The 144,179-nt window shown below is 38.7% G+C and overlaps 1 pseudogene; it reads left to right on the plus strand.

Moving 5' to 3' along the window:
- The first annotated feature begins 18,060 nt into the window (after positions 1–18,060).
- LOC149192013 (protein DMP3 pseudogene) lies at positions 18,061–19,517 on the plus strand (annotated as a pseudogene).
- The last annotated feature ends 124,662 nt before the right edge of the window (positions 19,518–144,179 follow it).

Raw genomic sequence — 144,179 nt, forward strand, 5'->3', positions numbered from 1 at the left:
CAGGTTTAAAGAGATCACGATGCTCCTGGGCGAGACCCCCTGGGATCTGGATCAAAGATTGAAGGGTATGATTCCCAAAACCAACATGATGTTGACAGATGGACAACATTGTGCATGGTTTGTAGCATCACTAACACCGCACTTAAGGACGGCCTTGTCACAACAAAAACTTTCCACCCAGGCCGAAGCTTTGGAGATGGTGATGAGATTGCATGAGACCCCTATACAAGACCCTAGTCTAGGAGTCCAACAAATCCACGCACAACTGCAAAATCTGTGTCTGGAGATGCAAAGTTTGAAACAGGATAGGACACCTCGGTTAGTGGCGCGCGAGGAGGTATGGTGCATAAAATGCAAAGGCGAGGGGCATGACAAGGACCATTGTCTAGTGTTCGCGAATTACTTGGCAGGAGGAGGGTCGATGCCCCTAAGACCTGAGGCACAGGCAGGACCAAGCACGACGCTTGCATTATGGTGTGTGATCTGTCAGATAGGAGGAAAACACACTACGGTTAACTGTCATCTATTTCAGAAGTATACACAGATGTCCCAACAATTGTTTTGTAATTTCTGTAGGAGGGTAGGCCATGATGAATGCACCTACAGAAGCTACAAGCTAATGATGGATCAGACTCCTACCTACAGGGTGTGGACCGAAACATGAGCCCTTGACCCAAATATAGGAATGGCGCGCGTTGGATTTCAGAGGCGTAGTCGAGGTCGAGGCGGAATGGGACTAGGAAGGGGTCGCAGACAACTAATTTGTTACAGGGTCGCAGACAGCTAATTTGTTACAATTGCAGAGGGCCATGGCACTATGCCCGCGATTGTACAAACCTGACAAGGACATCATGCTTGTAATGTACTCAGTTTGATCATGAGGCAAAAGACTGCCCTACATTGATAGCGAGACTACACAAAAAAGGGATACTTCAGCCCCCTCCGACTTAGAATTTGCAGATGATGAGGTCTGAGCCGCTTGAAGAAGACCCGAATGTAAACATGATGCTCAGGAGCGGTATGATCACTGGCGATGATAAAGGGAAGTAGTCAGAAGAAAGTGCGTGGGTTCGCAAGGCTCCTACTAAGGAACCTGAATTTGATTTAGAAAGTGCGAAGGAGACATTCATGGAAGCTAAGAAGAGCTTCACGGAGGCCTCCACTTCAAGTAGTAAGGATCAACTAGACCCATGGATGGATCCTTCAATGCTCACTACCTTTCTAGAGACGTGCATGAAACTGCTATGTGACAGAAAGGCGGTAAAAGGACTACAGGAACTTATCACTAGGTGTGCGAGGTCAGGAGAACCACGCGTGGTCCAGAAACTTGGAAAGCATGCATTGCACACAGGAAGGGAAATGAGGTTGACTGCGCAAATCGGCGAGTATGAAATGCATCATGTAATCATGAATCTCGGATCAGACACGAATGTACTGCAAAAACAAACATGGGAATGCATGGGCAGACCCACGCTACAGTGGTCTCCTATTCAATTGCAAATGGAAAACCAACAGAAGATCTTACCCATGGGAAGATTGCAAGGGGTAATAGTAGACATTGAAGGTCCAAATGCACAGGTGGATTTTGAAGTGATAGAGATTGTCGATGGTAGTAATCCCTATCCCGTGCTACTAGGAATAGACAAGGCCACCGATATGAACGGAGTCATAAATCTGAAGAAGTGTAAAATGATCTTTGAGAAAAAGTCACTACGCATAGTAGTACCTCTAGATCCAGTTGAAGGAGTGATACACTGAACCGGTGCGCGATGATGATAGTGATGATGATCTCGATTGTATTTACAAGATAACCATCTGAGAAGAGGATTGGGTGAATCCAACTGCAAATGGAAGGATTTCGTGGGAGCGTGAAAGCTCCCGCACTTCGAATTCAGACGAAGAGATAGAGCGATGGTAGAATCACTGCACTATGAGACAATAGAGGCAAGGGATTTGTCGACATACGATGGGTTGACAATTATGGTGGATGAATTCCTGAACAAATTTGAAAGTGTAGTACCAGAACAACAATGGTTCGATGCTCTGAAGTGGGCACTACATGCAACGCCCGCACGATGGTGGGGTACGCATCAAAGGAAGTTTTGAGGACTAGCGCGAATGCAGAAGGATGATGCACCTATGATTTGGAAAACTCCAGCTCAGAATGAGAGCCAATCAGTAGGGTCGGAACAACTTTCGTGTCCACCTTTCCTGATGGGTACAGACATATGTTGTACAGCCCGCACAAGCGCACACCACTCCCAAAATAGAGAATCAAAACAAATCGCAGGAGCAAGAAAGGAGACACGCGCTACCAATTATCCACAAAGAAGCATTCGATAGGGTGTGTGAAATATTGAATAGGGTTCACTAGGCGAGATGCGCTGATTGGGACCTGCACATACCAGCGGTTCGATGGGCCTATAGGACCATGTGCAAAACCCTGACCGCGGAAATGATTCCAAAGGTGCGGAACAAAGTAGAGACCATAATTTCTGAAGAGAATGCAAAGAGGAATCCGCATGTAATAGCTCCCACAGATGTGATAGTGCGCGAAGACCATGATGAATAAATCACACAGCTACGCGAGGTCGAACACATAAGGATTCAGGAAGCCATTCGAAGAGGGAACCTTAGACTTCCCGAACTTGAAAAAGACCGAGTACGACTGAGGAAGAAAAGCATTTTTATGGATGCATAGGTCAAGAGGCTGGAAAACAAGATCATGCAAGCATGTATCACTGATAAACCAAGGATGACGAGCCAAGGTGCGAATGATCATACCATTGAATTAGAAGACTATCGCCAAGAATTTATGACTCTTCTGCCATGGCTACGACCGCATCTCAACAAACACAGTAACCAGAGGAGCGCACTACATACAATAGAATGCACGGCGTCGACTGTCGCAAGGGCAATTGGGGATTTTCCATGGACTATACTGGAAGGCAAGTTGAAGCCTCGCACAGGTGGTGTGACCACCTAACTATCCATAGGAAGCACAGTCTCAGCACTCCAGGCAGTTGAAATAGAGCATGGTACTATAAAAGATTCTGTTTGGGAGCTACGCGATAAGGGAGGTGCGTGTAGAATCAACATGTCACAAGGTTCGCGCCCGTGCATGGAGGGCTACGCTACTGTGCAAGTAGGCTGGGAAGTGACCATTGGTGTCATTGTTCATGACAGGATGTCCGATTTAAAGCCAAATGGAGTAGCCGACGAGCATTTAAGATGCGAATTAAGGGCAAGATTTGGAACAATCTTTCGCCAAGAAAGCATTCATGGTCTAGAATTGGGGGGAATGGTCGAATTTGAATTCAAAAGGCGCTATAAAACTCCAGGGGCTAGCCACGAGACAACACTTGTTCACTTGAGATTTGAGCAGTTGATTAGAGCATAGAGTGTTGAGCGCCGAGCAATATTCGAGCCCCGAAGTTCGCAAATGACCACAGACAGTTCAAACAAGATGGTGGCTACCAGGAGAGGTTTGGGCTTTGCAGAAGGAACCACCGACGAGGCCATGTAGAACCCCACAGTACACAATGTTCCCAAAGGTATTGAGGTTGCATCGGAAATCCTGAAATCATCTTGGATGCTGAGACCAAAAAAAGATAAGCAGGCAGTGGGACCAGTCCGCATGTCCTTGAGGAATCTGCGGTTCGGTAAGCTCTCAATGGAAAAAAAGGGCAAGGCTGTCACCATTGAGTCAGATGATGAGGAGGAGGACCTACAGGCTTTCATTGCTGAGGTAGAGGAAGTAGAAGACATGGAAGAGGATATCCAGCTGATGCGCTCTGTAGCGAAATTGCTCGAGTACGTCCCTCCATGAAAAGGGAAAACCAAGATACCAAAGGATCTGGATGCCACAAAGAGCACACTCCAGACCCCGCTCCTCCTTGATGGAATTGTGTTTGAGGGCTCACACCTGGGCCGCATGCCCACAATGAAGTTCAAAGATTGGGACCTCGTGGACAGCGAGAAGTTCCCACACTTAGAGACGGAGAGCCTCATGAAGCAGAGCACGGAGGGGCCAGTCATAACACTAGAGCTGCAAAAATGGTTGTGTGGTGTGGAGAAGGCCGGATTGATTCATCTGTTGTGGATACCACACATTCACCGTGCCCATCACTATTTTCATCATCAGGCAGCTACTTTGCTTGGTGTATGATGGGTACTTATGGCGGGAGGAGCCTATTCCCATCACGGTGGATCTCATCCACAAAATTTCTCGGCTTCTCTGTAGGGGAAAGGACCCCATGATGATAGTAGGAAAAAGTGGCGATTTGGCTCTCACGGAATCCATGAAGAAGAAATATAAGCTCAAGAAGAAAAGGAGGGGTTATGCCATCAACAGTATGAAGGATAAAGGGGTGCACGTAGCTACCCAAATCCTGGCCAGGAAGGTAATGAGAAAATGTCATGGTAATGAAGTACCGCGCCGATAGTTGTGTTGGTTGAACAATGCGTAGAGGGGGTCCAATTCAACTAGGTCGAGTTCCTCTGCGAGGAATTCTTGATCAACTGCAAGGAAGCACAGGAGCAGGGTAAGACCTTCCACTACGCGTGGTTTCTATTGTTCATTTTGCTGGTATCAGGAGAACTGCCAGAGGACAGTCAGTTCCCGAGCATTGAGCATGACTACCAGAGGCCGCAAAGTACGCATCACTCTAGGCTACCAAGGACGCGAATTGGATTCGCGATCGAAGATCTTCTGGGTGTTTATGGAGGCGAGCATCCAGATGTGGATTAATAAGAGGCCACGCCTATCCCCCATAGTGCACAACAGTCTGCGGAGCTTTGTAGACTTCAAGGCAGACATGCACAATATTTACATCAAGGCGCAAAAGGATCCGACGCAACAATGGACCAAGCTCCCCTTCATCGCCACTGATGATGCAATTTTTATAGTGTTATAATCATGGCCTCCCGAGTGGCACGCCCTAGATTAGTGGAGTTGGATAGGACAACAGCACAGAAAAGAAAGAATGAGGCCAAGCTGCGTGTCACGCAGCTAGCCAAGAAGAGGCGCAATGAAAAAGCGACAGCAGAGGTAAGGGCAGTCCGCGAGGCAACACAGGCAGGCGTGGAGCATGCAAAGACTACCAAAGTAGTAGCAACAGCGCAGAAAACAGGGGCCATAACAATGCAGGAAGAGGAGGGCTAGGAATTGTCTACAGGACAGGAGGCAGAGGACACAGACCTTGCAGAAGAAGGCGCGGACCCAGGCACAACTTCCACCCAACTCAAAAGGCTACGCGTCATAGAGAGATCAGGTCCACGGAAAAAGGTCAAGGCCTCCAAATTGGCCATCGACCCGATCACGTTAACGGAAGGTGACCTCTACGACATCGACGACACGGTTCGTGAGGTCACCAAGGAAGCACTCCAAGAATTCATGTCAGAGTAGCAGACTGTGTTGGGGGCCCTAAGGGCACAGCTACAAGAACTACAGGTGTGGCCCCCATAAGAAGGAACCATAGCCACCTACGTCGTAGTAGGCACATCAGCAACAGAGCAGATGCTACGCGCAAGGATGGCCAATACCATAGTGCTCTCGGAAGGGGTGCTAGTAGTAGAAAATGAGATCAACAGAGCTGCGGTTGGCAAGATCAAGGGACTTGGCCTTAATTTGGCTGCCCTTCCACGAGACACACTATACCAACTATGGGATGGAATAACAACAGATTTTTGCGCCAGGGAGGGCTACGTGATTCAGGTGATGAGTGAGGAAAAGATCAACATCGAACAGCTCAGCCTGCAGCATGAAGAACTGGTGTCACAAAACCAGCAGTTAGTGCAGACAGTTGATGAAGTGTGTCGGCGAGTCCCAGAGCTGTCCATCATCGCAGACCTACCAACAGAAATGCGGATCCATTGTCTGGCAAGTGGAGTCCAAAACGGGCGCGAGGAAACAACGTGAGTGCAGCTAGAGCTAAATCTCCAGATTGGCGAGCTGTGACTGAAGGCGCAACCTTCCACTCCTCCGAAAGTTAGAGAACATTGCGTTAGGGCTATCCAAACAGGATTGGAAGAAATTGGACAGGCAGTGCAAGACTGTACAGGTATGTTGGACCAAGCCTGTGGAGTCCTCACATCCTTGCAGGAGGACCCCAACATATAGTGCCTAGAAACAGAGGCGCGCGAGCTTTAGGAGCAGTACGACAATGTAAGGGGAAATGCATAGACAATTGTCCTCACTCAACAGCTAGCAAAGATGCAGCAAGCAAGGGCATTGAAAGAGCAGGTGGATGTCACAAGATAGAAAGACACACTTCTCAAAGCACACATCCAGCCATGGATTGATGAGGCCTTCACCATTACAGTAGATATCGAGGGTAAGCTCGCATAGATGCAGGGGCCCTACGTGCTAAGGCAAGGATTTGATCCTCACAAAGAAGCATCGGAAGAGCGCATGCAACAGGTCCAACAAATCGCAGAACAGTGTGCTGCAGACCTCCGAGCAGTACGGGGGCGAGTTGAAGGGACTTCGTGCTAAGATTGCCGTGCCAACTAAGTGACTCAGGGACGAGTCACGATGTTTGTGTTGGGGGCTTGTTGGGCATCAGATCCCCCCACAACATGTTTTGGGGCTCAAAGCCCAGGTTTTGGTCAAATGTATTCTAAGACTCCGCGAATTGCGGGTGCGGAGCGTGAAGTATGGGTTGAGTCATAGGGCTGTCTACCCTAAGTTTTGTAAAGAAATGTAATGTCATGTCGGCCTACCCATGGTTTGCGGACCATGGGATTGTATAAATAGAGCGAGGCTCTAAGTTGTAAAGATAGCTAATTAGCGAAAGAGAGATAGAGCATAGAGGAAGAGTCTAAGTGTATTGGGTCGTAGTAGTAGGAAGAGGCTCTGTAGCTGAGTGCGCAGAGGCCTAGTAGAGTCCGTAGTTGGGTGCGCGGTCCCTCTAGCTGAGTGTGCAGGGTGGTGTCAAGTCTGTAACCTTGAACGAAGAATAATAAAGAGAAGTTGATTCCAAATTCTGTGCATTTGCTTGTGTATTGCATTCTATACATTTATATTGTTTTGTTTATCACGTGCACTTATATGATTGTTGGATATACTATTAATTATCACTAGTCTTACACAGATAAGTTAAGTAATCGAGTAATAACATGTTAAATAGAAAGGAACTTGTGTATAATACGAATCGCGCCCCGAGTAGGGTTGCGCGAAGGTAGCATCACAGGTTGCAAGGGACTAATAGATGCGTGTAGCGACGTGCGCGCAAGGTTAAACCGTGGATCACCAGAAGCACATCAGACATCCCCAGGGTGCGGAAACCTGGTTCTAGCACCCTCCCATACTACTTCGGGTGAGACTTTAATCCGCGCTCCGCGGACTGTTGCCGAAAGGGCCTGTAGTACAAGGATTTGTTTGGCTAAATCACCTCTAAACCTGGGTTAGGCCCATACAAGCCAACATTTATCTTATTGTTATCATAACTTCTTTTTTTCAATTGAATTTTTCTAATGTTGCTTAAAAAATTTACAAAAAAATTCCTTAAGCAGAGTTTCTCTCCCTGCCTCACCCTGACTAGATTTGTTGGTCAGGAGAGATGGTTTTGGACAATTAGTTGAATGCAAAAAACTGTAGATCTTCATAGGACGAAAAACATTGAGGTTCCAAAAAACAAAGAGAATACAAACACAACCTACCAGCGTCACAAGTTTTCAGGAGGGGTTAGAGCTTGTCCAGCGTTGAGGTTGTCGGGAGGCTTTAGATGCCTGTGCACATGGAACTCGAGGTGTTTAATCTTGCCTTCCAGCATATCCAACCCTACATGAGTACACCTTTGATTTCTTCAAAAGGGACGTCATACAGTCAAGCAAGTTCCCTTGGGTGTGCTAGATATCCTACAATAATCCAACAATTGCAGCCTCGTATTCATGTTGTTGCCACCCCATCCACTACAAAGGCTGAGATATGGTTCACCTATCGAGCAATGGATTCCAAAGTCGTAGGAGCCACAACAGATGTAGGGGTTGGCATGATTTCCTAGGCTATCTTTCTATCCAACTCTACCTCCTCTCCTCCCTCATCATTATCTCTCCTTGCTCTACCGCTGCACGCTGCCATTTCACCATGGATAATCCCCACATGTCAGACGCACCCTCTTTGACGCAACATACCAAGAGGGAATAAATGTCTGCTACAGCCAAGACACTCTTGCCTTATTCCCAAACTCCACCACCTGCAACACCACCTCCTCCATAAGTCAACTCGTGAGAGAGCTAGCACCACGCAGGTTGGAGGAACTTGAAAGTTCTTTTCCTTTTCAGAACCGAGCACCTTGGTATAAAGACCCAATCACAACACCTCTCGAGAACACCCCAAGACCTCCACTAGAGGAAAATTAAGCACAAAAGCATAGATAAAACCAACCCATGACAACAATGTATCACCAACAGAACATCGACAGGGTCATACAAAAGGATATAAATACCCAAACTCTTCACCTCATTTAGGCATCTCCATACATCCACCATAATACAATTCAATACAAAAAATATTGCAAAAACAACCTTGGACAACACACTACTTCCACTGGACGCACAAATACGCACAAAGCTAACTTTGTAACTCAAACATGTGGATATTACAACAAAATTACTGCAATGCAGATGGGGCACATAAGTTGATTGGATAAGAATTATAGGCCTCAACTCCAAGAAACTAACCCCACTAACCCAAGGATCGCAAGAACTTACCCAAAAAATGGATGGGAACAACTCCTTCAGGAAGCAATCCTCGGCAGGAGAAAGCCAATAGAATTCTCCAAGTGCTAAAGCCAACCATGTGCTTGGAGGATCCAGCCTCACCCAAGCACTGGGGTCCCAAACTGTGACACTCAATCCTTGCCATCCAAACGAATTTCCCTTCCTCTGCAACATAGCTTCATTTCTCCCAGTGCAGCACCATTGCTCCAACATACACGAGAAGCTAGCATGTGTATACAATGCATATCCCTTACCACCTCCTACAATGCCCATAACCAGTTGGATGAAACACTAGAGGAAGATTGCCCAAATAAATCTCGCTCGCAACCATCCTCGAAGTTTCTAGACTTCCTCCGCCTCATGCCCCACTTGTCACTCACTATCATCATATACCAAATGTCATTAACCTAGAAGTACTCTCCCCAAACCCTATCATATCAACATCACTATGCTCCACCACCCATCAAAGACTATTATCATAACTTTTTTTTTTTTTTTTTTTTAACTGAAACGGTTGATTATTTTATTGATATGTTAGAAATAGATAGGGACTTTGCCTAGGCAGCCCTACTTACATGATTGAAATCCTACTTTTGCTTCCTTTAGAAAGGAGCTGATCACAAATGATGATATAGAATTTCCCCATTTACATTTAAAATTCCTTTGTTGAGAGTGCTGCCCAAGTTCGCCATACAATCTGCTTCCTTGTTGGAGTTTCTGAGTATATGATAAAATTTGCATGAGTCAAAACTCTGTACAACCGCCTTCAGCCTATCCAATATTTTGTTGAGCCCTACATTGTTAAAGTATTCCTCTCTGATTAGTTTTTTGATTAAAATTTCTGAGTCTCTGAAGACTTGAATATCTTTGGCACTTTTCTCTCTTGCAATGTGACATGCCTTTAGCAGCCCCAGAATCTCCGCTTGGTTGTTTGTTTTCTCTCCGAGACCCCATGCAAAGGAAACAGTGGGGAGCCCTTCCACAAAGTAGATAACCCCGCCAGCACCTGCTACTCCAGGATTCCCTTTGGACGCTCCATCGAAGAAGATGGTAGTTACATTTTGCGCCCTCCACCAACTTTGAAAGATGTCATCAGTCTCTCTTTTTCTCCATTCCAGGTTTGCTTTCAGTGGTGAGTTTCTATAATTTCGGGGCAGCGGATCTATAGCAAGCCACCTTTTTTCTTCTGGCCTGAGAAGGGGGTCTTCTTTGTTGTATTGCTGCTGAGCCGCTTCCAACAGAAGGGCCTTAGCTTTTGCTGCAACCTGGTGCGGGGAATACTGTGTTTCTTTAAAGATCTGCTGATTTCTGGTTAACCACAGTTGCCAGCAAACAAACTTTGGCAACGCTATCCATATTTGCGCCAAAATGACTTGGGGAGGATGCCTTTGGGGTAGCTAGCACACCAATTCGCGAACAGCTCAGAGGCTGAGGTTTGCTGAGGGAGAATGATCTGGAACTCGTCGAGGAGGAGTCCCCACACCTTCTTGGCAAAGGTGCATTCAAGAAACAAATGCTGGGCAGTTTCTGATTGACATCTACAGAGAGCGCATCTATGGGGTCCTTCATACTTTCTTTTTGTCAGATTGTCCCCTGTCAATAACTTGTTGTGTACCAAGGTCCAGAAGAAAAAATTTATTTTTGGTAGCGCTAATGGCTCCCAAATCTGCTTCCAAAAGGCTGGAGTATGATGGCTGATCCTTTTTCCTTGAAGAGACTTATATCCCTCTGCTGAGGTGTATTTTCCAGACTTTCCCCAACCCCATCGATCCTTTTTAAATCTGCTAACTGGGGTGGCGTCTTCTAACAGGTTCTCAAGTTGGATCTGTTGATCCTTTAGGCGCTCAGGGACTCCGTGGAAGTCCCATTTTAGCCATTCTCCACGTTCATCCCAACTTGCCAGATCATATACTCTGTTAACTCCTGCTCTTTCCAGCCAATTTCTTAGCTCTGCAATATCCTCTCTTTCTGCCAGCGGATCTTTCCCCATAATTCGATCCTTCCATAGTTGTGTGGACTTACCATTTCCGGGTATTCTGTACATGTGGTTTTTGAAGAATTCGCTACTCTTGCAACATAGCCTCCATACCTGCGAGCTGGCCGCTGTGGACTGTATTTGCATTTTCCTTATCGCTTCTTTATCTGAGTATTTAGACTGTAATATTATGCTGATAGGATGTGAGGGTTCACTTACAATTTTCCACAGCAGTTTGCCGCCCAACGATTTGTTGATAAAGGAGGGGTCCCTTATTTGAAGACCACCCTCATCTATTGGCCTCTTGACCGTTTCCCATTTAACTAAGTGCAACTTTCTTTCGTTTCCTTTCCCGCCTTGCCATAGGAAGTTCCTGATCAGGGATGCTATCTGGTCCGTGACAAATTTGGGGGCGAGGAGAAATGCTGATTGATATATGGGAAGAGCTGACAGCTGCGTTTTAATAAGAATGGATTTGCCTCCTTTTGTTAACCAATAACCGCCCCAGTTTGTGATTTTGGATTTAATTTTGCTGATTATATGAGTCCAAAAACATCTATTGTTTGCTCCAGAGGAAATGGGAAGGCCAAGATATCTGAAGCTGTCCCACTTGGCCTGGCCTTTGAACCCAAGTATCCTCGAGATGTTGGAGATCTCTTGCTGTTCCGCGTTCCAACTGTATATTTCACTTTTGCTCTCATTGATGAGAGCTCCAGTAACCCTGCAATAACTTTTCAGTACATTGTCAAATTCTTTCGCTATTCTGGTAGAAACACCTCCGAGGAGCAGAGAATCATCTGCGAAAAGAGCATGATTTAAGGGTGATGATGCCTCGGAAGGTTTGAGTCCCGGGAGGGAACCAACGGATTTTTCAACTGCTAACTTCCTGCTTAGAGAGTCTGCCATGAGAATATACAGGAAGGGGGAGAGAGGGCAACCCTGCCTGATGCCCCTTTGAGCTTGGAAGAAGTTGGTGGGACGTCCGTTGACAAGAGGGGCAATCCACGGGGTTTCTATGCATGCTTTGATAAGCTGGACAAAGTGTTGAGAGAAACCAAAAGAGAGCAGGACTTTGCATAGAAACAAACGATTTACTCTATCGAATGCATTTGCCATATCGAGTTTGATCAACATACCTTTCTCGCCCCGTTGTTTGCTTGAGTGAATAGTTTCCTGGACCTGAATGACGTTGTCCATAATATATCTGCCTTCCACAAATCCGCCTTGGTTACTGGAGATCAGCTTTTTGAGCAAAGGCTTGAGTCGATTTGCTAGGAGATTGGCTATGATTTTGTAAGAAGCGTTACACAACGATATTGGCCTGAATCTTGCAAAGGTTTCAGGATTGGATTCCTTTGGGATTAAAGCTAGGAAGGTGGATTTGATACCTCCTCCTATTTTAGCTTTAATCATAAATCCTTTGATCATTTTGAGGAGGTCAGATTTGATAACTTCCCAGCAAGATTGATAAAAATGGATAGAGAATCCATCGGGTCCAGGGGCCTTATCGGCTTCCATTGACCAGATCACTTGAATGACCTCCTCGGTTGTGATAGGTCTGCATAGGACTGTATTTTCTTCATCATTGACAAGCTGGGGAATATTAGAAAGAAAGTCATTGATTTCCCCTTCTTCAGCTTGAGTTCCATTATTATATAAATTCCTAAAATGTGCCTCAGCTACAGCTTTCACCTGGTCAAACCCTTTGCAGTCCTGTCCCTCCATAGTTTTAATTTCCGCTATATGGTTCCGAGATAGTCTAGCTTGTATTGTTTGTGGAAATAAGAAGTGTTCCGGTCCCCTGCCTTTAGCCATAAGCTCCTAGACTTTAATCTCCAATACTCTTCTTCAACTCGGAAGGCTTGATATGTAGAGCGTTGAGTTTTGACTTCCTCATCCAGAATCTCAGCTGTTATATCTTTATTCTCCATTTCCATTTGCATTGTGTGCAGCCTCTGAGTTGCTTCTTTCCTTTGGTTGGTTGGATTGGGTGCAGGCTTTTTAATCCACTCCTTCAACGCCTTTTTTGTTGCCTTCATCTTCTGCTCCCATATGTAGCTGGGGGAACCTATAATGGGCTTGTCCCATGCATCTTTCACTGTTTCAAAAAAACCCGGCTTCTCAATCCACAGGGGGCTGAATCGGAAGGGAATGGGTCCCAAATCTTCCTCGTCCTCTAAAAGCAGCTGTATTGGCTTATGGTCCGAGGTCAATTTGGGCAAAATTTTGGTGCTGGCGATCTTTTTGTTCATCAAGAGTCCGCTTTGGATCATAAATCTGTCTAGCCGGGCAGAGATTTGTTCTGACCCGACCCGGTTATTCGTCCATGTATAGAGCCCATGTACTGGAGGGAAGTCTAAGAGATCCCAGCTCTGAACGATCTCCTCCACCGTGGCCAGCATGGGATCTCTTGAACTGGAGCCTCCCCTCTTCTCCTTTGGCTTCAGCACTATATTTAAGTCTCCCGCAATGATAATATTGTTTGGGGACTGCTGTTCTAGGTAAGTTGTTAAAGAATACCAGCATTCTCTTTTTTCTGCATAATTTACCGGAACATATAAATTGAAAAGAGAGACATTCAACTTACTTACTTTATGCGTCAAATCTGTGTAGATCCAGTGCTGAGTTTCATAGTATTTATTGAGCTGAAATGTACTATCTGACCAAAGAGTGGCCAGTCCTCCGGAGGTTCCCCTTGCGCTTACTGCCTTGCCTGTATTTTTGTTCCATTTTAGTCTACTGGTGTCTAGAAGGGAATGCCCTTCAATTTTGGTCTCTTGGAGCATGAGGATGTCTGTGGGTTCTGCTTTAAGGAGATCCTTTACTGCTTCTAGTTTTGCAGGGCTCCCCAACCCTCTACAGTTCCAAGAGACAAATTTCATTATTTACCTGTTGAGGGGGTGGGACCTCCCTTGGAAGGTCTCAGCCTGTTGTTCCGCCCAATGGACATTTCTATGGTTGCTTGGCTCCCTTGGGTTTTAAGCCTCTCGGCCTCTTCTTCTCTCTTTTCTTTCCGAGATTTCCTGCCAGCTCTTTTGGTAGGACGCTCGTAGGCTTCATCTTCTGATGTTTCTGAACTTTCCATTGCTTTTTTCCTTGTTATATCTGCATATGAAGGGTTGGGCGAACTTCCCTGAGTAGCTTCGACCTGCTTTTCTTTCTCACTTTCTTTGCTTGGAGGGGGGCTTTCTACATGCACTAGGTCTTCATGCTCCAGATTTGTTGGGTTGATCTGTGCGCTTGATGTCCCTTGTACATTTGCTTCCTCTTCTTGGATGATTTTGGAGCTGCTTGGCATCCCTGTTTCCTCTTCCTGGATGGGTTTTGAGCTGCTTGTCGTCCCTGATATCCTTCCTTTGCTAGGGCCCTTTTTTGGATTTGTTGTTTTCTGAACTAGGGTCCATTGTTCCTCTTTTTGTCTGTCTGTTGCTCTTCTACCTTCTTCTTACAGTGCTTCGCGAAGTGTCCATGTTCGTGGCAGTGTCTACATTTGAACGGAAGCTGTTCATAGTCCAGTTCTTGAATGTGCTCCCAGCCTGCTACTGTAAGTTTGATTGCTTCCGGTAACCCCTCCTCCAGATCGACTTCAACACATATTCGAGCGCATGAATACTGATCTTTTCTTACAGCTCTGTCGATGTATTTACCCAATGCATTGCCGATGTTTTCAAGGGATTTTTGGTTCCAGCAGTGGAGAGGCAAGTGGGGAAGTCTCACCCATACCGGAACTGCTGAGGGGACATCCTGGGTAGGGTCGAAGTCTGGGGACCATTTATTCAGATACAGGCCCTGCGGTCCCATAAAATATGGCCCATTTCTGAATATTAGGCTTCTGTCTTCCGGATTATCGAACACAAAGACGAAGTATCCTTTCCCGACGAAGTAGCTTTTCACACCCTCCTTGATCAGGGGGCTCCAGTTTCTCTGAGCCCAATCTTCTACTGACTTTGGTGAAGGCCAAAGGCCTGTGAACTGTCCAATAAGACCTCTCTCTGCCAGGTTTAGTGCTGCTTTACACATCTCTTCCTCTGAAAGGGCGACTGTGGGGATCTTCTCCATCCTCTTGATGAACTTTTGCTGGGCCACCGATGGGGCTCTCTTCGAGCAGGCTTTGATCATTGCTTTGAAAGCTAGGACCTCCGCAGGGGGGGAAGCGCCCCCATTGGAGTCCATATTCCCCGATGAAAAGGTCCTCAATCAGAACGCAGGGTCGCAGCAGCCTCTGAGGCGCAGATCTGCGGAGCAGGAGGGAGCAGGCCCTCTGCAGCAGCCAGGGGCCGGACGGCCAGCAGCTTTGCGCAGCGCCGGCTAGGTCAGGGCCGCAGCGAAAAAATTCCCCCAATTCAATAAGACAAAAACACACTCTCTTTAAAGGTAGTGGGCTTGGCCCGGTTCGGTTACTTTTCGCACGACGAGCACCGACCTTGCTCGGGATCGAACACAAGACCGGTCCGTCATGACGAGGTCGACCTTACCACTACGCCGCCTCCACGACCTTGAAAGGTAGTGGGCTTGGCCCGGTTCGGTTACTTTTCTCACGACGAGCACCGACCTTGCTCGGGATCGAACACAAGACCAGTCCGTCATGACGAGGTCGACCTTACCACTACGCCGCCTCCACGACCTTAAAGGTAGTGGGCTTGGCCCGGTTCAGTTACTTTTCACACGACGAGCACCGACCTTGCTCGGGATCGAACACAAGACCGGTCCGTCATGACGAGGTCGACCTTACCACTACGCCGCCTCCACGACCTTGACTATTATCATAACTTTAACCTGTATTATAAATATGAATATAATACTAAGTAATTGATTAATCTCACTGTTCTCATAGCTTTAATTTGAGAATATAATTGATTAATCTCACTGTTCTTATAACTTAAATTTGGGAATATAACTGATAATCTCATTGTTCTCATAGCTTTTAATTTGGGAATATAATTGATAAATCTCACTTAATAAACATTAGTCTTTAAGGATGGTATTATAGATTGTTTTAAATTTGCTTGGTCAACAGATTGGTTTTGTCATGTTTCGGATATGTTTTACACATCGATACCCTTTTGACCCGACAACCGATATCAGGTTACCAAGGAAAAAGGGAATTTATTATACCGCTAAATTAAAGCATTTGGCATTTAAACATGTGATCCGTGTCAGAATTATCCATTCATTAGTCTTCGAGAATGATTATTTTAATGGCAATGACTTTGATGGATGACAATTTAAACGTGTGTAATAATAAAATAGGGAAGAAGATAGTGATGGATAACTATATTTTATATATATATATATATATATACTTGAATTTGAAACAAAAGATTAGGTATACATTTAGAAATTAAGCGATGAAATTTACCGGATATCGTTTATGGGATTTTATAGGTTAATTTTAATATGTAGTGAATTTGTAAATTTAAAATGAATTATTATTATTAATATAAATTGAAAATTATATATATATATATATATATATATATAAAAGGATTGAGTAAGTAATATGTAAAACATGAGTGATATGGCTTTAACGTTTAAATGAGAATTAGGGATTTTATAGGTTAATTTGATAGGTAGTGACTTTGTAAATTTAAAAATAAATTATTATTATTAATATGAATTTAAAATAATTATGAGAGAGAAATATGTAAAACATAAGTAATTTTAATTTTTAAATAAAAATTATGTTAAGTCAAGTAAATTTGTTTACATAATATATTAAGAAATAATAAGATATGTTTATTTAAGAATTTATTTAGAAAGTCAATTTATTTATAAAATATATTGAAAAGTTATATGGTTAGTTCATTTTCTCTAAAAACAGTAGAAGATAATTAGAAACAATGAGAAAACTTGCTCAATTTTAGTAGTCATATATAATTTTGAAGTGTAAAGTTCTTTTTTTAATTACAAATATGATGAATTATATAGATTTTGAAGTGGAAAGTCTTTTTTTCAATTACAAATATGATAAAAACTATATAGAAACTTTACACGTGAGTAGAATTTTTCTATGATTAGTGTAATAATATGTTTAAAGATTTGTCCTGCTTCTAAAATGATCTAAATTATTAAAAATGTGATTAAAAATTTAAATTTGTTATTTGATTACTAAAATTTATGAAGGTGTACATACTTTATCCTTTCTAGAATTAAATATGTAACCTCTTAAAACATAAATTGTCAACCATTGTATTCATTCAAGATATACATATTATTTAATTTTAAAAAATGAAGAATTTTTTTCTGTATTCAACATTTTGTGATCCATAATGAATTAAGAAAAGCCTTTCAGTAGAAATTACATAAGAGAAATTTTTTGCCAACTCATTTCTAACCAATAAGTGTGGTTCTTCATCAAGACCAGATGATGAGCCGCACTTGTTGATTCGAAAACCAAAAATTTCTTTTATGTGATTTCTACCAAAGACTTTTCTTAAAATGAAGAATGTTTACTTCAACATTAAATTTCTTGTAAAACTATTAATATACATGGTCTATTTCAGAATAAGCTTTCCAAATTTTCCATTCTTAAAAGAAATAAAAGTATACATTTTAAATTTAATAATTTAAAAACATTCTTAATTTTCTAAGCAATTCAATAAATAAAATCAAAAATATTGAACAGTTTTTATTTTTTATTTTCACTCTTTCTATCTTGATATTACAATTTTTTTATTATCATTACAAACAACACATAAATTTTTTTTTAATTACTACCAATATTTATCAACTTTTAATTTATATTTCTATGCTAAAAATATCTATAAATACAATACTACACAAATATTTTGATTGCTATCAATATTTATGAACTTTTAATTTATATTTCTATACCAGAAATATCTCTAAGTGATTAATCCGGTGCTTAGGCCCCACTAAGTAATCCTTTAATTTAATAATTGAAGGAGGAATTAAGAGCGGCATATGCTTGAAAAAAGATAAGAAAGCAGAGCAATCGGTGTGTTCCAGGTAAAAAGGAAAAACATAAAGAGAAAGGGGAGAGGAATAAGGAGGTGGCAAATTCCTTTCTTGCGCATCTACCACGCAGAATCGTGTCCCGTCCCATGATCCCAAAAACAAGATCAGACACAACAACTACCTCGAAAAGAACAAGATCAGACACAACAACTACCTCGAGGTTGTCAATCATCCAACCACACTGGTGCGGACGACTCATTCTTTTCCACGTGGTAAGGGAACACGGAGTGAATATCTTCTGTGGTCTGACACTTCCAAAATCGCAGCGAGCAGGTGGATATGTGCGAGAAAAACCTAAGCAATGACATTTCATTTTCTCGAAGGAATCTTCACCTGAAAGTTCTCTCAACTTACCACATCTTCTTCCAGAAGAAGCTTCATCTCTTTCACTTACTCTTTGACAATGTCCAGTCTTTGAGATATTGGACTCGCAGGTAGTGATTGACTGTTAGTTATCTCATGACGAATTTGTCTGTCCACTGTAACGTCTTTCCCACGCAACTCCGTTTTCCATGACATATGTTCAACGCGTTCTTGCACGACTCATTCAATCTAATTACAATACAGTCGCCCCAGGCTTTTCCGTTATCTATATAAATCATAGAAAGGCCATGGATGTTGCAGGTTATCATATGAGTGTATAAGAGAAAAAGTGGCAGAAGAGAAAAGAGAGATTATTGAGTGAACATTAAAGTGGAGAAGATGGAGAAGACAGAGAAGACGGAGAAGGCGCCTCTTCTGGAAGAAGCTGAAAAATCAGATGAATCGAAGGAGACAGAGGAAGAATTAGAGGAAAAGGAGGATAAGGCGAGGGAAAGTTTGACTCAGAATGCTCTGAACCAAACATTAGCGAGCACGGCCCATCTGGCAAACCTCCTTCCCACAGGGACCGTTCTTGCGTTTCAGATTCTGTGCCCAATTTTCTCCAACAGGGGGTACTGCGATCAAGTTAGCGCCTTCATGACAGAAGCCCTTCTCGTCCTCTGCGCCCTTTCTTGTTTTTTCGTTTCCTTCACCGATAGCTTTAAGGGCTCTGACGGGAAACTCCACTACGGTTTGGCAACTCCCAAAGGGCTGTGGTGTTTTGAGAATTTGAGCGATGGGGTACCAGAGGCTGAGAAATTCAAGGTTAAAATCCTCGATTTCGTGCACGCATTTCTGTCGGTTCTGGTGTTTGCTGCCATTGCGCTTCTAGACGATAATGTGGTTAGATGCTTGTATCCTGCGCCTAAACACGAGACGAAAGAGGTTTTGGATATGCTGCCCGTGGGAATCGGGGTATTCTGCAGCCTGCTCTTTGTTGTGTTTCCTACAACTCGCCATGGCATTGGCTATCCTGTTGCATCTCATAACTAAAATGCTGCCCGTGGGAATCGGGGTATTCTGCAGCCTGCTCTTTGTTGTGTTTCCTACAACTCGCCATCGCATTGGCTATCCTGTTGCATCTCATAACTAAAATCCATGTTTTCTGCTGAATCTTTTTCTGATTTTAATTAAAAAACATTCGTTCATCTGTGATCGACATGTAAAAGAATTATGTTTTATGTTTCACACCTTTGGGTGTGACAACCAGGGGTTTCCATTCTTACTGTTTTATGGATTTGGGTGTGACAACCAGGGGTTTCCATTCTTACTGTTTTATGGATGCACCGGGGATTTCCGTTTTCTGTTAATAAAGAGTGAAATTCTCTGTAAAGATCTATGCTCTCCTAAATTTTTGTAAAGATCTATGCTCTCCTAAATTTTTGTAAAGATCCATGCTCTCTGCAAAGATCTATGCTCCTAAATTTTTGTAAAGATCTATGATCTTCTAATTATGGAAGGAAAAATTTTAAACATTTATGACTGTATAGAGATAAGCACTGAGCAGGAGCCTGAGTTTCTTAGTTACTTTTCTACGGTAAAGATCTATGCTCCTAAATTTTTGTAAAGATCTATGCTCTTCTAATTATGGAAGGAAAAATTTTAAACATTTATGACTGTTTAGAGATAAGCACTGAGCAGGAGTCTGAGTTTCTTAGTTACTTTCCTACTTTTTCCCAATTTAGAGATACAGTTAATACTGAATAATTAAGCTAAATAAGTATGCTAATAGGTTTACTTTTTCCCAATTTAAAGATACAATTAATACCGAATAATTATGCTAATAGGTATATTTCTGAATATGTTTTTAGACTTTTAATTTGATTAAAGCAGGAATGGTAGAGATTTAAACTCCATAAGATTTATAGACAAAAGGTTCTTCAAGTTACTTATGTTTTTTTGATTAATTTATCTCCAATTAATTAATTAAAGAAAATGTCATGTCAACACATATCATCTTGGGCTTGTGGTATTGATAAGTCATGGTATTGTAACAAAAGCAAATCTCCATGGTAAAGGGGCTGTGAATCCCCATGGTTAAGAATATTGTTTAACTCAAATTGCTTTCATAATCAATAATAATAATAATAATAACAATAATTTAAAATATGATTATAATTTAGTTAATTTTTATGAATTTTTTTAATATGTGAACTGTGAGATGTATCATGAGGTAAGTGTTTTAATACTTTTCGTGAATTAATTGATGCCTAACGACATTTACCAACCATTTAATTTATATGGCTACACTGGTAATAATGTTATAGTATATTTCTTTTATGTTTTTGAGCTTCCAAAAAAATACAATTAATATTGAATAGTATTCTAACCCCGATGGGGGTGGAAAAACAAATGGAAATGGCAATCGGGGACAGGGCGGGGAGAAGGGACACCCACTAGCTCCCAAGAATAATAAGGAGGGGGGTTATGTGGCACACCCCCATCCTACCCCCCCTCCCCCATGCACCATATATGCAACCTCACTGGAATTTATGATGCCTCAACCATTTCTATTTCTCTCAATCCTTCTTCTTGGTTGTTTGCTTATGAATTATGTGTGGGTTATCCAAGGGCCTCACAGGGGCTTTTACAAACAACCTTGCAACCCTGGTTCTTAGCTTTGCTGTTGGAAATTGTTCGAATGAGTGGCAGAGCCTACAGAGGAGCTATTTGTTAGGCAAGCCTCCCAAAAGCATAAATTTTCCAATTATCGAAGCTCAAGGCCCCAACTTTTACAAAGACGAAGACCAAAAATCCAGTGCTTATGGATTAAAGAAGATAACGAACTCTTACACAACACTTAACTTGGATTGGGATAATTCGAAGGCATTCCACTGAAGTGTTGGTTCATGGCAGGGCACCTTCAATTCCTCTAGGTCGATAACTAAGGTAATTATGTGCTTAGGGTTTGCGGACTTTGCTTTATCGTTTTAGTTGGTTGTTGTGTTATTCTACATTTTTCGTTTCCTCTCTTGGATTAAGTTTATGGATTGTTTGTTTGGCTTATCCATACAACTCTATTTTTCTATGTCTACTTCAAGTTGCTAGGTTGCATGCCTCTTGTATCCCTCTCTTGTTCTTTTCTTTCTCATGACTCTGGAATTGGCTTATTGGCAATGTTGTACGTTTTTTTATTCCCACTATAAACACTTAGGAGGTTTTATTGGCCCTTTGGTATCGTGGAAAGGAAGGGGGGTGTGAGGTCCCTGTACGTATCTAGATTACTCTATTAGCCCCTATGGAGTTTATTAGGTCTAGGTTACAAGGGAATTGCACTCGCAATATTCTTGGGGACTATATCATTTAATGGATTGGATTTTTGACCATGCCTCGACAACGTGGTTGTGTTTAACAAGGTGCTGGGGAGCGTGGTCATACTAGTATCACTTGCTCTGAGGCTTTGGCCCAAGAGGCAGTTGCTGCTTACCAGACTATGACCTCTCTCAACACTCAAGCTGACATTCATCAGCTTGAAAGGAACGTTCGTAGAGAAAGAAAATAATTTTCATATTTTGAGCTCATGGGTGAAGTTTCTCATTCACTCCTAGACCTTAGGCACGCCAAGGGGAGGAGAAATTAGTAAATGCATTTGGTCACCCTTCACTAGCAATTGAGGACTTTACTGGGGTAGTTCTCAATGAGAAGCATGACGATAAAAATGAAATCATCTCTTTTCTCAATGATCTACAATAGAACCAATGGAGAATGCATGACAACCTTGATTGCCTAGATGCTCCATGACGATAAAAATGAAATCATCTCTTTTCTCAATGATCTACATTAGAACCAATGGAGAATGCAAGACAACCTTGATTGCCTAGATACTCGCCTGACACACATGGAGAAGCACATATAATGCGAATTCGAGGTTGTGATACCTCCTAGCACTAAACCAAAGAAATCTACGCTGGTAACCTTATTTGACTCTTTGATGGCTACCTGTCATGTTTTAAATCTACTGTTTTTTTTTGTTATTCGAGCATCTTTTGTTTTGAACAACATAGTTAATTTTTCTATGGTGGATAACATACTAGCCAACAAATCTAGAGGAGTGAGATTGGTAACTCAAAGATACAATATTTCTCATAATATAACTTACAAAAAAAATATTGAATAGTATTGTAAATCTTTTTATGTGATCTGAAAATGAAGATCTTAGATTACTTTTAAGGTATTACAGACTCATGTGCATGGATTTTCCTATACTACTTAGTGCAACAGATCAATAAGATTGTGAATAATATAGACAATGAGCAGTTAGAGAAACATAATAGACAAACACACATAAACACAATAAGTTTAATATGGAGTTCACCCCAAAACTTGGGTTACGTCTCCTGGTCCAGCCTTCATTGGTGACCTCTCTATTATGTCTTCAAGAGTAGAGTTTTACAAAGTGTGAGCTCAAATTGAGTCTTAACACAACATATACAAAACAACAGGAGTTTTGCTTGAATCCCTCAGGCCTCTCTGAGTGCACAAACTCTTTCTTTCTCTCTCTGTCTCTGTTTTTTTTCTCTGTCTCAATACTGCTCCCCCTCTCTGTCTCTGTCAGTCTGTGGCTTTAAAGCGAATCGGCACTGTCTGTTCGTTTCCTCTTCTCGGGCTCTCTAGCTCTCAGCCTCTGTCCGCTCGAATCCCCTTCTGAGCATTAGCAATCATGGCATAACGTCTTCAGGGAAGGTGGCCACCTGTTCTGCAACAGAAGGGACCATGGGGCCTTTGAAATCCCTAAAAATAACGTTCTCTGTTTACACAAAGAAATACACTAAAAACACAGGGAAATTCGCCAAACTGCCATTTATCAGACTTTAAATATCCTTAAATCACTCTATACTCCTATTGGGTCCGCCTGTAATCACTATCGCAAGTCGCAATGCCCCTGTGTCATGGTTCCCTTTGTATTTGTAAAAGTACGTTAAAACATTGAAAATCCGGCAAAGGGCTTTATGGCAAACTTCAAATAATTATGCAACGACATTTACAAACCCTTTTGGGTCCAGTGTCATCACATCGATGCATTCCCTTCACATTTTGTTTATTTAACGAAAAAGCGACAATACATAGAAAAGTGTCGTTTCCAAAATCTCAAAATATATTAATTTTGGTGCATAACCTCGTCAGGTCCGGCTATCGCAAGTCGCATATACATATGGCCTCACTCCTTTGTATTACTCCGACACGATTTTGCGATGCGACTTGTCACAATCACATATCGCATAAGCCTTGGGCCGTTGGTAAGCACTCCCTTGTGTTTCTCTGACGCGATATCACGAGTTAACCCAGGCTGTCAATTTGTGTGCTTGTTCGACGATCCTCGTTGACCGCGCTGATCGCTCTTGCAATATTTATGTGGTAGCCTCCGATAGCCTTTGATAGCCTCTGCCGATTGCGATATGCCGATCGGATCTGGACCGTTGATCGGCCAGATCTGACGGCTCCTGTGCATCACTGTCCAAGCCTCTGATAGCTCTGTTTTTGGTCATTTCTTCGTGTTTTTCACTCCCGATAGTGTTTTCCGCCTTTTCTAAGAGTTCTTCTTTTGCGATAGTTTTGATCTTTAGAAGACTTAGAGGGTGTTTTGGATCCATTTTGGATCACACCTTCCCACTGAAAAAGCTTTTGGACCACAAAAATTTGGTTTTCAAGCATCAATCAAGTGAGGATACAGTGTCTTCACTTGTCCAATTTATACCCATCGTGCACTACTTGGTTTTGAACCTTTGAGTCCAATTCTGAGGTAATCAATATCCCCTCTGCATGTAGTTCTCACCTTTCAGTCCAGAACTATATCTTTCTGCAACTCATTGAGATATTCAGGCAACAGATCATCAATAGAAGGCAATTGACTTTACTCTTCGGGATCTTCAATCAATGAAGGTTCAAACAGTCTCAAGTTTTCTATGTTAACTACTGAATAGATGTGCATGTAAGTTGGCAAATCAAGGCAAAAAGCGTTTTCACCAATTTTCTCAAGTATCTTGAAAGGCCCATACCTTATTGGCTTCAACTTCTTACCTTCACCTTGCATTCTGTCTTTGTTGATGTACAGCCAGACTTGATCACCAACTTGGAAGCTATGCTCAATTCGATGCTTATCATGCCTTGACTTGTACTTGGCCTGGCTCTTTTCCAGATGTTCCTACACTACCTGGTGCATTTCTTGGATCTGTTCAATGAACTTGGTTGCTTTGTCCACATCACTGTGTCCGTCAACCACTATGTCTTTTCCAAAGACAAAATCCAAGGGAGAATTTGGTGTAAAACTAAAACAAGTCTCAAAAGAAGATCTTTGTGTAGAAGAGTGTCTAGCATGGTTGTAAGCATGTTGCACATAACACAAATGTTCATCCCAAAGCTTGGGATGCTTGCTGCAATAGCCTCTGAGCAACTGGATTACTGTCCTGTTGACCACCTTTGTTTGGCCATTTGTTTGTGGATGAAAGGTTGTGCTCTTCTTCAGTCTGGTGTCCATCAATTCCCACAGACTTGACCAAAACTTCCCAACAAACCGGGAATCTCGATCAGATATAATGGAAGTGGGTAACCCAAAATGAACCCAGACATGTTGAAAGAACAACTTCGCTATTTTTTGAGCTGTAATCTGCTTGTTACAAGGTATTAAAATACACATTTTGCCGAAGTTGTCCACAATATCATATAAATTGTCATGACCTTTTCTAGATTTTGGCAATCCCCCAACAAAGTCCATGGAAACACTTTCCAAAGGACCAGAAGGAACTGGAAGTGGAGTGTACAAACCTAGTTTTCTATTGTTGGGCTTGCTTTTAGCACACATGGTATACCCTTTAATATATCTAGAAAACGTTTCATGCATTCTTGGCCAATAATAGAACCTTTGCAACTGTGCAACTGTTTTACTTACACCAAAATGACATGATATTAGAGAAGTATGTGCTTCTCGAATTATGTTAACTATTTTAGTTTGAGGAATGCATAACTTTCCCAAATGATATAAGAGTTGGTCCTTAACACAATAATCCAATTCTTCTACTTGTTTTCCATGACTTAAAGTTGCATATACATCTTTAAAATCTACATCTTGAGCATATTGTTCAATGTAGCTTTCATGCAATGCTGAGTTATGCTTAAGTATAGTAGATGCATTTATGATTGGTCTTGATAACATATCTGCAACCTTATTGTGTATGCCTTTCTTATACCTGATGAGAAGATGAAACTACTGTAGAAAACCCATCCACCTATAGTGTCTTGATTGCTGCAATTTAGTTTGTGAGTGCAAATATTGAAGTGGTTGATGATCTGTATGTATAATTGTTTCTTTGCCCAATAGGTAATGTTTCCACTTTTCATGCTTTATACTAATGCATAAAATTCTTTATCATGTGTGGGATAATTAACTACTACAAAATTAAATGTCTCATAATGATAGCATATGGGTTTACCATGTTGCATCAACACTGCTCCCATGGCATAGTCACTGGCATCTGTTTCAATCTCAAATGGTCATTGAAGATCTAGCAGTGCTAGTATTGATGCTATACTAATTTTTTCTTTCAAGGTTGATGAGCCCCAAAAATGGACAATTATTTGGGCTCATTCAACCTCCTAATTTGGCTTAGTCCACCATTCTCATTTGTTTATTGCATGTTTTTGATTATTTTTATGTTAATAGAGTGAATTTGGTTAGTCATTATGCCAACAAGTCTAATGGGTGCTTTGTGTAGCCTTTTTGGTCAACCTGGAGACAAAATGGAAGGTCTTAATGAGTACTTGGCAGCCAAATTCGTGGGAGAACAAGCTAGAGGATTTGTAGGAAGGTGTCCCCCTCATTTATGGGCCCTTACCTCGAATTCTCTACCATCAGCTCGGAGTTCAAGGGCCACCGAATCAATCAGCACAAGGGCAGCCAAGCAAGTCAAGTTGGACTGCTGTTAACTACAAGTCTTGGGCAGCCAAGCCCCTAACTTTTAGGAGGGCTGTTGGGTCCTCAAATTGTATAAATGAGAAGGCTTGGGGCCTCATTTTGGTTAGCTAGTTGGTAGTCATTTTGTGTAGCTAGTTAGTCAATTTGGTTAGTCATGTTGTAGCTCTGTTTTTGCTCTTTGTAAGCCAGTTTTGGCATGATGTTAGACTCTTGATGATTATTCAATAAAGGCAGGCAGCTTTGGATTCAATTCTGAGTTTTTAAGGGAGCTATAGCTCTCAGGTTAGGGCCCAACCTGAGAGCAATAGACCTCCTCTGTTTTGTAGTGTTATTTCCCTTTCGTTCCAGCACTTTGTTTCTTTACTTTGACATGCAATTCGAATTTACAGTCTGCTGATTTAGTTTTCGTGTGATTGAGTAGGATTAGCTTATGGTTACTTTGCTTTCAGCTGCTTAGATTCGATAGGAGGTTTGTAATACACAGGAGCTCCAAGAAAAAGGTTGTTAGAGATCACTGCCATCTCTGTTTAGGGATTGGGGTGCAGTCCATATCAACCACCAAAAAGAAACGCAGTCTTTTACTTCCATGCAAGCTGCAACATAGTCATTTTCGTTGAAGATCCATCCATGCACTTTTGATATTGAACCATACTTCTACATTTTTCATTCCATGCACGGCTTCTTTTCTCGGTTTTACATTGTTGTTCATAGGTTTAATGGCACAGGTATCATAGGTTAATGAATTCTCGTTTTTGGTGCAAGACATAAGTCATTTGTTTCATTTACACTGCTCCATATCATTCCACTTCCTTCTTCTTCTTCTTGACCTCTCCTCAAGCAACCTACTCGGCCTCTGTCTAGCTCGTTTACCCTCCAACTCATCCATTGCCACATAGCTTCATCTTTTTGACCTTTCGTTGCTGCCATCCTTCTATCCACCAACTAACTTCGTGCACTCATTCTCTGTCCTATTTCTCTGCCCCTGAGTCATCACAAGTTCCATCTCCACCTTACCTATCCACCCAAACCATTCCATCCCTTCACCATCACCCAAAACTTCCACTTACAGCATATCCTGTAGAAGTTAGCAGACTTCCTGTAGAATTCCTTAGTTTCCTGTAGGGTCCCCTGCAGACATCCTGTAGAAGCCTGCAAACTTGGTTGCCGAGCATCCGAATGTTGTAGACCTCTGTGGACTAATGCTAGGGACCCTCTGGGACCTCTCCTAGCCATCCTGACCTTTCCCAAGCTTTCTCTCCCTTCGCATCATCTTTGCACAGCCAAACCCTAATAAGAGACAAATTCATAATCACTCCATCCACTTAAGCAAAAATACAAAAACAATGTTCTTTTCAATGGAAGTAGTTTGAGTTCATGCATTTCACATCACTAGAAGTAATGGCATCCTTTTTAGACATTTGCACTTTCACCATTGCATCATAGAGGTTAAACTAGTCAGATTAGGGTTTACTAGGGTTTCCATGTTTTGGTTGGCTTTCAGTTCATTGTTGCAAAGTAGATCAATTTCCCTTGAGATAGCCTTCATCCATCATTTAGAAAGCTTCTTCTGAGAGCATATAGAAGTTGGCTTGAGCCCTAGCGGACTTGTGCCAGCTGACCAAGTGACAGCTGCGACAAGAGCTAGTACTTGTGCATACAACACCGTCGCTTCCAAGTTTGTAAGAACTACCGGGTTGATAAAATTAGAGATAGGAAGCCCCAGGAGTTGTAGCATTATTGCTACAATACTGGAGCCCACCATCTTTTTGGCGCCGTTGCCGGGGAAGCGTCAGAGTATTGGTGATTGTCGTTTTCTTCTATTTTCCACTACAATCTTCTTCTAAGTAGTTTATTTCGTTTCCATTATGCAATTTTGTTTATGCAAAAGTAGATTAGCATTTCCCGATTTCATAGATTAGCATTTCAATTCCGCAATTTCATTTCTGCAAGCGTAGATTAGCATTTCAATTCCGCAAGCGTAGAGTAGCATTTCATTCTTGCAATTTCATTTGAGCAAAATAGATTAGTCCTTTCCTGCTTTCATTTCAATTCCGCATTTTCACTTTAGCAAGATAGTTAGTTGCAGTTCAATCTATTTCAGTTTTGCAAGTAGAAGTAGAAAAAAGCAAAAATCAACCAAAAAGATTTCATTTCATGCCTTGTAGGAGTAGAGATAAGTTAGAAAAATGATTGCACAACACCCCCACTGCTTCACACAGCTAAGATTCTCTCTTCTTCGATGGCTGTGATTGAAGAACCCCTGGGTGGACATCAAGGCATATTTAAAGAACCTCTAGGGGAGAAGAAGAAGAAAACATTCCTCTGGAGCAAATGGCTACAAGCAGAAATGTTGGGAGCAACATCTTGTCCAAAGATGAATTTGAAAATCAGATCAAAGATTTCAAGAGTGATATGGGGCAGTTTCTTTCCATGCAACTGGATACCTTGTGGATCCAAAAGAAGCAAGAAGAAGCCAAGAGGGCTTTGGCCATTTTTTGTCCTAGGTGCACTAGAAAGCATCCTAGGAACGAATGTCCATTGTACTCCATAGAAGTGTGTTTTGTCTGTGAAGAATACCATCCTACAGATCAGTGCCCTTCCTTACCCAGATTCAAAGCTGCATATCAGAGAGCCAAAGGAGCCACTGAATCACTCTATTACATGAACCAAAGTTGGCCGCATGGACCTAGATCTTACCAGCAGGAACCGCAAGGGACACCCAAGACCTATTATGACCCCTATCAAGCCACTTTCATGCCTTCTTGGGGTCCCCCTGCTCATCCTTCCTGGTTCACACCTCCTCCTTGTTCCTTCACAGATCCATATTATGCCCAACCAGTTGCTCATTCATTTCACTCTTATGCTCAGCCACAGCCTCAGTGGAATGCACCTTATCAGGAGTGGAGGCCCCAGTACAACTCTCATCCCGCTCATTTTCCTCCACCACCTGCTCATCTGCAACCATCGCCTCCTCCTCCACCAAGGCAACCCCAAATGCCTACCCAACCACAATGCCATCCATCTCCATCTAAATTTCACACCTCCACTCAACTACCCGTACCATTTCCAAAACCACACAATGGAGCAGCTCAACCCCATTGCAAATCTGAGGCACAACATATCCAAACAACTCCTCTTGAGCCCAATGATGTTCACTAAAGCTCAGGAAGAGTGTTGCAAAAGAAAGAATCTATTGACAACATTGAAGGACCAAAAGCAAAAGAAGATTCCAAAGAGGAGATCAAAGAACCATGGGTTGCACTTGATGAAGAGAAGAGATCAGAATCAGAGATCGAGAGAGTTCCCTCATGGTTACTATCAAATCTTCTATGTATTCAAGAGAAAGATCAACAAAAAGAGGAAGATCAGAAGGTCATGATAGAAGGTGACATGAAGAATGATCCAGATCAGCAAAAGAACCAAGGATATCAAAGCTATATTGAGATATGGTTTCAGAAGGTCACTAAGTTGCAGCAATACTTTCTTCCTCAGCTCTGTTTGATCCCTTCAACGCCAGATCATTTGGTCTCTAAGATCTGGATACTTGTCCAAGCATGCATTTCGAGCCTTCACATCATTTTTTCTCTAATCTCGATGTGCACATGGCTCCATTGGAAGTATTCTTATACTTGAAAATGATTTTGTTTTTCAAGTAGGGTAGGGTAGAAAAGAGAAAAAAAAAATGAAAATAAGAAGAAAATAAAAATCTAAGGTGAAAACCTCCTTGGAGGCGCCTTAGATTGGCTCATTGATTGAAAACCTCCATGAGGCGGTCAATGGGTTGGAAAGAAAAGGAAATAAAAAGGCAATAAGATCTTTGGGTGAAAACCTCCCTTGGAGGCACCCAAGGCAGGCAATTAGAGTGAAAACCTCCATGAGGCGCCCTAGTTGTTTTTCAAAAAAAAAGAGAAAAAGAAAAAGAAAAATAAAAGCTAATCTCCATTGAATAATTTCATGTTGCAGCAGTGATATTGCAGGCTGCAAGAAGGACGTTTCATGACAGGAGGAGCACTCAAATCAAGGTCAAAGGACTTTTTCTTGTGCCTTCTACAGGAAGATCTGTATTTCTACAGGAAACATCCTGTAGAACCTTTGGACGAGCCAAATCCAATTTCAAAAGTAAATCTAATGGTGGGAATCTGTTGATTAGGCCTACAAGCACTTGTGTGTCCATCCCTTGCCTTCATCCATCATTTTTTCCACCTCCTTGTGCTTCTCATTGTGCTTCTACAGGAACTTCCTGTAGAAATTGTGGGAAACTAGACATGCATTTCAAAAAGTGGTTTGGCAAACATGGTAGCTTTCTCAAGGGTTCAGAAGCCCTCATGCAATCTTCCAACTCCTCCTCCATCATCTCCATACCTGCATCACAACCAAAATTCATTTTGTCATGCCATGCAACCAAAATGCAAAGTGCCTTGAAGCAAAAAGACATAGAACAAAATTTGTTTTTGCCATAACTTGAAAACCATGCATCCATTTGACAAACCGTTTTATGGGGAATTGTACAAGGGTGATGGCAACATGCTTAAGCAGTTTCAGCCAATTCCGGTGCACAGTTTCCAAGAAATCAGCCTTCATCACCATCAGCCATTTTTGCATTTTCTCCATATCCGTGAATCCGTTTCAAAACCTGTTTCATGGGGATATGCATGTGAGTAATGGTAACCTACCCAAGTAGTTTCAGCCGATTCCGATGCACGGTTTCTGAGAAATTGAGCTCTGAAATCTTCAGCCATTTTCCATTTTTCTCGAAATTCGTGCATCCATTGATCACGAATTTGCTATGGGAGATGCATAATGATGGTAGGAACATGCTCACCGAGTTTCAGATCAATCTGATCTACCGTTTGGGAGAAATGGCAAAAAGAAGTTCTGGTTTTGTGACCATGCAGCAGCAGCAGCTTGAACGGGCAGAGTTGAACATGGAAACGATTGCATGCAGCTCAGATCCGGCCAGAGGACACCTGCACAAGGAAAAGCAATCAAAAATCATTAGCCAAGCCTCATGCAATCAAAGGATCCAGGCATGCAGCAGCAGAATCAGAGCATGCAGCAGCAAGAAGCTTCACAAGCAGCCGTTTGGCTTTAGGTACGTGACAAAACCTATTCCTCTATTGCATGAATCTAATTCAAGAACTGCATGAATGAATGGAGTGATGGAATTAAGCCACGAAGTTAGGAAGGTTCACTTGATGTCCAGTTCTCTAGCAAGTCACGCAGCATGCATGGGTCAGCCATGCACGGGAAAGTCAAAAAACGGACAGTATGGGCAGTCTAACTCCAGTGCAACTGAATCGATGAGATTTCAAGCAGAGAAAAAATAGTGACCACTGCAGTTCATGATTGCAAAACCGTCGCATAAGCCAGCACACGTATGTGCCACCTCACTCCAAAAATCACGCAGAAATCTGAGCGCTCAGCTGTTGGTCAACTTGCACTTGCAACATGATGCACTCAAAGTGTATTCAAATTCAGGTATCGCTTCCCTTTTTGTGAAGTTACATACTCTGAAATACGAGCTCTCTTCTTGTGGAACAATGACCATATAGTCAGTTTGATAGCTCAAAATCGCAGTGTTCTTCTTCCACTCATTTATGAAGCTTTGGAGAAGAATACTCAGAGCCATTGGAACCAGACAGTTCATGGTTTGACATTGAATGTGAGAAAGATGTTCATGGAAATGGATAGTGACCTTTTTCACAAATGTCGGTGCATATTTCAAGAAAAGCAAGCAAAAGCGAAAGAAAATGAAGAAAAACGTGAACTGATCTGGAAACGTTTGGAAGAAGTTGCGGAGTCTAAAAGTGGAAGCAAAGAATCCTTGCCAGCCATTCAGGCATTAAAGATTTGAGGGTCAGATTGAACCAGCTTTAAATGAGCACGTTGATAGTTAACCTGATAAAGGGAACCCTTTAAAGTTGGTGAGATTTTTGTAGGGACTTTGTTGTAAACCTTAATATGTTCAATATCTATGGAAGTCCAGAGAAAGCAGACCTGGAGGAATGTGCTCTTCTTAAGATTGTCTTGTGAAAGAAAAGTGGATGGGCTGTTCTAATTTGAAGGAGTGAAAGGTTATGATCAGCTTGGCTTGTTGTCCAAGTGAAGGAGAATGTAATGTATCAATCTTGTCATGTTCAGGCTATTCATTTCAGATCACCCTTCTCATCTAAAGAGAATGGAAATTTCACATTTTGGGCATGGCAGGACTGTAGCTGAAATCATAAATGCAAGACCACGCATGGAAAACCACTCAGCAATAGCTAATGTTGGCAAGGGCATACTTTCAGGTTCTCAAGTAGAGTCATATTTCCCACAGCAATGCACACTACTGGATAAATTACAGGATGGTTCCATGCTTGAGTCCTCTATTGGAGATTGTGAAGAAGTATTCCAAGACAGAAAGGATGATGAGGGACAGCTGAAAGTTGAGAAATATAATCGGTTTATTCCTCAAGCTAGTGTTATTCCTTTGCAGTATGTCCTTGAGATATCTGGGAAAGGTCAGATACTTTCTAATGAGTGTAATTTGAGTTTTGCTCCCACAGGTATTGCCCTTCCTCAAACAAGCTGCCAGGAAGAAAAGAAAGAATACACCAGAGGGGAATTTGCATGCTTCTTCCATTGCTGAATATGATCCTAATAATGAATCTTTTGGTCAACACCATGCAGTTAGAAACAAAATTGGGAAGTCTTCAGGGACTTGATAGCAGAAAGTGACATAAAATCCCTCACCTATGATATCAGTCCTTCTAACAGTGAGGAAGAAGAGCAAAGAAGGGGAGAAGATGAAGGATAGCCACAACCAAGATGAAAGGAAAATCACCCACAGCCGAGCAGGATATAGTGGTGCTGTCTGTTTCTACAGGAAGCCAAAACTCAGCTACAGGACTGTTCCTACAGGAAGACAGAGGACTGTTTCTACAGGAAGCCAGTGAACTGTTCCTATAGGAAGTTTGAAAAGAGGGCAGCAAAAGGAGAAATCGGCCGAGATGATTAGCCAAGGAAGCCACCAGGGCCATCAAAGACGAGGAGAGAGATTGGTTGCTCAGAGGATGAGCAACACTTTCAGTAGGGGGGTGATGATGAGCCCCAAAAATGGACAATTATTTGGGCTCATTCAGCCTCCTAATTTGGCTTAGTCCACCATTCTCATTTGTTTATTGCATGTTTTTGATTATTTTTATGTTAATAGAGTGAATTTGGTTAGTCATTATGCCAACAAGTCTAATGGGTGCTTTGTGTAGCCTTTTTGGTCAACCTGGAGACAAAATGGAAGGTCTTAATGAGCACTTGGCAGCCAAATTCGTGGGAGAACAAGCTAGAGGATTTGTAGGAAGGTGTCCCCCTCATTTATGGGCCCTTACCTCGAATTCTCCACCATCAGCTCGGAGTTCAAGGGCCACCGAATCAATCAGCACAAGGGCAGCCAAACAAGTCAAGTTGGACTGCTGTTAACTACAAGTCTTGGGCAGCCAAGCCCCTAACTTTTAGGAGGACTGTTGGGTCCTCAAATTGTATAAATGAGAAGGCTTGGGGCCTCATTTTGGTTAGCTAGTTGGTAGTCATTTTGTGTAGCTAGTTAGTCAATTTGGTTAGTCATGTTGTAGCTCTGTTTTTGCTCTTTGTAAGCCAGTTTTGGCATGATGTTAGACTCTTGATGATTATTCAATAAAGGCAGGCAGCTTTGGATTCAATTCTGAGTTTTTAAGGGAGCTATAGCTCTCAGGTTAGGGCCCAACCTGAGAGCAATAGACCTCCTCTGTTTTGTAGTGTTATTTGCCTTTCGTTCCAGCACTTTGTTTCTTTACTTTGACATGCAATTCGAATTTACAGTCTGCTGATTTAGTTTTCGTGTGATTGAGTAGGATTAGCTTATGGTTACTTTGCTTTCAGCTGCTTAGATTCGATAGGAGGTTTGTAATACACAGGAGCTCCAAGAAAAAGGTTGTTAGAGATCACTGCCATCTCTGTTTAGGGATTGGGGTGCAGTCCATATCAACCACCAAAAAGAAACGCAGTCTTTTACTTCCATGCAAGCTGCAACATAGTCATTTTCGTTGAAGATCCATCCATGCACTTTTGATATTGAACCATACTTCTACATTTTTCATTCCATGCACGGCTTCTTTTCTCAGTTTTACATTGCTGTTCATAGGTTTAATGGCACAGGTATCATAGGTTAATGAATTCTCGTTTTTGGTGCAAGACATAAGTCATTTGTTTCATTTACACTGCTCCATATCATTCCACTTCCTTCTTCTTCTTCTTGACCTCTCCTCAAGCCACCTACTCGGCCTCTGTCCAGCTCGTTTACCCTCCAACTCATCCATTGCCACGTAGCTTCATCTTTTTGAACTTTCGTTGCTGCCATCCTTCTATCCACCAACCAACTTCGTGCACTCATTCTCTGTCCTATTTCTCTGCCCCTGAGTCATCACAAGTTCCATCTCTACCTTACCTATCCACCCAAACCATTCCATCCCTTCACCATCACCCAAAACTTCCACTTACAGCATATCTTGTAGAAGTTAGCAGATTTCTTGTAGAATTCCTTAGTTTCCTGTAGGATCCCCTGCAGACATCCTGTAGAAGCCTGCAAACTTGGTTGCCGAGCATCCGAATGTTGTAGACCTCTGTGGACTAATGCTAGGGACCCTCTGGGACCTCTCCTAGCCATCCTAACCTTTCCCAAGCTTTCTCTCCCTTCGCACCATCTCTGCACAGCCAAACCCTAATAAGAGACAAATTCATAATCACTCCATCCACTTAAGCAAAAATAAAAAAACAATGTTCTTTTCAATGGAAGTAGTTTGAGTTCATGCATTTCACATCACTAGAAGTAATGGCATCCTTTTTAGACATTTGCACTTTCACCATTGCATCATAGAGGTTAAACTAGTCAGATTAGGGTTTACTAGGGTTTCCATGGTTTGGTTGGCTTTCAGTTCATTGTTGCAAAGTAGATCAATTTCCCTTGAGATAGCCTTCGTCCATCATTTAGAAAGCTTCTTCTGAGAGCATATAGAAGTTGGCTTGAGCCCTAGCGGACTTGTGCCAGCTGACCAAGTGACAGTTGCGACAAGAGCTAGTACTTGTGCATACAGCACCGTCGCTTCCAAGTTTGTACGAACTACCGGGTTGATAAAATTAGAGATAGGAAGCCCCAGGAGTTGTAGAATTATTGCTACAATACTGGAGCCCACCAAAGGTGTTGAAGGCTTTCTACTGTTTGCCTCCCCACTGAAACACCTTGTTCAATCTTGGCAAAGCATGTAAGGGAGTTGCAATAAAGGAAAAGTTAGCAATAAACTTTCTCCAATATTGTGCTGCTCCTAGGAAACTCCTAACTTTTGTAGCAGATTTGCGTTTAGGCCAGTTCACAATGACTTCGACCTTAGAGGGATCTATATTCAATTCACCACCCCCTACAATATGACCCAAATATTTTAAAGATGTTTTGCCAAATTCACATTTTGATAGCTTCACATAGAGATTTTCTCTTTTCAAAACATCTAGAGTCTGCTTTACATGCTTCAAATGTTCTTCCCATGTTTTACTGAAAAAAAGAATTCATCTAAATATACAATTACAAAATCATCAATAAAAGGTCCGAGTACATCATTCATAACTCTCATGAAAGTGGCAGGAGCATTAGTTAAGCCAAAAGGCATAACCAGCCATTCATACAACACTTGATTTGTTTTAAACGTAGTCTTCCATGCATCTTGTTCTGCTACTCTGACCTGATGATAGCCACTACGCAATTCCAAATTGGAAAAGTAAACTGCTTCTTTCAGCTGATCTAATAGATAATCAATGCGAGGAAGGGGATAATGATTCTTGATCGTTATTTTATTGAGTGCTCTATAATCAATACACATCCTCCACGAACCATGTTTCTTCCTCACCAACATGATTGGAGATCCACATGGTGATGTGCTTGGTCTTAAGAACCCTTTCTTGAGCAGCTCCTGTACCTGCCTCTTGATCTTTGCATTCTCTAAAGTGAATAACCTGTACATTCCGATGTTAGGCAATGGAGCAACTTGTTGCAAATGAATATCTTGTACTATTTCCCTTTTGGGTGGCAAACCTTTAGGTTCTTGAAATAAGATATCATATTCTGAAACAACTTATCTAAATTAGCTTTCTGTTTAGCATCACAAACTTCAAATACATTAGTTTTATTAGGGTTCTTTTCGTTTACAACCATCAGTAAAAATTGCTTGCATGTTACAATTCTTTTCATTTGCCCTAAGTTTATGAGAGTGTAATTATTTTTGAGTTTATGAGCTCTTACAATATATTCTATTCAATCTTTGATGAGTTGATACTTATTTTTAGCTCTATAGAAAATGGCTTTTCTATCATACAAGTAAGGACTTCCTAAAACAATACCACATATATCCAAGGGAACTATATCTAACTCAACCTCATCTGTAAATGTTGACCCAAAAGCAAACCTAAGTTTACATTGTCTAGTCACTTGTAGCTTTACCCAACCTAATGGATATGGCTTCTTGTGAGGTGTGGTTAGTAGTCCCAACTTCTTTACAATTGCTTAAGAAATCAAGTTTACTTATGATCCACTATCAAACAAAGTGTCAATCTTTTGATGCTTGGAAATAACTCTAATATGAAAAAGTTCATGTCTTTTCCTCTCATTTTCTTCATTATCAATAGATTGTGCAGAATTACTAGTATATGCTTCAAAATTTTTACCTTTTATACTTGCGGCTGTGACTATTGTTTCATCATCTGAGTCTGGCCCCAAGTCTTTCTGAATAGCAGCAACAATCTTCTTCTTCTTACCACCGAACATTTTGGGTTTCAGCTCCAGATGCAAAGACCAACAGTGTCCATCATCATGTCCATCCTTCTTGCAGTGAGTGCATGAAGGCTTGTCTTTCTGTATAGAATTTGCCTTCCTCTCTTTCCATTTTTGCTTCTTCTTTTTCTTGTTCTTGCATGCAATGGGTTTTGATGATCCCCCAATCTCTGGGTTCACATTCTTGCCTCTAGCCTCTAGATGTGTAGCCTGAACAGTTACCTCATCTATGCTAGTGGGGTTAAACATGAGAATGGTGTGCCTCAAATAGCTATGTAGACCACCTATATACTTCAACAAAGTTTCAGGCGAGTCTAGAGAAATGCCTAGAATTAAAGCTCTTTTTCTAAATTCCTGGGTATAGCTTTGTACACTTCTCCCCTTTAATTGGCGAAGAGTTTGCCAACTCATCATTGCTTGCTGCATATAAACTAGTGGATATAATTGCTTTTTATTGGCAGCAACAAATTCATTCCAGGTAGAAAGAATTTTACCATGCTTCTTCAAATCAGCTTATGTCTCGCCTTCCCACCACACTAGGGCAGTTCCTCCAAGGCGAAGGCTAGTCAGCTAAATCTTTCTCCTTTCTGAATCGATGTTCTTCACCCTGCAATATACATCAATCTGTCATACAGTGATGTGTGGTTTGACAGTAAGTCACATGGGCGAAGCCCGGGCAGAACAAAGTTCAAATCTCATTGAGTACAATGACCTGCTGTGGTGGCGGCTAGAAGGGTAGATTCCCCTTTCCCGTGAGTCTGCTCTTGCTAAAATCATAGGAACTTAGTATACCCGACTTGCAGGTGGTTGGTTATGCTCTTGGTGTTATAGTGGCAGCTATGAGGTTTGATCCTGGGTCTCCCATAGATTAGGCTTGGCAGTTACCGATTCACCATGTGGTTAATATATATATATATATATATATATATATATATATATATATATATATATATATATACTCTATATATATATATATATATATATATATATACATACATCAATATGTCTAATCCAGTTATCTAGCTTTTCTGCATTCAATTCTCCATCATAGATTGGAAAATCAAACTTGACATCTAATTTAATCACATATGTTTTCTTCTTTTTCTTTTCAGGGCTAGGAGATGAGGATGATGGAGGTGATGGTGGAGGAGATGATGGAGGAAGCTTTTCCCCTTTCCCTTTGCCCTCTGGGGCATCTAGAGAAGGTTCCTCTGCTCCTTTATCTTGTTTGGGTGTCGAAGTGCTTTCACCTCGACCCTTCTTGAATTCTCGATACATCTCTTCTACCATGTCTTTCATAGTCATGAAACTGTCCATGAACTGAGATTTTGATTCCAATGGGACTTGTTCTGCCATTTTCCTCCTAGGATAAACTCTTCCAATTTCTGGATTAGCCTCAACCAGTTCTCCTTCTCCTAATTTGAGCTTTGACCTAGTTAGCATTCAAAAATCCAGCACAAGCTTGTCTAACCTTTGCAAACCTAAAGCTCTGATACCACTTGATCTGAAAATGAGGATCTCAGATTACTTTTAAGGTATTACAGACTCATGTGCATGGATTTTCCTATACTACTTAGTGCAACGAATCGATACGATTACGAATAATATTGACAATGAGTAGTTAGAGAAACATATTAGACAAACACACATAAACACAACAAGTTTAATATGGAGTACACCCCACAACTTAGGCTGCATCTCCTAGTCTAGCCTTCAGTGGTGACCTCTCTATTATGTCTTCAAGAGCAGAGTTTTACAAAGTGTGAGCTCAAATTGAGTCTCAACACAATAGATATAAAACAACTGGAGTTTTGCTTGAATCCCTCAAGCCTCTCTGAGTACACAGACTCTTTCTTTCACTCTCTATCTTTGTTTCTTTCTCTGTCTCAATACTACTCCCCCTCTTTGTCTCTGTTAGTCTGTGGCTTTAAAGCCAATCGACGCTATCTGTTCGTTTCCCCTTCTCGGGTTCTCTGGCTCTCGGCCTCTATCCACTCAAATCCCCTTCTGAGCGTTAGCAATCATGGCATAATGTCTTCAGGGAAGGTGGCCACCTGTTCTACAACGGAAGGGACCATCGAGCCTTTGAAATCCCCATAAATAGCGTTCTATGTTTACACAAATAAATACACTAAAAACACAGGAAAATTCGCCAAATTGTCATTTATCAAACTTCAAATATCCTTAAATCCACTCTATACTCCTATCGGGTCCGCCTGTAATCACTATCGCAAGTCGCAATGCCACTATGCCATGGTTCCCTTTGTATTTGTAAAAGTACGTTAAAACACTGAAAATACAACGAAGGGCTTTATGGCGGACTTTAAATAATTATGCAACGGAATTTACAAACCCTTTCAGGTTTAGTTTCATCGCATCGGTGCATTCCCTTCACATTTCATATATTTAACGAAAATGCGACAATACATAGAAAAATTTCGTTTCCTGGATCTCAAAATGTATTAATTTTTGTCCATAACCTCATCGGGTCCGGATATCGCAAGTTGCATATACATATGGCCCTGCTCCTTTGTATTACTCTGACGTGATTTTGCAATGCAACTTGTCACAATCACATATCACATAAGCCCTGGGCCGTTGGTAAGTGCTCCCCTGTGTTTCTCCGAAGCGATATCGCGAGTTAACCCAAGTCGTCGGCCTGTGCGCTTGATCGACAGTCCTCGTTGACCGCGCTGATTGTTGTCGCAATATTTATGTGGTAGCCTCCGATAGCCTTCGATAGCCTTCGCCGATTGTAATATGCCGATCGAATCTGGGCCGTTGATTGACAAGATTCGACGGCACCTGTGCATCACTATCCAAGCCTCCGATAGCTTTGTTTTTGGTTCTTTCTTTGTGTTTTTCACTCCCGATAGTGTTTTCCGCCTTTTCTAAGAGTTCTTATTTTGCGATGGTTTTGGTCTTTAGAAGACTTAGAGGGTGTTTTTGATCCATTTTGGATCATTATGTTTCTAAATTCTTGAATATTTTTTCTTAATCTAACTCTTCTACATTTCCAAAGTTCTACCTCTTACATCTGGTTTATAAATTGGACACTAGTAGTGAAGTTCTTACATTTGGGTTTTACATTTAGATTTTAAATTTGACACCATTAGTGAAGTTTTTACATTTGGATTATAAATTCAAAACTATTATGGAAGTTCTTACATCTGGGTTATATATTGGACACCAATTGATCCAAATGGAAAATGACATCCACCCATGGAATTTACCCATGGTATTCATCCACCCATGGAATTCATCCACCCATGGTATTGTAAGTGGCATCCACCCATGGTATTTTCCCATGGTATTGTTAGTGACATCCACCAATGGTATTCATCCACCCATGGTATTGTAAGTGGCATCCACCCATGGCATTCATTCACCCATGGTATTGTTAGTGGCATCCACCCTTTGGTATTCATCCTGCCATGGTATTTATCCACTCATGGAATTTACCCATGGTATTGTAAGTGACATCCATCCATGATATTTACCCACCCATGGAATTTACGTGTGGTATTGTAACAAAAAAATGCTAGATACATTACCCTTACAATTTCGTAGTATTGTTCACTCATGTTGCTGGCATTTTGTAAAAGTATAGATTATCCACCACAATGTAGCTTTATCCATTTCAATTCTTTGGATCTCGGGGGCTTCCTCAAGATCTGGATCACCATTAGTGAGGTTATTTTAGAAGTTATTTTTTTATTTAGCTATTTTCTTCCATATATTGATTTGTTTTCTTTGTTCAATAATATTTTTCTTTTTTGGAAACATCTTTTCTCCCATGGGCATGTTAACTGGTTTTCGATTTTTTCTCATGATGTTTCCTCTGCATGCTAATAATTGAGATCCCCTTTTTAAGCTTGAATTTTCTGGGAAAACCCTATGGAGAGTAAGGTTTCTGATAAATTATCAAGGCTAAGTGTTATAGACATTTTTGGGCCCTCCAACCCCAAGCATGAAATTTCCATAAACCAAGGGCTCCTAAGTCCCTAAAGTGTTGTTCTAACCCATAAAGGAACAAGGTCAACAGATTACAGCCTCTCCTAGAAGTTCTCCATGAGAAACTGCTCAGAATTGGCCAAAACAGGATCATTGCAGTTGCTCCACTGGCTAGGTGCGTTTCATCTCACCCAAATACACTGTGAGGGTGCGTTGCATTTCAAAAGTCCCTTATGTGGGGTGCGATGGGCGAGAAATGACAAATGGCAGTGTCATTCCGCGAGGTGGAGAGGAAATGGAAGCTTCTAGAATCTTCTCCTGTGACACTTGCCTCACTAAATTCGACCAAGGATGAGTAAGAGGCCATCAGTCTCCAAGTGGAAGAAAGAACTATCAGAGAGAAGAAACTAATCAAATCACAAGCTGACTCATCCCCCTTACAGATATCTATATATGGATCCCTCATCCTAGAGATCCAGAGGCTGGAATTTTGCATATTGTAAGGAATTGCTGTTGGTTTCTTGAGACAAACATCAGATTGTTGGGTGATCTAAGCTTTGTTTGAGGTGAAGAGGGGCTTCTTTGCTGAGAGGTTGATGCTGGGTCAGAACAACTGGTTGTAACTCCTCTTGGCTCTTTCTTGTTTATCAATAAAAGCTATTTGAGTTTTCCTCCATGCTTTTGTGTCATTGATGCTTGCTACATTTGTATGGTCAATTTACATCTGATCCTAGATTGTTTATGATTATAGATCCATGTCTTTGTATAGTGCTATGCTTCTATGATCTTACAGGTACTTTGTGAAGTTGGGCGTGCAAGGGAGCAGGTAGCTGAGGACTATCAAAGAAGAGAGGGATCAAATCAGGAGATTAGCGCAAGACAGAGGTTGGTCTTTCTATTCTTCTCTATCTATAATTCATAAAGGAAAAATGAAAGTAGCTTTTCTCTGTTTGTTTCTAAGGCAGCTGTCACATCTTAGTGGGATAGAGCAGTTCTATATAGACACTTTTCCCTGTAACAAAATGGCGACTCCACTGGGGAGCTAATTAGTTTGTTTGTTTATCATTCTTTGTTGTTTGTTTCATAAACTTACAAGTAGCATTCGAACTGCGTTTGCCATAACAAATGCAAAGTAGATAACTGCTACTTCAATCCATCTACTGGATCTATTTATGATTTAAACAACTGATTCACAAACTATCTGATTTCCCTTGTGATAGCTCTTAGATCCTCCTTAGATCTACCCCTGATTGTTGCATTACTGATTGCTTTTTGCTCGGCCAAAACCCAAGAACTGAACTGCAAACTGTGACCCGAAACCCGAACAAAGTCTCGTTTCTGGCCCAGCGCAGGTACTGTTCAGATATTCTAAATTTTAGTGCACTTCCCGAGTGGACAACCTGCGCTGCATTTCAGATTCTCTGTGTTACAAGTGCACTGATCAGACTAGATCTGTGTAGTTGTGGTTCCTGTGGTTCATTATTTCCAGTTCTATTCCTGAATTTTGCTGCCTGTGACCAGTATATGTCTGTTTGAAACCCCTTTTCCTTGCTATTATTCCGCCTCCTTTGTACAAAAGAACTATAGATGTTTTTGTGTGTTTGTTGAGTCATTTACAATTCTCCTTTGCAAAAGTAGCGTAATCGTACTATCGTCGTTTGATTTGAATCTGTCGCAAGTGTCGATTTCAATCGTAGGAAAGAGTTTGATTGCTGTTGATGGTCGATTATCCTGTTACTATTGCTTTTGGTCTAAATTTGTAATTTTCTAAGTGTCAAGAACAAGTATTCATTTCAAAATCGTAAAGTGTTGTGATCATCTCCATTTTTGATTTCAAAAAGAAACTTGTTGATATTTGTCGCTTGAAAAGAAATTCAGATTTGTGCATCAACTTTCTTTTTAGCATTCATATACTAGGAAAGTTGAAAACAAATACATGCATGTGCATTTGCATATAGACAGTCTGATTGGCTTGATTTAGGAAAGTGCATTTAGAGTGTGCTCTTTGCTCTTTGTGAAAAGATTCTGTCTTTCTTTTCCCTAGTAGCTAGGATTTTCATTGCATAAAGGAGATAAAAAGTTTGTTTATCATCTTAGATTGCATTTTAGGAATTACATCTACATCTCGTGGTGAAACCGAAAGGCAAACTTCATAAACAAGATCAACTTAAAATAAATTCAATGAATCTAACAACGCTTTGGAACTTAACGCACAACATTTAGAAGTCTAGGCTAGAGACGTATTCCGGCATCGTAAAGCCTGGTAACTGTTGTTCTCACTGATGGTTGGGTGATTCCTCCACTTTGAGACGATAAGTGCCAGTACGGACTTGTACTCTCACGTACCGTCGAGTATATTTTGGGAGACCCCAATAGGCTTAATCCTTTATCCATAGGAAGTCGTGTCTGCCGCCCTATCGATCGCAATGCACTGAACACAACATTCAGGAAGATTGATTGCCGTACCGTAAAAAGTATTCTGCAGTTTTGCGATTGGTTTGGTAATCCCTCTACCTAGATTTCCAGAGCAGTCCCTTTCGTTCCTTTTCAGACTCCTTAACGAAAAAAGTCCATTTGAGCACTTGTCACTTCAGGCTCATTAAAAATTGAAGGATACTAGAGTCATCTTTTGTTTTTTCTCGACTCTTAAAAATTGAAAAAACAAGTTGTTTCAAAGCGTCTAAAATTTATTTTAAACGAAATATTGATTACCCTTTCCTACGTTGATCTTGGGTTGAGAAAATGGAATCCACCAACCAAGGAATTCCCCTTGGAGGAAATCCTAGTCCCTTCTCCTCTTGGGGAGATGTTGGTGCACCCCATATGGCCACATTGTCGCTTCCAGGACTGACAATTGGTTTGCCTGTATGGCTCTTCTCAACCTCTGTAGTTCAGAACACCACTATTCCTGAACAATCGAATCAGCAACTAGACGAGTCCAGAGTTACCCACCAACCTTCTACTTCCTCTAATTCTTCCTCTCCTCCTTCCTCTTCGCTTGATGGGGCTGGTAAAGCCAAAAGTCAAATACCTAAGGAGAAGAAGGAAAAGAATAAGAAAGAGAAGAAGAAGAAGGAGCCAAAAGCGAATGGGGGCAAACGAGTGTCGTCTAGAGAAAATACACACACTGCACCGACCAGGCCTAAATCGCCATGTGTCATTTGCAAAGGAGACCACTATCACAGAGATTGTCCTTGCATCCCTCGGATCTTAAGGGACTGGTTTCCTCGTTTGCACAACCCGGTGTCGTCAACCTCTGATGGTCATGTTGAAAACACACCATCAACTAGTGAAAGTGAAGCCCCAGGAAAAAAAGGAAAATATAGATTTCCTTGTAAATTGTGCGAAGGCGATCATGTCGTCCATCGTTGTCCCTTCTTAGATGAAGCTAAAAGAGTTTTGGATGATCATCCGGTTTCACCGTTACGACTTCCTCCTGGATATAAAAAACTCTTGCCGAGTTCGTCACTAGTTGAAAATCCGGCTAACCTGCTCAGGTGGTTAGCCGAAGCATCTATGATTGGAGATAAACCATCTGAACCCATACCAGACGAAAGTCAAAAGGTTGAGGCAGCAGTTGACCCGGTCTTTCCTTCAGAGGTTCCATCTTTAGATGATATAGTCACGGAAGAGAACAAGGATGACACCGTCCAAATTCTTTTCATAAGCACAGACTCCAACAAACATGGGGGAAATTTACCCGTTCCTTTACCGCAGGAAGGAAGTTCGTCAGAGTCATACCCGGCCGTCTATTCGGTCCCACCTCCAAGCAACCTAGTTTTCTCCTTTGACTGGAATCAACTAGGCAGACCCCGTTTACCAGCTAGTATACCATTTCGAATCATTGTTCAAATATATAGAATGGTTATGGCTGGTACCATCATAGATGAGGGGGATTCTGTGAGTATCCTTTCCTCAACTGCTTGGAAAGCGCTTGGTTCGCCATCGCTTTTGCCTGAGATGAGAAATCTAATGGGCTTTGATAAAGGAACTAGTCGACCGTTAGGGATCCTTCCCATTGTGCCCATAACATTGAGAGGGAAAACCGTTCACATGAACGTGATGGTAGTTCAAGGACCCCTGGATTACAATCTACTCCTTGGACGAGACTATATTTATTGCATGAGAGCCATTGTCTCATCACTCTTTAGAGTGATGTGTTTTCTGCACAAAGGAAGAGTGGTCAAGCTCGTAGACCAACTTTCATTTCCCAGATCACGCATAGCAAATAGTCATATACCATCCTTGAATGGTCTTTTCACGCAAGAAATATCTCAACCCCCAGTCCGTCCACCCGATGAGCACGAGTGATTCGAGGGACATGACTGAAACCCAGGGGGCATGCACCCTGGTCTGCTTCGGCAGGAAAACTTCGGGTATAGGGTAGGTTTCTGCGAGAGAATATGACTAGTCTGTACTCCCGTCCGTGATTGGAAGAGGGGGTTATTCTAGAACAAGATTCTCTTGTCAAAGTTATGTGAGTGGAGTAGCCTCCTTCACTCACCTTTGTTTATCTTGGTAGACATCGCCGAAGAAGTGTTTTTTTTGCGCTGTGAATAGAACAATCTTTGGGTAACCTGTAAGAGGTAGGCCTCTCTCGGTAAAGCAAAGGTTTTAATGGACTAAAGAAGGGGTAACCTTGAAACTCTGTTTTATACCTGGGGGCATGCAAACCTTTTGGAGTGTAAGCGAAGAGCGACTATTTATTTTTTAAATTTGTAGGACCTCTAACCCTTTAAACTCGTAGGATTGGTCGTTTCCTAACTTGCATAAAGAAAGGATGTGGGGCATAACTCTAAAAATTGCCGTTTTTATATGAGACATTCTTATCATTCGACTGGATTAATCAAGCAGTTTTAGCACATAGTTCAAGCTCGTTAAAAAATAAACATAAGCCATGAGCAAATGTTTCCTCCCGCGTTTAAGCTCATTAAAAAATGAACTATTCCCCGGTAAATAACCATCGTGAATGTAGTATTTCAGCCATTAAAGCCTTGGTCGTGTTTGCACCGTCACCTCCACTTTTTCATTGGTCGATCATTCACCTCCATTTGATTGTTTACCCATTTTGAGGAACAGCTGCGAAGAGTGATTTCACTAGCCATCCTTGTGACACTACTGTGATTGGAAAATTCCAAACCTTACCTGGAATTAACTGCTACCCATTTTATCACTCGTTCCTCAAAAGACGAGTCTCCTTTAAGCTCTTTTCAACTGACTCGTAAAACATGAAAAGATTGTTGAGCCATCGGCCTCTCCAGCTCATTAAAGGGACAGGAAGTGTTATCCCTCCTCTAGATTTTAATCTTTTTGGACCTGAGGGATTATTACACAAAAAGATCAAGCGCTTGTTTTGTTCGGCTCGTTAAAAGTATCAAAAATTCATCCCTTCTGTATTGTTTTATACTTTTTCAGACTTAAGGGATTAGATGACGAAAAAGGAATTTTGGAGTTATCTTTACGTCCCTTTTCAGACTCTCTAAAATTGAAAAGGACCGAGTTATCTTTGTTGTTAAACTCGTTAAAAAGATTAATAGCGACAAACTTGTCTATAGACGAGAATGAGTTTCACTATCGCTAGGCTCGTTAAAACATAGCGATGGGTTTGCCCGAAGGGAAAATTATAGAACAAGCATATGTTATCCTCCTCAAGCTTGAAAAAAATAAAGAGGTACTGGTCAGCAATGACTGGGGAAAATTGGGAAGAAAACTTAAAGAAACTTTGTTGGTAGCAAGTCGCTCTTGAACATGACACTTCCACTCCGTGTCCGAGTCGGGTTGGGTTGTTTCATTCACTGGTCACATCACCATGGTCACGCCATACCATCCACATTTGGGGTTAATGCTACCAATCCATCACATCAGTGTTGCCGATATGTTCAAGAGAAGTCATTCAGAGAATTCACTTGTGTCTCACCCACTACCATACATTATACTACATTCTTTCATGACCGCCACCCTGAACCTTATATCACCAGATCGTTTTCACCTCCATTAAAGTCATCTGCTCCGTTCCGTGTCATTGATGTGGGATTCATTAAGGCCCTCTTGTGACGGATCACTTCTTGTCGACATCAGCTCATTATCCAAGAAGTTGATCTAGGAACACCCCATTCAGTACTTTGAAGCTTGCATGCCTCAATGGCAAGTTTCTCACTTTCGACGACAGGTTTACATCAATGGCCTTCAACCGAAAGATTTTGCGTGGTGTTCGATACCAAGTCCTTTATTCACACCACGTGAATTGTACTGCAATACCTTGAGGGTCATTATCATTATCGGTGATTCCTCTCGCGCTTGTTAACAGTTTACATCATTGACTGGTAATCGAGCGATGTCTTTCCATGTTCGACTTCAGAACATTTCTCACATGGATCGACTTGTACTTTGAGTGAAGATCGGACGAGCTTGAAGACCCCGGATCTAGTTTCATCCATCCGGGCTGTGATATATATTCAGGGAAATAAAGACATTAAATGTACATCATTGCTGCACAGATAATCATCCACTCAAAAGGATGATGGCTCTATCAGAATCATCAGTCTACACTCAGACGATTGTCTGTTCTATGTACATAAAAATGAATTTATAAAGTTGAGCATGGGAATGCCCGCCTCAGCTAGATCATGAAAATATTATGAAGATAATGTATTGTATTGTATCTTATTACAGGTCTCCTCCCAACGTTGAAAGAACTTTGGATCCTCATAATAAAGCATTTCACCCGACATCAAAAGATTAACGGCCTCATACTTTAGGGGGCAACTGTTATAGACATTTTTGGGCCCTACAACCCCAAGCATGAAATGTCCATAAACCAAGGGCTCCTAAGTCCCTAAAAGTGTTGTTCTAACCCCTAAAGGAACAAGGTCAACAGATTACAACTTCTCCCAGAAGTTCTCCATGAGAAACTGCTCAGAATTGGTCAAAACAGGATCATTGCAGCTGCTCCACTGGCTAGGTGCATTGCATCTCACCCAAATACACTGTGAGGGTGTGTTGCATTTCAAAAGTCCCTTCTGTGGGGTGCGATGGGTGAGAAATGACAAATGGCAGGGTCATTCCGTGAGGTGGAGAGGCAATGGAAGCTTCCAGAATCTTCTCCTGTGACACTTGCCTCACTGAATTCGACCAAGGATGAGTAAGAGGCCATCAATATCCAAGTGGAAGCAAGAACTATCAGAGAGAAGACACTAATCAAATCACAAGCTGACTCATCCCCCTTACAGATATCTATATATGGATCCCTCATCCCAGAGATCCGGAGGCTGGAATTTTGCATATTGTAAGGAATTGTTGTTGGTTTCTTGAGACAAACATCAGATTGTTGGGCGGTCTAAGCTTTGTTTGAGGTGAAGAGGGGCTTCTTTGCTGAGAGGTTGATGCTGGGTCAGAACAACTGGTTGTAACTCCTCTTGGCTCTTTCTTGTTTATCAATAAAAGCTATTTGAGTTTTCCTCCATGCTTTTGTGTCATTGATGCTTGCTACATTTGTATGGTCAATTTACATCTGATCCTAGATTGTTTATGATTATAGATCCATGTCTTTGTATAGTGCTATGCTTCTGTGATCTTACAGGTACTTTGTGAAGTTGGGCGTGCAAGGGAGCAGGTAGCTGAGGACTATCAAAGAAGAGAGGGATCAAATCAGGAGATTAGCGCAAGACAGAGGTTGGTCTTTCTATTCTTCTCTATCTATAATTCATAAAGGAAAAATGAAAGTAGCTTTTCTCTGTTTGTTTCTAAGGCAGCTGTCACACCTTAGTGGGATAGAGCAGTTCTATATAGACACTTTTCCCTGTAACAATGAGTCTATAGACTCAGGGCTTAGGGTTTCATGGGGACCACCGTTTTTATTCTGGTATTACCTCCCACTCCTAGAGGGTTACTGTTTATGTATGTTCGTCTTCCAATTGGGTGTCATGGCAGAGGGGTCAGAAAACGAACTCTGGGATTCTTCAAGCCACGGTTCAGGCATATTGCAAAGGGACCCCGGCGTAGGTGAAACAATTGATTGGACCTTGGAGGCAGAGCTGAATTTGAAATCTGAGCTTGAACTGCTAGCCCAAAACTAGGGGGAGCTAATCACAGACCCTAGGTACACTCATGACTGTGTCACCCTATTTAGACATTACATCCATCTCCACTGGTTAATGAAATGCATAGTGGCCAAAGAAATGGTTGCGACCACCAACAAAGCAATGCAAAGTGAGGCCGAATTGGGCCTCTAAGGCATTCAAAAAGAGCTCCAGCTTATTCAACATCAGTTGCAGAATCAAAATGCTCAGCAAGGCCACATTGAGCGGCATATCCCATGTCTACCGCAATCTGAATTGCGAAGATCAAGTGCTAAAGTTCCTGCTCTGATGGAATCATCAGATGATTAGTTGGTCGAAGTTATGCTGCTAATTTTGGCTTAATTTTGGTTGTATATGTAGGGTAGCATTTAAGTTTTCAGTGTTATGCTTACTCTAAGTTTGTTCCCAGACTATCAACATTATAAGGATTGGTTAAATAGACTCGAGCTATTTATGTTTTGGATGGCTTATAATGTGTTTTGGTAACATACATGGTTTCCCACTGGGTAGGTAACGAATCATATATTTGTAACCTGCCTATTTATAGATGAATGATTACAAAAAAAAAAACTATTTTTTTTGTTGGCTTTGCTCATGAGAGATTTGAACATTAAATCTCATAATTTATATCATACTTTATAATATGGCGATCACCAACTAAATTGCCCCGTAAGTTTGTTTAATAATATTTTCCATTAAAAATATTTAGAATTTAATATTCTTATAACAATTACTAATTTTTTTGAAATTTAGCAATATTATTATGATTTGGATTGTATTACATTTTATACTCAAGGTATATGATTAATTTTAATTAACTATCTTTTTAATTTTAATTTAATTATCTATATCTATATATACATATATATATATATATATATATATATTATATATATATATATATATATATATATATATATATATATATAATATTAATTTTTGACTTATTTAATAAATATATTAAAAAAATACTATATATTAAATATAATATAGCTTATCAAATTATCAATTTATATTATAAATTAAATTTAAATTTTAGATGATGATTTTTATTTTTCATTTATATATTCATTTTATATGGATTTGCATTTTCTATTTCAATTCATAAGAAGTGTTGTTATGTTTGGGAAGATTGAGGAGTTGTAATTCAAAACTGATTTTAATTGTCTTTTAATTTATTAATTGTTATTATTAAGATGATTTTTATGTTGGCATTATGATTCAGGTGTTGTCCTTGATGGCAAACCCATTCAGGTGATAAATCAAGAAGGACGCAGGAAATATGTTCAGCAAGTGCGTCCCTGCAGGTATACCATACAGAACCCGCGTCCAGGGACGCCGGCCAGCCGTTCAGGAGGTGCGTCCGCCCAGTGCACACATTTCAAGGCAGAGAAAAGAACGTGGGGGTTTCTTGCGTGGTATCTAGCCGACGGTTTTGTGTTTCTATGGTGTCAGCTCGTGGTATTGTTCCATGTTTTGGGGAGAAGCTTGCCTATATAAAGGAAAGGAGTTCATTTGGATTAGGCATCATCTTGTTGAATATCTTTTGGTGAGATCTAGTCCAGATCTATGAAGGCGAATCTTCTAATGGACTGTGATCTCTATGGCGCATGATCAGATCTGTGGATCTGAGTGTTTGGGTTGGTTCTGAAGTCCTCATATCTTTTATATCTGAAGGGACGCAGGTTCAGTGAAGGGAAAGTGCGCCGGGACGCAGTACAGTAAAGGCTCAGGTGCGTCTCTGAGGCAAAGGACGCGGCGCGACTGTGTTATTGGGTGTGTCTCTGAAGCAAAAGACGCGGCGCGATAGTGTTTCTGAGTGCGCCGGTCGCAGCAAAGCATAGAGGAACAGTGCGTCGGCACGCAGAACAGTGGAAGGTAGACTGCGTCCAGTCGCAGGTCACAGAAAGAAAATATGCGTCCCTGTCTTAAGATGATCTGTTGACTGTATATTTCTGTTCATAAGGTGTTCTGGGTTATTTCTGTAATTACTGATCTGATATCTGTAGTGGACTGTATCTGTTGTATACTTGTTGATCATTTGATTCTTCATGAAAAGAAGTAGGGGGTTGTAGCTCCCTTCCAGGAGAGACTGGAAAACGAGAGAGAGTTGTAGCTCTCTGCAGGTTGCAGCCTGCGTGCTGGTAAAGGACTGCACCAGTACAAAATCATTGTAAAAAGAATTTCTTGAAAGAAGATAGAGACATATTGCAGCAGGTGGTTTTCTCCCGCATTGGGTTTCCACCTTACATCTTGTGTTCTTTGGTGTGACTGTCTATTTTCTTTATTCATGCTCATTATTTTATGGTACTGATATGCAAGAATAATTCAAAAGATCAAATAAGGAAGATTTGGTAAATTGCTTGATAATACTGATTCACCCCCCTCTCAGTATTATTTCCAACAATTGGTATCAGAGCAGGTCCTTCAGAAAAGCTTGATCGCTTGAAGGTAGATCGTTCATCATGAGCAACTACGAGAGAGAAGCATCAATCAGGCCACCAATTTTTGATGGGACAAACTTCAATTATTGGAAGGTAAGAGTTACTGCATATCTTCAATCTCTTGGTACTGAAGTTTGGGACATTGTAGAAACAGGCTATGCTTTTCCTTCAGCTACTCCTACAGATCCAGCTGAGAAAAAGAAGTATGAAACAAATGCAAAAGCAGTCAGTACTCTATTAGGAAGTATATCCCAAACAGAATTCATGAAGGTAATGCACTTCAAATCAGCAAAAGAAATATGGGACAAAATGATCACAAGCTATGAAGGAGATGAACAGGTAAAACAAGCCAAACTTCAAACTCTCAGAATTCAATATGAGACTCTCAAGATGTATAATGATGAAAGTGTGGCTAATTATTTTCTTCGGGTAGATGAGATTGTAAATTGTATGAAAAATTTGGGTGAAGAAGTAAAGGAGTCTCTAGTAGTTCAAAAGATTCTAAGATCATTATCCCCCAAGTTTGAATCCAAAGTATCTGCAATAGAAGAAAAAGAAAATCTCCGTGTTCTTACTATGTCTCAGCTACATGGAATTCTAACTGCTTATGAAATGAGAAAGGGAGGACCATCAGACAGAAGGGAGGCTGCTTTTAAAGCATCAGGCAAAGAAGATTACTATGAAGCAAGCCATGATCCAGAAGAAGAGGAAGAAGAATCAAATTTTGTCAGAAATCTTCAAAGAGGTTCTGGAAGGTTCAGAGGTAAGCTACCTTTCAAATGCTTTGCTTGTGGAAGAGTAGGTCATTATGCTGCAAAATGCTCTTATAAGGATAAAGGAAAGGAACCAGTTAGATGGAACAAGAAACAAAGCGCAAATAAGAAAAGCTACTACACCCATGAAGATAGTGATGGCTTATCAAACAATGATGAAGATGAACAAGGTAATAAATATAGGTTGTTAATGGCATTTGAAGATGATGATTATGAGGATGCTGTAGATGTGGATAACCTTTATGATGAAATTACTAGACTCAAGAGATGCATAGAAGAAAAGAACATGATTATTGATACTCTACAATTCCAAATTGATGAAAAGGAAAAACATCTTGAAAAATTAGAAGGTGAAATTGTTGGTCTTAGAAAAGAAATTGAGAAAACAAAAACTATTAATCTCAAGTTTGTCAAAGGATCTGAAACTTTGGATGAGATTATCAGTGTGCAGCGGTCTCCACTAAATAAGACAGGTTTGGGCTATAATGGAGAAACTTCTCAAGCATCCACTTCAAAAAGTTATCTTGATGCAGCAAGAAGAAATGAGCAAGACCACAAGGAAGATCATCAGGTAAAGCAGGGACAAATGTCAAGCAGAAACTATCAGGGGCAATCCAGCTTAAGGGTGAACAAAAGCCACAACCAGCCACAGGTAAAATCTTCTCAATTTGGTTCAAGAATAGATGAAAATAGAAATTACAATCAGTTGGCTGGTAGATCCAATAATCGCAGAAGCTTCTTCAATGGACAATGCTTTTCTTGCCATAACTTTGGTCACAAAGCAGCTCAATGTGTTGCGTATAAAACAATCATGACTAGGGAAGCTCAAAAACAAAGAAGTATGACAGGGATTACAAAAAGGACCTATAACAACTTTTCAGCTCTTGAAAATGAAGTTGAATGTTCTATTTGCAATAATTTTGGACATAAAGACTTTGAATGCAGAAGCAGGTTTCCGGAAAGAAAGGTACAAGAGCAGAAAAAGGAACAAGCCTCAGGCGCCAAAACATGGAGAATAAAGGAACCTCAAACAGAAAGATGTGGGATAGCATTTTATGCAGAAGGACAAGAAAATCTATGGTACATTGACAGTGGATGTTCGAAGCATATGACAGGTGATAAAGAAAAACTTGAGTCTTATTCTAATTTAGAAAAGGGAAAGAAAGTCTCTTTTGGAAATGATACTCCTGCAACTATAAAAGGAAAAGGTATTGCTCCTTTAAAAGAAGATGTTAAGGCTGGAAATGTTTTGTTTGTTGATGGATTGAAGCATAATCTACTAAGTGTCAGCCAGATGTGTGATCAAAGAACCGAGGTTATATTCAGATCAAATGGATGCCTTGTTCGTGATCTTGATACAGGTAAAACAGTTCTCAAAGGAAAGAGAACTCCAAATAATCTATACATATTTGATGAAGGACAACAACAATGCTATCTAAGCAAGAATGAAGAGCACTGGTTATGGCATCGAAGGTTGGGACATCTAAGCTTCTCACAAATAAGGAAAGCTTGCAAATATCAGGCAGTTCGCGATCTTCCAGATATCAAAATTCCTGACAACACCATATGCAGATCATGTCAGTTTGGAAAACAAACCAGAACTAACTTTCCAGAGAAAGAAGGATCAGCCAGCATGCCTCTTGAGCTAGTACATACAGATGTATGTGGACCATTCAGAAAAGAACACCTAGAGGAGAGGAATACTTGATATTATTTATTGATGATTTCTCCAGGTTTGTTTGGTTAGGTCTTATGAAGCACAAAGATGAAGCATTCGAAAAATTCAAAACCTTCAAAGCCTTGGCTGAAAATGAATCAGGTCACAAAATTAAGTGCCTCAGATCTGACAGAGGTGGGGAATTTACTTCAAATGAATTTTTCGATTTCTATGATGAAATGGGATAAGGAGAGAATTCTCTACAGCTAGAACGCCTCAGCAAAATGGAATTGTTGAAAGAATGAACAGAACAATCCAACAAATGGCTCGTGCTATGCTTGATGAATCAGGAACCCCCGCAACCTTCTGGGGTGAGGCTGCACATACTGCGGTTATTATTCTCAACAAGACAAATGTCCGGGTGAACAGCACTCAAACCCCTCATGAGCTCTGGAGTGGTAAAACTCCTTCGGTAAAGCACTTCAAAATATTTGGGAGCAAATGCTATATCAAGAATACTGAGGAGCAGCTTGGAAAACTTGATCCTAGAGCAGATGAAGGCATTCTTCTTGGCTATTCTCCACATAGCAAAGCATACAAATGCTACAATAAAAGACTTGGCAGAATTGTTGATAGCATTGATGTAGTGGTTGATGAAAAGGGATATATTCCTAGGCAAATACATCGTGAAGACATCGAAGAAGATGAGAGCTACCCTCAAAGACAGAATGATGAAGAAGAAGAACCTCAAGAAGAATCTCAAGAAGAACCTCACGAAGAAGCAGAAGAACGGACAAGAACAGAAGAAAAGACTCCATCCAGATATGTTCAGAAGAACCATCCAGAATCTCAGATCATGGGACAAAAAGAAGCAGGTATACAAACTAGAAGAACAGTTGCAGAAGCTTCAAGCTATTTGGCATTACTTTCCTCCACCGAACCACAAAATGTGAAAGAGGCATGCAAAGATGAATGTTGGGTGAAAGCAATGGATGAAGAACTTGAGCAAATCGAAAAGAACAACACTTGGGAGCTGGTTCCTAGACCAAAAGATAAGAATGTTATTGGAACAAAATGGGTCTTCAAAAATAAATTGAATGAAAATGGAGAAGTAATTAGAAACAAAGCCAGACTCGTCTGTAAAGGGTATGCGCAGCAAGAAGGAATAGACTTTGAAGAAACTTTTGCTCCTGTTGCAAGACTTGAGGCCATCCGAATGTTCCTTGCTCTCTCAAGTTTTCAGAACTTCAAAGTATTTCAAATGGATGTGAAATCAGCCTTTTTGAATGGAGACTTGGAAGAAGAAGTGTACATTGAACAGCAGATGGGTTCATTCTTGGAAATGATCCAAATCTTGTATGCCGATTGAAAAAGGCTCTCTATGGTCTCAAACAAGCTCCAAGGGCTTGGTACTACCGGTTGGACAAATATCTTCATCAACAAGGTTTCTTAAAAGGTTCAGCAGATAGCAATCTGTATATAAAAGTTGAAAATGACAAATTGCTAATACTTGTTGTGTATGTAGATGACATTATTTTTGGCAGCAATGAAGAAGCTATGAGTCAAAGCTTTGCCTCAGTCATGCAGAAAGAATTTGAAATGTCCTTGCTAGGAGAACTGACATATTTCCTTGGTTTGCAAATCCAACAGAAGGAAGGAGGAATCTTTTTATCTCAAACCAAGTATCTCAAGCAGATTTTGAAGAAATATGGCATGGAAGATGCAAAACCAGTATGTACACCCATGGTCACAGGATGTAGTCTCAGTGCAAATGATGAATCTGCAGCAGTACATCAACCAACCTACAGATCTATGATTGGAAGTTTACTATATTTGACAGGTACCCGACCAGACATCATGCATGCAGTTGGAATAGTTGGAAGATTTCAGGCAAATCCGAAGGAGACTCATCTTCAAGCAGTGAAGAGAATTTTCAAATATCTTCAAGGGACTCAAAATTATGGCTTATGGTATCCTAGAGATACAGATCTTACTCTTCATGTCTATACAGATGCAGATTGGGCCGGAAGCGTGGATGACAGGAAAAGCACAAGTGGTGGTGCGTTCTTTATGGGTCCCAGACTGGTCTCTTGGTTCAGCAAGAAACAGAGTTCAATTGCTTTGTCTACAGCTGAAGCAGAATATGTTGCTGCTGCATCTTGTTGCACCCAACTCCTTTGGATGATGCAGAATTTGCAGGATTATCAAATCACTTGTACTCCTCCAATCCCTATCTTATGTGACAACACAAGTGCAATCAGCATCTCAAAGAATCCGGTTATGCATTCAAAAACCAAGCACATACCAATCAAGTACCATTTTCTCCGGAACAAGTACTTGAACAGAAGGTCAAGTTGGAGTATGTTCCTTCTAAGGAACAAGTTGCTGATATTTTCACCAAACCGTTGCCCAGGGACACTTTTGAATACCTCAGGCAAAAGCTGGGGGTTGTTGATGCATCATCTTACTGTTGATCATCTTCCTATTGGTGGTATAGGCTCAAGGGGAGCACATAATGCATTGTTGGCATTATGGAGAAGGAGATCTTGGAAATAGCTGCAATATGTCTCTATCTCCTTCATGATGGATTTCTAGTTACAGATCTGGAGATGCATGAGCATAGGGGGAGCATACCCTTTGCTCTTGATGTCAAAGGGAGAGAATGAAGCTGAAGATTATGTGGTTGCCATCAAGTCCAAAGGGGGAGATTGTTGGCATTATGATTCAGGTGTTGTCCTTGATGGCAAACCCATTCAGGTGATAAATCAAGAAGGACGTAGGAAATATGTTCAGCAAGTGCGTCCCCGCAGGTATACCATACAGAACCCGCGTCCAGGGACGCCGGCCAGCCGTTCAGGAGGTGCGTCCGCCCAGTGCACACATTTCAAGGCAGAGAAAAGCACGTGGGGGTTTCTTGCGTGGTATCTAGCCGACGGTTTTGTGTTTCTATGGTGTCAGCTCGTGGTATTGTTCCATGTTTTGGGGAGAAGCTTGCCTATATAAAGGAAAGGAGTTCATTTGGATTAGGCATCATCTTGTTGAATATCTTTTGGTGAGATCTAGTCCAGATCTATGAAGGCGAATCTTCTAATGGACTGTGATCTCTATGGCGCATGATCAGATCTGTGGATCTGAGTGTTTGGGTTGGTTCTGAAGTCCTCATATCTTTTATATCTGAAGGGACGCAGGTTCAGTGAAGGGAAAGTGCGCCGGGACGCAGTACAGTAAAGGCTCAGGTGCGTCTCTGAGGCAAAGGACGCGGCGCGACTGTGTTATTGGGTGCGTCTCTGAAGCAAAAGACGCGGCGCGATAGTGTTTCTGAGTGCGCCGGTCGCAGCAAAGCATAGAGGAACAGTGCGTCGGCACGCAGAACAGTGGAAGGTAGACTGCGTCCAGTCGCAGGTCACAGAAAGAAAATATGCGTCCCTGTCTTAAGATGATCTGTTGACTGTATATTTCTGTTCATAAGGTGTTCTGGGTTATTTCTGTAATTACTGATCTGATATCTGTAGTGGACTGTATCTGTTGTATACTTGTTGATCATTTGATTCTTCATGAAAAGAAGTAGGGGGTTGTAGCTCCCTTCCAGGAGAGACTGGAAAACGAGAGAGAGTTGTAGCTCTCTGCAGGTTGCAGCCTGCGTGCTGGTAAAGGACTGCACCAGTACAAAATCATTGTAAAAAGAATTTCTTGAAAGAAGATAGAGACATATTGCAGCAGGTGGTTTTCTCCCGCATTGGGTTTCCACCTTACATCTTGTGTTCTTTGGTGTGACTGTCTATTTTCTTTATTCATGCTCATTATTTTATGGTACTGATATGCAAGAATAATTCAAAAGATCAAATAAGGAAGATTTGGTAAATTGCTTGATAATACTGATTCACCCCCCCTCTCAGTATTATTTCCAACATTTTATTTATTTGTTTAATGGTTATACATCATGTTATCACTCAGATTTTCCTTGAAGTTGTTGGGAAGAGGAAAGGGGTCCAAGGTAACCACAAACCAACTTTTAGATACAGAATCTAGCCAATCTGTATCCAGAGAGGGCTCTCTCTTTAAGTTTTAGCTTTGTTTTGAAAGATATTAGGCTAGTTATGAAAGTTTAGGGGTTTTGATCATATTTGTTGATGGAATTCAATAGCAGAGGGGTAGGAATGAGTAGTTTAGGCCATTGGGCTAATGGAGTCGAAGAAGATGGCTTAACTGGATTTGATTTCTTAGCAAGGGATGGTTTCACAGGGCAAGATAGTTAAACAAGGAACAAACAAAGACCTTAAAAAGATGGAATGGACTCAAAGGGATGATGGGAAATTAAGAATCCTTCATCATATTTGAGAGAGAGAACTTGGATGATTACTGCAGTTAAGAATTCTTTATTAAATAATCAAAGTGAATAAACTAGGAAACAGGGGAAATTAAGAATTCATTGTTTATGCCAGTTTAGAGGAAAACATTAAGAACAAAAATGATTGAAAACAGATTGCAGTCAAGCACTTTCTGAATTATTCTTTTTCGTTTATCATTTAGATATGAAACACATATGATATAATAAACAAGAAAACTTTAAAACATGAGATATAGAGGACTTATTGATCTGGTGTCTGACTCAAGAATCCTTTGAAAAGTCCTTTGCATCAATTCTTCATCTAGCTAGCCATACAAAATTTTGTCCAACAACACTTTATTCCAAAATAATCAGTATTACAACAATGTCTAAGAATCCACCCTCATTACTCCAATTGAGGGAGTATTTATACAATGAATTTTACAAAAATATCTCATAATAGAGTGAGATATATTCTAGGATGGCTATGAACGAGTTACAAGAAAAATAAAGACAAATGGTCTCGTAGATAGGAGAAAAGGTAAACTGAGGTTGTGATGTTCCTATTCTTGTGAATGTGCTAGAGGCAGGCCCTATGATTTGGCTTGCTGATGTCTTCTTTGGTAACTCTGTGTTGGCTGCCCTGTTTTCACTGATACTCTTTACCTGTTCTAATACTCTTTGACTTGTTTGACCTCTGTTTATCCTTTTTACCATTACTTACTGCAGTAAATAACCAAAATTTACCCAAGGATAATTTTACAAAATTTCTAACATTTCTTCCCACCATTGTGTTTCTGGTATTCTAGTTCTTTGAAGCTTTCTCAGGGTCTCATCAGTTTCGATGTACCTGAAAAAGGTAGGTTGAATTAGAAACAAGTACTTTATCTCATGCTCGACATAGAATAAGTTCTCTAACTGTCATAAAGAACTCTACCTGTAGGCAATGCTTTTGATGCTGATGCACTTGTTGATGGACTTGCCTGGTTGCTTACATATTGAATCAATTTCTCCACATAGTCTATATGCCTCATTAGTTTATCATTTATAACTAAAGGACTAGGAAACCCTTTACTCTGCAAAATATCAAATCTATTCATGAAAGCGTTAATTTCTTCCTCCATGTCATGGCACCTTATTTCTAAGTTTTGCATCAGAGTCCTTTTAGTAAAAACCCTTTTGACTTCTAGAATTGTTCTTGTTCTGTCTTGAATGCCCAGATCTTCAAGCTGGTACTTATTCTTGGTATTCAAAAACTGTATGAGCTTGTTGGCTTCCTCAGGCATATTTCCTATCTCTACCCTTGCCTTTTGAACTTCTTCTTGAGCTGTCTTTACTAAATCAATTTGCTCAAAAATTATTTGGATTGATGGCCAAACATCATTTATTGATTGAATGATGTTGGCCCAAAGATTTTTCTTAATTTCTGTCAAAGGTTTCTCAAATGTTAGATCCTTTTCTAATGATTTCACTCTGTTTTCTAACCCTTTAATCTCTCTTGTATTTTCTACAACATTTATCTTTGAGAGATCATACCTCTGTTCTAAGTTGGCATACTCTTCTTATACCTTTTTTTAGCTCTGAAACCTGTAGTTTCATCTCCTCCATTGATTTTATTAGTTCCTCTGTGCTCAAATTGACAGTACTATCTTGTGCTTCTCTTGCTATTCCTGTTGTTGTCGTACCTGTGACCAACTTTGCTGTGGCTGCTAGAATTTTTGGTGCCAGAGCTACTCCAAGGGTTGAAGGGACTGTAATTGAGACTACTGGTATCACATTGGGAAGTTGAGAGGTTAACTCTCCTTGCTTGTCCATCAATGATTTTTCTAGTTCTTGCTCAGTCTCATTCAATCGTTCATTAATTTTTAAGAGCAAATCCATCAACTATCCTTTAGATTTTTGCTTTGTGATCTCAGCAGTCTGTGGATGCCTTGAAGGAGGTAGCTTTAGCTGCTTCCTCAAGGCAGCAATATCTTCATCTTTATTTTTGATTAAGGCTTCTGTAGCCTTTATATCTTTGGGATCATGACCCAATCCAATAATTATTTCTTCTAAAGACTTTATTCTATTATCTTTGGCCTGGGAGGAAGCTTTCTCCAAATGTAGTTGGGTAGTTGTGTTATCCAAAGAATTTTCCAGCCTTTGGGCCATCATAGCCTTACTAGTCAATGTGGAATAAATCATTTCTCCAGTTTGTTTGTGCAGTTCAATCTGATCCAAAGGATGGATATCCTTTGCCATGACTTCAAAATTGGTTCTAAGGTAGTCTGCTACTGTTTGATGTTGTTGCACTTTAGGCTTGAAAAAACTCATTATCATTTTACCTTCTTTGATGTCATAGGCTGACATCAATCTGTTTTGATTTGTGCAAACCATTTTCAGATATTGATTATAGACCTGAAGCCTTAATGGATTGTTTCTAGCTTTTATGTCTATAAATGTCTTTTTGATATCTAAAGTGTCCTTCACTGGTGGTCTGAAAGATGATATCTCTGCACTTTGTTGTCTCTCTAGCTCCTTTCTCTATGAGCTAGTAGATGTCCCACCTACTAGGAAAGTTTACTGGCTATCTACTCCTTCTCTCCTCTGATTATCAGTAGTTTCTTCAACAAATTCTTCTTCTGAAAGGGGATTTAGCCTTTGCCTTTTGGTACCAGGCTGTCCTGAAGGTCTACTGCAGGGGTAGTTGTTTCCCTGTCTCTCTTTTTATTTCTTTCCTCATTCATAGGAGTTTGCAAGATTGGAGGTTCTCCCATATTTCCCTAAGTGGGAGGAGTGTGCATTTGGGCATGTTCTTTGGAAGTTTCAGGCCGCTTAGACATTGTAGATTACTCTGTGGCATGTGTACTGGTCTCTTTTTCCTTGCCTCTGGATGTTCCTGTGGTTGGTGTGCTGGTTTCTTGTGAATGTTGCTAAGAGGTTCCAGCTGTGGAGGGACCGATACCTGATCTTTGTACCTGCCCAAAAGAATCCAGGTCAAATGTTTTCTCAAGATCTCTCATAACATTTTCAATATTGACATGTTCACTATCTTTTTCTACTAGGGTCCCTTCCCTCCATTCATCCATATTTTCAAATTGTTCCATCTCTGGAATCCTATGGTGATTGTATGGTGACAATCTGTTCTTGATTCTTCTATCATAGATAAAGCTGTTAGGGTCATATGGTATCCACCTGAAACTCTTTTGTAACTTAAGATGATCTTCTAAAATTATTTCTGCTTCTTTCCATGCCTCCCTAGTGTTACAGACAAAAGGGCCTAACTGATTCTTGATTCTAAGATGAGCTTTCTTCTTGGCATTATAAAAATGGACTAGGTTTGAATTTATCATTTGCCTGAAATATTCCAATGCAAAGAGCCTCATTGGAACATACTTTGGTAGCTTAAAAGGGCAGAGCTCACACCCATATATCCTGATTTCTATACGGTTCTTGTATATATACCAATCACCTATTCTGCACTGCTTAGAGAGCTGAAGGATCTTCTTTATATCACCATTGATCCTAGGAGGGGAAAATCCTATCAATAAGGTGGTTGCTGGATGAAAAAATTGATCAATGAACTCATTGTATGAGTAAGGGGACTCTAAGGATGCATGGAAAATGGGACTCCAAAAGATGATAGACCTTGGATTTCCTTTGGTGTCAAGTTTCATGACAGGGAAAGGGAAGTTCTCTGACTGATAATACAACATAAGATGATATATGAAAGTGGTGTATATGAAAACTCCTTCATTTTCTAGTCTTAAGAACTGGTCATGAATCTTATTAGCAATATAGGAGGCATAATCATATTTAATAGTAGGAGGCTGTCCAATATTAAAAATTGACAACAACACTAGGGTTATCTCATCAACAAAGTCACTAGTGTTGAATCCCGTAATCAAAGATATCATATCAATTATGAGCTGTCCCATATCTGTGAAGAAAGTTTTCATGTAAGGAGGTGGGCCATCAGGCTGATCCTCTGGTGACATGAAATTATGATAGATGTGTTTCAGTTCTGACTGAGACAATTGAGTGGATTTCTCAAGTAAATATCCCATGGAAATGGGAGTGAGAGCTTGACTGGAGTGGAATTGCAACATTTCGTTGATATATTGAGTAGTTATTGGAAAGAGGACTGTTTGGCTTGGATACATAACTGCTCTGTGATTAGGGTCATAATTAGCCTAGCATTGGTGGATTATATCAGGGAAAACATGGACTGAGGGGAGAAAATACATGGGAAGGTTAGATCCCCATAGTCCTAGGATGTTAGAGCCATTCAAATAGTTATCCCTACTTTGGCAAAATACTTTAAGGTGGTTTTTATAAGTGGATAAGTCTTTTATCTGAAAGTCTTTATCTGCAAGAGGCAGCTAGTCTAAATCTTCATGAGGGGAATTCATGGGTGCAACAGTCAAAGCCATAGGGGTTTCCATTTCTAGTTCTTGTGGATTCAAAAACGAATTTGGGTTTTCAGTGAAAAATGGGCAAATTCACAAGTCTGGAAACTTGTATGATGAAACAAAGACTGAATTTGCAGTAAATTTTGGCCTTTTATGTGGAATTGCAGTGTAAATCGTGGACTTGCAGAGTTTCAGTGGAAATTGGATAAGTAACTGTGTTTGGGGAGTGAACAGTGCGAAAACAGGTACAGGCAGTAGCTAACAGGTTCTGGGTTACGTCAGCTGCAAGTTTCTTAACAAGGTGGCGGTTGGAAATCTTGGACAGTTGACCTCGACGTTCTTTGCATGGGAACACTAGTATACGTAAAAAACAATGAAAATGACATTCGTTTGTTTTATTAAAAAAGTCAAGGTTGGTGGGGATTTTTTTGGTTTTTAGGCGGATGATGTGCGCTGGGAATGAATTGACATTTTTGTCATATGCGGGAAAGCAGTAAGTGGTTTCATTGCACCACTTTTGGGGACAGGTGGTATTTAGCGGGAGCCAGCGATTCCACAGATTACTTGACGCGTGGTGGAGGTACGGGGAGAAAACCACTTAGTGATCATGCTGTAACGCACGATCACTAAGGGGTGCGCGATATTCATTGGGGCCGCAGATCTAGAGGACCTGATCGAACGGTCGACTGGAGGCGTGATACGATGGGGTTTAAATGAGGGTGGGCCCAATATAAATTAAAGATTTTAATCATATCGGGGGCGATGCGATTGGCTAAGAGAGTTATTAATTAGTCCGGATGACTGAGTTAATCCTCATTAAAGGTGGCGGGGTCAGGTTCTTAATTAACTATAGGTTAGTTAATTAATACCATTTATTATTCGTTTTATGGTTATACTTAACCATCGGGACAGGATATGTAATAATTTGGGGTTTTACATAGTATAATAATACATGTGTGGGTAGTTTTCTTTTATTTGGGAATTATATAATAAAACATTAATAGTTAATATGACCGAATGAATGGGAAAGCGCTAAGTGCAATTTTTTCGAATATATTTCATCATATAACATATTGACTTAGGCTAAAGTGTATAAAAGGGTTTTTATAAAGATTTATTTCAATTTTCCTAAGTAAAATAGGATTTTACTTAGGGAAAGACTTATGAAAGTAAATGAATGACTTATGGATGGTTTTAAGTACTTAAGCTTTTAAACTATTGGGCTGAGGGTCCGGTCCCTCCAGAAGTCAGAGAAATGCTCTGAGCTCCTTTAATTTTCAAATGCTTTAGTACTTAGGGGGAATTAGTGAAAATTTAGGGAAAGATGAGAAGGAGAGTTAATTATTTGACCTTGTCTTGCTTGAAATGCTTCTAGTGTAATGTCTGCCTTGCACTTGCGATGAAAGTGAAAATTAACACATTTAGAGTCATTATCCATCACATGTAATTCTACAACATCATCTACCTACCCTACCTACTTTAACCTAACATTTTTTCTTCTTTACTTGGGTGCACTTAGACTAGCAAACCCTTATCACATTTTCTTTTCTTTTACATGTAGATATCTATCTAAGTCTAACCTTATTACATCCAAGGACTCAGATTAAATTGTTGAGCTCCTTTTATTCACTCTACCTATCTACTTATCTACCAAGATTAAACAGTTTGGTCAGATTTTATTCTCTATCTTTAAAACATAAAATTCAAGTATGAACCAGCCAAGATTAAGCTATTTGACTGTTCATCAATTGTGGCATAAGTTACAAGCTGCACACAATTGTTTATTGCATAAGAGTAAAAAGTAGTGGCATTTAGACTTGCACACTTTCCTTGGTCTTTCTTTTGGTGGGGTTCATTTTCTTTCACTTTTTTGACCATTTTATTCTTTTCACCCTTTGATTTTTCTTTTAGGGTATACCCTCTTTACATTTTTTAAATTTTTTGATTTTTTTTTTGAAAATATGGAAAACCTTTGCAACAAGGAAAGGTATGAACATATTCATAGCTCATCAAGTCAATCATGAAATATGACACCTATTGGGGTAGGAGCATAACACTGACTCCACTTGGGGATGGCTTTTCCTAGTGGAAAGTCAAGAACAGCAGGTCATATGGCCTCCAAATGATTTTGACTGAACTATGGAATCTTCTTCTGCTTGTTGCTTTATTGTATGTATGACAGTAATACTTCTGAAGCTTAGGGCCTTCTCTTCAGGCTTCAACTCCAACAAGTTACTATCCAATAAAAATTGTGACAATACAAAAGATATAGTATGTACATGTTAAAAATCAGGATACACTAATAAGTAGGATCAAAGTAATGTTTCAACATCTAACCATTAACTAGCCCTTCTTTAGTTTATGTGCCATCCAAGTTTTTTAGATAATATGTATTGTTTCCTTGTAAGGCATAGATAATATAAAGTCCTTTCCATAGGATGTCAAACTTCCCATGTTTTCTCTTATCTTCTCTTTTGGAATCCCATCTTAACACTTTGTCTCCAAGGTAGAAATCATTTTCCTTGGTCCTTTTATCAAATATTTTCTTAAGTTTCTCCTGTAATACTTGGGATCTTTGATACACTTCCTCTCTGGTCTGCTATAGATTGATGGTCTAGTTTATCCTCCTTTGAATCTCATTAGGTTCCACCTAAGCTTCTTGAAGTAATTTCATTACAGGAACTCCTAACGATGAAGGGAATACAACCTCCATGCCATAGACTAACTCATAAGGACTAGTTCCAATAGATTTTTTGGTGGTGAGTCTGTCTGCCCATAGTGCATTTGTCAGTTTCTTGTGCCAATTTTTCTTGTTCTCCTCCAATAATTTTTTAATAATACTAATGAGGCTCTTATTGGAAGACTCAGCCAGTCCATTACCTTGAGGGTAATAGGCTGTGGAATGGCCTAAGGTGATATGTTACTTGTTACATAAACTTATCATCTTTTTGGATTTGAAGGCAACAACATTGTCAGTTATGATTTTATCAGGACAACCAAATCTAGACAATATGTTGGTTTCTAAGAATCCTATAATTACTGTGTCATTGGCTTGTTTGGAAGGAATGGCTTCTATCCATTTGATGAAATAGTCTGTGGCAGTGAGAATCCATTTGTGTTGGCCAGAAGAGGGAGGATGGATTTCTCCAATGAAGTCAAAGCCCCATTGTTGGAAGGGTTTTTCAGTGGAAATTGGTCTCAGGGGTAAAGGTAACAATTTTCTTTTGCCTTAAAAAAATTGACATTTATGGAAAGTAGTGACAAATTTCCTTACATCAGCAAACAAGGTTGGCCAATAAAATCCAGCCCTTAGGATCTTGTCTGCAGTTGATTTCCAGTAAAGGTGTCCACCACAGTCTCCTGCATGAAATTCTTGGAGGGCCTTGTTAGCTTCTTCTTTTAATAAACAATTCAATCGAATTCCTTCATGATTTTTCCAAAAAAGAGCATTATCTAAAATACAAAACTTTGAAGCTTTCATCTTTAAAAATCTTTTCTTTGTTTTGGATAACCCTAGAGGAGCTTGCAGGTTTAATAATACATAAATTACATCAGCATACCAAGGTGAATCTAAGAAGGCCTGTCTGATTTGTGGAGTCACCATCTCTTGTTCGTTATCCAGTTCATTAATGTCCAGGGCTTGACAATTTGTTTCTTTCATGAGCTTGGCCAATCTCTGTCCTTTTATTATCTTTGTAGGTTTTATTTTAATATCATACTCTAATATGGTAGCAATCCATTTACCTCTTTTTCCCTCAATTCAATCCTGGGTTAAGATGTCTTTGACAACAACATTTGGTACATAGGCTATGACATGGGAGTACAATATGTAGACTCTAAAGTCTTTAATAGCTTTTAAAAGTGAAAAAGCTTGTTTCTCCATGGTTTTGTATTTTAATGATGCATTCCTAAGTGATTTACTAAAAAAGGCTATGGGTTTCTCACATCCTTGATCACCCTTTTGTAATAAATAGCTGCTATAGTGTGTTCTGATGAAAATGAAAATATTATGAAGTCTCTATCAAATTGTGGACTGGAAAGGACCGATGTTCTAGTTAAAGCCATTTTAATTTCTTCAAACGCTGGTTTGGCTTCTACTATACATTTAATACTTGAATCCTTTTTTAACATATCATTAAGCAATCTAATTAGTTCAGCTAAGTTAGATATGAATCTTCTCAAAAAATTTATCTTTCCTAAGAAAGCTTGAAGTTCTTTGATATTTCTAGGGTGAGGTATCTATAGAATAGCTTCTATTCTAGTAGGATCAATTCTAATACCATCTTTGGAAATGATATGGCCCAAAAGTTTTCCTTCCTCTAGAACAAACAAAGACTTCTTTGGATTCAAAGAAATACCATATTTTTTGCATTTTAGGAATAATTGTCTAAGATGATCCAAATGCTGCTGATCTGATTTAGAAAAAACAGTTAAGTCATCTAGATATATAACAAGAAAATCATGAATTTATTTTGCAAATGCTATGTCCATTTCTCTTTGGAAGGTTGCTCCTGCATTTTTAAGTCCAAATGGCATTTTGATGTACATGAATGCGCCCCATGGTGTTGTAAAAGCAGTTTTTTCTTGGTCATCAGGATGAACCAGAATCTGATTATACCTTGAGAACCCATCTAAAGGTGAAATCGTAGAAGCACCTATTACCCTTTGTAAAATATGATCCATCTTGGGTAAAGGGTAATTATCCTTTAGAGAAACCTTATTTACATTTCTTAAATCAACACATAATCTAATTTCCCCAGTTTTCTTCCTAGTAGGTACTAGATTAGACACCCACTCTAAAAACCTAATAGGAGAAATTATCCCTGCTTCATACATACATTTGATTTTCTTTTCAATTAATGGTAAAAGTACAGGGTTAATTCTTCTAAGTTTTTGTTTGAATGGTTTCTGATTTTCTTTCAAAGGTATTGTATTCTGAATTATAGAGGTGTCATATGATTTCAAGTCCTCATAGCTCCATGCAAAGACATCCTGGAATTCTTTCATTAGTTCAACATATTTTAGGTTTTGGTCAGGGGACAAGGATTTAGATAACTTTATCATTTTTGGATTTTCTTCAGTCCCCAAGTTATATTCTTCAATATCTGCTTTTAGTGGTTCCATCTTAGGTTTCTTTGGAATGTCATTGGAATCAAAGGGTTTTTCTAGACGAGTTAATCCTTTAGGCAAATGGTTGTCTTTTAAATTAATGACTTCAGATTCTGCTTCAATAATCTCATCAATATCCATTTGTTTAAGGTCCTACATTTCTTTGTTGGTGAACTTTGTGGGATGAAGCATTTGAATTGTACTCTCTTCTAAAATGTCTGTTTCTACCTCATTTGTTTGATCAAATTCATTAACTGTATCTACATCTATGTGACTGTTTGAAAATTCTTCATCTAAGGTCAAGAAATTATTAATCTTCTCATCACTATCAAAAACTTGCCAGTTCTTTAAATTGTTAGGCATGGCTGGTTTACGTCTAATCTCAGCTATGAACTGATGATTAGGTTCGAATGGTAATTTGCAGGTGTTGGCAAACATTGCCAGACTATGGGCTTGCAAGTTGTGTATTCTTGGGATTTTAGCAAGCTGAGTTTCCAGAAAAGTATTGATAATCTCTATAAATGTTCCTCTGTAGTATCTCAATTTGGGATCGTTTTTTAGATACTTCCTTTTCATCTGTTGAATGATTAAATTAGAATCTCCTATGGCAGATACTCTAATTGCTCCTAATCTTTTGACAAGTTTAAGACCTAGCAAGAGAGCTTCATACTCTGCCATATTATTGGTGCACTTAAAGTTTAATCTATAGGCATGGCCTTCAGCATGGTCATTTTCAATATTGTACAACCAAACTCTTGCTCCTGCTCCTAATTTGTTGACTAAACCGTCAAATTCTAAGTGCCAAAGAATTTCATGTTCATAATTGGTATCAGGAGTATCAAGAATTTGTTTAACAGTGAGATCTGGTTTTTTACTTTCTTCTGGTCTATCTTGGGTATCTGATGTTTCATTGTTCTCAGAGATTTCCTGGATTTGAACACTAGACTTTCCTTTTATAATTTATTTTGGTTCTTCTGCTAAAACTTCTAATTCATTGGAGGCTTCACTTTCAACATTGTAAAGAATAAAAGAATCCATATCAGAGTGTACTGAGTAGATGGGGAAATTTTGGGGTTTCTCCTGACTACTTACTACATATTTCATTAAAGTTTCTCTGTATAGTTTCTTAGGTTGGCCAAAAACTAAAATAGTAGCATATGACATGTCCAATTGAAGAGATCCCTGAAGCTTTGCACCCCAAGATCTGGACAATAACATGCCATACTTTGGTGGAATGTCTGCTACTACTATGTCCATTAAGATTGTCTTTGCAGGGTATTGAACCAGTGAAACACATAAGTCTTTTATTAATCCTAAACATCTCACCTAACTCGAATCGAAAGAAAAGAGGTATTTGTAGGGCTTGGTGATGTCTAGGTCTAATTTTTCCATTACAGACTTGGGCATTAGGTTATGAGATGCCCCAGAATCAAACATGGCATTATGAAGTATTTTATCATGTATGTTTAAACTTACATAGAAAGGAAGAATTCCTCCATCTAAGGGTTTTCCATTTACTTCAGGGCCAAATATTAATTTAGGTTTGTCATCAAAAACATTTACTGAGTCTTCATTTCTAGATATTTTGAGTGATCTATTGATTTAGCTTCAGTAGACATCATGTTTAGCTAACTTAGACAATGGAACAACCATTTTTAATTTGCCTACTTCGGTCTCTAGACTAAAAGGTTATTTAGTTTGAGTTCCTGTATTTCGGACAACTGGATTCTCTTTATCTTCTGTATTTTCTGTGTTTTTCTCCTTTTCAGGAGTGGGGTTATGAGTTGAAGTTGTTTCCAAATCAACTTCTGGAGGTTCTTCTACATGTCTTTTGGGAAGAAGAGAAGTGGAGAGTTGTCTGTTACGGGGTTGATTATCGGATACATCTTCAATAATTGGGTTAGTAGGATTAGGATCTGATCTAGAAAGAATATGTACATATATAGTATTGGTCTTATCTTTGAGGGACTGTTTTGTAGCTTTCTATTTGTTGGTTTTAGGGACATCAATTATTATACTCCTTAGATTGTATTGCTTATGGAATTCATAAATTTATATATCATATCCCTCCCTGAAGTCAAATGATTCACCTGACTGAGTTTGGAATTGTTTGAGAATGTGAGCTTCTTGGTACTCTTGGGTCAAGAAAACTTGGTGTTCATTATTTAGTCCCATTAATTTTATTTGAGTATCTTATGTTGGTTCATCATAATTTGAGGCTTTAGCATAATTTTCCTTGAATGGGGGCCTAATGTTTTGGTCAGGACCATTTTTTCCAGTGTTCTGGTTTTGATTTTTCCTGAAATTTGGATTTCTTCCAGTATTGCTCGGTTGACCATCCCATGGGGATTTCCTCTCAATTTTTTCTACTCTATCTCTTAGCCTATCCATCCCTTTTATAATAGCATCCAGTTTCTGTTCAAAGGTTGAGGGTTATTCTTTCAATGGTATCCTCCTTTCACTTCTGGCCTTGGCTCATTTAGATATCAGGTTGGCTTCAACACTGACAGCTATACTTAGCATATCTTTTAAAGTTTGAGGAGCTCTTTCCCTAAGTTGGTATGACATATCAGAGTCAAATCCATCAGGGAATTTGATTAATGCTAAATCTAGAGGAGCTCTAAGGTTTTGAGGGATAGCATTGTAAACATTATTGAACCTAGTGCAGTAATATTGCACAGTTTCTTGTGTTCCTCTCTTCAGGTTTTCATATTCTGATAAGATTTGGAGAGGATCTTTCTTCTTTTCCCATCTGTTCAAGAATTGTCCATAAAGAGCTTCTAAGTCATTCATAATGTTTGCAGGAAGGGATCTAAACTAGGTTCTAACTTCTCCAATCAGATTTTGAACAAATAATCTCGTTCTTATATCATTTGCATCTATTTCATATATTTCAAAGTAATCATTCATTTTTTTGGTATGTTGTTGTGCAGTGTAAGTACCAGAACCATCGAAAGGAGTGATTTTACTTTGATAGTCTTGGGGCATAGCCCCTAGATTGGTTGGTAATACCAAGGGAGTATATCTGTTTGCCATTAAAACAGGTAGTGATGAAACAACAACTGGAGTTGGTGTTGGAGTGGTGGATGGAGGGGTGGCAGGGGTAGTTTGGGGTTGAGATGTATGAGGAAATGGATGAACTTGGAGAGGCAGTAGTGATCACAGAAAGGTTAGGTGTTCCTTCAGAGGTAAGATCAAATTGTATGGAATTCTGCAAATGTCTATCAAGATGTGAAGTAACAACTTCAAGTTGTAAATGTTCAATAAATGCTTGGCCTTGAACCAAGTGGACCAACTGAGAGTTAGAAAAGGTTACAAATAAAGAGGTCTCAAATTTCTCATCAAAGGGTTCATCCTCAAGGTAGATCCACTTTACAAAGAACAATCTTGATCTGTAGATGGGCCGAGAACCAGCAGAAATTTCTTGGCTTTCCTATCTCCTAAGAATTCTGGGAATCAGATTAGGATTTTCAAACACAGGTGGTGGATTTGGATTAGGATTAGCTCTGGTGTAATGAGTCCTTTCTAAAGCCAAGTTTCTAGGTGTACTTTTGGTTTTTTCTCTAAATGCGATTAGTAACACAACTTCAACAATTTCTTTAAGAGGTTTTAGATATGGGATTTGAACTTTCTTAAAGATTTATTTGAGAAGAGGAACTGATCGAGTGTTTGAAACCAGATGTTCAATCCATAAAATAGACCGGAGATAGACTGAAGAAGTATTCATTTATTGTGCAATTGCAAATCAAGAGTAGTTCAAAGGCTACCTGGCTAACTTCAGGTTCTGTCTGTAGTTTATAACATAAACAATAGTAACAAACAAATTATTCGTTCCCCAGCGGAGTCGCCACTATGTTATCACTCAGATTTTCCTTGAAGTTGTTGGGAAGAGGAAAGGGGTCTGAGGTAACCACAAACCAACTTTTAGATACAGAATCTAGCCAATCTGTATCCAGAGAGGGCTCTCTCTTTAAGTTTTAGCTTTGTTTTGAAAGATATTAGGCTAGTTATAAAAGTTTAGCGGTTTTGATTGTATTTGGTGATGGAATTCAATAGCAGAGGGGTAGGACTGAGTATTTTAGGCCATTGGGCTAATGGAGTCGAAGAAGATGGCTTAACTGGATTTGGTTTCTTAACGAGGGATGGTTTCATAGGGCAAGATAGTTAAACAGGGAACAAACAGAGACCTTAAAAAGATGGAATGGACTCAAAGGGATGAAGGGAAATTAAGAATCCTTCATCATATTTGAGAGAGGGAACTTGGATGATTACTAATAAAGAGCAGTTAAGAATTCTTTACTAAATAATCAAAGTGAATAAACTAGGAAACAGGAGAAATTAAGAATTCATTGTTTATGTCAGTTTAGAGGAAAACATTAAGACCAAAAACGATTGAAAACAGATTGCACTCAAGCACTTTCTGAATTATTCTTTTTTGTTTATCATTTAGATATGGAACACATATGATATAATAAACAAGAAAACTTTAAAACATGAGATATGGAAGACTCATTGATCCGGTGTCTGAATCAAGAATCCTGTGAAAATTCCTTTGCATCAATTCTTTATCCAGCTAGCCATACAAAATTTTGTCCAACAACACTTTATTCCAAAATAATCAGTATTATAGAAATGTCTAAGAATCCACCCTCAATACTCCAATTGAGGGAGTATTTATACAATGAATTTTACAAAAATATCTCATAATAGAGTGAGATATATTCTAGGATGACTATGAATAAGTTACAAGAAAAATAGAGACAAATGGTCTCGTAGATAGGAGAAAAGGTAAACTGATGTGGTGTTGTTCCTATTCTTGTGAGTGTGTTGGAGGAAAGCCCTATGATTTGGCTTGCTGCTGTCTTCTTTGGTAACTCTGTGCTGGCTGCCCTATTTTCACTGATACTATTTACCTATTCTGATACTCTTCGACCTGTTTGACCTCTGTTTGTCCTTTTTACCATTATTTACTGCAGTAAATAACCAAAATTTAACCAAGGATAATTTTACAATGTTTCTAACATTTCTTCCCACCATTGTGTTTTTGGTATTCTAGTTCTTTGAAGCTTTCAGGATCTTATCAGTTTCGGTGTACCTGAAAAAGGTACGCTGAATTGGAAACAAGTGCTTTATCTCATGCTCGACATAGAATAAGTTCTCTATGTCTGCCTGTAGGCAATGCTTTTGATACTGACGCACTCGTTGATGGACCTACCTAGTTGCTTGCATATTGATTCAATTTCTCCACATAGTCTATATGCCTCATTAGTTTATCATTTATAACTAAAGGACTAAGCAACCCTTTACTCTGCAAAATATCAAATCTTTTCATGAAAGCATTAATTTCTTCCCGCATGTCATGGCACCTTCTTTCCAAGTTTTGCATCAGAGTCCTTTTAGTAAAAACCCTTTTGAATTCTAGAATTGTTCTTGTTCTATCTTGAATGCCCAACTCTTCAAGCTGGTACTTATTCTTGGTTTTCAAAAATTGTATGAGCCTGCTGGCTTCCTCAGGCATATTTCCTAAATCTTCCCTTGCCTTTGAACTTCTTCTTGAGCTGTCTTTACTAATCAATTTTCTCAAAAATTATTTGGATTGATGGCCAAACATCATTTATTGACTGAGTGATGTTGGCCCAAAGAATTTTCTGAATTTCTGTCAAAGGTTTCTCAAATGTGAGATCCTTTTCTAATGATTTCACTCTGTTTTCTAACCCTTTAATCTCTCTTGTCTTTTCTGCAACATTTATCTTTGAGAGATCATACCTCTGTTCTAAATTGGCATACTGTTCTTGTACCTCTTTTAGCTTTGAAGCTTGCAGTTTCATGTCCTCCATTGATTTTATTAGTTCCTATGTGCTCAAATTAACAGTACTATCCTGTGCTACTCCTGCTGTTCCTGTTGTTATTGTACCTGTGACCACCTCTGTTATGGCTGCTGGAATGTTTGGTGCTAGAGCTACTCCAAGGGTTGAAGGGACTGTAGTTGAGACTACTGGTATCACATTGGGAGGCTGAGAGGTCGACTCTCCCTACTTGTCCTTCAATGCTTTTTCTAGTTCTTGCTCAGTCTCATTCAATCGTTCATTAAGTTTTAAGAGAAAATCCATAAGCTCTTCTTCAAATTTTTGCTTTATGATCTCAGTAGTCTGTGGATGCCTTGAAGGAGGCAGCTTTAGCTGCTTCCTCAAGGCAACAATATCTTCATCTTTCTTTTTGATAAAGCATCTATAGCCTTTACATCTTTGGGATCATGACCCAATCCAATAATTATTTCTTCTAAAGACTTTGTTCTGTCATCTTTTGCCTAGGACGAAGCTTTCTACAAATGTAGTTGGGCAATTGTGTTATCCAAAGAATTTTCCTGCCTTTGGGCCACCATAGCCTTACTAGTCAATGTGTAATAAATCATTTCTCCAATTTGTTTATGCAATTCAATCTGATCCAAAGGATGAATGTCCTTTGCCATGACTTCAAAATTGGTTCTAAGGTAGTCTGTTTTTGTTTGAGGCTGTTGCACTTTAGGCTTGAAATAACTCATTATCATTTTACCTTCTTTGATGTCATAGGCTGACATCAATCTGTTTTTATTTGTGGGAGCCATTTTCAGATATTGATTGTAGACCTAAAGTCTTAATGGATCGTTTCTGGCTTTTATGTCTATAAATTTATTTTTGATATCTAAAGTGTCCTTCATTGGTGGTTTGAAAGATGATACCTCTGCACTTTGTTGTCTCTCTAGCTCCTTTCTATGTGAGCTAGTAGATGTCCCACCTACTAGGAAAGTTTGCTGGCTATCTACTCCTTCTCTCCTCTAACTATCAGTAGTTTCTTCAACAAATTCTTCTTTTGAAAGGGGATTTAGCCTTTGCCTTTTGGTACCAGGCTGTCCTGAAGGTCTACTGGCAGGGGTAGTTATTTCCCTATCTCTCTTTTTATTTCTTTCCTCATTCATAGGAGTTTGCAAGATTGGAGGTTCTCCCATATTGCCATGAGTGGGAGGAGTGTGCATTTGGGCCTGTTCTTTGGAAGTTTCAGGCCGCTTAGACATTGTAGATTGCTCTGTGGCCTGTGTACTGGTCTCTTTTTCCTTGCCTTTGGATGTTCCTGTGGTTGGTGTGCTGGTTTCCTGTGAATGTTGCTGAGAGGTTCCAGCAGTGGAGGGACCAATCCCTGATCTTTGTACCTGCCCAAAAGAATCCAGGTCAAGTGTTTTTATCAAGAAATCTCATAACATTTTCAATATTGACCTATTCACTATCTTTTTCTACTAGGATGCCTTCCCTCCATTCATCCATATTTGCAAATTGTTCAATCTCTAGAATCCTATGGTGAATGTATGGTGACAATCTGTTCTTCGTTCTTCTATCACAGATAAAGTTGTTAGGGTCATATGGTATCCACCCAAAAATATTTTGTAACTTAAGATGATCTTCTAAAATTATTTCTGCTTCTTTCCATGCCTCCCTAGTGTTACAGACAAAAGGGCCTAACTGATTCTTGATTCTAAGCTGAGATTTCTTCTTGGCATTATAAAAATGGACCAGATCTGAGTTTATCATTTGCCTAAAATATTCCAATGCAAAGATCCTCATTGGAACATACTTTGGTAGCTTAAAAGGGCAAAGCTCACACCCATATATCCTGATTTCTATATGGTTCTTGTATAGGTACCAATCACCTATTCTGTATTGCTTGGAGAGCTAAAGGATCTTCTTCATATCACCATCGATCCTAGGAGGGGGAACTCCTATAATAAGGTGGTTTCTAGATGAACAAATTGATCAATGAACTCATTGTATGAGTAAGGGGACGCTAAGGATGCATGGAAAATGGGACTCCAAAAGATAAAAAACCTTGGATTTCCTTTGGTGTCAAGTTTCATGACAGGGAAAGGGAAGTTCTCTAACTGATAATACAACATAAGATGATATATGAAAGTGGTGTATTTGAAAACTCCTTCATTGTCCAGTCTTAAGAACTAGTCATGAATCTTATTAGCAATATAGGAGGCATAATCATACTTAATAGCAGGAGGCTGTCCAAGAGTAAAAATTGACAACAACACTAGGGTTATCTCATCAAAAAAGTCACTAGTGTTGAATCCCATAATCAAAGATATCATATCAATTATGAGCTGTCCCATATATGTGAAGAAATTTTGCATGTAAGGAGGTGGTCCATCAGGCTGATGCTCTGGTGACATGAAATTCTAATAGATGCATTTCAGTTCTGACTGAGACAATTGAGTGGATTTCTCAAGTAAATATCCCATGGAAATGGGAGTGAGAGCTTGACTGGAGTGGAATTGTAACATTTCATCGATATATTGAGTAGTTATTGGAAAGAGGACTGTTTGGCTTGGAGACATAACTGCTCTGCGATTAGGGTCATAATTGGCCTAACATTGGTGGATTATATTAGGGAAAACATGGACTGAGGGGAGAAAATACATGGGAAGGTTAGATTCCCACAGTCCTAGGATGTTAGAGCCATTCAGATAGTTATCCCTACTTTGGAAAAAGCCTTTAAGGTGGTTTTTATCAGTGGATAAGTCTTTTATCTGAAAGTCTTTATCCGCAAGAGGTAGATAGTCTAAATCTTTATGAGGGGCATTCATGGGTGCAACAGTCAAAGCCACAGGGGTTTCCATTTCTGGTTCTTGTGGATTCAAAAAGGAATTTGGGTTTTCAGTGAAAAATGGGCAAATTCACAAGTCTGGGAACTTATATGGTGAAACAAAGACTGAATTTGCAGTAAATTTTAGCCTTTTATGTGGAATTGCAGTGTAAAACATGAACTTGTAGGGTTTCAATGGAAATTGGATAAATACCTATGTTCATGGAGTGAACAGTGCAAAAACAGTTACGGGCAGTAGCTAACAGGTTCTAGGCTACGTCAGCTGCAAGTTTCTTAGCAAGGTGGCGGTTGGAAATCTTGGACAGATGACCGAGACGTTCTTTGCATGGGAACATTGGTATATAGTAAAAAACAATGAAAATGACATTTGTTTTTTTATTAACAAAGTCAAGGTTGGCGGGGATTTTTTTTGGCTTTCGGGCGGATGACGTGCGCGGGGAATGAATTTACGTTTTTGTCGTATGCAGGAAAGTGGTAAGTGGTTTCATCGCACTGCTTTTGGGGATGGGCAGTATTTAGCCGGGAGCTAGCAATTCCATAGATTACTTGACGTGTGGCAGAGGTACGGGGAGAAAACCGCTTAGTGATCGCGCGGTAACACGCGGTCACTAAGGGGTGCATGACATTCATTGAGGCCGTCAGATCTGGAGGACCTAATTGGATGGTCGACAGGAGGTGTGATACGTCGAGGTTTAAAGGACGACGGGCCCAATATAAATTAAAGATTTTAATCATATCGGGGGCGATGCGATTGGCTAGGAGAGTTATTAATTAGTCCAGATGACTAAATTAATATCATTAAAGGTGGCAGGGTCAGGTTCTTAATTAACTACAGGTTAGTTAATTAATCCCATTTATTATTCTTTTTATGGTTATACTTAACCATCGGGGCGGGATATGTAATAATTTGGGGTTTTACATAGTATAATAATACGGGCGTGGGTAGTTTTCTTTTATTTGGAAATTATATAATATAACATTAATAGTTAATATGACTAAATGAATGGGAAAGCGCTAAGTGTAACGTTTTCTGAATATATTTCATCATATAACATATTGACTTAGGCTAAAGTGTATAAAAAGGTTTTTATAAAGATTTATTTCAATTTTCCTAAGTAAAAATAGGATTTTACTTAGGAAAAGACTTATGAAAGTAAATGAATGACTTATGGATGGTTTTAAATACTTAAGCTTTTAAATTATTTGGCCGAGGGTCTGGTCCCTCCAGAAGTCAGAGAAATGCTCTGAGCCCCTATAATTTTCAAATGCCTTAGTACTTAGGGGGAATTAGTGAAAATTTAGGGAAAGATGAGAAGTGGAGTTAATTATTTGACCTTATCTTGCTTGAAATGCTTCCAATGTAATGTCTGCCTTGCACTTGTGATGAAAGTGAAAATTAACACTTTTAGAGTCATTATCCATCACATGTAATTCTGCAACATCATCTATCTACCCTACCTACTTTAACCTAACATTTTTTCTTCTTTATTTGGGTGCACTTAGATTGAAAAACCCTTATCACATTTTCTTTTCTTTTAAATGTAGATATCTATCTAAGTCTAACCTTATTACATCCAAGGGCTCAAATTAAATTGTTGAGCTCCTTTTATTCACTCTACCTATCTACTTATTTGCCAAAATTAAATAGTTTGGTCAGATTTTATTCTCTATCTCTAAAACATAAAATTCAAGTATGAACCAGCGAAGCTTAAGCTGTTTGACTGTTCATCAATTGCGGCATAAGTTACAAGCTGCACACAATTGTTTTTTGCATAAGAGTAAAAAGTAGTGGCATTTAGGCTTACACACTTTCTTTGGTCTTTATTTTGGTGGGGTTCATTTTCTTTCACTTTTTTGACCATTTTATTCTTTTCACCCTTTGATTTTTCTTTTAGGGTATACCCTCTTTACATTTTTTAAATTTTTTGATTTTTTTTTGAAAATATGGAAAACCTTTGTAACAATGAAAGGTATGAACATATTCATATCTCATCAAATCAATCATGAAATATGACACCTATTGGTATAGGAGCATAACACACCATATTAGGTATATGATCAAATTTGGTGATTCTCTAGTTAAATATTTTAAATAACATTTCTAGATTTTGATAATTTTTATCATTACTTGTTTTTCTTAAGTAGGTGGCTCTAACACTCTGTTTTCTATCAAACTCAAATTCTCTTATACACTTTCACATGTATTCTAGAATCACTTCTTTTTCTCTATCTCCATTCATCTTTCTAAATTATGAGTTACACGAAGTTTACTCATCTAAATTTAAATCCAATCTCTTGGAAACTAATTCCAAATCCAATCTCTTGGAACTTATTTTATTATTATTTAAACTAGATTATCTTAAAATCTCTATCTCTATTCATCTTTTTTAATTATGAGTTACAGGAAGTTTACTCATCTAAATTTAATCCAATCTCTTGCAAATTTTACTATTAATATTTAAACTAGCTTATCTTAAAACCTATCTCAAACCCCAATGACACAAACTTCTAATTTTTTTAAAACAATATGGACAACAACAATGGAAGCCTATCATCCTCTTGTTCATTCTTCTCCATCTAATATCCTTCATAGACCGCACTTTAATAATGCTATATTTAATGATGATTGAAAAAAAAAAATTTAGAAATTTTTTAGATACACATTTTCTAAATTTCCGGATATATTGGTGATACAAAAAATTACTCATCAACTTCTTATAAAAATAAATAACAATTCAAATTTTTTTTAAAGAAAATTATTGATATGCTTCATTTTAGTAATAAATCATTTTGGAATGCCTTTTTCACTGAGAAGAGTATTATTCTAATGTTTGATGTTCATATTTGGTATGGTTGTGTCTCATCCATTTATGATATCCCTAAAAAATTATTGTTTCTATTCACCTCCACATTACGTGCTATTTTTATTAGAGAATATGGTTTGCAATACTAATTTTAATCTTAATAAAGTCCTAGATGTTGAACACCTTAAAGCCAATTTTTCTCTATTACAACCTATCATTTCATTTTCCATGTTGAATTGTGAATCATATAATCTCTAATGATTACTCTCTCCTTAGTTCCAAGATTACTCATCTCATGTTTTAGTTTAAAACCATATTAATTCTAGTGATTATATCATTATGGTTGAAAATGTCCTAACCAAGTTGTTAGTTGTGTATTCATAGATGAATACATTTCAAAATTTGTAAAACCCAATAGATTGTATGTAAAGGATAGGTTAGTTTTAGGTACAACCTTGGAACTACATATCATATCTTGAATTTTTCAAGGTCATTAATAATTATACAAGATGCATTAATGAGAAAGAAGAAAGTATGATGTTTTTTGATTTATTTTGGGAAACCATTCAACCTTTCCCTTCTGCATGCTTTTCTTCAAATACTAAAGTAATTGGGATTTCATCGTTACTACTTTATATAAAATGGTTATAGGAAAATTGAAAGTTAGTAGTTTTTTAATGCTTACATTCACAACATTATTGGTGTTGAAAAATGTTTACCCTTGTCTTATAGATGAGTTGAAGAAGTAACATCTTAACAAGTTAAGGAGAAATGAAGATCTTATTCCTTTCATTATTATTATTGTCATCATTTTAATCCAAAATAGTATCATTCTTATACCATTCAAGTTCTCAAAAAATAGCTGGATAACCTTAGTGACATATATGGCTCCAATGGAATAGAGGTTATCTTCAAAAAAATGTATGTTATGTCTTTTAATGTTTCTAAGAAATGGCCTATTTAACATTCATGCTTGTTGCAAAGGAAAATTTTGGAAGACTTTAGAAAACAAGCCTTCCTTTGAGCACACTCCTTCGACTCAAAGAGGTGCACCCTCCTTGAGAGCATGAGCGCGCCACAACGACTCAAAGCTCAACCCCTTCAGTGTTCAGCAGTGCACCCTGTGCCATCCTTGAATTTGAGCGAATGAGTGCACTCTAAAGCCTTGAAGCTTCATCCTTTTTCCTTGGAAAATGTATCTTGTGCCCTCCTTTTCCTTCTTGAGCACACCCCAAAGCCCTGAAGCCTCTCCCTTAAACCTTGAGCTCTGCACCATGCACCCTTCTTGTTTCCCTTGAGTGCACAATGAACTTGGGAAGCCTAAAGCCTTCTCTTTTGTCCTTTGGACATGTGCCCTGTGCCCTCCCTTGAGTGTCTCTTTCTCTTGAGTGCATGAGTGCATCCTGATGCCCTAAAGCCTCTTCTCTTCAAACCTTCATCCTTTCGAAGTGCGCCCTTGTGCCCATAAGATCTCCTTGCTCCTTCCAAGCACACAATTTAGGCATGAACAAAAAATCTTCATGAAACATGGAAGAATAAGAGATTTTTAGGCTAATGGTTACTTGTCATGGCTGATTGCAGTTGTAGGCATTTAAGGAATATCATGGAAAGCACACATTAAGAAGATTGAGAAAAGAAGACATCTAAAGGAGGCATGCAAAAAAAGAAACACATTGAAGTCATGATGAGCAAAGCACCCTGAAGACTAAATAAGGTTAAACACACTTTGGAGGGTGAAGACATCAACTATCGAAAACTGCATGTAGAACACAGACATGAGCGACAACCATGTCACCCATTGAAGAAAGTCCATGTCATCAATCAGTATAAGTCCCAATCATCAATAATAATGACTTGTCATGTCCCATCATATAATGATGTGGAAGCTATGAAGTTATGATGTAATCATTGGAAAGACGAATAAGTGGAAGTCTAAGAGTCATGTATAGACAAAAGAGCCATGGAAGTCCAAAAGACATGTAATACCAAGAGTCATATGTAAATCCAAAAGTCATTTGGAAGTCCAAAGGTTGTAGGAGTCTAAAGGTCATTAGGATTTGGAAAGTCAAAAGTCACGAGGACATGAAAGGTCATGCCTCAAGTTATAAAAGGATCGTCAATACACATGCAATGGAATTTTAACCTTGGCTTCTCCCACAAGGCATTAAAGAGATAGAGTTAGTACTTTTGGGGAGCAAGTAGTGGCCCTAATGCTCCACTATTGGAGGTAGTGATGTTCATTGTACTTATGTATCCTAGAACTTTTTCTTAATACTTGAAGCCTTTTGGGCAACATATTTCCATACATGCATTGTGGATATTTTAAGACTACTCTTTGAATGTTTATGATTCATGCTCTCTTTCACATGCACTGAAGTAATTGAACTATTTCGGTGACTTTTGTGCTTAACTTATTGGAAATGTGTTGTAATTATTGTAAAAATCATCATATCTATGTGAACTATTTTGCTTGATGTTAGACGAGCTTTTCTCATGTGTGTGTGTGTCTCCATTAGGGTAGTACTATTACTTCTCTCTTAGAGGTTCACTTTATTTCCCCTCTGCAGTGAAAGAACCTTGATACATTTGCAATCGAACATTCATAAGGCACACTCTCTTTCTCATTCAAAAGAACATGTGTGCTTCTCTCTCGTGCTAATTGCTAAAGCCAATGCATATCTTTAAGTAAACGACAATTGGGATTTATTTCAAATGAGACTCCTACACCAAACGATGTGAGATCTAATTAGGACCTTATATCGAGGAGATCCCCTATATGTTGGTGGTATCCAACAGCGTCAACATAGCTATTACATTACATCACCTTTTGTTACACAACATTTTGTCACCGTCCCTATACTCCCTGTTCCTTGATCCTGGAGGACCTCTACAGTGAACCCCACATGCTTTGCCTTCATGGAGAAACTCCCATTATGTCCCTCTTCATGAGCAGATCAATTTCCTTTTGCACCATTTCCCCTGAAACTTATGTTTTGCCCAGTTTACAAGACCAATGCTAATGGCCTTTGTCTCCCCTGCGTTGATGTGTAGAGATTAGCACTACTCCTCGCACCGACCGGAGTGATTGAGCTGTGTTTTAGTCACACCGGTCCTATTATGGAAAGTTTTTTAAATTAGAGCCGAAGCTTCCAACTCTAGAAGCTTTTTAATGGAAGTCCGGTAAATGGTTTGGCCGGATGGGGTCAAGGATGACAGTTTGGGCTCCTTTCCCCTATAATGATGGAACTCCCTCAAGGGATAATTCCTTCTCCCATGAGAAGAGGATCCATCTCCCATCCATATTTCCTATATAAACCTCCCTTCTTCCCAAGCACAAACTGGTATTATCGTTGCAAAGTTTTGGTTGAGTGTTGATGCTATTTTGCTTTGGAGTAGACAAGCAAGCTATTACTAGTTGTAGCTATCTAGTTGTGTGAGGAAGAAGTGTGTTTTGGTTTGGAGTGAAGCCTAAAGGGAAGAGTCTTAAAACTATTGTTGATTGAGGCCATCATGGAATGATAGCAGAAGTGTGTCGGAACTTGGCCTTGTTAGGGGAAGACTGCAACATCAAGACGAATGGTTGTAATCTCTCTTTGATATTAATATATGCAACTATCAATTGATTTCCTACATGTTTTGTAATATTACACATTCATGGCTTAATGTTTCTTGAATTGTTAAGTAGGGTTGAATTGCAATTTATCTATTATTATGTTTGTTTTCTATTGTTGTTTACTTTTTTCAGGAGCTTGAAGAAGGAATCAAGAGATAGCTAGAGCAAGCAAGCGAGGAAATCATCAAGAAGGATAAGAGACCAAGAGGTAGGCCCTCTTGATTGATTCTAACCTAAGTAAATCTTGCATAGAATGTATCTCTTGTGGCTAGCCCCATTATCGGGCTAGAGGAATTCATTCGTGTCCACACTTATAATTTTACTTCACCACAAATTGCTGACTCCACTAGGGATCCCAATCCTTTTGTTTGTCTTGGATTTCATGATTTCGTGAGAAATTTTCTAGTTTCACGTTTTCCCTTTGGTTCTGTTTCTTTTCTCCCTGATTAGAAATCTACTTTTCATTTGGTTTTGTTTGCTTATTGGCTTGTCATCTTTCTACTTGATTGATTGAGCCATTGAGTGGCCAATGACACTAGGGTATCTAGTTGTTCGCCTATTTAGCAATTTGTGAACTCACTAAGTCAGGTTGTAGGTGTGTTTACTCTTTGAATTTTGTTTTGGTCCTTTTTATGACTTTGACCTCTTTTTTGCACAAGTTGAAAAAGTTTCGGTTGCTTGCCTAAACGTTTCTTTTCCGACATATATTACATTGTTGGTCTTGTGTTTGGTAAGTCGATGTTTCATTGAGTTGAATGAAATTTTATTTTCATGTTTTCATTTGCTTGAAGAGCTTACTGTCTCAAAATTTTTTCACTAAAAGATTGTACGCGAAAAGTTTTTTCGTTGTTTCATGAAAAAATTATGAAATTATATCTTGTTGCATCATCATGTTACGATAATTTATATCTTTTAAAAGACTAGAATTGCATCAACATTTGAAAAAGGAAGAGAATTTTTTGTTTTTGAAAGGACTAACAGATAAGTGCTTGTCAGGAAATTAGGAATTGGAATGAATTTTTCATTAATTTATTTTTTGAAAAAGTAAGGTAGTGAAAGATCATTTCGATTTCAGTTGCTTGATTGTTTGCATTTGATTGAGTAGTTTCTACCCTCTCTAGTGTAGGCATTTCATTGAATTGAAAGGGTCTTGTCTCATTTAGTTGCATTTAAGGTTTTTTGAGTAGCATCGCTAAGACCTAAAAACTGAAACTTAACTCAAGATCAACTTTAAAATGAATTCAATTAACCTAAGGTGCATTTGACATTAACGATCATATCTAGAAGGTCTAGGCTAGAGACATGTTCCGGTGTCTTTAAACCTAACAGTTATCGTTAGCTTCAGCATCAGACAATGCTAGTATGGATTTATGCTCCCTGTACCATCAAGTATATAATAGGAGACCCCACTAGGCTGCAATCCTTTCATCCTTAGGAAGTCGAGTCGGCCACCTTGCAAACGTGATACACCGAACACAACATTCGGGGAGATTGCCTGCTCGTACTTCTTGGTTCACCAGGAGGTATTATGTAGTTCACGATTGCCTGGTAATCCTGTTTACCTAGATCATCTAGAGCAGCCATTTGATCTTTTTGACTCATTAAACTTAAAATATCATTAGAGCACTTGTCCTTTCAAGCTCATTTCCAATTGAAAATGATAGAGTCATCTTTATTTCTTTCTCGACTCTTAAAAAATGAAATAGCATCAACCTTTTATGCATCTTAATAATTGATTTCCCATGATCCAAAACATCCTATTAGTATTTTTGACCAAATCCTGAGTTTCCTTAAAAGGACATTTTAAATCCTTGAAGTTATTTGTTCCATCGACTAAGACAAGGTCATCATGGCTGAACCATCTAGTTCACCCAATTCGTATTCCTCTTCGCTGTCTGAAAGATTGTCTGAGGAGTCATTTCCTGAGTTACCAAAGTCACTCAAGGACCAAAATGTTGAACTCGCAATTGTGTTTAGTGTTCAACCATTTTCATCTCATCCTCCGCTTACTTTCGATACAGGGTCATTTGTTGATCTTGGCCTGGAACCTCTGGACAATCCCGTTCGAACTCCAGAGAACTCGCTAATCACTGATGGTCGGCTTTCACTGGTTATATATCCTCCGAACCCTCTGTTTGATGCTATTGAGATATCACTATAGCGTCCTTACAGTCTGTACGACCAGCCAAGTGTTCCTTTGGAACTATCCCCCAGTACATGTTTGGTCATTCGTTGTCATTTGTTTTCAAACATGGAACTCGAAGGAAATGCTCCAGTCACATCTCCGGATGAGTTCGAAGTTTCTACTCCACACAATTTTGAGAGCGAAGAATTGCAATTGCAATTTTCTCTCGAGGGTTTCCCTTTTTTGGAAGGTATTCCTGCCATTTTGCCACCCAACTATGTGTCTTTGGGGCACTTGGTTTTAGGCACACCTAGTGCCTCATCACTTTACCATAATCCTGTATGGGTGTCAGGCATAAGGCCTATGTCAGGTCCGTTTGTTATTAACATGACTTCCCAACAAGTTGTTACTTCAGTCCCGGTGCAACCCACCATTCCGAATACTCTTGTATCATCGATCCCAGTTACCCATCAATCACAACCGGCAGTTTCAAATATTGTCTCTATCAATTCCCCCATCCCGCTAGTTAGTGGCCAGATTGTGCCACCGCTTGTGGGGTAGAACCTGAATGTTTCTATGGTGTTAGGTGCCACTAATGTGAGCAGCTCACATGGTTGGTATAAACCAACCCTCTTCTGGTCTAATTTATAACCTGCTGATCCTGTTGGATCAAACAATGTCCAGTACCAACAGGTTCAGAATCTCATCGGTCCGTCTGGATCAAGCAATGTTTAGTATTAGCAACCCTATGGGGCTCAGGTCTAATACCAAAATACTTACGTTCCATATGGTTCTCAAGGAATGGTTAATCAACCTTACACCCTCCAATCTGGGCAGTACATCCAGCCCGGCTACACCTAGATTTAGTTCGGTAATTTCCCGAGCACTGTTCAAGTACTCTTGCAACAGCAAGGCCAACCTCTACAATAACAAAGGCAACCTTTATTACCACGAGGGCAACCTTTGTTGTAGCAAGGGCTCTTCGTGTAACAGTAAGGGAAAATTATCCCGCAGCAAGGTCACCTGCAACAAACGCAAGTTCAATCCTTACAACAGTTGTAGCAATCCACGCAACAGCAGATGCAATATGCTCGCACACCTCTCAACCCATATCCTTGCAGGGCCAACCTTTGAAACCCCAGTGACAAATTTTGCAATAACAAGGTAAACCCTTGCAACAAAAAAACCAACCAGGGCAACAACAACCCTTGTATACATATCAACAAGATCAACCCTTGTAGGGCAGGGCTAAGGTCAAGTCCTTTAGCAACAGGCCCAAAATCCTTATGTCCTAGGTCAGCAGGTTTAGAATCCTACTAGGCAAGGGCATCAGGTACAAAATCCCTACGTCTAAGGGCAACAAGTGTATCAACCTTATGCCCAATGACTACAGGTCCAAAATCCTCTTGTTCAGGGACAACAGGTCCATCAGCCATCTGTTCCAAGACAATAGGTCCCATATCCATATGTCCAAGGTCAATAGGCTCAACAACCTTTTAACCCATATGTTGTTTGTTAACAACCTATGCCTAGACAGTTTTAAGGTATTCAAGGTCAAAATCCTCCTTATGGTCAAGGTAATCCACAATGGGAGCAGCCTCAGATGCCATATGGCCCAAATCCCCCACTATGGGGCCAAACACCTTACCAACAAGGATGGGCTCCTCCCTATGGGCCCACTTATTGACCTCCTATGCCTTTTAACACTCAATTACCTTTCTTGGCTACAATTGAGTTTCCAGACGTATCGCACCTTACGAATGATCCGATTCTTCATTCGCCATACTGGCCTCTAGTGCCATCCAAGATACCAAGTGATTGCCCAAAGTTTGATGGAAAAGATAAAGAAGATCCTGAGGCCCATGCTGATGACATATCACCTCTGGTGCTCGTTGAACTCATATGTGGATGATTCCATTCGTCTTCATCTTTTCCAACAAACCCTTATAGGTGCTGCAGTGAAATGGTACATCTAGCTACCTTGAAGTACTTACCATGACTTTAACTCATTAGCCTTGGATTTCCTCATGCATTTTCAGTTACCGGTTTGCTATAAAATTGGCACCTATTTGATCACATCACTTAACCAAGATACTGTGATGCACATCTCTCATCACATCCATGAATGGAGACGTAGGTTTCGCCTGATCAAATTCGAGATTGTTGATAAGTTTCTCACTGAATGGTTTACCAAATCATTCATAGCTCCAATTGCTTGCGTTATAGTTATGGGTGGATGCATCACTGAAGAGCAGGCCATCGCACGGGCCCAGTACGTGGATCTAGTTTAGCCTCAGTATGGCACTTTATATGAGTTATTACCCATTGCTCCACGGCCATCATCTGATCCCATAGCATCAAAGTCACCATTTGTTCCTCCCATTGATGGAGTTATTGGTTCAGTATCCCAAACCCCTGCTAAAAATTCTTCCATACAAAAGTCAGTCTCAAATGTTGTACCTAATAGTTCATCTCAGAATCCACTTGGCCCTGGTATAACCTCAGAGGTCCATGCTATCCAGTCTATCGCAATGAAAAAATCCTCCAAACGAAAAAAGAAAGGCAAAGGCAAAGCTAAAGTTGATGCCCCAAAACAGGGTCCTCCCAAATTGTCTGGTGGCGAATCTTCACAATGGAAACCTAAGTATCCCTGCCTCATTTGCGAGGAATACACTAAGGATTTTCCTCGAGGATTTGAAGTTAGTCACCTGCTCAAAAGGACCCCTGCTGTCCTCAAAGAGTCATTTCCATCTCAACAGACCCAAATGGTAGACCAACCCCGATATGGTTCCTCTGGATCTCAAGTGTTCATGATGAGCACACCTATTAATGTGGCTACCCGATCGAAAGATTATCAAACTTCAGCTCCAGCAGCTGGGAAAGAGAAAGAAGTTGCACCTTCTTCTTCTACCGTGAGTTCTGGCCCTCTGCAAATTGAGCGCCCTAACCCTGATTACACTATGCGACCACCCTCTTGAGGTGTACTGCAAAAATCCTCGTATAATCCCAATGCCCGAGCTTCTCAGCACTATAATATTGTTGAGGATTGGCTCAGGCACTGTCAGTCATGTCGGCTCTCGAGGTACTCCAAAGCTTCCCATCGCAGTGGAAATCTTTACTATTAGCTACCGGGGGCATCGATCCCACCGATTCCAATTTGATATGTTTTAATCTAGAGAACCATGTTCCACGACTCCCTCATCAGATTGCCTTTCTTATTCAGGTAGTCATCAATGAGAAGACCATCCACTGCACTGTCATCGATGAAGGTGCTTCCACCTGCATCATGCCAACCGCATGTTTGAAGGCTATTGATTCCCCTGCACTGAACCAGTCTCCGAACACTTTGGAAGCTTTCGATGGGTGGGATTCGCAACCCTTCGGTGTCTTACCCAACCATGCCATCACGTTGGAAGGCAAGAAACTGCAAGTCGAAGTAGAAATTATTGACGCCAATCTCAATTATAATCTTCTACTCAGCCGAAGTTAGACTCATGCCATGCATGCCGTGGCCCCCTCTTTGTTTCGCGTGATCTATTTTCCTCATCAAGGGAAAATTGTAATTGTCAATCAGTTGTCTTAATTTGCCTCTTCTTCCTTGGATGGCAATGTTCCGTATGTCAAGCACTCTGGTGCTCCCTATGAGAGTGTGGGGCATGTCTCTTCAAAGATTTTGCCTTAATGGGAATTTGTCCACTCCCACTCCTCATGTTGCCTCTATCAACATGATCTCGATCAAATCTAATCCCTGGGTCATACTTGCACTAGATCTTATTGATACTAGGGGTGAGGTTATGCCACTTATTCTCGCCGAAGTCAATTACGTGGAGATTGTTTCAGCTTTGAACTCTACATCCTCTGATTTTCATATGCTGAAGACCTCTCTCGATATGTACTCTCAATCCCCTTGGCTTGGCACTTTGGAAACATTTGATCCCTTAGCCAAGACCTTCCTTGCTGATGAAGGTATCATGGAAATCATGTCTCTCGAGGAACCACAATGGATTGATACTCATCATCACTCCTCGTTCTTGCCTCGCCCGCGGTCATGTCTACCATTTTCAAAGAATATTCTTCTCCATTGTCTATTGATGTGTTAGTTTATCTTGACATAATCAAGGTCTTTCAACTGAGGGCACATTTATCCCTTCATGGATTCAGGATTTTTTACCCTCCCCGAGTTTTCACCGACTGCCCTTTGACTCGTAACCCTACCTTGCCTAGGGGGCATGGGGGAAAAGCCTTATATGAGTCATACTCTATTTTTCTGAGTCGATGCTTACTTGTCATGTCAACAGTAAAACTCTGACATCCATTTGTGTTGATTGATTACCCGAGTCCCAGCATGGACTCCTACCTTAAAAAGCACTATGCCAAGGTCATCTTGCATGGTTAATTATGTACATTAGTGTGTGATTCATTTTTGTACAACATGGTTTTGTGTGATGGTTTTCAAACAACCTTCCTATTTACTATGCTTTTCTTTCTTTGCAGATGTCTGTGACTCCTCACGTTGGTTTCGCTGATGGTGCTTGCCGTAGCACCCAAAACCTATCATCCGTGGCATGAGATATTTATGACCATAACGGTGAGTTGATTGGCCTTCATGGTATATGCCTAGGTCACACAACCAACAACATTCCTGAATACAGTGTGGTCATCGAACTGTTGTCAGAAGCCATCACTCTAGGCATCAGAGAATTGGTTGTCAACTTGGATTCATAACTTGTCGTCCTTCAACTCAACGGGAAATATTCCATTAGGAACCCTCAAATATTGAGAATGTATCTCTGTATCTGTCTATTAGAAAGGAATTTTGATTATATTACATATCATCATATTCCTAGACACATGAATACATTGACAGATGCATTAGCTAATTACGTGTTGGATAGACATTTACGAAACATGTAAAAGATAAAACAAACCATTTGTACCATAATAGATAGGAAAATACAACACACACACATATATATATATATATATATATATATATATATATATATATATATATATATATATATATATATATATATATATATATATATATATATATGATATATATATAGGATATATATATAGCATGAAATGTTTGATACATCAAAACCCCAAAAAATAATATGTGTGTCTAAAGTAACATTGGTGACTCACGGGCCTCATACATCCGTGGCACGCAGGCCTCAAAAAATATATAAGTGTTGGACCTAGGAACTAATCAGCATGGTGATCATGGTAGCACGAGACAACTCGTGCAACACGACTCAACAATCGGCGGATCCGATCTGAGACTCCCACCATGTGTCTCTGGTACCGACGGGGCATGTCTCCTATCTGAGCATACTCCAAGATACCATGAGTTAACCCCTCAAGGTTCCTCGCGATCTCCTCCTCATTGTCGCTCCCTTCTTGATAAGAGGCGACAACATCAATAGGGCAGGGAACGCACCTGGCTATCGGGGACATCCCAATTGGCCACTCTGGTCCAACATCTGAATAAACAAGAGAAATGTTATAAGCACATATATACCAAAAACAATTAAAAAATCTCAAAATTAAAAATTTGATTTTTTACCTTCGTCATCGAGGTCCTCTCCATCTAGTAAGGGCATGTCTAGATCTCCACGAAAATCAGTGTCATTGTATGGCAAGTCCTCCATGATGATATTCTATCATTGTAGCCATGAAAAGAATGCAGGTCGATATGACATATGATGACCCCCAATGATCCTGGGAATCAAACGACTCGAGTGGGCCATCTACAGATCGCGTGGCATAGGAGGATCCACCTCAGTCATCTGATACTGGAACATTGACACTCGTTCCAGGAAGAAGGTCATAAGTACAGATCCAAAGTAAAATTGCTTCGAATTCCCCACCTTGGCTTTGGACAACTGGCGCTTGATGTTCGTCTTCATGGCCTCTACCCAATTGAATATCTTAAGAGTTATGCAGTCAATAGCATAAAGGAACTTTGACTTGTTAGTCTCATGTTCCACCTGGGACCCTGCCGCTCTGTTGATAGTCAACAGAAGCACCCTCAGTGTCAAATCCTGGACATTGGAAATCTCTATCTTCGCACTCTTGGATTTCAGGGTCTCAAGGTAGTGTTCAGAAAGCAGGGAAGATATGCTTGCCCCAATCAGATGTGACCCATATAAGTTCACTAGCTCCCTTATGTGAGACAGTCCAATGATGAAGTAAATATCTGAAGTTTCCAACTCCAGCTCCTAGTCGCCAATGACAAAAATCTCCTAATTAATGTCCCAAAGACTAATTAGGTATAGAAGCAACTTAGGCTGGGCCCACATCCCTGGTGTAAGGAAGAACTTGAGGAGCCCGCAAGCCCTCAAAGCCTCCAGAAAATTTGGGTCATTCATTGCCTTGGTGTCAACATCTTCATGTTCCCGTTCCTTCCAATCCACCATTTTTGGTGATTCTTGTTGGCATTATGATACAAGTATGACACAAGTGTTGTCCTTGATGGCAACTCTCTCATATGAAAGATCACAGTATAGCAGATAAACATCAATAATGAAGAAATAAAGGTATACGCAGGTTCACTATATACCAAGTCGCGTATACACACATGTTCACTATATACAAAGGCATGTATAATGTACACACGCACTTTCACAGAAGGAAAGGTGTGTACATGTTGGAAAACTAAGTTTTGGTCCATGGTATTTGGACCATGGAAAATCTCTCAGATGAAAGATCACAGTATAGCAGGTAAACAACAATAATGAATAAATAAAGGTATACGCAGGTTCACTATATACCAAGTCATGTATACATGTAGGTTCACTATATACAAATGCGTGTATAACGTACACACACACTTTCACAGAAGGAAAGGTGTGTACATGTTGGAAAACTAAGTTTTGGTTCGTGGTATTGGGACCATGGTATTTTGGTATTGATCCATGGTATTTGGTTCGAGGTATTGACCCTAGGTATTGGGTCTAAGGTATCGGTCCTACGTGGTTTTGTATAATGGTATTAAGAGAGGCCTAAACCTATATATGGAGAAGAAGATCATTAGGCCAAAGTGGAAGTGCAAGTAATGAATATCTGATGAAGTCTGAGATCTAGTATGCTGGTTATGGGTTTTTGATGCTTTGCTTGATCTGAACCAAGGATGTACCTATGCGGTTGATGATGGATGATGGATCGGGATCATAAGGCTTGGAATGTATTATCATTATGTGGTTTGATCATGGATAGACTAGATATGAATTATTGATGCATGTTTTATTGTATAAATGTTATGATCTGGGTATGACTGATGTCTCGAATAGCCGCAAAGTTATGAGTAAATATTTGTAGATCTGTACGCATGTTCACTTTGGTAAAAGCGTGTATACACACTTGTTTGGCTCATCAGAGTAGCGTATAGAGTTGCAATTGGATCTGGTTGTTGTTGCAGAATTCTGTGGTCTGATCTATGTTTTGTTGATAGGGTTTTAGTGTTTCAGTGTTGGGTGATTCAGAGATTGATGATGCAGATGTAGTTGATGGGTGTATTACAGTTGTGATTAATTTTGTGCTTCAATGTTATTGATGGGTCCAGTATGAAAATTGGATGAAACGTGGCCTTCAGATTATGGTGTTGTGCTTCAGGAGTATCCAGTATGAAAATTTATGAAATGTGGTCCCTAGAGGAAGAGAGAAGTTCATAATCTTCTGTAAGCCGACACCTACGTACTGGTAAACATATCGACCATTACAAGAGCTAGGGGGTTGGAGTGACCCTTCCAATAGCAGCTGGAAAATGAGTGAAGGTTGGAGCCTTCAGTAGGCCAGCGCCTACGTACTAGTAAACATATCGACTAGTACAAGAGCCAGGGGGTTGTAGCTCCCTTTGAGTAGTAGCTGGAGAAAGAGAGAAGGTTGTAGCCTTCTGTAGGTGGGTGCCTGCGTAATGGTATGAGTTTGCACCAATACAAGATTGTAAACAGGTTTTCCTTATATTAAAGGAAGACGGCAACAGGTGGTTTTTGTCCTGCATTGGGTTTCCACCTTATATCATGGTGTTCATGTCTCTTTCTTATGTGTTATGATCTGTTTTGTTTTACTGCATCTATTTATTGTTTATATGGTTAATGAAGTTCTGGTGCATTGATTAAAGATCAACATATAATGGATTAACTGAATCATAAAGTTTACTGGATATACACTAGTTGCATTAAACACAGTTGTGTGTACACGCGGGTTCTCTTAACTGAAGTAGTGTATATGAATCTAATTATGGAAATGAAAAAGTTAGTGATTTGCTAATACTGATTCAACACCCCTCCCCCCTCTTAGTATTATTTCCAATAATTGGTATCAGAGCAAGTCCTTTGGTAGAAGCTTGATCGCTTGAAGGAGATCCGTAGAACAATGGGAAAGAAAGTGCATCAGAAGAGGAAGACAGGTCAAAGGAATAGTGACAGCCTGTTGTTAAGTGGAAGAAAGTATTCAGATTCTGAATCAACTCAGATTGAAGATGAACCAGCAAATGAAGCATCAGATAAAATCATAGATCAACAAGATCTATTTAACAAAAGGGAGAGTGCCCTCAAAGAAGAAGTTACCAGTTTAAAATTTCAGCTGGAGTGTGCCTTCAGAGTACGTCAAATGCTGCAGGAGCAGAATAAAGAAAAGGAAAATGAGATTCTCAAACTAAGGCAACAAGTGGAAGAAGGAAGAAAGTCTGAAGAAATATTGAAGAAGCAATGTCTGGAAAAGGAAGAACACCATCAAGTTGAGGTAAATATCTTGAAAGGTAAATTAGAAGAAAAGGATACACTATTATGATTTCAAGATAGTACTAAGATTTTGGATGATATTCTTAGTAGTCAAGGGTTGCCTACTATAAAAACTAGTCTTGTTTTTTATGAATCTGTTGAAGGTGAATCTAGCTCACAAGGTGAGGCAAGGAACTCTAATGCAAAATCCGAAATGTTCAACAAGGAGATGAGAGGTCAACCCCATCAACAACCAAGGAAAGAAAGTCTTCAAAGAAAATCTTTTGCTCCTAACTATGGAAGTGATAGACGGTTATTTCCTCCGATAAATAATGTTGAATGTTATGTATGTCATAATCTTGGACATGTTGCAACAAGATGCAGAAGTAGAATGGTTCAATACCATCACACAGAAAGATCATCACATTCCAGGTACTTTAAGGGGTATTGTTTTTCTTGCAATATGTTTGGTCACAAAGTTGTTGATTGCTACAGAAGGAATATAAAATATGTAAGATGTTATGCATGTAACAAGCTTGGACATATAGAAAAGGAATGTAGGAGAAGATTTTGGGCACCATACCAAAAGGAGAAAACATCATCACAGTCGAAGATATGGAAGAAAAAGGAAGTACAACTAGAAAGATGTGGCATAGTAGAGTATATAGACATGACAGACTCAAAGGGAGCTAAAGATGTGGATCCTCAATGTTCTAAATATCATACACAAGTTTCATAAAGACAAGTCACGTGTATACGTGAGTTCGAAGCTGCACAGTCATATATATGTTGGTTTGAGGAAAAGCAGCAGGACAGACTCAAGAAAAAGGGTTTGATATGATTCAGTCAATTATTTGCTCTGTTTGATAATGGTTACAATCTACTGATGATGTGTGGAAATGTGTTGGTGCTCATAAGATGTTGTTTAGAAGTGCTTTTGATCCTAACTTGATGATGATGGTGACTTGATACTTCTTGTTGATAAATGCATGATCAGATTTGACAGTGAATAGAAGGAACAGGTTCAGGGGGAGCATATGCTTTGAATAAATGCATTGTTGGCATTATGGTTAGAAATATTTGGTGATGATGCTTATGTGGCTAAATGGTTGTTGGTTGGCCAAGAGAATGTTATTGCAAGTTACAGGTTTGGATGTTGGTGATAGATGCTTATGGTGCAGATCATATATGGTGTACAATAGTTGCTGATGACTATCATGGTCTTGTTTAGATTGCTGGTCTTTGTTATAAAAGTCATGAATATCATTTGGTGTAAAGGTCTTGCAAAGACCTAATTTGTAACCCCACTTTGCATGGGAAGGATGATGTAATAATGTCTATTTCAGTCATGTATAAACATTTGGTATATCCCCACTTGGTTGGGTGGATGAGTCAAAATGGTGTATCCCCACTTGGTTGGGAGATTGATGTATGTATGAGTCATTGGTGATAGGAAGGTCATACTCACTTAGTTGAGTTGTAGAGTCATGTTATTCTTTTGAAAAATATTTTTGTAGACTCGGCATGTGCTCAGGGGGAGCATGAACGGATTGATACATCTTAGCATGTACAAAGGGGGAGCTCAATCAGAGATTTCAGCATGTACTCAGGGGGAGTATGGATAGCAAAATGTATATCAAGGGAGAGAATATCTTGGTTTTCCCTTTGCCCTTGATGTCAAAGGGGGAAAGTGACTTGCTGTGGTTGTTTCCATCAAGTCCAAAGGGGGAGACTGTTGGCATTATGATACAGGTATGACACAAGTGTTGTCCTTGATGGCAACTCTCTCAGATGAAAGATCACAATATAATAGGTAAATAGCAAGAATGAAGAAAGAAATGTATACGCAAGTTCACTATATACCAAGTCATGTATACGTGCAGGTTCACTATATACAAAGGCACGTATAATGTACACACACACTTTCATAGAAGGAAAGGTGCGTACATGTTGGAAAACTAAGTTTTGGTCCGTGGTATTTGGACCATGGTATTTTGGTATTGATCCATGGTATTTGGTTCGAGGTATTGACCCCAAGTATTAGGTCCAAGGTATCGGTCCTATGTGGTTTTGGACAATGATATTAAGAGAGGCCTAAACCTATATATGGAGAAGAAGATCATTAGGCCAAAGTGGAAGTGCAAGTAATGAATATCTGATGAAGTCTGAGATCTAGTATGCTGGTTATGGGTTTGTGATGCTTTGCTTGATCTGAACCAAGGATGCACCTATGCGGTTGATGATGGATGATGGATCAGGATCATAAGGCTTGGAATGTATTATCATTATGTGGTTTGATCATGGATAGACTAGATATAAATTATTGACGCATGTTTTATTGTATAAATGTTATGATCTGGGTATGACTAATGTCTAGAATAGCTGCAAAGTTATGAGTAAATATTTGCAGATCTGTACACCGGTTCACTTTGGTAAAAGTGCGTATAGACGCTGGTTCGGCTCATCAGAGTAGTGTATAGAGTATGAAGTATGATATTTGAAGTTGTAGTTGGATCTGGTTGTTGTTGCAGAATTCTGTGGTCTATTCTGTGTTTTGTTGACAGGGTTTCAACGTTGGGTGATTTGAGATTGATGATGCAGGTGTAGTTGATGGGTGTATTACAATGGTGATTAATTTTGTGCTTCAATGTTGTTGATGGGTCCAGTGTGAGAATTGGATGAAACGTGGCCTTCAAATTATGGTGTTGAGCTTCAGGAGTATCCAGTATGAAAATTTATGAAACGTGGTGCCTGGAGGAAGAGAGAAGGCCATAGCCTTTTGTAGGCCGGTGCCTATGTACTAGTAAACATATTGGCTAGTACAAGAGCCAGGAGGTTGGAGAGACCTTCCAATAGCAGTTGGAAAACGAGTGAATGTTGGAGCCTTTAGTAGGCTGGTGCCTACATAATAGTAAACATATTGGCTAGTACAAGAGCCATGGGTTTGTAGCTCCCTTCCAGTAGTAGCTGGAGAATGAGAAAAGGTTGTAGCCTTTTGCAGGTGGGTGCGTGCGTACTGGTATGAGTCTGTGCCAGTGCAAGATTGTAAATAGGTTTTTATTATATTAAAGGATGACGGTAGCAGGTGGTTTCTGTCACGAATTTGGTTTCCACCTTATATCATGGTGTTCATGTGTGTTTCTTATGTGTGATGATTTGTTTTGTTTTACTGAACCTGTTTACTATTTATATGGTTAATGAAGTTCTGGTGCATTGATTAAAGATCAACATATAATGGATTAACTGAATCATAAATTTTACTGGATATATGCTAGTTTCATTGAACACAGTTGTGTGTACATGCGGGTTCCTTTAACTGAAGTAGCATATATGAATCTGATTATGGAAATGAAAAAGTTAGTGATTTTCTAATATTGATTCACCCCCCCCTCTGAGTATTATTTCCAATGATTCTCTCCTGCAAAAGCCATTAATCTGAGTCAATAATCATCCTTGGCACATAAAATTTAAGTATAAATGGCCAGTTTTTAAGAAAAAAGGGTTTTTTCCGATCCACGACACCGACGCGCTTGTTTTAAAAATAGTTGCACCGATTAGCGCAAATGGCTCTGCTAATCACCCTTGATTGGTGCAATTTCGTGCCCAGAAATTGCGTCGATTGAGGGCGAAAAAGATTTTCAAAAACCTCCTTAAAAATCTAAAACGATGGCTAAAAATAGGAACAAATAGCATGGAAATGGAGCTCAAAGCTTTGGTTGTTACCTGGAACTGGCGGCCCGTTGATTGACCTCCTGGATCTCTTGCAATCTGCTCTGGAACAATTAGGGCAAAAGTGGGTAAAAAGTCTTCACAGCAAAGGCAAAATGGTAAATGGTAAAAATATATTTACTTTTCCCATTTTTATTCATTTTTTCATGAAAAATATTAGGTTTTCTAAATATTTTGACCTATTTTTCCTCAAGGACTCAATAATACACTTTATCTTACTTGTGCAGCAATAGGTGATGGATGTTCGACGATGATGATGAGTCACGTTTCAACTCTTTTCTCAACTCGTTAAACTCATATGAAAAGATTCCCAAGTATTTTTTACCTTTTTGTCTCGTTAAAGAGAATAAAAATGGGGGGTCCACTTTCAGCTCTTTTCTGACCCTTTAAAAGCGAAAAGATGGTTGAGCCCTTGTTGTTTCGAACTCATTAACGGATGCGAAACATCATGCACCCAGTATAAGTTTGCCTCATTTTCGGGCTAGGAGGCACTATTTATGAAAAAGGTACTCCTTGATTGAAATAGTCTAGTGGTTCTCTCAAGTATTGTTTTCTACCTTTTCGGGCTTGAGAGACACAAATGTACGAAAAGGGACCATGTGGAGTTTTCTTTTACGTGTCTTTTTTAAACTCTCTAAACATGAAAAAGATATTGAGTTACACCTTTTTCAGACTCATTAAACTATTAAAAAACATCGGATTCATCATCATGACGGACGTGAGAATCTGCTTCCTAGGGCTCGTTAAACTTACTAGGTTGGATTTGTCCGAAGGATGAACTTACACTGCAAGCATATGATATCCCCTTCAAGCTCGCGATTAAAAAATAATTGGAGTACTTGCCAGAAATGGTGGGGGAAAATTTGGAAATCTATTAGTCGTGTCGCCAGCTCACTCTTGAACATGACACTTTTGCTTCGTGTCGGGTTGGGACATCCTCCTTTGTATCGTTGACCTTCCTGGGTTTGGGCCATTTGTTTTTTCCTTCCATTTGATGTCTGCCACGTCATCATGACCACTAATCCCATGGATCTAAAAGCTGCCAAACTTCCAATTGTGTGACTGATATGTTCAAGAGTTGTCCTTCTGCAGTTACACTTACCTCTGTTTCTCTGTGTCATCCAAAATCATTTTGCATCATCTTGTCTCGCGTCGATGATATGGGATTCATTACGGCCCTCCTTCGACATGGTCGCTTTGCATTGACTTCGACTCATTATCCAGGAAGTTGACCGAGAGACTCCCTCCAGTACCTTAGAGCTTGCATGAACTAATGGCAAGTTCTTTGCACTCGACGACAAGTTCACATCATTGGCTTTCAATCGAGTGAAATCACGAGTGTTCGACTTTAGTTCCTCTATTCAAATTCCGTGAATTGTTCTGATAGTACCTTGAGGGCCATTGTAATTATTGGTGGTTTCTCTCATGCTTGTTAACATTTTACATCATTGACTAGTAATCAAGCGACTTTCTAGCATGTTCGACGTCAACACATCTATTCGCATGCTAGGATTTGTACTTTGATCGGGTCATGTTGGAGCGCAAGACCCTGGACTCAGATCACAAATGTCCAGGTTACGAAGTGATGTGACATGGTTTTGATAATATGCATGTCTCTTTCAGATGGCTGGCTGTGACTAGACCATGAGTTATCATAAGAAATCCTTCTCATTATTGAATGGTTGTGACCATATCTTGGTTTCGTTATGATCCTCTTTGATGAATGGCTGTGCCCATACTTGGATCCGTTTACATGATCATTCTCTAGGTGGTTGCATCCATGCCATGATTCATGTATCATTTGACAGAAATCTCTGTTTATGTATATGTATCTGTACTTGCTTACAGGTTTTTCGATGGCAAACTAGTTTCCCACACTGATTTATGAAGCATTTCATCCCTCGCTCCAACTCGGCCTTCACGCTTTAGGGGGCATCTATTACACAAAATTTTGTCACCATCCCTGTACTCCTCGTTCCTTGATCTTGGAGGACCTCTACATTGAATCCCGCATGCTTTTCCTTCATGGAGAAACTCCCATTATGTCCCTCTTCATGAGCAGATCAATTCCCTTTTGCACCATTTCCCCTGAAACTTTTGTTTTTCCTAGTTTACAAGACCGACACTAATGGCCTTTGTCTCCCCCATGCTGATGTGCAGAGATTAGCACTACTCCTTGCGCTAACCAGAGCGACTGAGTTGTGTTTCATTCATGCCGGTCCTGTTATGGAAAGTTTTTTAAATTAGTGTTGAAGCTTCTAGCTCTAGAAGCTTCATAACGGAAGTCTGGTAAATGGTTTAGAGAAATGGAGTCGAGGATGACAGTTTGGACTCCTTTACCCTATAATGATGGAACTACCTCAAGGGATGAGTCCTTCTCTCATGAGAAGAGGATCCATCTCCCATCCATATTTCCTATATAAACCTCCCTTCTTCCCAAGCACAAACTAGTGTTATAGTTGCAGAGTTTTGGTTGAGTGTTGATGCTATTTTGGTTTGGAGTAGACAAGAAAGCTATTACTAGTTGTAGTTATCTAGTTGTGTGAGGAAGAAGTGTGTTTTGGTTTGGAGTGAAGCCTAAAGGGAAGAGTCTTAAAACTATTGTTGATTGAATCATGGAATGCTAGCAGAAGTGTGTAGGAACTTGGTCTTGTTAGAGGAAGACTGCAATGTTCCTCGAAGGAATTTGGACTAACTCAATATTATATATTTATATCCCTTCTCTCATCCTCTTTTTTCCAATTCCTTCTCAAACACTCCCTTACCTTACTTCCTTCCAATTCCTTGTCAAAAACTGCCTTTGATATACTTCCTTCCCTCTTTCAATTGAGACACAATATGCATTCACTTTTTTATTTTTGTGTTTTTTTACCAAACCTAAATAATCGAATTTGGTTACTTTTAAATTAATTAATTCAAATATTGAATATTGATTCATTCATTACATATTTGAAGTGAGTAAAGTAAATAATAGTGTCTTACAAAATATATATATATATATATGTTATGCATTTTGGATGTCTTTTTTACCAAACTTGGATTACTTTTAAGCATTAAATTAAATTAAATTAATTAATTCAAACATTAATTCATTCATTAAATATTTGAAGCGAGTAAAGTAAATAATAATGTGGTTTACATCAGCAATTAACATAGAAGCATACATAATATTTAAATATGTTAGGTGAGGATACTATTTATTTAATAATAGCAATAATATACCTTTTTTTAATAAAAATTAATATGTTATACATATATGTAATGTGGGGATAATATTTATTGTGGTGGTGGTCACAATTTTGTATTGAAACCATCAAAGCTTATATATGCCTTAAAGAATTGTGTTGTCTTTTTTTTGCCTAAAAACTATTAATATAATTTAATGTGTCAAAATTGCACCTAACTAAATGTTTTTCCTTGCAAATTTCTAGAAAAGGTAACAAGTGATTTTTGTTGCAATTAATCCACAATGGGGATGTTATGATAGGAGATGAGGGGCTTGGGTCATCATTCCCACCATCCTCGGTGTATTAAGAGGAATCTAATGGAGGGCATACAAACTTGGCGCTTCACATGCAGGAGCATGCAATCCTCTAGTTTGCGCAAGGTTTATGAGGTGATAGAGATGGCATTCAAAGGCATTTACGAGGGTACTAGGGATGTTAGAGCTGGGGTTATTCCATGCTTCTAGTTTAGGAATGGAGTGGTAGTTGTTGGTGGTAATTCTTTGGAGAGGGAGGTGAATCCCTGACTTCTATGGTTGTGGGATTCCATAGACTATGTAGTGAGCAAGTTTTCGTTCCAAAGTGAATCCCTAGAGCCTTGTGCTTCCAATTCCTAGTCACCGGGTAGAATTATGCGAGTTTGATTGCATACAGGTGGGAATATGATAACTTTTTGCAAGGATTTATTACAAGCGACTAGAATTGGTAGGCCCCGTGTCTCTCTTTTGGTCCCGTTTCTTTTAGAGCAGTTGGGTTTGCATGGTTTTTATGTGGGTATAAGAAATTAGGGTCTTGTGTCTCAATTAGTGGATGGGTCTTGTTTTTAAGGGTTGGGGTGTCTATACAAATTGTAGTCCCATTGGGGTTGTGTCTTCTTATTATTTTTCTGCTTGCTATAGTTGAAGCACGTCTTTGAGTCCAGGAGTGGTCAGGGAATTTTGGGGAACAAGGTTTGTTGTGTGTTGGAGGTGGGGCTTGATTATTGCTCCTTAGGATGTTGAGTATTGTAGAGTTTTGGTTCTAAGTTTTCATCCGATGTGCTCAAATTTTAAGTTGTTTAAGTATCTAATTGACATGGAGCTTCCCATCTCTTTGGTTAGTGAGTCTATGTCAGAGGTGAATACCTGTGGGTGGTGTTTCTGCGACGATGTTCTTTGGTGGTTCCCAGGTCTTGCTAGGGTCGAGTTGATTCTATGGCTTTGTCCCTTTGCAGGTAGAGACAATACTCATTAGGGGACTTTTGAGGTATAAAATGGGCCTCCTAAGGAAATTATAAAATAATAGTGGAAATAATAAAATAAGATTAGATTACATCATCAAATTTTAGAGGGAATAAAAAAGATAAAACTATTTTTTCAACTCATATTTTCAACTTATCTTCCTATGGGTTTACTAAAATTTCAAGTGGAAACACTCATTGGATACAAAATTTGATTCCTCATCCAAGGAGTACCCATGTTGCATACTTTCGATGGACCCTACTACACAAAAAATGAGAAATACATGAAAAATGTGATTGCAATTATGTTTTTCATGTATTTCTCATTTTTCATGTAGAAGGGTCCATGAGAAGTATGCAACATGGGTACTCTTTGGACGAGGAATTAAATTTTTCATCCAATGAGTATTCTTGCTCGAAATTTGAGTAAAACATTAGGGAAATAAGTTGAAAATACAAGTTGAAAAAGTAGTTTTATTATTTTATTATTTTTCCTTTTTTACTCCAAAAATGGTGAATCATCCCCCATGTTGACATCATCATCTTGAATCCTATTGGTTCTTATAAAGTTTATTTTGGTTGTAAATTTTTCTTAAGAGACCCATTTTAGACCTCAAAATTCCTGTAATATTTAAAGAAGTGGAGGAACCCTCTTGTGGTCCTACAATGCCGCCAAGGTAGAGAGGGAGAATAGAGGGAGGAGGAGTTGTTTTTCCTCTCTCTAGCCGCTCAGTTGTCAACGTTGTAATCTAGGTTTTAAAAGCAATATAAGCTCTTTAATTTACAACAAAAAAATAATTTTTTTCCCATTAACTAATTCAATGTATAATTTTCAAAAACAAGATATGTGAGCATGCACAACACAAATGTAGTATATTTCACTTTTATAGTTTTTTCTTTAGAATGATTTATTTTTGTTAATCTTTAAAGCTAGACAATTGTATTTAAATCACATTTTATAGACCTTTGTTTTCTCATCATCTTTTTACATAAATTGTAAAACCAATATTACCCTTTTGAAGAGGAAACATCCATAGCAATTCCACATATATATTTTTAGTGATTTTTTGGCAGTGCAGTTTTTAATGTTATTGATTTTTCTTTGAGCAACTTTACAACTATGGAATTACTATGGAATTTCTTTTTTAATTGTAACTTTGAAACAAAAATAAATAAAAAAATATAATATGATGCCAAAAATATGAAAATGATATGCCATTGGATAGAAGATTCACTAACGAACCCAATGACATCAACTTCACCACCTAAGATGAATGAGATGAAGGGTCTCACACCCTGGAAATTGTAGTTGGAAAAAACACTAGCAAGGGAGTTAGATTTCTAGATTTTAAGCTATAACTTGACTAATTTAGCTTGATTGAGGGATTTTATATAGCTTAATCAAGAACTTAATGATGATTGTGAAAATACATTAACAAGGGTTAGTGAAATCCTTAATCGAGGTTTTTGTGGGTGAAGAAAAACAATTTGATCGAGTTAAAGGCCTCCGTGCAAAAGTTTTGAGCCCTATAATTAACATATACTATAATATTAAATAACTTAGACATAATATTATATATGTCTTAGTAATTATAATATTACAATATTATGTGTTTAAATTAGAATGCATTATATGTATTAATGTGATAATGCTATATATAAAAGTTATTTATTCATTGCAGTGTGTGTATTTTTTCTCACAAGGATATAAGAATTTATTATAACATATAAAGAATAATGGACACTAAACATTCATAAATTTATTTAAAAATGGATCTTTATCAAGCTCGATTGGGGTTCATTTAACTCAATATCACACTTTGATAAGGTGTTTGCCAAGTCTGTCGAGAACTATTCATTGAGGGCTCATTTAAGTGCTTGATCAAGGTCATAATATCTTGATCAAAAACTTCAAATTACTTCAATCTAGGGTATAAAAATAACTTTGTCCTAAGGATGAACCACATTAGATGGTTCGAAACGTCAACCAACAACTCATGATGTGATTAATCTGAAAGACTTTATCAAAAAATTATTTCACGTCCTTTCTTTCCACACAATGTTACCCAACTTTAGATATTATCCCAAATGATCTAACTACCTTCAAAACAGGAGAAAAGAGGAGTGGAGTCACCACTTAGTTGTCGAGGGAAAGATGAGGACTAGAGGGAAACATCTAATAAATCACTTATTAATTTGAGTTAATGTGTTCACCTAAGGTTGGTTGATTTTATAAGGTAAGTTAGTTAGGTTTCAAGGGATTTACAGGAAATGCAATAAATTAAATAGGAATTGGTTCATGTACTCCTAATTATCAACGTTCGAAGCTACTAAAATGGAAAGGAACAAAAAAGAGAAAATAAGGGGAAACTGTGGATGATACCTATGTAGAACTAAATTACATGTAGAATATGTGGCAAGAGTTGATTCGCCTACCATGTTCCAAGATTCTAAGATCCTCAAGGTACTTAGAAAATTGTTAGGTAAACTTGACTTAGTGAAAGAGTTAAAGTTACTTGGTCAACAATGGTGGTTTTGGGAAAATGGTTTTGGTTTCTCATGGTTTTGTGCCATGGATTATATGTAACGAAACCTTGAAAATTCTTGGAAAGACTCCATTGTACATGTGTTGGGATCTGAGTGGTGAAGGATAATTTGGTCGGCTTGGTTGGGTTTGGCCAAGGGACACTAATATAATATTTGGTTAGCTTTTTTTTTTGTTTTTGTTTTTGTTTTGTTTTTTGTTTTGTTTTTTGTATTTTTTTGTTTTTGTTTTTTGTTTTTTTATTTTTTGCAAATTAGGGTCTTCTAGGCTAAACCTTGTGTGTTTATTATTTTGTGTTTTGTTTATAGTAAGTTTATATTTCCATTCGGTAAATTTTATAACAACAAAAATTTCCTCCCAAACAAATAAATATACATATGAAATAATATCTATCAAACAAATAATAAGAAAGATATTATCTAGTATGATGCATAAAGTGTTCCCTTAGTGGTGAGTTTCACTCCCTGTATCTTGTGTATTGTATCCTCGTTGAGGTGAGATTTAATAATATCCAAAGGAAACCTAGGAAAGCAACCCTTGATCCAAACTAACTATGGTAACGAGAGGAAGGAATTATGGTAATGGGAGAAAATTGTGAGATAAAACTTATGTTAAAAAAGGGTTGGAGGAGACAATAGTCTAAGAAGTCCATGAGCTTGAGAAGGGAATTAGGAAGCTTTTGATCATTTTTTTGACACAATGTCAATAATTTAAAGAGTTAGAGGAGAGAGGCATTACAAATTAAAATGGATATACTTGTAGAAAAAACATTAACATAATGGTTTCAAAGCGATGATTCTCCCATTTGTAGCTAACACATGTGAGTTTTTCCAATTAAAAGTTGGTTCCATGGGGGAGGCTTAAGCGGAAGGGGCCATTTTAGGTTCTAATGAAAAATGTTCTCTCAATTTGCTTGGGGACTTGGAATAATAACTAATAATCAAGGAATATTTCTAGCCCTATGGAAGGGGCTAGAGATTGCTAAGGACTGTAAAATATCTAGAATAAATGTCTTTGGGGACTCAATGCTCATCATTCGATAGTTTAGAAAGGCCAAGAAGGCTATTGGTAGTGATTCTGTGGCCTTAAGTCAAATAATTCTTGTTTCAATCTCCCATTTTGAATAAGCAAATTTCTACCATGTGTTTAGACACCTAAACTTGGATTCTGATGAGCTTGCCAAGAAGGGTGTCACCATGAACAAGGCTCAGAAATATAATTAAATTAGAGACAAGACTTCGTGCCAATTGTAGATTTTTTTTAATAATATGACACTTATTCAACAGAGATTATCCCGATTATACACTATTGTGGAATACATGCATAATACATAACCTACTCTACATTGATCAACAATTTAGCAACATCCAAAACAATGAAACATCAATCGCATGCACACATTAACACAGTATGTATCCCAGGGAAAGATTACAGCTGAAAACCCCACACTATCTATATATTAATGATTGAGAACATGTAACAATACATAGTACAATACTCCTCACAAGTATCCAACACTATTTCCACCTGTTACACACAAAACTAGCTCAGATCCGAACAAGTCACAGGTTCAAATCTTCTCCACTGCTTTGCCTACCTCTATTGCACACAACACCTTGTGAAAATCACTCACACTAGAAATCACGTGAGCACAGGCTATTCACTGGGCATATGTTGGGCAATTCTCATTGGCATACTCAATACATTGCTTGTGCAAAGTCTCATGCACAACTATAGTCACAACTAATAGCAATCTCAACCTCTAACACCTGTCTCCACTGAACTGTACATGCACTGAGTTAACTGATGTATTCTTCAGTTGCATTATGAGTTAATAATTAGTGAATTAATTTAATCAATTAATACACATCACTCATCACTAGTCTATTTGCAGTTAGACTAATTACAACTAGTTTAACCAAGTCAAACTGAACACAACTCCATCAACTCCACATCCAACTCCACAGAACTCACATGCATGAGTTCTAACTGATGTCCTGCATGCAATAGCTCAACTGACTCATAAGAAAAGTGTATTTCCTTCTGACAGCTGCATGTGCCACATTTGTAGCTCAAACTGAAGTGCTCCAAGAGGATAAGATAAAGTTTATAGTCTAAATATTATTATGAGACAATAATATTTGACTTTTCTATTTTTAACCTGGCTGTCTAAAAATAGACTCTGATCACTCTTGTTGTGATCCAAAAATAGAAGTCCATCTATTTTTCCCAACATGGACAATCATCCATAAACAACATTCTACAACTCATAGACCATGATCCATATGTCTAAAAATAGACTTTGCGCCATAATTTGCCTGCGGGCCCACTTAGTGAAGGCGACTCCTTTCCACTAAGCTCCATCATCTTGTTGCATTCTCAACACTCCCTCTCAACAAGATATGCATTATCAACAACCCCTATCCTGCCTCGGTGGTATTTAAATTTGCTCTTGGTGAGCGCCTTCGTCAAGATATCGGCATCCTGATCCTCCGTTGGAATGTATGAAAGTAACATGATTCTCCGCTGCACACAATCTCTGATATGATGGTACCTGATGTCAATGTGCTTAGATCTATCATGAAATATAGGATTAGCCGAGAGCTTAATGCAACTCTAGTTATCACAATAAATCACAATAGGCTCCAAGTAAGAACCGAACAAACCGACTAGGATCTTCCTCATCCATATAGCCTCGCATGCAGCCAAACTTGCTGCCATATACTCGGCCTCTACTGAACTGAGTGCCACGGATCTCTGCTTCCTGTTGTACCAAGAAACTGCTGTCGACCCAATACTGAAGACCCCTCCTGATGTGCTCTTTCTGTCTGTTGGGCTCCCTGCCCAATCTGCATCCGTGAAGCCACATAGCTTCACCTCATCCTCCTATCTGTACCACAAACCATACCCCGATGTGCCTCTCAAATAACGCAATACATGATTGCCTGCCTTCCAGAAGAGCTTGGTAGGCTTAACCATAGCTTTTGAAAGCTGGTTAACATCATAGCATATATCAGGTCGTGTATTGACCAGATACATAAGCAACCCCACCAACTGTCAATAAACAATGGCATCCACTTCTTCTACCGAAGTGGCATCCTCATTCCTCCAACCTCCAGGAAGAGAAGTATCAACAGGCTTGCAGCCATGCATGTTGAACTTCTCCAGTATCTCCCGAGCATACTTACCTTGAGAAACAAACAGTCCATCACTGCGCTGCCAAATTTCCAATCCCAAGAAATAATGAAGGAGGTCCAAGTCCTTCATCTCAAACTCCTTAGCAAGATCATCCTTGCATGAAAGTATCAACAGCTCATCACCTGTTAGAATCAAATCATCTACATAAAGTACAATGATAAGCAACTTACCCTCCACCACAATTTGGTATAGGTTAGGATACGCCTCATTCTTGGAGAATCCAAGTCTAGTGAAATAGTTGTCTATCCATGTGTACCAAGCATGTGGTGCTTGTTTCAACCCATACAACGCTCTCTTGAGCCTGCACACATGCGACTCGCTGCTGAAGATCTCAAAACCTTCGGGCTGCTCAATGTACACCTCCTCCTCAATGACTCCATTGAGGAACGCAATCTTCACATCCATCTGATGAATGTGGCATCCCATCTGTGCTGAGAGAGCAAGAATCATCTGTATGGAAGAATACCTTGCGACAGGTGCAAAGGTCTCCTCATAATCGATCCCCTCTATATGTGAAAAGCCTCGTGAAACAAATCTTGCCTTGTACTTCTCCACACTCTCGTCAGCTGCCTGCTTAAATTTGCAGATCCATCTCAAACCCACCACTGATTTCCCTTCCGGTCTAGGAACAATCTCCCATGCACTGTTTCTGACAATCGAATCATACTCTTCCACCATGGCGTCTACCCATGTGGGATCCTCCACAGCTTCCTCGAAAGAGGATGGCTCAGTCACAACACATTTGATCATAAGAGCCATGTATCTAGTGTACCGATCAGGTGACTGTCTCTGCCTGTGTTGGGCTGTAGGTGGTCCTACAACTTTCTCTGCATCTTGAGCCAGTCGCTCAGCTTCTATCAAGCACTTTCGCCCTCTGATGGTTGGCACTGCATGAGTGGTCTCTTCCACTCCATGAACCTCGTCCTGTGGCTGATCCACATCCTGAAGCTCATCCTTAGGAACTAATAGCTCCTCATCTACATGAAAGTGTGGCTCCCTCTCAAGCAAACACTTCATGGCTTTCTCCTCCTGAAATTTTATATCCCGTCGCACAACAGTCTTACCACTATCTGGAAAATACACACGATAGTTGTGGGGCATATCAGTGTACCCCAAAAATATCCCAACCTCTGCGGTTGGCTCCAACTTCTTCCTGGCATCCTTCATCACATGCATGTAAATGTTAGCACCAAAAATCCTCAAATGAGAAAGATCAGGCTTCTTACTAGAATAAGCCTCCTCGGGTGTACTCATGCCAAGTATCCTGTGAGGACAACGGTTCTTCACATAAACTGCTATATTGCATGCTTCCACCCACAAGTTAAGGGGTAGGCCCTGATCATGCAACATCACCCGTGCAACACCCACGATTGTTCGGTTCTTCCGCTCAGCAACCCTGTTCTGCTTTGGGTTATGGGGAGCTATAAGCTCTCTTCGAATCCCTTCTGCACTACAAAAGTCCTTGAACTCGCCAAAGATGTATTCCCACCATTATTGCTCCTAAGAGCCTTCACCTTCTTCCCCGACTCCTTCTCGACCAGTGCTTTGAACTCACAGAACTTTGAGTATGTCTCACTCTTCTTCTGCATGAAGAAGATCCAACACTTACGAGAGAAATCATCAACAAAAATCACATAATACCTGTGTTTTACTGTCGAAGCTACTGAGAAAGGTCCACACACGTCTATGTGAATTCTCTCAAGGATCATCGTGGTGCGACTATCCTTCTCATGAAAGGTGGCTTTCATAAACTTTCCCAAAGTACACCCCTTGCACTGATTTGACTGCACAAGAGTCCCTTTAGGAAGCCCTGTAGTGATCTAGTACAGTATCTTCAAGGCTCCATGGTGAAGGTGACCCAATCTCCTGTGCCACAACTCGCCATCATCCCGACTCACCAATCCTTCTGCCTTGCATGCCATTGCTACGCATCCATCTACATGCAACTGATAAAGGTTCTTCACTCGAACCCCTATCTTCCGGGTTTCTCCAGTTGTCTTGCTGCGCAGGAAAGCCTTTCCCTCACTGAAAACAACATCATATCCCTTGTCTTCTAACATCGCCATAGAGATAAGATTCTTCTTCAATCTGGGAACATGCATCACTTCCTTCAATACGAAGGGTTTACCAGAGTCCCTCTCAAAGGAAATGGTCCTGATACCGATCGCACTATATCTACCATCATTGCCCATCTCAATGTGCACTCCAAGATCTTTGTCCTCCAGATCAGAAAACAAATCTCGATCTCCTGTCATGTGAAAAGACGCACCACTGTCCAAGAACCACACCGATCCCATCACACTTGAAACCAAGCATGCAATCATGAAAAATCAAGCTCAAACTGCGAGGCTAGAGACTCTGCTACTGCAGATCCAACATCTTGCTTGTTCTTCTTCTTCTGCGAACAATTAGTGGCATAGTGTCTGTGCTGGTGACAACGAAAGCACTTCACCTTGGACATGTCCTGCTTCTTTCCTTTCGCACCAGATTGAGAAGCTTTCTTGCTCTTCCCCTTCTTTGATTTGGTAGACAAAGCACAATTTCCTTCATCAGGTCCCTTTGATGAAGATCTGTCCCTGGTATTTTGCTTGATCTCCTCCTGCACAAGATCTGACCAAAGTCTCTCCCATCCTGGCAATTTCTCCCGACCATTGACAGAGTCCTGATAGGAATGCCAACTCTTCGGAAGACCAAGGAGAGCCAAGCTCACCAAGTCCTCATCATCGACAGTCACCCCCACACTTCCTAGCTCATCTCTGCACTGAGTGAACTTCATGAGATACTTGGGCATACTGTCTCCCTTCTCACATTTGATGTTTCTGAGTTTATCCTTGAGTGCCAGCTTCCTCTGATTGCTTTTGCTTTGGAATAGATCTGTCAATGCTTTCCACATCAAGCATGGAGAATCCTTTCCATGCAGGCTGGACATAATGTGATCCTTCACACCCTCCAACAGAATCCTTAGACACTTTGTTGTCTTCTTTTGCCAAGCATCAACCTACGCAGCATCAGTAGGCTTTGGGACATCATCCTCTATGAAATCCTTCAGCCCATTATCATCTAACACCACCTCCATCCTGTCCTTCCATGGAATATAGTTCGAGCTACCCTCAAGAGCATACTCCAATCGCAATCCATTGAAAGACATTGCCACGTTGATACCAAGAAAACACTGCTACAAATTCGAATTCCACTAGCTCCAAACTCAACTGCCTTCAATCTAAGATTCGTGAGAACAAAGTATTTCTCGTACAGAGATTGATTGTATGGGATTTTATCGGATATCTCACCTTCCAAAGGAAGGATGAATCCAGAGGATACTTGGCCGGATTACAGACTCTTCCTAAAGAAATAGAATGTAAACACTTCCTGAATAGTAGATCTGATGATCAACAGCTTTGATACCATGTAGATTTTTTTTTTACAAATCATCTAGCTCTGATACCTTGTATAAATTTTGAATAATATGACACTTATTCAACAGAGATTATCCCTATTATACCCTATTGTGGAATACATGCATAATACATAACCTCCTCTATGTTGATCAACAATTTCGCAGCATAAAAAACAATGAAACATCAATCGCATGCACACATTAACACAGTATGTATCCCGAGGAAAGCTTACAGCTGAAAACCCCACACTATCTGTATATTAATGATTGAGAACATGTAACAATACATAGTACAATACTCGTCACAAGTATCCAGCACTATCTCCACCTGTTACACACAAAACTAGCTCAGATCCGAACAAGTCACAGGTTCAAATCTTCTCCACTACTTTGCCTACCTCTATTGCACACAACACCTTGTGAAAATCACTCACACTGGAAATCACGTGAGCATAGGCTATTCATTGGGCATATGCTGGGAAATTCTCATTGGCATACTCAATACATTGCTTGTGCAAAGTCTCATGCACAACTATAGTCACAACTGATAGCAATCTCAACCTCTAACACCTGTCTCCACTGAAATGTACATGCACTGAGTTAACTGATGTATTCTTCAGTTGAATTATGAGTTAATAATTAGTGAATTAATTTAATCAATTAATTCACATCACTCATCACTAGTCTATTTCACTAATTACAACTAGTTTAACCAAGTCAAACTGAACACAACTCCATCAACTTCGCATCCAACTCCACAGAACTCACATGCATGAGTTCTAACTGATGTCCTGCATGCAATAGATCAATTGACTCATAAGAAAAGCGTATATCCTTCTGACAGCTGCATGTGACCCAACTGTAGCTCAAACTGAAGTGCTCCAAGAGGATAAGATAAAGTTTATAGTCTAAATATTATTATGAGACAATAAAATTTGACTTTTCTATTTTTAATCTAGCAATCTAAAAATAGACTCTGATCACTCCTGCTGTGTTCCAAAAATAGAAGTCTATCTATTTTTCCCAACATGACCAATCATCCATAAACAACATTCTGCAACTCATAGACCATGATCCATATGTCTAAAAATAGGCATAGTCTAAAAATAGACTTTGTGCCATAATTTGCCTATGGGCCCACTTAGTGAAGGCGACTCCTTTCCACTAAGCTCCATCATCTTGTTGCATTCTCAACACCAATCCCTTGACATGTTGAGTATCCAAAATAAAAAATGGACTTCGAGGGAGAGATCTTTTTACCACCTTATTCATCCATTAAAATTTTTGCGTATGTTGAAGAGCAATCAAGAGTATTTACTAGTGGAATTATTTTTCTTGGTCAGTCCTCCCTCATTTTCGGTCCCAAATTATTAAAATTCATCCCAAGTGTCTCTTGATATTGTACAAGTGACCTCCCTCTCTAGCATCAATTCTTATTGAAGGTCTTGTCTATTTAATTAGCATTAGGTATGGATCATCATTTTTTCTTCAGTTTGAGACGTTTAATGCAATTTGCCAAGAAATGAAGTTATTTCCCCTGTCTTGTAGCATCCCTTCGATGTTTCTCCTTTGCATTAGTCAAATTATCATGGATATTTGGGTCTTACTAGTGTAGGATGACTTGTGCCAAAGCTTGGTTTTCTCCATATATTAATCCTTTCAACTCTTCGACTCCCATCGTGGGATATTGAAACTATCCTTAGTTCCTTGGATTTTCATTCTCCCTCTCATTTGTCTCACTGGACTGAGTTTGTTGAAGTGATTAATTTAGCTCTGAATTGTAGAATTACGAGTCCACAATTTAGAATGGAAGACAATTCAAATTATCAATAAAACAACAATGTGTCAACTATGATTGATAGGTTGTTGGACACCTCTCAGGCTCTACTTGTCTCTATTCAAAGGCTTGAAGACATGGTTGAGAGCAAAGGTTATCCTTCCATCTCTTCTTGGAGGAAAAATTTCTCTACCATGATGATGAAATGGAGGACTCCCTAGATGATCAGAAGGAGGAAATCCACCTTCTTAGCATTCAATTGGCTACGTTAGGAGTATCCTCGTCCACCACCGCAAGAGAATTACATGGAAGTACTAGCTCTCAGGCTCCTTTAGATCACAAAACAACTCACCTTCCTAGAGGGCATGATGAGGATGGTCGCAACACTAGGCCAAATTTTTCCTTTTGTATTGGAGACAATTTTGGTTATGTGGTTGGTTCCAATCATCTCTACTTGTTAGCAATGTTTTTTTGTAAATTCATACCACTACTTCGGACTTTTTGCAAAATATATAGTGGTTACATTTTTTGTATGAACTGATTTTCCATCCCAAGGGCTAGTAAACTCTTTGTTTACTAAGAGGAAGATATATTTTTTGTATCAGATACCAGATGTAAGGGTTTTGGGCCTTCTCCCAACTTTTATTAATATAAAAATCCCTACTTATTTCGTTAAATAAAAAAGTTGGTTCCATGAGGGATCCTTGAATATTTTACTACATAGAGGGTCTATATTCCATAGGATAGACCAATAAATAGGGCGAAAACTATATTTTCATATGTAAAACCCACATATTAGGTCCACCACAATATTTTGAATGGTGGACATCAAATTATATTGGGTAAATCCTTGTATGAACCCTCAAACATATCTCAAAACATTAAAGACCTCCCAAAAGTATCTCCTACCAATTACAGGGCCAAATCAAGCATGCATGTTAAGGTTGATCCATGTGGGAATATAATGTACAAGTGAAGGACCTAAAAGTGAAAATAAGTAACAATAATAATCTAAAGAAAGAGACCAAGGGACCTCATGTAGGCACTAGATGTCAAAAGGGCAACGCCACATTTTTACATTTAAGCCTAGAAAATGGGAAGCATAAAGAAATATTAATAACACATGTAAATAATGACTAATAGTAGGAGGCATCATGTCATTGATGGGTGTTACGTACATGGGAGAAGAGTCATATATTATCTAGTCACATGGTTTGTATATGATGAAAACTAAAAGTGCAAAGTCCATACACTTATTCTTCCCTATATAGAAGGAGTTATTATTTTTGAAGAGCATAATAGTGAGGTACCATTTAAATGAAGAAAAACATTTGGCAATAAATGCATGACAATAAAATACTAAATGATATAGAAAGGAGAACAAGACCATGTTATAAAAGTGTAGAATGATCAAATCTCCCGTGTAGCTGAAAATCTATAACATGGAAAGTTTGAACCTTTTATGTCATGATGGAGGTCCTCTCATCAAAACATCAATAAACCAATGAAGAACCATAATAGTCGCATGTGGTCACATGACATAAGGAAACAATAAAAATAGGAAAGAAAATCCATAAGCAACAAATGCATGACGAGAAACAAGGGGGAAAAGAGTCAAACTATTATAGAAGGAAAGGGAAATTATACTAAGAAATTACTAGCCATGAAAGCATGACAAGTCTAGCTACAAAAAAAAATAATAGCTAAACTATGGTAGTATAAAAAACATTGTCTATTAAAAGGAGATAGTAACAACTTGTGAAAACTTGAGAGATTTAACTATTTATAGATAAACAAAATAATAGAGGAAATAGGTATATCAAGGTTCAATACAAAAATGTCTATATGCATTTTACGAGAGAATATGTGTGATTCCTACACTTACCTAGGCATGTGGAAAACCATGCAGTGTATCTACATAAGTACAACCATATGATCATAGTGAAAATGGGACCATTTCCCCTAGTAGGAAAAGGCGGGATACAAGGAAACAACAACTCCCTAGGTGAGGAAGGTGAAGGAAAAAATAGTAAAAAACAATAAAGAGAAAACCATTTTGGTTACCTTAAGGGTTGAACAAATTAAGATGGGAGAGAGACATCCTACCTCATGACATGAAAGACAACCTACCTCATTGTTTTAGGGGAGTGCATAATGGTTATTATGGGGGTGGATGATAGCTTGAAATAAAATGAAATCAAAATTGATAACAACCTTGCAAGTAAACTTGAGAGATGAAGGAAAAAACATAGCTAATCCAACAAAGAAGGGAAACAATGATGATTGTAAATAGTGAGGTGAAAATAGAAGATAATAAAAATACAATAAACAAAAGAAACTTAAATCATACACATAAGAGACAATGACAATTGCAACTAATGTAAGGAATTCATCACATCTTAAGAAATAGATAAGGAAGACCATGAAGTGAACTATATATTATAGAATGAGAGAACTCGAGGACATGATTTATGGAGAATAGAGGAAAATGAAGTAGGAGGACAGAAGTGCACTTCAAATGTAGAAAGAAAAGAGGCAAGATATAAACCCACCTTAGACAAGGGGAAATTATAGGCACAAAAAATATTAGGAGCATAACTTTAGAAAAATGGTTTAGGAAGAGAAAATACAGATAAGAAGGGAGTGCACATGGGTGAGAGTAGAGGTTGAAGGAAAAGGTCCTAACTCATTGCAATAAGAGGGAGAACCAAGGGTGAAGGAGAGAGATAAGGAGGATTGGAAAAAACTTTGGTTCGGATTTATACAGGAATGAAATGAAATATAGATATGAGAAAAAATACAAAGAGACAATGAAAACATAACTTCAATTCATTAATAATAAAGTACTGAAAATTGTTTACATGCAAAAAGGAAATAAATTAGCTCATATGATGGTAGCTTATCTCTGAGAAGAGATGTGGTGACTACATGAATTTTGAACTATGTTATAATGAGGCTCGAAGGCCTATTTATTATTTAGAAAAAACGAAAAACCATAAACATCCAAAAACTAACAGCGAGCACTTCGATCAAGTTAGCGCTTTCATGACAAAATCCCTTATTGTCCTCGACGCCCTTTCTTGTTTATTGTTTATTGTTTCCTTCACCAATATCTTTAAGGGATCTAATGGGAAACTCCACTATGGATTGGTCACTCCCAAAGGGCTGTGGAGTTTTGATAATTTTACCAATAGGGTACTGGATGCTGAGAAATTCAAGGTTAAATTCCTCATTTTCATGCACACATTTCTATCGGTTCTGGTGTTTGCTACAAATGTGCTTATGGAAAATAATGTGGTGAAATGTTTGTATCCTGCACCTAAACACCAGATGAAAGAAGTTTTGGATATGTTTCCCGTGGGAATCACGATATTTTGCAACAAGTTGTTTGTTGTGTTTCCTACAACCCGCCATGACATTGGCTATCTTGTTTCATCTCATCACTACAATCCATGTTTTCAGCTTGATATTCTTCTAATTTTTCTGATTGTAATTAAAAAACATTCGTTCATCTGTGATTGACATGTAAACAAAACTATGTTTTATATTTGACACCTTTGGGTGTGACAACCAGGGATTTCCATTCTTATTGTTTTATGGATGCACCGGGGATTTCCATTTTCTGTTAATAAAGAGTGAAATTACCTATAAAGAACTATGTTCTACTAAATTTTTGTAAAGATCTATACTCTTTGTAAAGATCTATGTTCTCCTAAATTTTTGTAAAGATCTATGTTTATCTAATTATGAAAGGAAAAATTTAAACATTTCGTGATTGTATAGAAATAAGAACTGAGCAATTGTTATGTGTTTCTTAGTTACTTTTTTACTTTTTCCCTATTTAAAGATACAATTACTACTTAATAATTATGCTAATAGGTTTAATTTTCCCAATTTAAATATACAATTAATACTTAATAATTATGCTAACTAACTATGCTAATAGGTATATTTCAAGAATAGGTTTTTCAGAATTTTAATTTGATTATTAGGTGATAATGGTATAGATTTAAACTCCATGAAATATGCTAGAATATTCATAGTAATATTCATAGATAAAAGCTTAATATTTATCTTCAAGTTACTTATGCTCTTTTAATTAATTTATCTCCAATTAATTAATTAAAGAAAATGTCACATCAACACATGTCATCTTGGGCATGTGGTATTGATATGCCATGGTATTGTAACAAAATCTAATCTCCATGGTAAAGGGTCCGTGAATCTCCATGGTAAAGGGGTTGTGAATCTCCATTATTAATAATACCGTTTAACTCGTATTAGTTATTTTTAAAATTATTAATAATAATAATAATTTAAAATAAGATTATAATTTAGTTAATTTTTATGATTTTTTTAATTGGGAATGCGAGATGTATCATGAGGTAAGTGTTTTGATCCTTATCGTGAATTGATTTATGCCTAACCACATTTACCAAACATTTAATTTATATGGCTATACTACTAATAATATTATAGTCTATTTCTTTTATGTTTTTGAGCTGCCTTATAAATACAATTAATATTGAATAGTATTATAACCCTGATGGGGGTGGAGGAACAAATGGAAATGGTGATCGAGGGGAGGGTGAGGGAGATCACCCACCAACCCACCAACTCCCAAGAATACTAAGGAGGGGTGCGGTGTGGAATTCCCACCCCCACCCCATGCACCATGCACATGACCTCACTAGAATTTACGATGCTTCAACCATTTCTATTTCTCTCAATCCTTCTTCTTGGTTGTTTTCTTATGAAATATGTGTGGGTTATACAAGGGCCACACAAGGGCTTTTACAAACAACTATGCAAGCCAGATTATTAGTTTTTTATTGGAAATTGTTTGAATGAGTGGCAATCTACAATGGGCATCATTGGCTATAGAAGGAAAGGCATGCACTATCTGTTAGACAAACCTACCAAAAGCATAAAATTTCCATTTCTGGAAGCTCAAGGCCCCATATTTTACAAGGAAGATAAAAAATCTAGGGCTTCTGGATTAAAGAAGATAACTAACTCTTACACAATGCTTGAGTTGGATTGGAATAATTCGAAGGCACTCCACTGAGATGCTAGTTCGTGGTAGAATACCTACAATTCCTCCAGGTCAATAGTTAGGGTAATTCTACGCTTATGGATTTTCCGACTCTGCTTTATATTTTTGGTTGGTTGTTTTGTGATTCTACATTTTTAGTTCCTCTCTTGGATTAAGTCTATGGATTGTCAACTTGGGTTTCTCTATACAACTCTATTTCTTCTGTGTCTATTTCAAGTAGTTAGATTGCATGCCTCTTGGCTCCCTCTCTTGTTCTTTGCTTTCTCGTGAGTCTAGAATTTCCTTGTTGGTAATGTTCTATGTTTTTCTATTCCCTCTATAGACGCTTGAGAGGTTTATTGGCCCTATGGTATTGTGGAAGGTGGGGGGGGGAGAGCGGCTGTGAGCCCCCTATATGTACCTAGATTACTCCATTAGCCCATACAAAGTTTGTTAGGTCTAGGTTATAGGGGGAATTTCACTCACGGTATTCTTGGGGACTATATCATTTAATGGATTGGCTTTCTCACAATGCCTCGAAAACATGGTCATATTCGATGAGGTGCTGGGGAGCATGATCAGACTAGTAGGCATTGCTACAAGGCTTTGGTCTAGGAGGCAATCACTGCTTTCTAAGTTGTGACATCTCCCCTAGGTACACCAAGGGGAGGAGAAATAAGTACATGCATTCAATCACCCTTCACTGGAAATTGTGGACTTTATTGGGACTGTTCTCAAGGAGAAACATGACGATAAAAATGAAATCATTTATTTTCTCAATGATCTACAACAGAACCAATGGAGAATGCAAGACAACCTTGATCGCCTAGATGCTCACGTGGGACATATGGAGAAGCACATATAATGTGAATTCAATATTTTTATACCCCTTAGCACTAGACCAGAGAACTCTACTCCAGTAACCTCATTTGAATCTTTGATGGCTAGCTGTTGTGTTCTAAATCTATGGCTCTTTTTGTCATTCGAACATCTTTTGTGTTGGACAACATAGTTAATTTTGTTTGATGTAGAAACTCTGGTGAAACACATACTAGGTAATGAATCTAGTAGGAGTAAGGTTGGTATAAGTTTGTGAAAGCTATGAACAATGATGCAATCTTTCTCTTAATAGAAAAATTCCGACTTACAAAAAAATAATATTGAATTATTATTCTAACTCTTTTTTATGTTTCTAAATTCTTGAATCCTTTTTCTTAATCTAACTCTTCTACATTTCCAAAGTTCCCAAGCTTCTTACATTTGGGTTATAAATTGGATACTAGTAGTGAAGTTCTTACATTTGAGTTTTGCATTTAGATCTTAAATTCCATACCAATAGTGAAGTTTTTACATTTGGATTAGAAATTCAAAACTATTATGGAAGCTCTTACATTTTGGTTTTACATTCGACACCATTAGTGAAGTTTTTGCATTTGGATTATAAATTTGAAACTATTATGGAAGTTCTTACATTTGGGTTATATATTGGATACCATTAGCAAGGTTATTTTAGAAGTTATTTTCTATTTTAACTATTTTCTTTTATATATTGATTTGTTTTATTTGTTTAATAATATTTATTTATTTTTAACTTTATTCACGAGAGATTTGAACATTAAATATTAAATTTCATGGCTTATGACATACTTTATAATATGACGATCACCAATTGAATACTCTGCAAGTTTGTTCAATAATATTTTCCATTAAAATATTAAAAATTTAATATTTTATAACAATTACTAAAAAATTTGAAATTTATGAGTATGATTGGGATTGTATTACATTTTATACTAAGCCGCATATGATTAATTTTAACTAAATTTACCTTTTTAATTTTAATTAATGTATAATTTATATATATTTTTAATAATTTACATATTTTTAATTAAATATATAAATATTTACAAACAAAAAATATTTTTTAAAATAAATAAATAATTTATATTAAAAGAAAATGATCTACATTAAATATAATATAACTTATCCAATTATCAATTTAGATTTTAGTTCATCATCTTTATTTTCATTTATATATTCGTCTAATATGGATTTATATTCTATACTTCAATTCATAGGAAGTTTTCTTAATTCATAAGAGGTGTTGTATGTTTTGGGTGGGTGAGGAGTGTAATCAATAACTAATTTAAAATTTTAATTATTTTTTAATTTATTAATTGCTATCGTTTAGATGATTTTTATTGTTGTTATTTATTTAATTGGTATATTTAATATTAGGTATATGATTAAATTTGGTGATTTTCTAGTTACATGTTTTAAATGACATCTTTATATTTTGGTAATTTTTATCATTACTTGTTTTTCAGGTAGGTGGCTTTAATATTGTGGATGAATTATGCTCTTCTCTCTATCAAACTCAAATTATCTTATATACTTTCACATGTTTTCTAACATCACTTTTTTTTTCTCTATCTCCATTCATTGTTTTTAATTATGAGTTATATGAAGTTTACTGATCTAAATTTAAATCCCATCTCTTGGAAACTAATTCTAAATCCAATCTCTTGGAAATTTATTATTTTTTACTTAAACTAGCTTATCTTAAAACCTATCTCAAACCTTAGTGACAAAAACTTCTAATTTTTTTTAAACTATATGGTCAACAACAATGGAAGCCTATCATCCTTTTGTTCATTATTCTCCATCTAATATCCTTCATAGACTACACTTTAATAATGCTCTATTTAATAATGATTGCAAAAACCTTTTTAGACTTTTATTAGATACACATTTTCTAATTTTTTGGCCATAGTAGTGATACAAACAATTACTCATCAACTTCTTAGAAAAAAAATAGCAATTCAAATTTGCTTAAAGAAAATGATTGATATGCTTCTAATAAGGCATTTGGAATGCCTTTCTCACTAAGAAGAGTATTAGTGTAATGTTTGATGTTCATATTTGGTTTGGTTGTGTCTAATCCATTTATGATATCCCTAATAAATTGTTGTTTATATTCACCTCCATATTATGTAGAGAATATGGATGGAAATACTAAATTTAATCTTCATAAAGTCCTAGATGTTGAACACCTTAAAGCCAATTTTCTCTAGCACAACCTATCATGTCATTGTCCGTGTTGAATTTTGAATTATATAATCTCTAGCAATTTCTCTCTCTCTTTTTCCAAGATTACTCATCCCATGTTTTAGTTGAAAACCACATTAATTCTAGTGATTATAGTATCATTATGGTTGAAAATGTCCTAACCAATTTATTAGTTGTGTATTGATAGATGAATACATTTCAAAATTTGTAAAACCCAATAGATTGTGTGCAAAGGGTTGGGCTATTTTTAGATACAATCTTGGATCTACATATCATATCTTGAATTTCAAGGTCTTTAATAATTATATAGATGCATTAATGAGAAAGAGAAAAGTATGATGTTTCTTTGTTTATTTTGGGAAATCATTCAATATTGCCATTCTGCATACTTTTCTTAAAATACTAAAGTAATTGGGCTTTCTTCGTTACTACTTTATATAAAATGGTTATAGGAAAAATGAAAGTTAGTAGTGTTTCAATGCTTACATTCACAACATTATTGGTGTTGAGGAAGGTTTACCCTTGTCTTATAGATGAGTTGAAGAAGTAGCATCTTAACAAGTTAAGAGCAAATGAAGATCATATTCCTTTCATTATTATTATTGTCATCATTCTAATCCAAAAGAGTATAATTCTTATACCATTCAAGTTCCCAAAAGTAGTTGGATATACTTAGTGACATATATGACTAATGGAATAGAGGTTATCTTCAAAAAATTATGTTATGTCTTTTAATGTTTCTAAAAAATGGCCTATTTAATGTTCATGCTTGTTACAAAGGAAAGATGTGGGAAGTTATAGCATCTAATGTTTATCCATGTGTTTTGTTTGTCACACCATGATTTAATATGGACCTTGCTTTTCAAAACCAAATCAACAAGGGTTATTCTTCTCTATTCCTTCTGGAGAGACAATGGTCTCATCTTCAATATGAATATGCCCATTCTAATATCATTTTTTTCTGTAAGTTTGTATTATCAACTTTACTATATAGATATGCGAAATTTAATATAACAAAATTTGACAAACATAATGATTATATGTTGAGAGAGTCTTTTCTTTTCTCTGTAAACTCCATATATCTAAGATATTGAAATTTTGTATTGTTATTGTCACATAGTTTAAAGTTTACCTTTTACCATCCAAAACTATTGAATATTATGACCTTTCTACACCAACTTCATTTCCTAGATCATATGTTGAATGCGTATTTTTTCTTTTATCTCTAAACTTAATATATCTACAAAATATTGAACCATTGTATTATTATTTTCACAGAGTTTAAGGCTTACCTTCTTACCATGTGGGAACTATTATATTATAGCAACTTTCTATCCCAACCTTATTTTCTAGACCGTTTTAGCATTTGTAAGCAAAGATTATCCCTTTCTTTTTCAATATTACGTGTATATCCACAATTATTGTTATCAACACTCTTGTTATGAATAAATTATAACACTAAACACTTTTTTATCTTAGATATAAAAATGTTTCACAATCCAATATCTTTATCTTGAAAATTTTCCCAATATATTTAAAAGACATATGCATAAACGAACTATAAATAAGGTTTCTAAAATTCATACAAATATACTTAAATTTTACCCCATAAAAAATAAAAATAAAATAAATAAATTATAAACTTTAATATTATCATTGTATTAATTAATCCATATAGAAAATGACGATCACTCCGAGTTATTAGAGACTATATTTCATACCTTTTAGTACATCATCTTGTGAGATTTAGAGCTCCCTCTCACAAGTTGAGAATGGATATTGGATATTACATACTTCATGATCAACTTAATATATGAAATAGGGAACTTTAATTAAATGAACACGCCATTTTCTCTTATTCAAAATATCATATAAGATGTATGATATTAATACCTATTTAGAAATCTTCTCACTTTGAAATCCTAAATTCATTATAAATACAAGAAGTGTGTTCTCATTTTTCAATACTAGAAGCGTGTTCTCATTTTCATTTAAAAACTTAATTAGTTCTAAAACATCGATCCCATTTAGGCCCCTTTTCTTATTATCCCATCATTCAAACAAATTATAGGAAGAGACACATAGATCTTGTACGCTGTGCAAAGAGCACTTCACATGAAATCCCATAAGTTTAAAGCATAGGCTTTTCTTGGATTATAGAGTTATTGTGGTATATTACTTATTTATTCGAGCCTTATTATAATGTTCCTCGAAGGAATTTGAACGAGCTCAGTATTATCTATTTATATCCTTTCTCTCATCATCTTTCTCCAATCCTTCTCAAACATTGCCTTCATATATTTCCTTCCCTCTTTCAATGGAGACACAATAGGCATTTACTTTTTATTTTTGTATGTCTTTCTTACCAAGCCTAAGTAATCGAATTTGGTTACTTTTAAACACTAATATTAAATTAAATTAGTTAATTCAGATATTGATTCATTCATTACATTAATACATATGTAAAGTGAATAAAGTAAATAATAATGTGTTTCACATTAATTGTTTTTAACATCAAGTATATATAACATTTAAATCGGACGATGATGATGGTGATGATGGTGATGATGATGATGATGATGGAGGTGATGATGGTGATGATGATGATGATGATGATGATGAATTTTATTCCCATTAATCACCAATGGGGGTGTTATGATAGGATTTGAGGAGCTTAGGTCATCATGCCCACCATTCTAATGGACAACGTACACACTTTGCGCTTTGCATGGAGCCCTCTAGTTGACATAGTGTTTATGAGGTGATAGAAATGGTATTTGAAGGCATTTGCAAGGGTAGGGATGGCAGAGATGGGGCTATTCCATGCTTCTGGTTTGAGAATGGAGTGGTAGTGATTGTTGGAAATGCTTTGGAGAGGGAGGTGAATCCATGGCTTTTGTGGTTGTGGGATTCCATAGACTTTGTAGTGAGCAATTTTTCGTTGCTCTGGAGTCCCGTGCTTCCAACTCTTGGTCACCGGGTAGTATTATGTGAGTTTTATTGCGTACATGTGGGAAGACGAAGACTTTCTGTAAGGCTTTATTGCCAATGACTAGAATTGGTGGGCCCTATGTCTCTCTTTTGGTCCTGTTTCTTTTAGAGAAGTTGGGTTTGCATGGTTTTTATGTGGGTATAAGAAATTGGGTCCTATATCTCAATTAGTGGATGGGTCTTGTTTATGGAGGGTTGGAGCCTCTATAAATTTTGTAGCCCAACTAGGGTCATGTCTTCTGAGTTTTTGTTTGCTTGGTATAGTCAAAGTGGGTATTTTGAGTCCAAGAGTGGTTTATGTGGAACAAGGTTTGCCATGTGTTAGAAGTGGGGTCTAGTTATTTCTCCATGGGTTGTTGAGTATTGTAGCATTTGGGTTCTAACGTTTCATTTGGTGTGCTCAAGTTTCAAGGGGTCTAAGTCTCTAATTGACATGGATCTTCCCATCTCTTTTGTTAGTGAGTTTGTGTCAGATGTAAATAACTATGGGTGTTGTTTCTACAATGACGTTCTTTGGTAGTTCCTAGGTCTTGCTAGGGTCAAGTTGAGTCAGTGGCTTTGTCCCTTTGCAGGTAGAGGCAATCCTGTTAAAGAAAAAAAGGAACTCTCCTGTGGTCCTACGTTGTCACCGAGGCAGAGAGGGAGCACAAGGGATTCACTAGGGGAGAAATACCATGTATAAAATAGGTTGTAGATTTGCAACTGCTCATGAAGTTTTAATCAAAATCACAAGACAAAAACCTACTCTATTGCTTTGCAGGCATTAATTCACAATTTAGAAAAAAATTCTCAGAGATGCAAGAATAAATAACACACATGAAACAAGTGTTTTTATATGGGGAAAGCAATCTTCTAAAAACCCCAATGTCTGCTTGTGTTAATCAAATTAATAAAGATGTATTACACTTTCTTTGCTAAACTGAGCACACCCTACAAGTGCATAACCTATCTCTCTTCTCACTGAAGGCCTCTGACCCAGAATTAGTCAAATTTTGCCCTGGTTTGATCTCCTATTTCCTTGCATCGTTATTTCAGGAATTAAGCCCCAATTATTTAGGAAATTACTCTAATTGAATTGCACAATTCCTCAGGCCGATCATTTGACTACATGCAACACATGTACACTGAAGACTAGTATACAACTCATGTTACACTGCCTTGGAATATCCACCTCAAATGGGTAACTAGAATTCTTTGCATGCACCAGATATTTTTGGGTTGATTGATCAGTTAAATGGATGATCATTGTGTTTGACTGAAGTCCCACTGCTTAACTGACCTTCCACTAGTTCATAAAGTTGGAACTAGTTTAACTGAAAACAACCTGAGATAACTGACCTTGATTGCTACAAATTAGAAATCACATGTGTTGAACTGAACTACAACTCCTCCAACCAAATTTACTAAGTAAAATGGGTGACACAAGCCATGTCACACAATTTAACTAGGGAAAATTTGAAGGATGGAAAATTATCTTGAAGTTTAAAAACATTGGCAAATCTCACTATTCCCTAATATGCAAACTATAAAATTTTTATTGATATATTTGTAAAATTTTCAAATTTATAGTAATTTTATATATATTCCCTATATAATGTTAGCGATTTAAAAGGTAAAATAATTGTATATTGTAAAATTTGGGTGAATCATTTTTAGAAAAAACAGAAAATGGGGAATCTTTTTTTTGGAAAAATTGTGGAAAATTAGTCCACTTGTGAATATTAGCCACTAAAATTTTCCATGAAGTTAACATCATCCAAGTTGTCTACTCATGTGGAAATTCAATTTTTCTCAATTTAATCAAGGCAAAATAAAGTTGAGAATTTCTTGCTACATTTTTCAAAACTCCCTCTTAGCAAGAAAGGGATTAACAACCACCCTTATCCTACACATGTGGAACTCAAAATTACCTCTTGACAAGGCCTTTATCAAAATGTCAGCATCTTGTTCTTCTGGATTTTAGACATCTGTGCTTTATATTTTCTGAGTTAGTAACCGGAGAACCCACAGTAATACCCATATTATATCAGAATGTATTGTAACAACATTATGCACCTCTACACACAGTCCCATAAATAGTGATATCAAATATCTATATACTTGGATCAATCGTGAAAAAAAGATATTTTCATAGAACTTGATGCTACTTTGATTATCATAGTAGATCACAATTAGATCCATAATTTGACCAGGCAATCCAACAAGTATCTTTCTCATCCAGAGCACCTCACATGTTGCTTGACTGGAAACCATGTATTTTGCTTCTGCCGAGCTATGTGCCACAGATCTTTGCTTCCTGCTATACCATGAAATAATTGTTGACCCAACACTGAAATTTCCACCTGATGTACTCTTTTAGTTTGATGGACTCCCCACCCAATATGCATCTGTGAAGCCACATAACTTCACTTCCTCTATCTGTCTGTACCATAGTCAAAACAGGGTAGTGCCTATGAAGTACCGTAGAACATGCTTAGTTTCCTTCAAAAATAATTTGGTTGGCCTTACCATAGCTTGGCTCAGCTGGTTGACTGAATAGAACATATTTGGTCATGTGTTCATAAGATACATTAGTGAACCCACCAACTGTCGGTAAACAATAGCATCCACTTCCTCACCTGAAGTGGCATCGTCTTTCCTCCAGTTTCTTACTATAGGTGTCTCCATGGGTTTGCAACTGTCCATGCAAAACCATTGAAGTATCTCATTGGCATACTTGCCCTGAGAGACAAACAATTCCCCATTTCCTTCCAATCTGAGGAAGTAGTGCATGAGACCCATGTCCTTCTTTTCAAATTCTCTTACAAGGTCCTCCTTGTAATATCTAATCAACTTCTCATCACCAGTTAAAATCAAGTCATCAACATATAATACAATAGTCAACAATTTACCTTCTACCAAAATATTATAGAGGTTTGCATTCACTTCACTTTTGGTGAAGCCCAAACCTGTGTGATAGCTATTGATCTTAGTGTACCAAGCACATGGTGCTTGTTTGAGACCGTACAATGCTCACTTGGGTATGCACACACAAGACTCTTCATCAAAAGTATCGAAGCCTTCTGGTTGCTTGATATACACCTCCTCCTCAATAAATCCATTGAGAAATGTTATTTTTACATCCATGTGGTGGCTCTTCCACCCCATCTGTACAGCTAGAGCAAGAATTAATCTAATGGATGAGTACCTAGCTATAGGAGAAAAGGTCTCCTCATAGTCAATCCCCTAAACTTGAGAGTATACCTTGGCCACAAATATGGCCTTGTACTTTTCTTTGCTTCTTTATGCTGCATGCTTTACCTTGAAGATCCATCTTAAACCCACAAATTATTTGTCTACTAGTCTTGGGACCACTTCCCAAACACTTTTCTTTACAATGGATTCATATTCCTCCACCATTGCATCAACACATATAGGTTTCTATACTACTTCCTCAAAAGAGGATGACTCATTCTCTGCAATCTCAGTCATTAGAGCCATGTTGCTAGTGTACTGATCTGGTGACCTTCTCTACCTGTGCTAATTTGAAGGAGCGCCCATATTCTCCCTTGCATCCCACACAAGTATCTCAACTTCCCTGGTCCTTTTTCTACCTTATCTGGATGGCTATGCTTGAGTGGCTGTCTCAACTCTCTTCTCCTCAATTTGTGGCTACTCCACAACTTCTTGAGGTTCCTCCTTTGGAGCTAAAAGCTCCTCCTGAGGTGGGATTTTAATCTCCCTTTTAAGAGAGCACCACATCACTTTATATTCATCAAATTTTAAATCACTTCGTACAAATTTTATTTTGAGGGATGACAAGTACACAAGGTAGTTGTAGGGAGTTTCTGTGTAACCCACAAGTACCCCCAATTCTGTTGTTAGCTCTATCTTATTCCTTGATTCTTTGGAGACATGATAGTAAACAAAATCTCAAAAAATCCTGAAGTGCGACACTTCCGACTTTCTCCATGAGAAATCCTCCTTTGTTGTAATCATGCCCAAAAATCGAAGAGGACTCTGGTTCTGCAAATAGACTGCTATGTTGCATGCCTTGGTCCACAAATGCAAGGTAAGCCTTGATCTTGCAACATCGCCCTCGCTGCTCCCATAATGCTATGGTTCTTTCTCTCAGCAACCTGATTCTGCTATGGGTTGTGGGGAGTTGTCAACTCTCATCGAATGCCTTATTTTTCACATATTTTTTTAAATTCATTCGACACATACTCACCTCCATTATCTCTCCGAAGAGCCTTCACCTTCTTACCCGTTTCTTTCTCAACCAGTGCGTTGAATTCTATGAACTTGGAGAATGTATCATCGTTCTTTTGCATGAAGAAGATCCAACACTTCTGTGAGAATTCATTAATAAAAATGATAAAATATTCGTACCTAGTAGTGGAATCTGTCGAGAAAGGTCCACAAACATCATAGTGGATCTTTTCTAGGGATGCATGTGCTTTGTTGTCCTAATTATGGAATGTGTATTTTATGTACTTCCCCAAAGTACATCCTTTGCATACATCTTGCTTCTCAAGTTATCCTTTAGGGAGGCCTGTGGTTATCTATTGCATGATCTTCAAAGTGCCATGATGCAAATGGTCAAGTCTTCTATGCCAAAGTTCATCGACATGATAGATTTGCCCCTTCTCCATCTTTGTGATCAATACAACACAATCCTCCACATATAGCTTGTACATTTTCTTCACACAAACCCCAATATGCTTCACATGTCCCATGGTTATGTGTCTCAGGAATGTCTTTCCTTTGTTGAAGATCACATCATAACAACGATCTTCCAAAACTACAACAAAGACAAGATTTTTCTTTAGGCCCAGAACGAGCACGACATCCTTGAGCCTGAGGGGGGAAGCAGACTCCCTCTGAAAGGTGACGGTACCAATCATGACCACACCATACCTTCCGTCATCCCCCATCTCGATGTGCATCTGCAAATATCTCTCCTCTGGGTCTCTGAAAAAGTCTCTACACCCTCTCATGTGGAATGATGCACTTAAGTCCAAGTACCACACGCTTCACATCACTGTGTTGGACATGCATGCAATAAGGGTAAATTCAAGCTCTAATTGTGAAGCCAAATCTTCACCTGCTACCCCTCCCGAGGTCTTCTTGCTTGTATTCTTATTTGGACACTTCATGGCATAGTACCCAAATTCATGACAATGGAAGCATTTAATTTTTGACAAATATTTCTTCTTTCCCTGTTGACTAGATTCTAGTTTGGATTGGGATTTCTTCCCTTTTCCCTTCTTTGCCTTTCTAGCCAATGCAAAGTTTTCTTCACCGTTTCCCTTGGATGAAGTCCCATCTCTAATATTTCTCCTTATTTCCTCCTATACCAAATCATACCATAAGCTATCCAACTTTGTAGTTTCTCCCTCTCATTCACCGAATCTTGAAAGCTATGTCAACTCCTGGGAAGGCCCAGAGGGGTTAGGCTTACCAAGTCATATTCAAGAATAGTAACACTGACCCCAACCAATTCATCATGACACTATGTGAACCTACTCAGATACTGTGGTATAGTGTCATTCTTCTCCATCTTAATACATCAAAGTTTATCCTTGAGCGCCAGCTTCCTATGGTCACTACTATTCTTGAACAATTCTATTATTTCTTTCCACATCACGAACATAGTTTCTTTTCTATGGAGATTCGAGACACTATGATCCTATACTCCCTCCAAGATTATTCTCCTTTCTTTGACTACATCTTGCTTCCACTGTGAAAGGTCTTAGACATCAGTTGGTGGTGGTCTTGGAATATATGTCTTGACATATTCAAGCAATCCATTGTCATCCAATAATGCCTCCAAGTGGTCCTTCCATGCAACAAAATTTGAGGTGTCTTATAAGGCATACACTAGCCTTAGTCCATTAAAGGTTATCTTCTCAGCTCTGAAGAAATCGTGCTACACTGATCTTCAAATTTGAACCTCTAAGAAACATCTTCGAATTTCCTGCTCTAATGTGAATCCAAATCTGATACCATGTAGAAATTAGGTTGTAAATTTACAACTTCTCATGAAATATTAATCAAAATCACAGGGCATAAACCTACTCTACTTCTTTGTGGACATTAATTCACAATTTAGAACAAAAATCTCAGACGTGCAAGAATAAATAACACACATGTGACAATTATTTTTATTTGGGGAAAGCAATCTACTAAAAACCCCAATGTCTGCTTGCATTAATCAAATGAATAGAGATGTATTACAATTTCTTTGCTCAATTGAGCACACCCTGCAAGTGCATAACCTATCTCTTTGCTCACTGAAGGCCTCTAACCAGACTTAGTTAAATTTTTCCTCAACTTGAGCTCCTATTTCCTTGTGTTGTTCCTTGAGGAAGTAGGCCCCTATTATTTAGTAAATTCCACAAATTGAATTTAGTAATTCCTTAGGCTGATAATCTAACTATCTAATCTTGGAAATATAAGGGGAAGGTGAAATAATTACTCGAAGTCAGTAGCATTTCACTGACAGATGAAGACACTTCTAGGGTTGGTGTTAAGAGACAGATAAGTTGAAAAATACAATATTTTCACCTCCATTGAAAATGTGAAAAGGATGATGAGGAACATGAAGTTTAATGTGGACAATATAGTTACCTGCTTGATGCATGTGGGAAGCCACATTCCTTGTGATTCCAAGGGAGGTGAATATATAGATCTCCCAGCTTTAGCACTCATGATCCGACCATCATCTCCTCTTATGAGAATGATTAGTAGAGAAAAATGTGGTGGGATACCTCTGGGTTTTCTTGGTTGACCGTGTTGAGTTTTGTTGAAGTTCCCTCTTTCATAGATAATAACGATGTAGTAATTTAACAGTTGTGGGTTTTAGGATTTTGGTCATGGTCAAAGTGCAGTGAATGTTATAAAGTTGGGGAAAGGGATGTCATCTCCTGGTGCATAGTTTCAACATCCGTTTTGTGTGGACACAGACACTCTTGGATTGGTGTTTGAACAATATTCCCTGGTTCTTTTTGTGATGATGAAGTGTATCTTGAAGATGGGTCTCTTGGCCTTGCATTGGGCCTTTTATGTGTTCTATCAATGTAGGTTTTAACCCTGTACAGAAATTACCTACATACGAATTCTAAAACACAAAAAATAAAGAATGTGAGAGCATAACACATAAAACACATACACAAGAGATTTTCCCCTGGATCCCAAAACCAGGACAACCAACTTGATTTTTCATTATATTCCTTTCAATGTTACAATACATATTTATACATGCCGAAGCATCCAATACCATGGAACGAAAATCATCGGGTCCAATACCATGTACCAAAAATCATCACATCCAAAAAACATGTGCGAAAATCATGCACAAAACCATAGGTGGGTCCGCCCAACCTAACATAGGGTCCAAAACCAAAATTTTTTGGGGGCACTACCCCGGACCCCATAAAGTCGGGTTACGGGTGCCCTTCAAACCCCTTGTTAACTGCATGGAAAGAATATAACACAACCCAACATTCTCCCACTTGTTTTCTTTCCACAGGGGCCATAGGAGAACTTAGTCATTTTTCCAGCCCTGAAATGCCCATTGTTTCTCTACACCAAGAGAACTTCTCAGAGCTCATAGATTTTGTCAATGCATCTGTAGTATTCTTAAAAGTGTCCACCTTTACCAGCAACACATTTTTGTCTTCTATCATATCCCTCACAAAGTGATACTGAACATCAATGTGCTTTGTCTTTGAATGATATGCAAGGGTTCTTTGCCAAGAAAATTGCACTTCGGCTGTCACAGTCTATCCTTATACCTTCTTGTACTAACCCCATACTTGAACACAATCTCTGCAACCAAACTGGTTCCTTGATTGCATGAGTGGCTACCATGTATTCTGCCTCTGTAGTTGATAGTGCCACTACAGATTGTTTCTTACTCATCCAACTGACTGCACCTCCAAATAGGTTAAACACATACCCACTTGTAGATCTTCTCTGATCCAGATCTCCAACCCAATCTGCATCAACAAAGCCATGAATATCCAACACTCTGTCCAATCTTGGTCTTCCTTGGTAGCACAGACCATAATCACTAGTCCCACGCAAATACTTGAAAACCCACTTCACTACTGTCCAATGCTCCTTTCCTGGTTTTGACATAAACCTACTCAATACTCCCACCACATGTGCAATGTCTGGTCTAGTACAGACCATTGCATACATCAGGCTACGAACTACACTTGCATACGGAACATGGGACATATCCTCTTCCTCTTCTTGTGTCTTGGGACACTGTTCATCATATAACTTTACACCTATAGGAATAGGAACCTTCACTGGTTTACTATCTTGCATATTAAACCTTTGCAATATTGTCTCGACATACTTCCTTTGGTTTAACCAGAGCTTCCTCTTTGCTTGATCTCTTTTGATTTCCATGCCCAAAATAGAGTTTTCAGCACCAAGATCTTTCATGTCGAATTTGGAGGAAAATTGGGTCTTCAAGTCCTGGATAATTTCTTTGTCATTTCCAACCAGCAACATATCATCCACATACAAGGCCAGATAAATAACACGGTCACCAATTAATTTAAAATACACACAATGATCTGCTTTGCTTCTGGTGAAACCAAGTCCCCATATAAATGTATCAAATTTCTGATACCACATCCTTGGTGACTGTTTTAACCCATACAGAGACTTCTTTAACTTGCATACCATTTCTTTCTTACCCTTCACCGCAAAGCCTTCAGGTTGTTTCATGTAGATCTCCTCTTCTAGATCCTCGTGAAGAAATGTTGTCTTCACATCCATCTGCTCTACCTCAAAATCAAAAGCAACAACAACATATAAAAGTAATCTAATAGAAGTTACTTTGGCAACAGGAGAAAAAATATCACCAAAATCAATTCCCGACACCTGGGAATAACCTTTTGCTACCAATCAAGCTTTGTATTTCTCCACTTTTCCTTCTGCATTTGTCTTCTTTTTGAACACCCATTTGCTACCAATGGGTTTCTTTGTAGCCGGCAACTCCACCAGATCCCAAGCCTCATTTTTGTGCAAAGATTCCATTTCATCAACCATGGCCTCTTTCCATAGTTTTCCATCCTCTGAATCTACTGCTTCCTTCACAGTTCTGGGATCATCGTCAATAATAGATAAAGAAAAATTTGAGTAGTAAGTAGATGGACTATACCTTTCAGGCTGCCTTCTTTCTCGAACTGATCTTCTCACAGCCGGAGTTTGTGGCTCTTCATCTTCTGATTCCTCCTCTGCTGTAGAGTCTGATTCTTCCTCCTTTAGCTCAAACTCTATCTTCTCAGGTTCCTTTCGTTGGACTTCATGTTTAATAACATCTTTCACCTCTCTGAACACCACATCTTGGTTGTACACAACCTTTCATGTGACTGGGTTCCAAAGCTTATAACCCTTTAAACCATCCTTATACCCAATAAAGATGCACTTTTAGATTTACTATCCAACTTGGTTCGTTTCTCCTTTGGAACATGTACATATGCATCACATCCAAATACCCTTAGATGTGAAAGAGAGGGTTTATTACCAGTCCATACCTCTTGTGGAGTCTTATCCTCCAACGCTGATGAAGGTGACTTGTTGACCAGGTAAAATGTAGTATCCACTGCCTTTGCCCAGAATTCCTGTCCTAACTCGGCACCACTGAGCATGCTTCTTGCCCTTTCCATCAACGTCTTATTCATTCTTTCTGCAACTCCATTTTGCTAAGGTGTTTATGGAGTAGTCTTCTGCCATTCTATACCACACTTCTTACAGAACTCTTCAAATTCCTTACTGCAAAACTCTCCACCATTATCTGTCCTCAGCACCTTTATCTTCTTCTCTGTCTAGTTTTCCACATGAGCCTTAAATTCCTTAAACCCGTCAAAGACTTCAGATTTCTTCTTAACGAAATATATCCATGTATTCCTTGAGAGGTCATCTATAAATGATACATAGTACACTGACTTACCCAGTGATGGAACCTTCATATGTCCAAACACATCACTGTGCACAAGTTCTAATATCTATTTCGCCTCTTACAACCAGAGGAGAAACTCACCTGATTCTACTTCCCATATACACAACTTTCACAGAAATCAAAATCCAGAGAGCTATTACTCATACCTTCTACCATACCTTTACCATGAAGTATGCGAAGGCCCTTTTCTTCAATATGTCCAAAGCCTTTGATGCCACAGCATGGTCTTCTCTCTAGAGACCACTAGATTTTCTGCTCCACTTTCAGGAACCACAGAACTATTGCACCCATCAATAACAGTGCTACCTTGCAGCTTCTATAGAGTTCCAATCCGAACTCCCCGCATCAATACCAGTGCTCCTCGAACTATCTTGCAGGTATCCTTCTCGAACACTATTTTTACACCTGCATAATCCAGCTTACTAACAGAAATCAGATTTCTGGCTAATGCAGGAATATGTAGAACACCCGGAAGCGTTCTAACCCTTCCACCTTGCAACTTCAACTTTACTTTTCCGTGACCAACGATTCTAGCCTTCCTGTCATCCCCCAAGAAGACATCACCACCATCATATTTCTCATACTCGCAGAACCACTCTCTATGGGGAGTGAAGTGAAAGGATGCACCTGAGTCAATCAACCATGCCTCATGATCTACATGTGTACTTGAAGAAGCCAAGTACACATCCCCACCTTCATCTGAGGTGGTTTTCGCCTCTGCAGAAGGAGCCTCATCAGATCCCTTTCCTTTGTCAGGAGCTTTAGATTTATAGTCCCTTTTGTAGTGCCCTTCCTTTCCACATTTCCAGCACACCACCTTTATAGGTTTTCCTAGAGATTTAGATCTCCCTTTATATTTAGATCTCTTACTCGATGACTTATTTTTGTTTCTATTCTGGGTCCACCCTCGTACAGACAAGGCATCGCCATTTTGGCTCTCCATATTTTTCCGTCTCATCTCGTCCTTCAGCAAGGATGAGACTATTTCATCAAAATGCAAGGCAGTTGCATTGCTACCTATTGCAATAACCAGACTATCCCACAAATCTGATAGAGAACACAAAAAACTGATGCACTTATCTTCATCTGAAATTTTAATATCAACAGATGCTAACTGACTTACCACAGTATTAAACACATTCAGAAGCTCTGTGACCGAGTCTCCATCTTTCATCCTCAGGTTATACAGCTTTTTCCGCAGGAATAGTTTATTCACCAGAGACTTAGATTGGTACAAAGTCCCTAACTTTTCCCACAAAGCCTTTGCCATAGCTTCCCCTGATACATTCAGCAATACTGAATCTGAGACACACAATCGTATTGTGCTCTTTGCCTTCCGATCCAACTTCTTCCATTCTTCATCGATCACTCTTGCTGGCTTAGTGCCCAGATCTCCCGCAATCCACTAGTCTTTATCCACCAACAGATCCTCCATCTTGAGTTTCCACAACTCAAAACTTTGACCATTAAATTTCTCGATCTCTATCTTTCCACTGCTCGCCATCTTCTTTCACCACCAGAATCGATCTCGCAGATCTCCCACTGAACAGGGTCTACCATAGGGCCGAGCGAAACCCCTCAACAACAAATGCGTCCCCTTGAAGCCAAAACACCTCTGATACCAAATGTAGGTTTTAACCCTGTACAGAATTTACCTGCATACGAATTCTAAAACACAGAAAATAAACAATGCGAGAGCATAACACATAAAACACATATACACAAAGATTTTCCCCTGGATCAAAAAACCAGGACTACCAGCTTGATTTTTCATTATATTCCTTTCAATGTTACAATACATATTTATACATGTTGAAGCATCCAATACCATGGACCGAAAACCATCGCGTCCAATACCATGGACCGAAAACCATCATGTCCAAAAAACATGTGCGAAAATCATGCACAAAACCATAGGTGGGTCCGCCCAACCTAACAAAGGGTCCAAAACCAAAATTTTCCGGGGCGCCGCCCCAGACCCCATAAAGTCAGGTTACAGGTGCCGTTCAAACCCCCTATTAACTACATGGAAATAATATAACACAACCCAACAATCAATGTAAATATGTCTTCGTTGTTCACATGGAGAGAGTGAAGTGTAAGTCTGGATGTGTTGGTATAGTTTCAGTGGTTTTTTGTGGCAGAGGTTGAGATGTTTTTCCTCCCTATGGCCACTAAGTTATCAATAATGTAATCTGGTTTTTAAAGTAATATAAACTCTTTAATTTACAAACAAAAAAAATTGTTCCTATTAACTTATTGAATGTATAATTTTCAAAAGCAAAATATATGATCCCAGACAACACAAAGCAAATGTAATATATTTCACTTTTATAATTTTTCTTTTAGAAATTATTTATTTTTTATTATTCCTTAAAGCTAGACAACTATATTTAAATCACATTTTATAGAGCTTTGTGTTCTCAACCTATATTACACTTTTGAAGAGAAAACATCCATAGAAATTCTGTATATATATATTTTAGTAGTGCAGTTTTAATGTTATTGATTTTTCTTTGAGCATCTTTACAACTCTGGATTTTCTCTTTTAATGGTAAGTTTGAAATGAAAATAAACTAAAAATAAAAATATAATATGATATTGAAAATACGAAATGATATTCCATCGAATAAAAGACTCACTAATGAACCTAATGACATCAACTTCGTCACCTAAGATGATTGAGATAAAGGTTTTCACACCTTGGAAGTTGCAGTTACAAAAGGAAATATAGCAATGGAGTTAAATTTCTAGATTTTGAGCTATCGATTGAGTAATTTAGCTTTATTGAGGATTTTTATATAGCTTACTCAAGAACTTAATGAGCATTGTGAAAATATCTCAATCAAGGGTTAGTGAAATCCTTAATCGAGATTTTTTGTCGGTGAAGAAAAATAATTTGATCGAGTTAAAGGGCTCCATGTAAAAGTTTTCAACCCTAAAATTAACATATAATATAATATTAAATAACTCATACATAATATTATATATGTTTAAATAATTATAATATTTCAATATTATGTGTTTAATTTAGGACGCATTATACGTATTAATGTGATAATGCTTTATATTATAGTTAAATATTCATTACAATGTGTGTTTTTTTTCTCTCACATGGATATAAGAATTTATTACAGCATATAAACAATAATGAACACTAAACATTAAACATTAATAAATTTATTTAGATGTCACATCTCGATAGAGGGTTTACCAAGTCTATCAAGAAACCTCTATTGAGGGATCATTTAAGTGTGTGATTAAGGTTTTAATATTTTAATTAAATATTTCAAATTAACTTAATTTAAGATATGAAAATAACATTTTCCATGTTCTTTATTTCCAAACAATGTTACCCAATTTTCGATATTCATCCAAATGATTTAATTACCTTTAAAAGAGAGGATAGAGAAGTACAGTCACCACTTAATTGTTGAGGGAAAAGCGAGGACTAGAGGCAAAAACATCTGATAAATCACTTATTAATTGAGTTAATGCGTTCACCTAAGGTTGGTTGATTTTAGAAGGTAAGTTAGTTAGATTTCAAGGGATTTAAAAGAAATGCAATAAATTAAATAGGAATTGGTTTATGTCCTCCTACTTATCAACACTCTAAGCTACTTTCCAAAAATGGAAAGGAACAAAAACCTAAAATGGAAAGGAACAAAAAAAGAGAAAAAAAGGGGAAATTATGGGTGCTACCTAGGTAGAAATAAATTACATGTAGAATATGTAGCAAGAGTTGATTCTCCCACCACATTCCAATATTTCAAAATCCTCAAGATACCTAGAAATATTTTAGGTAAAGTTGACTTAGTGAAAGAGTAAAATTTACTTGGTAAACAATGGTGGTTTTAAGAAAATGGTTTTGGTTTCTCATGGTTTTGGGCCCATGGATTATATGTAATGAAACCTTTAGAAGGCTTGGAAATAATCCATTGTAAGGGTGTTGGGATCTGAGTAGTGAAGGATCATTTGGTCAACTTGGTTGGGTTTGGCTAAGGGACACCAATAGAATATTTCGTTAGCTATTTTTTTTTTTTTCTGTAGATTATGGTTTTCTAGGATAAACATTGTGTTTTGTTTCTAGTAATTTTTTATTTCCCTGCGGTGAATTTTATAACAACAAAAATTTCCTCCCAAGCAAAGAAATATACATATGAAATAATATCTATCAAACAAATAATAAGAAAGATACATTCTAGTATGTTACATCAGGTGTTCCTTTAGTGCTGAGTTTTACTCCCTGTATCTTGTGTATTATATACTTGTTGGGGTGAGATTTAATAATATCCAAAGGAAACCTAGGAAAGGAACCCTGGATACTATGGTAACGAGAGGAAGGAACTATGGTAATGGGAGAAAATTGTGAGATAAAATTTATGTTAAAAAGGGGTTGGAGGAGACAATAATCTAATAATCTAAGGATTCAAGAAGCTTTTTATAAAAAAATTGACACAATTTCAACACTTTAAAGAGTTAGAGGAGAGAGGCATTACAAGTTAAAATGAATATAATTGTAGAAAAAATATTAACACAAGGGTTTCAAAGGGATGATTCTCCCATTTTGTAGCTAACATGTAGTTTTTCAAATTAAAAATTGGTTCCATGGGGCGAGGATGGAGTGGGAGGGGCCATTTTAGGTCCCAATGAAAAGTGGTCTCTCAATTTTCTTGGGGATTTAGGATAGCCACCAACAATCAAGAAAAATTTCTAGCCCTATGGAAGGGACTGGAAATTGCCAAGGAATGTAAAATCTCTAGAATAAATATCTTTGGGGACTTGATGCTCATCATTCGACAATTTACAAAGGAAAATAAGGCCATTGGTAGTGAGTCTGTGGCCTTAATTCAAAGTATTATTGCTTCAATCTCCCATTTTGAATAGAAAAATTTCGACCATGTGTTTAGATACCTAAACTCAGATGTCGATGAGCTAGGTAAGAAGGATGCCACCATGAACCAAGGAGAAATATAATTAAATCAAAGATAAGATTTCTTGCCAATCCCTTGACATGTTAGTATCAAAAATAAAAAATTCTTAGAGGGAGAGAGCTTTGTACCACCTTCTTCACCCATTAAAATTTTTGTGCATGTTGACGACAAATCAAGAGTATTTATTGGAATTTGTAGAAAATTTGTGATAGGTTAACCCGATAATGCAATATAAATCAAAGCAAAATACTATAACCTACTTCTACTATCAATTTGCGAAAGCTTAAAGATTGAGTTGAACAATATAACCAGAAGAAGAAGAATCAATGGCACAATACACATGAAAATACTTTGGGGAAAGTATCAGATAAAAACCCCACACTATTGTATTATCATACATGGTGGAAATACATAGGAATTATACAAATCCTTAGCTCTCACAGCTAGCTAGCTCTCAGTACAATCCTCACAGATGCTCACAGGAAATCTTGGCTTCTCTCCAGCCTTCCTCTCTTCCCTCCAAGCTCCTATTTCCTTGCGATGTTCCTTGTGGATGATTAGCCTATTACCAAGTGGAAAAAACAAGCCTTCAAAACTGTGCAATCCTCAAGGATGAATCCTTGACTGCATGCATGAGTTTTCTCCATGAGAAAACACATGCAACTGATAGTGCACTATCCTTGAACATTAATCTCAACTGGGTCTTTCTCAGAATAGACATGCATGAGTTTTTGATGAGGGAATCTTCAGTTAACTAGAGTAGCACTAGTTGAGTGCATTAATGCATCAACTGACTGTTAACTCACTATTAGTTCCTCAAACAATTTGGAACTAATTTAACTGGACTTAACTCAGGAAACTGAGATAGCTAATTACAACTCAAATATAACTCAATCTTATCTCCTTAATTTAAGTGATAACTCTTGCATGACTTTAGAAATACTTCTAACTTGAATTTCTCCAACTAATTAATTTGAAATAAATTAACTAATTATTTCCAAGTAGCTGTTAAGAGTAAATTCGATTTTAATTCACAATTTAATTCAAGGACAAATTAAATTGGAATATTCTTGTTGCCATATTTCAACACTCCCTCTCAACAAGAAATGGATTATCTGCCACCCTGATCCTGTCTCTATGGAACTCGAATTTACACTTTGACAATGCCTTTGTCAAAATGTCAGCATCTTTCTCCTCTGTCGAAATATATTGCAACAACATGATCCTCTCGACTTGTGAAAAGCCACTGGCAACAAATCTTGCCTTATGCTTCTCCACACTACCATCAGCAGCTTGCTTTACCTTGTAAAGCCAACGGGAACTCACAACTGAATTGTTCTCTGGTCTCGGAACCACATCCCAAACACTGTTACAAACTATGGAGTCATACTCGTCCACTATAGCATCAACCCAAATCGGCTACTGCACTGCTTCCTCAAAGGAAGATGGCTCGGTCTCAACACATTCCCTAGCAAGGGCCATGTATCCAGTGTACCTCTCAGGTGACCTCCTCTGTCTGCACTGAGAAGATGGTTCTCCCGCATTCTCTCTCACATCCTCCAAGAATCTGTCAGCTTCTCTTGTGCACTTCCGTCCATCTTTAGAAGACTCTACTTGAGTGGATGTCTCCACTCTTGGAAACTCTTCATGCAGCTGCTCCACATCAGTCTAAGGCTCCTCCTCCTTAGGAACAAATAGTTCCTCCACAACTTGTAGTTGGAGCTCCCTCTCAAACTTGGGATCTCTGTGAATCACTATCCTCTGACTGGTAGTCTAGTACACCTGATAGTTGTGAGGTGTATCAGTTTACCCCAAAAATATCCCCAACTCTGCTGTCGGCTCAAGCTTCTTTTGTGCATCATTTGTCACATGGAAATATACTGATGAGCCAAAGATCTTGAAGTGACCCAGATCTGGTCTCTTACCAGAGAAATATTCTTGATGTCTTCATCCCAAGTATGCGATGTGGGCTTCTATTATGTAAATAGACCACTGTGTTGCATGCCTCAGCCCACATGTGAAGCGGTAGGCCTTGGTCATGCAGCATTGCCCTTGCTGCCCCTACAATAGTTATGTTATTCCTCTCGTCCATCCCTTTCTGCTGTGGGTTATGAGGTGCCATCAACTCTTGTTTAATTCCTTCTGCTGCACAGAAGTCCTTAAACTCTTGAGAGACATATTCTCCACCGTTGTTTCTTCTCAAGGCCTTGATCTTCTTCCCTGACTCTTTCTCGACCAAAGCTTTGAACTCACAAAACTTTGTGAAAGTTTGGTCCTTCTTCTGCATGAAATAAATCCACCATTTACGAGAGTAGTCATCAATGAAAATCACATAATACCTTTACTTCGTTGTGGATGTTGTTGAGAATGGTCCACAAAAATCAGTATGAACTCGCTCTAAGATAGCCTCTGCTTGACTGTCTCGATCATAAAAGGAAGACTTGGTGTACTTTCCCAAGGTACAACCTTTGCATGTGTCAACTTGCTCAAGTTTACCTTTAGGAAGTTCTGTAGATATCTGCTACATTATCTTCAAAGCCCCATGATGCAAATGGCCGAACTTCCTGTGCCATAACTCGCCAATGTCTTGGCTTTGCACCAATTCTTCTTTCGTACTTAATGCAGCACAATCATCTACCTCTAGTTTATAAAGATTCTTCACCTGAATCCCTACCCTCTTGGTCTGACCCATGGCTATGTGTCTTAGGAACACCTTTCCTTTACTAAAGACAACATCGTAGCCTTTTTCCTCCAACATCGCAACCGATACCAAGTTCTTCTTCAGTCCAGGCACATACATCACATCTATCAAGGTGAGAGGAGCTCCATGCTCCCTCTGAAAAGCAACTGTGTCCACTCCTGAAACACTATACCTTCCATCATCACCCATCACTATGCGCATCTAGATGTGTTTCTCCTCCAAGACACTGAATAAATTTTTATCACCGGTCATGTGGAATGAGGCTCCACCGTCAAGATACCAAACATAACCCATCAATGATGACACCATGCAGGTGATGAGGGTAAAGTCCATTTCGAACAGAGAGGCTAATGCCTCACCTTCCGATCCTTCCAAGGATCCATTCTTGGACTTCTTCAATGGGAAATTATTCGCATAATGTCCCACCTTGTGACAATTAAAGCATCGTACTTTAGACATGTCACCCTTCTTCCCTCCATGAGAAGAATTCAATTTGAAATGGGAAGCCTTCCCCTTCCCTTTCCTTGCCTTACTTGCTAAGGCCATATTTTCTTCATCATCATTCTTGGATGGATAACCATCTTGTGTGCTCCTCCTGATCTCCTCCTGCATAAGATCCGACCACAGTAGTTCCCAATCCGACAGTTTCTCCCTTCCATTCACAGAGTCCTGGTAGCTATTCCAAGTCTTTGGAAGGACAAGGAGAGCGAGGCTCACCATATCATCATTGGCAATAGTTATTCCCACACTGCCAAGCTCATCTTTGCAGGTGGTGTGCTTGTTCAGATATGTGGAAATAGTATCACCCTTCTCCATCTTGATTCTTCGAAGCTTATCCTTGAGTGCCAATTTCCTCTGGTTTCTATTGTTCTGGTAGACATCCTTCAATGTCTTCCACATTTAAAATGGAGTTTCCTTCCCATGGAGACTCAAGAAAATATGGTCTCGAACTCCCTCAAGGATGATCTGTCTCGCCTTCGCCACACACTTCTTCCACTCAGCCAACTCTTGTGCATTAATTGAAGCTGGCTTTGAGATTTCTTGATCAATGAATTCCTTAAAGCCATTGTCTTCTAATACATCCTCCATTTTGTCTTTCCATGCTATGTAATTCGAGCTACCTGCCAAGGCATACTCGAGTCTCAAGCCATAGAACGCCATTGGCCAACCTTGAAGTATGATATGAATTCGATTTTCACCTGCAACCCCTAACTTCAAACTTCGAATTCTCTTCTTAGTATACTGTTCACAACTCCGATGCCATATAAAAAATCTGTGATAGGTTAACCCGATAATGCAATATAAATCAAAGAAAAATCCTATAAACTACTTCTGCTATAAATTTGCGGAAGCTTAAAGATCGAGCTAAACAATATAACTAGAAGAAGAAGAATCAATGGCACAATACACATGAAAATACTTTGGGGAAAGTTTCAGATAAAAACCCCACACTATTGTATTATCATACATGGTGGAAATACATAGGAATTATACAAAGCCTTAGCTCTCACAGCTAGCCAGCTCTCAGTACAATCCTCATAGATGCTCATAGGGAATATTAGCTTCTCTCCAGCCTTCCCCTCTACCCTCCAAGCTCCTATTTCCTTGCGATGTTCCTTGTGGATGCTTAGCCTATTACCAAGTGGAAAAAACAAGCCTTCAAAACTGTGCAATCCTCAAGGATGAATCCTTGACTGCATGCATGAGTTTTCTCCATGAGAAAACACATGCAACTGATAGTATACTTTCCTTAAACATTAATATCAACTAGGTCTTTCTCAGAATAGACATGCATGAGTTTCTGATGAGGGAATCTTCAATTAAATGGAGTAGCACTAGTTGAGTGCATTAATGTATCAATTGACTGTTAACTCACTATTAGTTCCTCAAACAGTTTGGAACTAATTTAACTGGACTTAACTCAGTAAACTGAGTTAACTAATTACAACTCAAATATAACTTAATCTTATCTCCTTAATTTAAATAGCTCTTGCATGACTTCAAAACGACTTCTAACTCGAATTTCTCCAACTTATTAATTTAAAATAAATTAATTAATTATTTCCAAGTAGCTATTAAGAGTAAATTCAATTTTAATTCAAGGACAAATTAAATTGGAATATTCTTGTTGCAATATTTCAACAAAATTTTTGCCTCAACATCATTATTTTTCTTGGTTGGCCCTCCCTCATTTTTGGTCCCATATTATTAAAATTCATCCCAGGTGTCTTTCAATGGTGTACAAGTGGCCTCTCTCTCTGGAATCAATTCTTAGTGAAGGTCTTGTCTGGGTCATTACCGTTTCTTTGGGTCGAGGCGTTTAGTGCAATTTTCCAAGGAATGAAGTTAATTCCCACATCATGTAGCATCCCTTCAACATTGATCCTCTGCATTAATGAATTTACTATGGATATTTGGGTCTTATCATTTTAGGATGGCTCGTGCCAGAGCTTGGGTTTTCTCTATATATTGATGCTTCCATCCCTTCCGCTCCCGTCATGGGATCTTGTAGTTGTACTCAATGCCTTGACTTGTCATTGTCCCTTCTCTCATTTGTCTCACTAGACTGAGGTTGCCGAAGTGATTAATTTAGCTATAAATTATAGAATTATGAGTCCAAAATTTAGAATGTTAGATAATTCAGATTCTCAATAAAAAAATAAGCTATCAACTATGATCTACATGCTACAGGACATCTCTCAATCTATACTTGTCCCTATTCAAAGGCTTGAATAAATGGTTGAGAGGCAAAGGTTCTCCTTCCAACTCTTCATGGAGGCCAGATTTCTCTCCCAACATGCTGAAATGGAGGACTCCTTGGACAGTCTAACGGAGGAAATCTACTTTCTTAGCATTCAGGTGGCTATGTTGGAAGTCTCCTCATCCACAGTCGCAAGAGAATTACATGGAAGTATTGGTTATGGGGTTCTTGCAGATCAAAAATGACTCATTGTCCTAGAGGGCTCAATGAG

The sequence above is a fragment of the Pinus tabuliformis genome, chromosome 2_2 (assembly GCF_031772625.1).
Source record: "Pinus tabuliformis cultivar Carrire ecotype Pingquan chromosome 2_2, CPIR1, whole genome shotgun sequence".
NCBI lineage: Eukaryota > Viridiplantae > Streptophyta > Pinopsida > Pinales > Pinaceae > Pinus > Pinus tabuliformis.